General features: G+C 33.8%; 1 protein-coding gene across 1 annotated transcript; it reads right to left on the reverse strand.

The window, feature by feature from the left end:
• Positions 1-6,320: 6,320 nt before the first annotated feature.
• LOC128219373 (orexin receptor type 2-like) lies at positions 6,321-113,784 on the reverse strand. Its single transcript, XM_052927182.1, has 7 exons — positions 113,712-113,784; positions 15,473-15,723; positions 9,481-9,686; positions 8,647-8,816; positions 7,942-8,089; positions 7,181-7,293; positions 6,321-6,547 (listed from the first exon to the last, which is right to left on the reverse strand). The coding sequence occupies exons 1-7, from the start codon at positions 113,782-113,784 to the stop codon at positions 6,375-6,377; spliced, it is 1,134 nt and encodes a 377-aa protein (XP_052783142.1). The 3' UTR covers positions 6,321-6,374.
• Positions 113,785-144,179: the final 30,395 nt, after the last annotated feature.

Here is a 144,179-nt window from a genome sequence, read left to right on the forward strand (position 1 = left end):
ACGGTGTCTTTAAATAGTATTAAGTTAGTATATGTTGCTTTACAAAAATTAGCATTTACACTTCTTCAGATATAGTCACAAGAGCCACTTGAACAACATAGCTCCCTTTTATAGTCTTGCTTTGCGTTTTATTTACCCTCTATGTTTTCGCTTTCTAATTTACCCAGCGGTATTCTGTCAAAGTATACGCACCATGCGTTTGTTTTACTAGCTTATTGCTGTTTGGGCCCCTGTAATGTACCTCTAAACAGACATCATATAAGATTTTTCGACAGCTGTGCTTGTCTCTGTATTTCTGGAAAAAAATCTAGGAAAGCTTGTTTAGTGGAAATGTATAACTACTTAGAGGTGGATGTTTTCAAACTATTAACATGATTATTTAAGGTGAAGGAGGAATTCCAAAAAAAATATGTCACGGGCTTAAAAAAGGTATTGCAAAAACGGAGATCAAACCTGGGACCACTTGCTTAAAGGTTAGGCAATCTACCAACCGAGTATACCGCCGGCCCAGATAATTCAAATGCGCTTTGATCTGTGCGTGTCAGTTCCGTGACATGTATCTGCAATGAACTCCGTGCACTTTTACCGGACCATATATATATATATATATATATATATATATAAAATATATATAAAATTGTGGTGAATTCAACAACGGCTATATATATATATATATATATATATATATATATATATATATATATATATATATATATATATATATATATATATATATATATATGAATTCACCACAATTTTCAGCTCCGCTTATACACTTAGCATGCGCAAATATCGAAGGCTCAGAAAAGAATAATGCCAGCCTGTGGAACCCCGGACCCCTTTTTTGTAACTTAGACTCTAAAGCAACTGAGCTCACCGGCTTGGGTAACAAACATACTCTCTGACTTGTGAAAGACATGACATATATTTTCGGTGCGTCTTACAGTTTCTTACGTAACCGAACTATTTTGTTTTTAACTTCGTTATGTAGTGCATACACTGAAAGCGGAGAACGTGCAAATGTTAGCTGTAGTAAGCGAATGTTAGCGATAAATGAGCACAGAACAGGAATATAAAACAACACGAACAATTAGACTTGACGAATTAAAAGACGTATTTAATACAATTATATAACTATTGTTCTCAAAACGTGCCCATGTGTTTAGGAATGGCCCCTGGGTAATAATCTATAAGTGGACTCTTGTGACAATACACTAACGATATCATTGATGTCGATTTAAAACATTTTGAATACCGAAAAAGCAGTTAGAGCTAATTTACTTACTTAGTTTAAATCGGGCTGCAAAATGTAAAATTATCAAAATAAAACTATGTCAGTTAAGATATTGTGGTACATGTTTTAGTCAAAAATGATACAAGTCAATGGCAATAATTCAGATAAATTTATTCATATTTAAGTTTTAAAGAACACCCACAAAGTTAGTAATGACCATGTTGGAACGGTTTAGCTGACTAATCAATTGATGCAAATGCCGAAAAAGTTCTCTGATATTTTGATCAGTGTACAGATGTGCTAACACAAAATGACCAATGGGATATTGGGTCGCTGTGTTTACAATGATATATCAGCTGAGTACTATAACACGAACTGTTACACTATGGAAGGTTTAAATACTTTTTAAACGCATAGAAATCAGGGAATGGAAGCTGCATTTTTTATTCTTAATTCTAGTATATCAGTTATCAAAAACAGTCAAGGAGTTTTCAATTCAGATATACTTTTATTTATTTTACAGGATACCCAGGTTACGCTCAAGAAATGTGTCTTACTCAAGAAGAGCTACATTAAGGTCATACACAGTCGAATTTGATGGCGTTTCAAGATAACAAGATATGGTATAGATCCATCGACACTCATTCATTTTTTTTCAAGTGTATAATTAATAAAACTATATTGTATTAACAAGCTGTTGTCAGATCAATCACAAAATAAATGTGTGGACTTCTACAACACGTTTATTGTTAGGCTGATGATGTCTTGAGTTGCTACAAAAAGTTCATTGTTAAGCCGAAAAATGTTTGCTGCTCCTATCATAAGTTTATATTTTCCGAATAATATATAATATTGTTTTATGCGACTATCACATATCATGGAAATGTTTTGTCATTCACTAGAATGAGATCATTTAGTTACCTCTGTAAGGGTGCTGTTGGTCGAACGAGATTTTGCATTTCTGTTTTGTATGAGTATGCCACATGGAAGAGAAAAAGGAATCAATCAATTTAGGCGCGGAACTTAAACATATGACACATTTGCAAAGCATATTCAGGCTGTGAAAACGAGTTTAACTGTATACTAAACGAAATGAAAACTTTATTTTTGTAATGGCTAAAAGCCTAGTGCAATACAACTTAATGATATATCAATATATCTTTTTATTATAGTGGTTACTTGGCTAGATTTAGTCCGAACCAATTTTTAATAATTGTCGTAACACTTTTTACTGTTGTTTAATAGTAAAATGTTATTATTATTGTAATCAGTATGTACCGTATGTTCAAACATTGGTGGTTGAAAAGCTCACATGATCTCATCGTGTACTTGTTGCTATCTCGCCAACTCGAAATAAATCTTATCTTACCTTACATTATCTCATCTTATGGATGGACCAGAATGGGTTAATTCCAGGTTTCTCATATACTGAATATCAAAATATATTTTAACAGGCGTTTTAGGTTTATATACATATATAAGCTATAAAAGAGAATATTTAATATTCTTAAGTTAATACACTCAATCTCTTAGTGCAAACTATTGATTGGAAACAAATGTTCAGCTCATAGCGTTTACCTTTAAACTCCAAAGGGTTAATTTGTTGTTCATTAGCAACCTGCCTCCTAAGCTTAATTGCTAGGCCTTATGTCATTCTTCAATTATATATCGGAAATAGATTTTCAGCTCGAGTTCACCAAAACCTTATCCATTTACCTCAAATTGAATAGGGTTTATTTGCTGGTCATACAAAATTCAACTACAAATGTGTTTTTTTTGGTCAACGTGAATTTCAGTGATTATTCGGTGTCGTGACAAGTGTGCCCTTTGACCACTGACTTCACAATCCATTTAGTCCATCTGCTTGCCATTACCAACATACCTAAACTGTTTATTTCCAATTCTACTGCCAGCATATGAAGACTTATTGAAGGACCATTCCAGTGTTTTCATATGCTATGTAACACTAGTTTTTGAACAAGCGTTTAAAACGCAGTTCGATGTAATATGGAAGCAATACAGAAAACTGTTTAGTTCAACAAAAGATACTTTTATCTATTAAGAGATATTTATACCGCTATTGAAGCATTTAAGGGATAGAGTAGGCATTTTCTTATAGAAAAGATCATAATGTAAATACTGGACCGAATCATTAATATCGAAACGGTGATAATTCTGTGTTGTCATGCTTGAAGTTCTGTACTCAGTCACTTACATTACAACCACATCACTTCGTTGTTCCAGTTGTTACACCATCTTTTTTCCTACAGGCAGTAGTCAGGGGCGGATCCATCATTTGACGTAAGAGGGGCGTAACATAGGGGCATAACCTTTTGACTTGCGCCTTCCCGCCGAACCAAAATTTATTTGGTTGAAAATGTTGGCAGGTTGGGCTAGGGATTATTCCTCCAAGAAATTGTTAACAATTTGCCGATGGCCTATAGATCATGGTGGGATACCTGATCTAGCACGCTGGAGACTGCTAGATTATGTCAAGAAATTTGATCTGGCATACTGAAGACCGCAGTTCATAGCGAGATACGTGATCGTGCATGCTGAATACCGCTAGCGTATGGCGAGATAATTGACCTGACATGCTTGACACCGCTAGTTCATGGGAATTCTTGAGATCGCTAGCCTGTGTTGAAATACGTCGTCAGGCATAGTTGATACCGCTTGCTCTCGGCGAGGTACGTGATATTGCATTCTGGGGACCGATCTATTATGTCGAGATTTGTGATCGGACATGCTGGATACAGCTGGTTTATAGCGAATACGTGACCTGACATGCTGCAGACAGCTAGTTTATTGCAAGATAGGGGATCTTAAATGCTTGTGACCGCTAGCTCACTGCGAGATACATGATCATGCATGTTGAAAACCGCCATCTTATTACCAGATGCGTGATCGGGCATGCTGAAGTCCGCTAGCTCATTCCGAGATATGTGAACCGACGTGCTGGAGTCTGCTATCCTATGGCGTGAAATAAATTCTGCTGGAGGAATTGTCGTTTAAGTTTTCAGTCTAAATGAATGGATGCTAAATCGTTGCATCATTAGTTTAAACCACATAAATGCTAGAACAGTATTCACGAAGGATCCATCTACATCTCTTTGACATTTTGGTTTATAAATTGGCATTATAGTTGTATTCATTATGTATAAGACGATTATTTAAATGGCCGCATTTCGCAAATGAGTAATAGTACTCTAGGGAATAAAGGAAATCGCTCGAATTCCAGATTTTTAACCTATTTTTTACTAAATGGCACCTTGCGGACATCGTAAATCTCCAAACAAAGGGATCGTAGGAATTTGATATCGGTCATAAATATGGGTATGAATGCACTTTCGGCAAAAATAGTTCATGGGTTATAATTCCGTCACTAAAACACTAAACTTGACTGATTAAACATTAATTATACTCAAAATGAAAATTTGACAAAGACATAACAGTCACTACCGATGACCGCCATATTCTTTATTACGTTCGATTTTTTAGTCAAATATCTTTGCGTTCGTGTAGTAATGATTCCCCACAATTACTTATAAACAGTAGAATATTAAAGAATACCTCAAAAAGCTTCGACGTGTGTCCATACCTATATTATATTACTCAAACAAGGACTACCCCAATTTATGCTGGCAGACATGTGTAATTATATTATAAAGTTAGAGCTGGCACAGGAACGTGACAAATGCCCAGAAAGGCCTCGATGGTCAGGTAGCTATAAGAATTAAGGTCCTTTTACATATAGCCTTTATGATGTAACATATTTTTATGATGATCTACCCAGCCGTTCCATGAATGTTGGAAATTTTCATTTGATTCAAGATTTCCAAGAATTATGTTTCCAGATTTCGAGAAGGCTATAGCCCATGTGGACAAACTCATAAACAATACAGTTTTTGCGCGTGTAGAAAACTAAGAAAAGTATCAAAGAAATAAAATGAGACTAAATATTGAACAAGCATATACATCAATGACATAATCATAGAAACGTTAGTTTCTGCTGACTCTGTTAACCTATTTTGTTGATAAATAGTTCAGCTACAACAGTTGTTCTATGGTGATAGTTATATTAACAAATAATATGTAGCTCCCTACATCAAAAAAACCTTTACAAAAATGAACTATAGAGGAAGCACTAAATATTTAAGTTAACTTCTGTAATATCCTTAGCTAAATCAAGTTAGACTAGTTTAAAACTGTGATAAAACACTGCAGATAATCATTGTCTATAAATGGCTACGGCAAAGAAAACATTGAGAAAATATCCAGCGTTAACATCTAACACTACAGAAAGAAAGTACTTGTCGAAATAAAAAAAATATTTAATACAAAATAATCGATTTAGCAATAATGTATATTTTTAAAAGCGTACTGCATTTGAACCAGATAAGAGTTACAATACGAGAATATCACATACACTTTAAATGAAACTGCCGCTTTCAATCAGTTTGATTATATAATTGAAGCTGAAAATAAGCTTATGTAAAAGTTATTATCAGAGGTTACCATAAATTTGTCATGTGACTAACTGACCTCAACCTTAAAATTATTTTTTTTAAATAATTTCAATGTTGATGAGTATTATTAAAACAAAAAATATCCCAATAGCCCTTTCTTTCACCGGTTGTTTGCATTTCCAAGTAAAAATATATATAAGAGGGTTAAATCTGGAATCTCCACCTCATATGGATAAACAACACAACACTTAAATATATATATTCCTATAATATAAGAGACATTCATCATGCATACATGTAACACCTAAAGCTTAATACAATGTGAAATATAAAGCAAACCACCGTCAAATAAAAGTAGAGTGAAATTCTGGTGTTTTTTTCATATGTTTATGTTCAGATCTTTGTTTGAAATTGGTACCCTGCATTTATCAATAAAAATAGCCATACATTTCCATCAGGCATAATCAAACAAAAAAACAACAACATGCATAGTAACGAACCAAACAAATGGTGTTCAATAACTTTAAGTATTTTATCCAGGTAAAAAATGTTACACTTAAAACTGTTTACCAATCAAATGCTATGCTGGTAAAATAGACAGCCGCTGTCTGAAGAGTTATTGAGTCCAATAAGTTTATAACCTTTTCGATTTTAATACACTTTAAACATGTTTAACTGCTGTTTCTTTTCGTTATTGCCGTCTCGTTGTTGCTGAGTTTCACAGTTAAGTTCCTGGTATATGCTGCAGTCATTTGGTAACGAACCATGGATCCCTGCGGAGTCCTGACTCTACTACAGTGGCGACACAGAGAGAGCGCAACACGAAACTCCTTCCGGAACTTGTCTAAAACACGAAAATATACCCTTGAAAAGTTGAAAGCGCTTAGCAAAAACAATTTGTCAGTCTTACTAATTAGTTATTATTTTGTTATACATTGTGTATATTTGAGGAGGAGGTAAGGCATGCAAACCTAATGAAAAACAATTACCTTCTTGTAAAATTTGTAAACGTGCCCTCCTGAATCTATACAGATTGAAAGCATGTAAAAATACGATCATTACTGATATCTACAATATAATCATTTATTCGTAAATATTTTAAAACCAGAATGTTTGTTGACATCTAAGTATTTTTTTGTTTACTTAATGTGTATACAATAATAACAGTTAATTGTAATATAGCCATCATGAAAATAAATTGGACAGATCGATGCTTTTATGTACACCATGTTTACTTGTATTATATGTATAACAGTATACAGGAGTTTTGCAGATGCAAAGTGATGCAACATCATTTTTAGAATCTGCAGCTGTTTTATTTGAGATAATGACTTCACACTATAATAAAATATCCTTTGTCATTCAAACTGTCACATTTGTGGTAATATTTCCTGAAGAACAAATATTCTGTAATGAATGTTGTTTGAAGCAAATTTTTTTTGATTCGATTGGCTGATTGAAATAATTGGGTTCTTACCGCTCATGAAGTTGTAGATAATTGGGTTGATGCAGCTGTTGAAAAATGTACACCAGTGAGCGATGAGAGCAAACATCCTCAGGTTTGGAACCTTTTTAAGTTGCTCCAAATACCTGTAAGAAGCATACAGCTTATTAAACAAATTAAAAAAAATACAAACTGTTATTAGAGAGCAAAACGCCTAATGATTAAACTATGCAATTAATTGCATGACAAAAAAATGTAATGATAATAACTAAAGTGTACTTTATTTATGATAAGTTTTGTTCAAGCGATGCTTGTATTTGTGGGTCATTCATTTCCTACAATGTTGACATGCTTAGTTCGTCCAGTGTTGAATGGGACTGAATGATCTTACCACATTACGACGGGTGTCTACAATACCATAAAATGTTTCTCTCCTTACATGAGGTATGCATTAGCATCGTATTGCAGCTCAAACATATCGTGTGATTGCATGTGTTGCTTTTTTAGGGTCATGTAGATAAAACTTGTTTGAACCTGCATTATTATTACATCGGAGTTTATTGGTTTTAGTATGGTATAATTATGTGTATGTATTAAGTTTGATGATTTGTTCTACATGGCATATACATATATGTCTGTTCCCTTAGCTAAAATAAATGAGTAAGTCATTTATGCCGATTGCAGTCTAACTGACAATTGTCATTGTGTTATAAACGTTCGAGTAAAATTCAATTCAAAATGACGTTCATAGAATGCCAAATGTTCTTATTTTGACTGGTTGTCTGCGTGTGTACCTTAGAATGTTGAGTGTGTGGTTAGGCAAGAAGCACATCGCAAACACCACTACAATCACCACCAACATCTTAACAGCCTTTCTTCGACTAGACACCCGATTGTCGCTGTCTGTACTTGCTCGCTTCGATATTTGCGCTGAGCGGAAATCTGTATAGTAGCAAGCAACATAATCCAGGACAGGAACAAAAGCAAAATTCATGTTTATATAATTCTATTACCTTATACTCGATGGCTACTGTCTATGTAATTGTGTTATATAAGAGGAGTCAAAATAACTAGTATTTTGCTTTCTTTATATGCTAAATTGTATTATTATAACAAGAACTAATCCTTTAAATATTAACGTTCAAGTTAAAATGCTATTGTTTAATTTTAAAAGCAGCACTCTCACAGATTTACTGTTTGGCCAACTTTTCAATATTTTATCTCGGAATTGGCCAATTTTATGTAAATGTCTTGAAACCAATGATATTAGACTGCTGCCAGCAAATCAGATCGGTTTTGGTCATATTTATGTTCGAAAATTGATGTTTTATGCCGATACACTGATTTGTCTTAAAGTTTTAGTAATGCTTTTAGCCATAAAACATCAATTTTTGACCGTTAAAATAAAATACTGCGATCTGATTTTTTTTTAACTCAAACGGTCAAATTGTTAGAGTGCAGTTTTAAATGGTACATTTGTCGATCTAAAAGTTAAATACTCGAACGCATTTCGGATGTCCCCGGAACACGTTTCCTCCAGAGCACGACAGCAATATGCGTGTACAGGCAGGCTATGAGACAAAGCGGCAGGAAATAGAAGAACATCATCAGACATATCTGGAAGTTCGCCACCGTTCTTCTTTTCCAAAGAGCAGGGTAACACATTGTTCTTAAACAAGAAAAGGACATTTGTCAGGCAGGTGCTTCCATGATGAGCACACAATTCATACGGCGTTTAAAAAACAACTTAAACATTGGTATTACCGGTATACAAAATCAACTCCTTGTTGTTGAAGACGGAAGCCGTGTGTTTACACGAAGAGGAGACACGCAACGTCACAAAATCAGACAGACTTCCCATGCAACAAAATATATATTTAAACATGTTGAAGTGACCGCCAAGGAATGGTCAACAAAGGAGGAGTTTAATTGTGGTTAAACCCAATGCTTGATTATTCAATATAACACTTTTCTCCTCATTCTTCAAAACAGTGTTTAATATCACATATAAACAAACACAGATGTCTCAAGCAAGCATGAAATAAAAACAGGTTGCCTATTCATAAGTCTTTATATGCAGTATTTGAATATTGATAGAGTTGAATGCTCAACTACAATTGGTCTCTTACTTAACTAGCGATATTATATCCCGTGTGAACAGACAAATCGATGAAAAGTAATTAATTACGAATTAAACATTATTAAACGACTTTTTTACAATGGCATGGTATGTTTCAGAACATAATTATCAAAAGCATTGGTGTCAGTGTACTGGACATTATAACTGCAACTAAATTCAATAACGACAAAACACTTTATAAAGGACTTGATACCTGAATACTGTGTCTGGGCGATATGGTATCAAGGTCGAAGCTAGGAGCTCAGGCAAGGCAACGCCAATAGAGACTGCCCAAATGGCGGCAATGGTGATGCGGGCCCTCTTGATGTTGCTATGGAAACTGAGAGGCCGACATATGGCGTACCATCGTTCTAATGAGATCGCACACAGAGTTAAGATGGAGACGGCGATACAAGTGGTCTGTAAAAAAATGAAAACTGCAAACATATCGATGGAGATTAGATATTTTAATATACATTTTTGTCACAATTGTACAAATAAACCAAATAAACCCAATTTCCAGTTGAAAAAAGAGAAGTCCCGGACACAGCAAATACACTGAAGCCTAAGTATCTTAACGGCAAAGAGCGTATAACCCTTTAATATTGTTTCGGAGATGTCAAAGACATAACTTGTGTAAACTGTTGACTTCGGTTTTCTCATTAAATTTACATAACTGACCGATCCAAGGCGGTACCTCACAATCCTTTAAAAACACCTCGAGTTTTATATATATGTAGTGTGTTGTTGTATCTGGTTTATGTTTGTTTTTCTTTCTGTTCTATGTCATTCGTGTTGACCCTGTGCCATTGAACGGGGCTTATGTTTAAACTTTTTGACTGCTGTTTTCTGTGGTTTTTCATATAAATATTCAATCCGGTTTCAAAAATCAATTACTCACACTTGTCGTAACAACATTTGTAGCAGATCGTTTCAAAATTTAAATGTGTTTGAACTAGCTTTCCCGCATATTTGCGATTATAAACTATCATAGGCAGTGTGAACTTATTCAAATACGTATATATACACCAAACATTGTTTCTCTGTGCGGTCTGACGTTGGGTTGAGCATGACCGTCCCTTACCGTGTCAGAAATGCGTTAAGCCATTATATGAGTCAGTGCACATTTGTTCAATATTTCTGTTAGGTATGAATCGACCAGCAATCAACAGTGTCTGTGTGGAATTGTTTAATTCATATTTGTTTGCCAACGTCTAAAACTGTTTCAAGGCTTCAATTCTGCTCGGAATATCATGCAGATTAAGCAATAATTGAAAAGTAATGTCATACGACCAAATTATTATTATTATTATTATTATTATTATTATTATTATTATTATTATTATTATTATTATTATCATTATTGTTTTTGTTATTATTATTATTATTATTATTATTATTATTGTTTTTGTTATTATTTTTATTATTATTATTATTATTATTATTATTATTATTATTATTATTATTATTATTATTATTATTATTATCATCATTATTATTAGTAGTAGTATTGTTATTATTTTTATTATTATAATATTTATTTTAAGATTTTTATATTATTATTATTGTTATTAATAATTATAATTATATTATTATTAAATTTTATCACCATTTATATAGTACGTTTATCATAAATGACGTCAGGCATCCAAAAAAATATAAAGAAGGAATCCGTAAATATGAAAATAAAAAAAACACATGATAAAAGAACACTTCTTCCACGTTCAAACCAATCTACCAATAGGTATTAACAATTATAAAATATTAAAGGCAATACTAAAGCAGAACTTGAAAGAAGGGCCCAGAACTAAATAAGTATTCTTCAAGATATTTATAAAGTTTTAATATCTTTAATCTGAAAGAACCTGTACATCTTAAAAACCAGTGGAATAAAACGTAAACGCAACATCAATACAACAGGTAAAATAGACATACACAGCAGCGTAATACCTACAGATTGCTAAAACATACCCGTGAAAAAACTGACAAACTAAGTTTCATTTTATTATGACAATTTGTTCCCCTAATAAGTAGATGTGTCCTCAGGGCTCTCTTTAAAAGAACATGTCATTCACAGAATTTATTTTCAACCTTGAGGAGAATTCTACAGCATAAGCTCTAGAGCTTACGTCGTGTAAAGGTCTTTTCATCTCTAATATACTTTTGATATACTCCTGAGTTTTGCCATGCAAGGCTTTGTATGTGGTGGAAAGTGTTTTGTACTGTACTCTGTAGTGCAGAGATAGCCACTACGAGATAGCCACTACATTTCAACTAGCATGGGGTTGATTTGGTTGTCATTGGAAGCCTTTGTGTTTCAGTAAAGCAGTCTCAGTGGAGTCGAGCTTCTATAAGCAGACTGGAGTTTTTCGTCTTGTGTGTTTTGTGCAAGATATTGTGCAAGACGCACGTCAACAAAATTTTCAAAAACTTTTGCAATAAAAAAAAGAGTTTCAAACGGGTCATCATTTTGAAGTGTGTTTTTATGTAGTCCAGTTTTTTTTGAAAAGCGGTCTTATAAGCGGAACGTGTGAGGACTTCGGTTCGTACGTATTTCAAGAGAGAAGTTGATGACCTGTGTCAACACTGGCAATAGTTCATATATTCAGAAGCCATGTTTGTAGAGTGTCTATTTCATACGATTTATTTGGGGGTCGTAAAATGATACTCCTTTGAAGCTGCCGTAAAGGCCACATGCTGGCATACGGTTGATGGTTGATCTACCATTTGCGTAGCTGATAGAGGGAGAGTAAGAGTCGAACTGTGTCTGAATCCCTGGTGATGATAATATCAAGGGTGTGGCCATCGACAAGCGTTGGTCAACAGTCATGTTGCCGCATGGACCATTGTTTAAGAGTGCTGGTAAACTTTGCAACATCCAGGTAAGTTGACGGTAGTTTAGAGAAAGAATATATTATTATGTTCTTGTCCATCGTTGCGTATCTGAGCAGGCAAATTAACCATCATTCTTCTTGGAATGTATTCGTCTTAAGACCATTTTGCCATATTGGATGTGGCTTATTTACTACTCTAAGAGTAGCCGTTGACGACTAAATTACAGGCCATATATTCAATTTTTGAGAAGTAACGGTCACGGCAACACAACAAAGGTGTTCTGCAGTTTTGTATACGCTCCTATCGTGTTTACTGCCAAAGCGAGGGACGTGTTTAATGTTATAATAACGTGGTAAAAGGTCACTGACGCATGCGTTATCTATTCATTAACCTATCAACGTATTAGTCACTGCAACAATGTAATAGTATTTGACAGTGTATTATCACAGATAGACTGTGTTTGGTTTTGACTGATCTTGGCTTGATACATCACATTCACATGTAGGGCATTTTATTCGTAACTGTACTTAGTTCTCATTTTATATTGATAATGCTTCATATTTTGATTGTGAAAACTTATGGAGATTGTATGAGACTGAGATTGTAGTTGCATTACATTGGTCTACCTGTTTAGTGTATAAAGCACGTCGGACGCGAGCCTGTCAATCTCGGATGCCTCTTTTTCTTAAAATACCTAACTGTGCAAGTCATGAAGAAAATTAAAGGATTAGGTCTACTCATTTTTAATTTTCCAATACTGTGGCGATCACATATTTTATACTGTGTAATCCGTAAAACTTGTTCACTAAATCTGCTAATAATCATGGTCTTGTTTGCGATTTACGCCTTGTACTTTAATATATATATATATATATATATATATATATATATATATATATATATATATATATATATATATATATATATATATATATTTACAAACCTACGGTACATCATCTATTATAAAAATAAGGTTGTTACAAAATGTAAATTAAGCATCTATGAGAAACAATACATATAACCTGATCCTTTTTAAAACGATGTTCTAAGCTGCACTCTCAGAGATTCACCGTTTTTTTTTTCAACTTTTTTTTATTTTTTGTCTTGGAATTAGCAAATTTTTGCGTAATTATCTGCACACCAGTGATGAAAGACTGTTGACAAAAGATCAGATCGCAGATTTTCATATTTACATTCTAAATTTAATGTTTTATGGCTTAAACCGTTACTAACGGTTTAAGAAAAATGCATAAAACATTAATTTTGAATTATATGGAAATATGAACATCTGCGTTCTGATCTTTTGTCTTCAGTCTTTTATCACTGGTGTTCAGATATTTACGCAAAAAACTGCTTGTTTTACAAATCATTATCATACTTCATAGCTATATTTTTCTTTTTATATTTTGTGTTATAAAAAATAACATTTATATTACCTATATGTGTATGACCTTGTCAACAGTATTTTGTACTTCTCTGATAATTTTTACTACAATGAATATTATATTATGTTCAAATATTTGAGAATTGAAATGTAGTGCTACTGTTACAACCGAATACAGAAACTTACTCATTTTTGTAACCAGCCATTTTTGTGGACCAGCCCCAAAAATAAACCCTGTTTAAGTGCACAAGGTAAGGGCCACAACAAAAATGAACTAGAGACACGGTCATATTAACACGATATACACAAATACAAACATCCAAACCAAAATTACACCACATACACTAATACAAACAAACCATAATGATCCACATCATAATTGCTTTAACGTTAAATGATAGATGAACCGCCAGGGAACTGTTAGTGAAACAAAACTAGTTAAACTAGTTAGCATGGCCCTAACCGCACACTTTTCCCATCATTTATTGATAATTGCTAGATAAGGATATATATGCCTCATCAGAGTAAGAATCAATGACAGGTAGCGCAAAATATAATATAAACAACCGAAAAATTAATTTTAAGTGCTCAACGACCGGATACAAACATCACTTGTAAACGAAGGAATCAAGCCGGAGCAATAATGCTAGCCCTAAGTCGTTTGATTAAGTCATTCAAAGACAACTATCAACCTAATTCGCCTTAACAAGGTTTAAAATTATGTCTTTATTTCGTGTATTAATGATAGTATCATTGTAGAAAGAAGGAGGAAAAAAACTATGAAATTAAATAAAACAATGAAAAGTATAAATGCTGTGAAATATTATTCGAGATGTTAAAACAAAACAAAGAAAAAATACAAACAATCTTGTATATATCAGGTAGCATCCTCAGCACCCTAGTGTATCATATCAAGTAAATATCATGTATATGTATATATATTTTTGAATGTCACCATGTCAAAATTCTTAGACACACTTTCGTTTTCGACCAGTGGCTAGGTCAGCTCCTGCATGGTTAGATATGTAAACAGATTAACATATCAAATTTATAATCAGATGCAAACGATATCTCTTTATAAATAATTTAACTGTTATAGTTCTAAGCATGCACTCATCATAAAATCATGCCATACTGAAATCTCTTTTAAGTGATTTTGTTATAAGTCTGACGCATATAATACTATAATAATAAGATTGAATTGGCGATGTTAAACAACTTACTATTTATAAAGTAACTTTGTTTTCTTTAGAGGATTGTTTAAATATTTATTTTTGGTTGTTTTTTTGTGTGCCTTCTCCAAAGCATGTATGTGTATAAAACATGGTAAATACTAGTAAATATGGTGTTTGTCCTCATGGGCCGTAAAGCTTTTTGGATATGAAATAAACCATCTTCATCTTCTATCATAACATATATATTATATGAGACATGATACGCTGAGGTGCCGAGGATGTTCCCCCAGGAGCGTTAGTCAAACTACGACCGCCAAAAATGGTCTTAAAGGTCTTTAAAATAACATTCACTCGTCCAGAAATCGCGGACTGTAACGCGTACCGCAATCGAAACCGGTAGAGAAATATTAAAATATCAGAAATAAAGAAAATGAAGTAAAGGCCAATTGAAGTTCAACTGTATTATTGATTTACATATAAATGCCTTTTTACTATTTACTATAAATGTAGTTTTTCTCGCACTTTGTGAATTAATTATGTTAATTTCTTGATATGCAAATGTTTAGGAATAGAGGTATACATGTTGAAAAGTTAAATGTTTTTTATCGTTCTGGCAACAAACCGTTTATTTTCAAAAAGTCTTCGTTCCTTTAAGTTGGTTTTGTTTGAATAAGTTTGGAAAAGATAACTATCTCGCAATATTGGGTTATATAGTACGGCGTATAACGATGTATTTGGCACTGATATTCTTGTTCAAAAATATAAATAACAAACTACCGAGCATACATGTCCTTATACAATGAATGACATACCCCAAGAGCAATGCTGATTTTACACATTGCTTTTCCAAGCAACCATGTTTCTGTTACGTCGACCAACAGAGACGAAGGCAACAAAACAAGTATAACATTTAGGTCAGCCACAGCCAAGTTCACCATAAATATGTTGGTAACTGTTCGCATCTCTTTGTTTCTACAAACAGCAAAACAGACGAGAATATTCCCAAGAACACCGACTACAAACGTTAGAACATAAGCCGCAACAAGTACCCATTCTTCGGGTTCTGGAATAAAACATTCGAAGATATTCTCCAAACTGGAATTTCTGCTTAAGCATACTAGATGTTTACTATTTTTCGTAGCATTTTGCGTAAAAACCTTTTGAAAGTCAACACTTGTATTCCGTGCGTTATGCATCGTTTCATTATTTAGAACCACATCCATCATAGTGGTGTTCGTTTTAACTTAATCAAAGGAACTCAACTACCATGCATCTACAAGGGCGAAACACGAATGCCCGTATAGACGATGGAATAGCTCATAAATATTGGAAAACTACACTATCGGCTTGACAGCCACTGCAATAGGTTATTGGCATTGGAAATTATGTAAATCACACATTAATGCATGCTATTCGTGGGCAACAGTTTGTAATTACCAAAATCTTCTTCTTAACGGTACTAAATATCACTCTCATATGTCAATCCATCCGTGCTATTTGTACTTTCTTTGCCTATTTTTCCATATTTATTTTATATCTGTCATTAAAGTATTCACACTGCATACAGCAAGTTATTTAGGAAGTCGAATCATGCATTGATTTTTTTTTTCAAAATTGAACCCTTCCAATCGTACAGTAGATCCGTAAAAAGAACCCTTGCAGTCCAACTAGTCCACAATTACATAAGTCATTTTACAAGTTTAGACGAGTCCGCCAATACCTTGTATGGTACATATCACGAAAAAAAAAGATGAATGGGAGTTGCTAACGAATTGGAACCCTTTTTTTTCGAATCAAGCAATGGTGGTAGACCTGTGTATAGACACAAACAATCCCTAACGTACCTTTCCAGAGAGATGAGAGCAAACTACAACGAAATAAATTTCTCTGAGGCGCATTCGTTCTAGTAATATTTTATTGTTACTTATACCAGCACTTATCCAAAAAAAGGTAAATATATGCAGAGACAGGTTTTGTGAGACAGAGACTTTTTTGTCTTGGAAAAAGACGGTTTATTGCGTAAATATCTGCAAACAAATGATATATGAATGTTGACAAAAAAATCAAATGGTAGATTTTCATATTTCCGTTCGAAAATTAATGTTTTATGGCGTAAAGAAAAACGCATAAAACATCAATTTTTGAGCTTAAATATAAAAATCTTCGATCTAGTTTTTGTCAGCAGTCTTAACTGGTTCCCATGAATTTTCGCCAAAATTGGCTCGTTCCAAGACAAACAATAAAAAAAGTTGTCAATGCCTAGGGAACGAACAAAATATGTTAATAAAGTGTCATCAACAGGGGTATTTTCCACCGAAACTTCATTTAACTTTGGGTAAACATCCTTTTGAGCATAACACGCATATCGGTAATGTGGTTATATAGTACATTTCGCGATTATTCCATTCGTTTGGATTTAATTTAATGACAGACTTGTGTGACTAACAAGTTGAAACGGCCCTACTTAACATATGTTCGCGATTAAAATACTCTCATAGTATTTCAACTTCAATTAACGTTATGTAAATAAAACAAAACTCAAATTAAACAGGAAACTCCTTTGAGTTTAGGTGATGATCAAAGAGTATTATGTTTAATGGAATGTTAACGGTTTCTCGGCATCTTAAAATATTAATTGTGAAAAGATGCTGAGTGTAATACGTAAATGCAAATTATGCCAACTCTAAAAGCTTTCAGGCTATTTTCTCCTCCTGAGTATGATGTTTGCTCTGATTTGTTGATCAACTTTAAAGGATTTCTAGTTGTTTTTTTTAAATATTTTATTGTTTTTACATTTTTTTTTATTTATTGAGTCAGGGCAACCACTTGTACTTTGTCTGAAAAGGAGTTTTCGTTTAATGTTACATTTGTTCTGTAGATTCATTGTCAATATAATAAAGTTGACTAACTTTGAAACAGGGTTTATTTGGTTTAATGTTATGCATTATGGGTTTTGCACTGCCATGAAATAATAACGTTTTCTAAGATTTCCAGATCTAATCATAGAAAGCAGTATCAGTCAGAGTATTTTGGGATATGCTTCTGAAACAAACTCTAAAATATTGTAAAAATTCAACATAACATGTGCACATCGTAAAAACCGATCGTATTACACACAGTGTCTGGTATCGAATCACACATCAGACTAGTGCGCATGAACAGCTCTACTTCGCAATACCACTCACAAGAAATAACACGTAAGCTATCATATTCAATGCCCTTGTAAAATACATGTTTTGGTTATTTTTTTTATTAAACTTTAGAAATATGAAATACAGTTAGTATTATGTCAGTCATTGTATCACTGTTCGTTCCTCGCGTAAAGATTCATCACACTCAACTTGCGTCTCGTGCGCTATGGTCTTAGCGTAAAGATTCATCACACTCAACATTAGTCTCGTGAGATATGGATAAAGCGTAAAGATTCATCACACTCAAGTTAAGTCTCGTGCGATATGGATAAAGGTAAAGATTCATCACACTCAACATTAGTCTCAACAATAGTATTGACATAGCTAAGTGAAGGATCAAAATAAAGTTAAACAGTTCAAGTTCAAACTCGAGATACTTATAATTGGATATAAAAATGAATACAAAGAATATAATATTATTAATACTATTCTATCTCAAATAGGTTACTGTATTTACAAATCGTACTTTTTATCTGAAAAAGGCAGAAATTTGTTAACTTCTTATGTGCATTATTAAATGCCGACCTTTTGATTTCTCAAACAGTATATAAAAATAAAGGAATTCATTGTTCTTTTCTCAATAAGTTCATTATGAAATTTAAAAGCAACTAAGAATATTCTGTTAAAAACAACAAGTTATATTAATTTAGTAAAATGCAATGTTCTAATATGAAATAGTTGTATATCATGATCTTCTTGTTCATTATTTGTCATGCTTATGATTTGTACATGTTTCTATGAATAAAAGGATCACCTTTTAGTGATCCCAAAAAGAAAAATGTGAAGGATCATTCCAGTCTGTGCATATTCCAGTTTCGACATTTATTCATAACGATATGTTGATGCATGTGCCATTAATATCCGTTGCAATTGCAACCAGTTAAGGTAAGTAGTTCATGTATATTAAGGTACAAGTTAGTAAGTTTGGTCAAATTTTGACTTTTTTAATCTTATTAAAATCATTAAATACTAAATCGATCAGGCTAGTTATTAAACTACTCGAGATAGTAAACCGATATAAACCGTTGGAAAACGACATAATGAAAAGGTTAACTTGGTCTTATCTGTAGATGCCACTATTATTAAGAACTTCCCGTCTGTACCACATATACACTTAAGTTATTAAGAACTGCACACTGTGCACGAGATGGAAATGTAATTAGGAATCACTTCTATGTACCATAGAAGGCAATATCTTAGCGTATGAAACTCATATGTACCATAGATGACACTGTTATTAAAAACTTTTTTTTTTACATTATATGACAATGCTATCCTGGAATACCTCTCAGTACCTTGTATATAACAATTATGTTAGGAACAACTCATCTGTTCTATAGATAGCAATGATATTAACTACCCCTCTTAACATGTGATATCAATGCTATTGTGAACTAATCGTCTGTACCAAATATGACAATGCTATCAATTCAATCTCAGCTGTACATTGTTATAACGAACTACTCGTCTGTACTATAGATGACATTGTGTTTTTGTCTTTTTTGATTACTTACCTCTATGTTCCATAAATTAAATTGTTACTAAGACCTACTCTTATTATCATAGGTGATAATGGTATGAGGAGCTACCATTCATTAAAACAGATAGTTATTAGGAACACCTCTTCTGTATCAAAGATGACAGTGTAATGAGAAAATGGCCGTCAAATCCATGGATGCTGATGTTATGAGTATTTACCGCTCTGCCATTTATAGCAATGATATGAGGATTTACACATCTGTTCAAAAGATGACCATATTGTTTACAACTATCCCTGTTTACCAGAAATGAAAATGATGTGAGGAACTATCCCTCTATTCTGTAGACGGCAATGACATGCTCAATATTTGAATGATCAACGAACAGAAAAGCATCTCAATAACAGAGGATCCGGTATTTTCTTGTTTATTATTCTTGTTGATACTTGAAATGCATTCTTGATAAATCTGCTAATGCAGATACATCTTGAAGGATAATGTGGAATCTGATGCTTATTGTCTTCTTAATGCTGATTTACAACCAGATTTAAAGATTTGTAATATTTTTTGTGCGCTGTAGTATTTGGAAGAAACCAAAGAAGGAATTATAATGCATTTTTTATGTAAGTCGGACTATCTGTAGGGTCGTTTCACTTCGCGTAAAGATTTCACCGAACGAGAAGGGGGGCACAAGTGTCATGAATCCTTACGCAAGCAACGTTTATGAACACGGCATTTGACATATGCAAACAACTCATTATAGTAATACAGGCAGATATTGTCTCAACCTTAAATAAATATTGTATACTTTTTAACCTTTGACAAAGGCCATGATATATTTGCTATTCTACGACTACATGTGTGTTCCGGTCTCACCACAGGAATTGTGCATATTTTCCCTTCATATTTGGGATTTTGTTGACCCGTTTTATATCACCCTTTATTTCTCAATACAGAAATAACGGCAAACTAATTAAGATTAAATAACCTTAATTGTACTAATAAAACAACCCGGTTGTGCAGGGTCGGAGCCCACCGTAAAGCTACTCTGCTATGCTTCGTTTTGTACAGTGGTCGATTTAGATAGAACAATCTCGTATTCGCAAATAATAATTGAGCCAGTGCTATTGGTTCTGCCATGCTTGTGCTTTCCTATAGAAAGAGCATTCATGCCAAATCTCGATGTGAACTCAAAATTGTTTAACCAGCCACATATATCACTTGCCTGCGGAGACAATTGACAAAACAGGGTTAATGAAAAGTATTAAATTGTTACATACGAATTCAATTGGATAAAGAGTTTCCTACCTTGCCTCATGCATATTCATGTAAACGAGATATTGTCAGATCGGCACAAGGGATTTTTCTTGCTTATTCTCCTCGACAAATAAAATCACTGTCGAACGAAATGTTGTAAAATATTGATGTGAATACATTTTCAGTCAAACACTTAAATGTTGTTATGTTGCAGTCTGGTTCTCTTCAGGACATTAAAGATATTACTGCTGGAACACTCGTGCATGAACATGCAAGATAATATAACTGAGTGATTCTGATGTCCATTTACGCTACATATTTGGCATGTGTATTTCGATACATCCAAAAAATATTTTAAAATTGCTCTTAAACTAAAAAAACGACAATTTATCACAAAAGCAAAGCATGCGGTTAATGCAATAGGATTAACGGAACATTTTGTTTTCAGTGGTAATATTCGAAATGGTGATTAAATTGAATGTTTCTCTTAAATAGAGTGGTCATTATTCTTTATTATGATTGAATTTTATCATAGCTACATTTCCATAGAATCAGTTAACAGAGAGAATGCCAGTTTTTGAGAAGAAACCAAAATTCTTCTTGAAACAATCAATATCTTTCAAATCTTGAAATTATGTACTTATATGCTAATTTAAACAGTTTATTGACTAAGTTAAGCTTATTGGCCATTTTATGATGATGTGCCAGACAACACACTCACACACATGGACGATTACCAGATAACAAGCTCACACAAATGTTCATGTACCAGAAAACACACTCAGACACATGCCCATGTACCAGAGAACACACTCACACACATGTTCATGTACCAGATCGCATACTCACACACATGTCCATGTACCAGACAACATTCTCACACACATGTCCATGTACCAGATAATACTCTCAAACACATGTACATAGACCAGAAAATACTTTCACACTCATACACGTGTACGACTCAACATACTCACACACATGTCTATGTATCAGGAAATACACTCACACACACGTACATAGATCAGATATCACTCTCACACACTTGTCCATGTACAAGACAACACACGCACACAAATGTACATGCGCCAGACAAAACACCCACGCACATGTCCATGTACCAGACAACACACGCACACATATATCCATGTACCAGACAGCAAACGCACACACATGCCCATGTGCCAGACAGCACACTCACACACATGTCCATGTACCAGACAGCACACTCACACAAATGTCCATGTACCAGACAATACACGCACACACATGTCAATGTACCAGACAATACACCCACACAAATGTCCATGTACCAGACAATACACGCACACACATGTCAATGTACCAGACAATACACCCACACACATGTCCAAGTACCAGACAGTACACCAACACACATGTCCATGTATCAGACAATACACGCACAGACATGTCCATGTACCAGACAATACAACCACACACATGTCCATGTACCCGACAACACACTCACACACATGTCCATGTACCGGACAACACACACACGTCCATGTACCAGACAACACACTCATACACATGTCCATGTACCGGACAAAACACACATGTCCATGTACCAGACAACATACTCACACAAATGTCCATGTACCGGACAACACACACATGTCCATGTACTAGACAACACACTCACACACATGTCCATGTACCAGACAATACACTAGTACACATGTCCATATACCAGACAACACACTCACACAAACGTCTATGTACCGGTCAACACACTCACACACATGTCCATGTACCAGACAATACACTCACACACGTGTCCATGCACAAGACAACACAATCACACACATGTCCATGAACCAGACGACACACTCACACACATGTCCATGTACCAGACATTACACTCACAAACATGTCCATGTAGCAAACAACACACACATATCACTGTACCAGACAACACACTCACTCACATGTCCATATACCAGACAATAAACTCACAAACATATCCATGTACCGGACAACACACTCATACTCATGTCAATATACAAGAAAATTCACTCTCACACATGTCCATATACCACACAACACACTCACACAAACGTCCATGTACCAGTCAACACACTCATACACATGTCCATGTACCGGACAATATATTCACACACATATCCATATACCAGAAAATTCACTCACACACATGTCCATGTATTAGACAATACACTCACTCACATATCCATGTACCAGTCAACACATTCACTCACATGTCCATGCACCATATGACACACTCACACACATGCCCATGTACCGGTCAACACACTAGCACAAATGTCCATGTACCGGACAATAAACTCACTCACATGTCCATGCACCATATAACACACTCACACACATGTCCATGTACCGGTCAACACACTAGCACAAATGTCCATGTACCGGTCAACACACTAACACAAATGTCCATGTACCGGTCAACACACTAGCACAAATGTCCATGTACCAGACAATACACTCAAACACATCCAAATACCAGACATTACACTCACATACATGTCCGTGTACCATATAGCACACTTGTGCATGCACATAAACATGCCAACACATTCACACACATGTACATGTACCAGACAACATACTCACACACATTTCCATTACTAGACAATACACTCACACATATGTCCATATACCAGATAACACACACGCACGCACGCACGCACGCACGCACGCACGCACGCACGCACGCACGCACGCACGCACACACACACACATGTCCATATACCAGTCAAGACACTCACACACATGTCCATCTGCGCTAAATACCGATAAATATTTCTTCTGATTGGATGTAAAAAAGACTAACAATGGATCGAAACCTAATACGTCGAGGACTCGAGCACCATTTCCAATCGCCAATAAACACATCATGCGCAAAACCTAACAATTATCTCGACCGCTACCACTTAAAACGAGAAAGCATGAATTGGATATGCGTCAAATGCATGTTTTATTCAAATTAAGTAATGTTCCAGATTGTGTAGATACTACAAATAATTATCACTTTCTAATGCTGTTGAATTATTGATCCAGAGCGTTTACAGCCATATTGAAATAAGAAGCTTTGGTCGTCATAAACGGCGACTATACCGAACGATGAACAGGGATATCGCAGCTTAGACCATTGTTAATACGCCAATTCCTTACAACTGCATACATAATAGTTTTACAATATTATGCGATATTTACTTGATAGATGTGTTGATTTTGTTTTATATTATTCGACCTTATTTACTTGTTCTTTGCAGTCTGAATACAACTGTTTGTTTAATGATTTAAATAAAATGCGTTTTACCGATATACTATAACTCGGAATAGTCGGTTATAGTTTAAAATTACCCCATCCCACTCATGTGGCCACTATCGCCCCCCCCCCCTTGTAGTATATGAACTATGATCGTTACAACATATTTCATAGCTTTTTTTAAACTTGCAAGATTGAAAGAAGTACTTGAAGTTGAATCAAAGTCACTAAGGTTCCAATATTTTTTTCTTATATACAAAACCACCACTATGAAAGATACTGCCTTAGGTTTAGTCACGTACAATTAATATAGATATGAAAGTTAATTCAATCAAACGCGTTAATGTAACGTAAAATGAGATGTTTATTTGTTAAAGTCTTCATCAAATATAATTTCCGATACAAATGCGATTTTATCAAACTGTTTTAACTCATAGTTTCTGGGATTCCTGCTTCCGATTAACGTTTGTGGTAAAGCAGGTAAACATGGGGGGGGGGGGTGAAGATCCCGTCTACTCCGGTTTTCACCACGACACAAGATCACACGTTTGCTAACATTGCGCAAGGCGAGAAATTTATAGAATATTAATAGAATTAATAGAACCTTGTTTCACAATCGTTGTAAAATATATGAATTAAACTTAACTGCTTACGGAATTCCCCGCAATATCGAAGTCGATTGCCGTCGATCAAAAATTCATCCCTAAGCAGAGCATTTTGCATTGTAAGAAAATGTTCCTTGCAAATAAATGCAATTGACCAGCACATATGATTATGTGTATTTTTATAATCAAATATTATCTTTGATCAGTAACAATAGCTTTCACGTGAAGGTTAATTAAAAGAAAGTATTTATTAATAATTGTTAAAAATCAAATTCACACTTCGTAGAGGGATGAATGTGTAATCTTCAATTATTTTTTTAATCTAAATTATTATCAAAAGGATTATTACAAGCTGTTTTTGATTTCATTTTCATCTAGATACGACAAAGTGGCAGAATACTTAGATTAAATAAGGGATTGTTAAGGTATTTTGAGTTACAAAACAAGAACTTTTTCTTTCAATAAAGGAAACCTATGGTGAATGATTTCTATTGTATAATCATACAAAAGCGCAAAAAATAATTATCCGCCAATTGTTGTGAAGGAACAAAATTGCGGAAATCAAAGAATTGAAGACTAAAATCTGCTTAATTGGAGGTAAACACATATTATAATGATGATGCGGATTTTCGCAATGGAATTTGAGACTATTTGTGTTTGCGCGTGTTATGCTTTCGTATGCTCAATGTTTATAATAAACTGCTAATATCAAAAAAAAACTTTCGTTCTTTCACAGTATAGCATTACAACTACTTTGAGCTTGATGCTTAAGTCAATAATTAAAACATAATACGTGCTTCAAGATATGGTCATGGCTTGTATTCGAGAAGTGTTTGTTTACTCCTCATGGGAAACTTTCATTGTTTCCAGGCTACTCTTAAAGGCTTGTTCATAACCTTGTCAATCATAAACTGAAATATCCCTAGGGATATCCACTCTAGAAAATTGTTTCCTTTGACGATAAGAACTGTTTATTTACTTGCATTTGTAAGAGTACAAACGTTATGGTGGTTGGGCTACAAATATTTATCTGCCAGACAGCCTAACGATGTGCGCATACGACTTTGATACCAGTCGTGGGTTATCATTATTATACTTAATCTCCTTTAATACTCATACAGCAATGTATTAACCAAAACTAATATATATATAGAGAGAGAGATACAATATAAATATAGTATGATTTACGTATTTCAATACAACTGTTTATCCGATGGTGTCCAAAAATATAACAACATAAAGGATGATCATTATCTATTGTAGCTACAATATCTGCAGCAACATTAAACTTATTTGAATAATGCTCGTCTAATTTGTCAGCAGCTGTTTGATGTCTTTGACTATTGGTAATAAGTAAATTGCGTTCTTTTAGAATGCCATTGGGATAAACACAGCTTAACTATCAACAAATCACCGTGATCATATAGGGAATTATTCCACGATTGGGAGATCCTTAAGATAGATGTGAAGCGAAGACAGTCCACAAATTTGGACTATGTTCTGCATTTACTTTAGAACATAATGCGGTCGCTTTCAAATGGGAGTGAATAGCAGTGTTACCTATTCTTAGACTTATTCATGTTTAGTTATTTCTATAATGGCATTCCGTACTTACACACATAAACTGGATTTCATCAATGCAATAGTCCTTGACAAAAATAAGGTTGGGCTCTCGAATTATTTCAAAGGTTTGACCATCAGTGTATACAAACTGCATAGCAATAACAAAATACTGTCAAGATAAAAATATCGTTTAATATGTGTTAAGGTGCAATATCATTTCCCTCATCACTAATTTTAGTGTCCTAACTCTTTTTCCAACCTTTAGGAAATCATAACTCTCGAATATGTGATACTTCCGAAATGACATCCACATATTAAAGCTGTCATAATATCAAATGGCTTACACATAATGCCTAGTGATTGTCTTACCTTTTCAACCGTCTCGACGTGAGCATGAATGCTTTATTGTCTTTCTAATATGCATGTTTGAGTTTATATGGCAATATTAGTTCTATGCGATAGCTGTAAGAAGAAAACCGTGAATACATTGCTATGTCTTGATTTGCCTAACAAAAACAAAGGTTATAAAAGGGGTACACTATAGGTTGACGCAAAACACATCCCTTACCTGAAGGCATTAGCCAAAATCAAAGGCAAGAATTTGCGCTGAAATGCGTCAGCCAAATCAAGCCAGAAAACGGCATATCATACCGACAATTGATGGCATAATAGTTGACCTGAATGGCTTAACATTTTAACATTTTAAGTTGGATGTATATCAGCTAAAATTGTCTGCGGAATGACGCAACGTCACAACGTTAACAACGCACGTTGGATTTCTACATTACAACTTGTCTTAGTTAATAAATAGTGCAGCAGAAATATTTCAAAATACGTAGCATACAGCCTTATAAGGACTCGATAGCGTTCGTGATATAAGCGATGGCGTCATCGTTTATGCTGAAAAACATGCCCAGCATGAAAACAGTTGGATGCTGTACTAAAACGGCAGCATAAGAAAGGAATTACGTTGAACAGAAACAAGTGTGTAGTCTACAAATGTAGGCTTGAGTTATTCTGGTACATATTCGGCAACGATGTTGTTTTTTTTACCCGAAATAATGTGACGTTATTAACAACGCTAGCGCTCCTCAATAAAAAATGTACTGGAAATACGCAGATATGTTCTAGATATGACAAACTACGTATCACGGTTCATTCACAATTATTTCACAACAGCCTAGCCCATTCGAAAGCTAGTAAAACATTTAATAGGAATATGAACAGCAACAGCAAGATGCTTTTGAAAGACTTAAAATAGTAGAGTAGCGTCAACGTTATGACCTACTTTAACTCGAAATTGGAAACGGAAGTCATAGTCGAAGCAAGTCCCGTTGAAAAAGCAACAAAATGCTATAGTATTGCAAAGTTGTATGTTATTGGAGCAAATCATTAACTGATGTGAAAATGAGTAAATTGTTGTTAAACGCCCTAAAAACGGTGATGTTTAATGTAAAACGTTTCACATGGAAAACGTCACAAAGCAGTGTGTTTCGAACATTCGCACTGTGTAAGAGCGCACTTACAGTTGGGTATTTTGGAAATGGTGAAGTGTTATTTCATGACACAAAACTGGCGATACCGAAATCACGACAGGAAAAGGTCATGAAGATTACCCATGAATGACATCAGGGTATTGTCAAAACCAAGCAGTTGTTACGAGAAAAGGTGTTCTTTCAAGGCATAGACGAGCAGGTTGAACCAAAATACAAAAGCTGCATTGCATGTCTGGCATCTTCTGATACAAATACTCGAGAACCGCTGAAAATGAGCGAAATTTCTGAGAGTCCTCTTCATCAAACACCGCTAGATTTTTCTGGTCCATTTCCCGACGGATGGGTATTGTATGGTATGCATTTATAAATATATAAATACCCAAGCTACCCAATACTTGAAATTATCAAGTCACTTTCAGCAAATACAGTTTCAGCCCTCAGATGAAATAATGTCTGAATATGGAATACCAAAAGTACTAAAAACGGACACCGGTCCAACGATGAATGGGAATGAATGCACACAATTCGCTTCTTATACGGGTTTTATACGCAGAAAGATAACTCCAATGTGGTCGCAAGAAAATGCAGAAATTGAACGGTTCAATCAATTAATATGCGAAGCTTTACGAACAGCAACAACTGAAGGGATATCCATGCAACCAGGCTATGCACTCATATCTGAGAAATAACCGCGCAGCACCGCACGAAGATACAATGCATACACCATATGAACTTTTCTTTGGAAGACACATGAACACGAAAATACCTAAACACGCTGAAGAAAAGACAAATTTGCAATGCATCTACAGATAAAAAAAAGATTTACTTCAAAGCTTTACAGAAGATGGAAACATATGCGACAGACGACAGGCAAAAGAATCAAACTTAAAGAGAGAGACCGAGTACTTCATAAGCAAGAAAAACGCAATAAACTCTCAACACCATTTGATCCGAACCCATATAGGATCATTAAAAAGAAAGTTTCAATGATAACCGCGCAGCTGAAAGACAAACATCACAAAAAAAATCGTCAAAATTTAAATTTGTTCATAATCCCCCCGCTATCCCGTATCAGTGCAGAAGAGATCGACAGTCCGCCCTACGAAACACTAGCAGCTCCAGTATAGCTTCGTAGGTCAGATGGAGTTCTCAAAAGGCGCCGGAATATAGTATATATGTGTTTATTGTATGCAATGGTACAACAATACATTCGCCTAATAGTTAAATGTGTAATTTCTAAAAATGTAAATGTTAAACTTTAATTTGAATCCAGTGACCAGTTTATGCTATTGCGCACCAGTATGGCATATTTGGAGGAACACTCTTATCAATACAGAATTTCATTCATAAGCAAGTTAAACATTATACTGACTGACATATTATCTCCTGAATTTCAAGCGGCACTGATTAACTTTAAATTAATATCTATTTACTCTTGCCATTTTGCGCTAATGTTGAAATAATGCACACGTGCAACACAATGTGAGTTCTATGTTTATTCAACCTTTATCAAATGTTAACAAATAATTTAGGTTTGACAAAACTTGTTTTAAACGGAATTTTGAATTAGAATGCAAATACTTTTTGGAAAAACAATTATTATTTAATAAGCCACGCGAATTTCAATCTGAGTTGTGAGAGGATGTGATGTTAATTGTTATTTAAATGTCAACCTGTCAAGCACGCCTAGCTATAATGGCACCGCCTCCAAATAGTATAATTGAGTTAACTTCCAGGCTGATAGCATCATAGGAAACATGTAATTCTAGAAGTATTAAAATATATAGCCATAAAGCGTGTTGAGTCTTCATTCCTCGAAGCCCTAAGACCTTATTTATGTTACAGCTAGTATTTAATAGCATGTTGTAATAACTTGTTTCAAATTCGTAGTAAAATAATTGAGTAAAACTTAATCGATTCTGGAATTACCAGTAATAGCAACGTAAAGTAGAATTAACAGAAAGTATTTGATCATTATTGTTGAAAAAAAATCAAAAAATCTAAAATGTTAAATCTTAATCATTATCAAAAAAATGTTATTTTTGACCGCACTTTTATCTTGATACGACCAAATACTTAGACAAAATAGTAAGGGAATAAAGGTAATTTGAGTATTTTTGAGGTAAAAAACAAAACCTCTTTCTTCCAAAAAAAGAAAACCCATGGTAAATGATTTACATTGTGTTTTCCGCTCCTCTTGTCGGGGCGTAAATACAAAATGGAAGTTGAGACCTGCGTGGTTTCGCGTGATATACTTCCGTATGTTGAAAGTTAAAACGGATAATATCAATAAAATTTCCTACATACAGGGTAAATTATTAAGACTTGCTCTAAATATTTAAGTTGGACATTGATACCAGCAACGGATTATAATTATACTTTATACTCTGTAAGCTCTGGAAATAATCATACAACACCAATACTATTACCAAAAAAAATTAAATAGAATGATTCACTTATTTTGAAGATGCACTCCAAGCTTAATGACAATTCATACTTATGTTTTAATATTTCAAAAAGGATGAATAAATGTCGAAAACAATGACTCTTATGAATGATACCAATTTCAACTTTAAAGAAATGTGCATAAAACACGGTATTTCTACCTTACGAGACTATAGAAAATTACAGTAAATATTTAAGCATTCACCAATCATTAAATATTTGTGCGTTTTCAGCTATTAAATACTCGGTTACAATCTTGTTATTAGAATTTTATATTTTCTATAAATGCGTTCTTTAGTAAGTAGTTAAAGGTTTGTCAAAATTAATGTTTGATATACATGTGTATTGATTTTGAAAAAGAGTGTAACTTTAATACAATTGTATATACGATGATGTCCAATGTTTCAACAACATGAAAGGATGATCGCTATCTATAGTAGTTACAATATCTGCAGCAGCATTACTTTATAAAAACATGCTCGTTTATCTTGTCAGTGGCTTTTGATGTCTTTGACTATTAGTAATCAGTAAATTGCGTTTATTTGTAATCCATGAAAACAAATACCGCTTATCAATCAACTTAACACCGTGGTATGTAATTAACATTCAAAGAATGGGAGACCCTCGACAACAAAACAGTATTTAAAGGTTTTAAAACATGGAGAGCATGAAGTGAAAACAACCGTAAAATCTAGACCTTTCTAGAGTTTTCATTTACTTTCGAGCATAAATTCGGTCGCTTTCAAAAGGGGTGTGAGTAGCTGAGTTACTTAATCGTAGACTTATTCGTGTAATGTAAAACTACCTATTTTTGATATGGCATTCCATACATAAACACAGAAACTCGACCAATTATTACAATTGACCTTGAAATCTCTACATAAAAACGACGGGCTATCGAAATATGTCAAAGGTTTGACCATCAGTGTCAACCAACTGTCTAGCAATCAGAAAAAAATAGTCTACAAAACAAATATCGTTTAAAATGTGTTTATGTACAATAAATATATTAAATACCTCATATCTTATTGTAATTTAAATGTTTTCAATCTTAATTTCCAGCTTAAGGAATTCATAACTCTAAAATATATGATATTTCCAAAATGGATATATTTTATTAAAGCTTCGCCTACACATACTGCCTAGTCATTGCATTTCCTTCCTTATTTGTCTCGATGTGAGTATAAATGCTTTATTGACATTTAACCATGCATGCTTAAGTTTATATGGCAATATTAGTTCCATGGCGTTTGTTATAAGAGGAAATCCGTAACGAAATTGACAATATTGTTACTTCCTGATTTGCTTTCCAAAAACAAAGGTTATAAAGGGAGCCAACTATAGGTTGATGCATAAAAAATAATTTCCTAACCTTAATGCATTATTTTCTTAATGCCTTTTGACTTAATTGATTAAATTTACAATATAAAACATGTGATTTATGTTCATATAAACAACAACATGTAAATGCGATATTATGTAGCCAAGTAGTTAATAAGTTGAGAAAATATCGTTAAAAATGTTTGAAATAGATCAATCGATGAGCAATTGTTATTATTTCCCGTCATTAAATCGTTTCATTAAAATCTGTGTTTATATCTGCATTTAATAATTATGTTGCATTATCGTCAACCTCTGTGTAATTTAATATTTCTGAAGTAACAAAAATATAACTCATTAATTACAAATGTCACAACGTAATGACTGTAAATATATTTTAATTGTTGGATCAATTTCACCGAACGAAAGTAACTTTTGTACGAGATATCATCGTGTTTTTTTTACATAACCAGTGTATAGATAATAAAGAGGACACCTACTCAACTTCCCTAAATGCAGACGGTAAGTTTATGTGCATCTCGTGCATCTCAACTTTGGGCGTAGCTAAGCCATTTTTCGTTTCACAAGGGTTCATTGAAATAACGTGATATTGCTTACAATATTGATATTCATAAACAAAAAGTCAAATGATATTTCATATTAAACTAAAAGTTGCTTAACAAAACTTATGTTTGCGTTGAAGGAAAGGGTACAGTTACATATAAGTGGCGGAAGCAAAATGTCCACTTTAGACATGGTAAAATATGCACTTATTACTAATAAATACATGCTTTTGATAATATTAGTCAATTACTATGGTTATAATGTTAGCTATACCATGTAACCGTGTAATTATAACTTGAAGAAAAAAGCATAGTCGAAATTTGTCACACTTCCTTAAAATTGAAGTTTTAGATAACAAATATGATTATTTGTTTTGTTATATTTAAATATGCAAGTAATACACTTTTATTTAACAAACTTAGCACTTATCAAAATTATTTATCAATGTTTATCGTTACGACTTATTTTATTATCAGGTAACTTTAAATTTAAATCGACACTTAAATTGTGATCAGCTATTGCCTATGTCCATCACAATTAAAAGTACATACATACTAATGACATTTATAAAAGTTATAATTATAGTAATCATTATTAATACCCCAGCCACCGTAGTTTACACTTATGTTGTTTGGTAGTGTATATGTTTATAAATACAAAAACAAATGAAATGTTATCAATGCAGATGTGCAGTTCAAAGTCTGAATAATAATGTTGTTCTAAATGTATGTAATTTGTTGTATCTTATATTCATATGTATGCCGATAAAGAGTTTATAAATATACAACGAAATCAATGAAGCCTGTATTAATTTGTTATTTTTGTTCAATGATATGCATTAGATTGGCTTTAACAATGAACCTTTTGATAAACTGAATACTTGACTGTTTTGCCTGAAGGAATAACTATATTATTAGTGTATGTTTCCATATAACCTTCAAGAACGTTTGATTATATCATTATTGAAAAAACAACAACATTTGTCAGCCTCGTAAATATTCAACTGTAACATTCACTTTATCATAATGAGAGAGGTGACATTCAAATCGCCTGTATAAGTCATGTGACATTTACATCGGCTGAATAGGTCATGTGACATCCACGTCATCTTTATAAGTCATGTGACATTCACATCGACTTTATAAGTCATGTGACATTCACATAGCCTTTATATTTCATTTGATGTAAGCCGGGTAACTTTTCTGTCGCTGTTGTTTCTTTCTATTGCATTGTTCATAAATCATGCCACAGTTCTTGAAAGAGTACACATTTTAAAACCTGTTTGCGTGCATCAATTAGATAGGTCGTCATTTGTCTAATAAATTTTGCAATTATTGACACGCTTCGACGCGCTTGAATTGACGCTTGATTCGTTGAAGTTATCTCTAATCTACTAATGTTCATCACTAATTATTCAACTTAACAGCACGATACTTTGCTAATATAGGCTATAAGGATAAACTAAGCGGTCAATTACGTTAAAATTACTACATTCACTCTCAGGGCTTGTTGTCATGAAACTTCAGTACGTACTCATAGGGAAATGACTCAAAAGATAACGTGCTCGATTAAGATAAGAAGAACGTTGCATTACCGTTTCCTTGTGTTATTACAACTATACCTTAAGCTTAAACAGAACATATGACCATTCCTGTTAAATGTGTCGTAATACAGCGCAGATAATTCAGAGCTTTCTTAAAGTTTACTATTACTTCAAAGCAATACATCTGTGTAAATTTCATCAACAATCTATATTCGCATAAGACCAACGTTTTAACAAATTCAAAAGCTAAATAATGTCATTATATATCTCAGGTATTTCTTAAAAGGTTCCAATATTTATGTGACAAACTACAGAAACATCTTAGTAGTCAAAAGTTTAAACATAAATCCCGTTAAATGACACGGGGTCAATGCCAAAGATATAGAACACAAAAACAAAAACAAAAAACCATCACAAACAAGAAACGTTGAACAACGGCAAAAAAACTCTACTAACAACACAGTACATATATACTATATAAAAACTAGGTATGTTCGTTTAATATATGACCAAATAGGTCAACCATATCCTATATAAGAGTAGGCAAAAAGCCGCGAATGCATATACAAATTTGCAATGCTGCTATGTTGCGAACGTAAAAACTCGTCCCCTCCGTCATAAACAGTGTAGATGATATGCTTTGGATTTGTTAACCGGTAATGTCAATGCGCTAAAACGTTTCATGAGTAGGGTGGTGTTCCTAGAGGCACCTGCTTGATAAACGTTTGCTTCGTGTTACCCGGCTCTCAGGGAGCGTGGAGCGGTGGCTAACTTCCATGTTTGTCTTGTGATATTTTTTTCTGTTCTACACTTTTGCTGCTTTGTCTCACAGCCTGAATGCACACATACAACGCTGTAGTGCTTTGGATGAATCGTGTTTTGGAAAAAGCTGAATTGAGTGCGTGTAATTGACTTAAAGATAAAAGGAACCAAGAACACAAGGGTATGATATCTGTATCAAAATTTCAACTATTAATTCTTGGCGCAAGGCTACTAATTGATGTGTACAAAATATTGGTTAATTTGATTCCGATTAAATTAAAAAAAATATTTCAGTTGCCATCGAATATAAAGTAACAGATTGAGATTAAATGAATTTAGATTAAGTTAGTGTCTTTATTATGTTGATTCTTACTGAACAGATCTTCACCAGGTTAATATATCGTAGCGAGCAAACGCAGAAAGCGACAGTCGGTTGTCAGGCTGCAGAAAGGTTGTTTAGATGTTGGTGGTGATTGTGAATGTGTTTGCAATGTGCTTCCTGCCTAACCACACACTCAGCATTCTAAGGCAAATACGCACAAGGATGGCCGTGATAAGCAAATTTATTCGCAATTTTACCGCACAATTAAACAAAATCGATCCAATTGCAATCGGCATAAATGACAAAGCCAACGAGTTATATGTTTAATATATTTAAAAAGACATTAAATTAATGTGAACCTGATTTAGCAATTTACTACTCATGTAATCAAAAGAGGTTATTTCGCTGCAAGATTGAGCTATTTCAAACCTCATATAACAAGAAAAAGCTCCTACAATCTTATATACTGTAGTCGGAATGTGTTCAGAAGATGAGGTAAATTGCATAATTTTATTCTGAGTCTTTTCGCTTTAAAACAACCTTTTGTATGATCTGTATGATTATTCTGATATCTGGTGCAACTAAAGAAGGTTCAAATCTGAGGACGTTTGCTCTCAAAGCTCAATAATGTACATTCTTCAAAAGCTGCATCAACCCAATTATCTATAACTTAATGCGCGTTAAGAATCCAATCCATGCTACAAGTCATTCAAATCAGAGGTATTTTGTTCAAGTTACATTCATAACGGTTCCTTTTGATCTTCTGCAAACTGCCAATTTCTAAGATGAAGAAGTCATTATCTCAAATAAAACAGCTGCAGTTTTTATAAAAAAAGTGTTTAATTACTCTAGATATGCAAAACAAAGTTTGTACAACTCTAAGATGAATAATACGAGTATTCGGATTATAGATAGAGAAATGCTTCCGCAAACTCTCTTTTGTATAGAAAACTTTACGTTCACTTCGTTTAGCCGTAGGGTGTAATGTCATTATGTATCTTAATATTGTGCTTTTATTGGATAACTGAGACGTAATTTTACCGATATCATTACAATTTCAGGCTATTATTGTATACAAGCATTTTGAGAACTTTTTAACGGCTTTTAAAAGAGTTAAAAAATAATTATTTTCGCCTTTATTGAAAATGCTTGAATCGGCTGCTAAAATAGTTTGTTTTACCTCCTTTTTGTCGTTAATTCGAATTCGTCTCATGTCGCTGTTGAGAGTATTGTACGTTATTAGTGGTTACAAGTAGATCATCAACATAGTCACAGACAACGTACAATCTCTAAGTCTTAAATAAGGCGACATACATCTATAGATAATATTTGGTCTGTTTTCAAGATGGAATGACTGAATTTGACGTACCCTTGTCCTATATGTCTGCTCTGTCGTTCGGTTTTATAGAGGTTAATCTCAATGGTACACTTATATTTGAAAAGTTTAACATTTAAATTTTCTTTTTTCTGGTTGGTCGTATGCTTTCCAATATTGCTATAATTTTTCTTCAATTTAAAACTGTCGCCCAAGTTGTGCATGATTTGTCATCGCTATTTTGTATAAACTATTTAAATTGCAGAAAAATAAGAAGTTCATCTCTGTTTAGGCCGTGTATGTTAAGGAATGAAAGTGCTTAGTCACGTTTAATAATGTCAACTATAAAAACTCTATTTAAAGTTCAAGGTGGCAAAACACAAGAGCCTTTTTTTCATTTAATACATCTAAATAAGAACTGCATTGGTTCTCCTTCTAGATTATTTGATAAACGCATTTTAATGTAAATATTGTTGAAAGAAAATGATTGAGTGGTTGGATTAAAGAGGAGTTGGTGGTATTAACTTATCGAAGTCTTACGTCTGCAAGTAAATCTATTTGAAAATGAAATCGGTAGCACATGTGTGTGAATATTTTGGTGAGGAATAGATTCTCGTGTAGAAAACGTTATTACATGTAAGAATTGTCTAAACAAAAGCATATAAAGTATATATAACCTAACGGAGCTGCTCTTGTATATTAAGGTAATATTGCATAATATCTTAGTATGATGAAAGTTATTGCAGATATCACAAATAATAAGGTATACTGATACAACGTCCCTCCGCATGTACTGTTTGTAAAAGAATAGAACAGAATAGGCGTATATATGAAATGTAATTGAAGATCTTCAGCACACTTATTTAAAATTATATCGCATTATAAAACCTTTATATGTAACAATTGTTCTAAAAATATGGGAAGTGTAAATAAATTTTGTACTGAACTTCGAAGTTATACAAAGTTACTATGCATGGAGCAATGAAAACAAAACGCAGTTATTGTTGATCTATCATTTTGTATCATGTGTGTAAATAGTTTGTTGTGGCAAGACATCTCGTATTGTAAACGTTCGTAACATGAAAGAATTGTCCAATCAAAACAAATTAAAGTATATATAACCTAACGAAGCTGCTTTAGTATATTTCAGTAATAATAACACTTAAGTGTAAATAGTTTTAGTACTGAACTTTGAAATTATACGTTTGATGCACGGAGCAATAAAGACAAAACGCATTTATTCTTAATATATCATTTTACCGTGCCAGCTTGCTAAAAAGCAAACTACTAAAAGTGTGTTACTTTATACACTATAACAAAAACATATTGCATTTAAGCCTAATATCTCTATTTGAATTTGAGACTTTTACGTTGTTACCATACCAGAAAGATTTTAATATTGGGCGTCCTCATTACGAAATGGATGCGAAAACGAAAACGACCCATAAACCCAATATCATCGATTACTGCAGATTTAAAGTTTGGCCGCATGAATTTATATCTATTAAACCGAACCAAACAATACGTTCATTTTTCGCTGATACAATAATGAGAAAATATAACCACGGTTCTTTCAAAGCTCTATACAGACACTTATGAAAAAAGTAATATGAAGTTATCAATAAAGATATAAAGATATGTATAAAACTAGTTATGTTGATTTGGGTTTTACCAAAGCACCCAATTTTATTGGTTCATTCATGTGAAGAATAACCCAATCCAATAATGCATATGAATCACATGTACATGTAAAACACGCTGGCCGTGAACGATCAAACAAAAGCCTCCTCGTGGCTTTATACCAGTCGCACATGTGTGTAATATACTGAGCATCAATGAAAGCGTTACAGACTGGCATTCCTCACAAGTGTATGCAAGCGTTATACCATCTATTGTTGAAGTCGCGATGACGTATCTGGTGGATCTAACCGTGCGACCCTTTATGAAGATATTTATTTTACACACCCATTTCCGGTGGTCGTACTGAGCCCTGAATCTCTTTGCAACATGAGTTCTTATTATTGGGCAATTTGCAGCCACAATGTTTTCAAGCAGTTCTTCTTGAGTTAGAACTCATTTCTAGAGTGTGTCCTTAGGTTGGACTGTCGCTTTCAATTGCAATGGCCGGGTTCAGTGATGCGAAGTTACATTTGTACTTACACTTGGGACAGAGTATCGTCTCGAACGGCGTCCTGTGGACTGGTGGAAATGTTTTAGACATTCGCTCAAGCAGCGTCATTGTTCATTAGCTAGCAAGTACTTCGGAAACTTTGGTGTCTTTCTAGCTGACCCAATTTCATTTGTTGCAATTTGTCAGCCACAAATGATGTCGATTTAACCATAAATTATTAAGTGCAAGTCACCATTAACAAAGAAACCACAAATCTAACCCAAATTGTAATTATCCCCGGATGAAGCAAGAAAGCATGCAGCGTTTGTATCACAATTTGCGTGGAGCCTTTGTCAGATTCGCTTATTGAGAGTGTGACCTTGGTGCTTGTTGTGTATCCGGTTTTCATCGATAACTAGATGTTGTGGCATTAGTGTATTTTTATATATGATCTTGTGTTCGGGTGCGGTTGATTTGTACAGTATAATGTTTCAATGATATATCTTTAACCATACATATATCATTTTGATTCTATAATCTATCGGTTTCAGAGATTTATGGCTAAACTTTCAGTACTTATATTTCTCTGCAATCAAATTATAATTAGTTAAATGATAATATTTACCACGGATTTAATAATATTTCCATGTTGTTCTATACCGCAATATACTGATAGTGTTAGGGGGTATTATTATTACGGTTCTGTTTTATCATGGTGTATTTCATTACTATACCTGTCGTTACATATTATATATGCAAGGCCTTTCCTATGCGATTTTATCGCTCTTGCACCAGGGCATATGATTTATCAAACCCGTATCACTCAAGCGCTTGTCCATTGTATTCCTGTATAATCGAGGTCTTAAGGCGCTTGAATGTTTGGCTATGAAAAATTTCAAATAGCGAGAGATAGCTTTCATTCTTGGTCAATTAGCGCGTGCCAAACAATTTAGTTTACTAGTTTGTAGATAAGCTCACAGATTTCTTTGATTTTAATTTTTATGTTTTCAAATGTCACTTTGAACATGTATGTTTTTAATTTAATTCCATAATTTTATCCAAATTAATTGCTGCATTGACGAATCAGATTATCACCTTTCTTATAATTATGCACATTACTATATTCATGTATCCTGGCATAGTTATAGATTCTTACTTTCCATACAATGCGATACTGCTCGAGTATGTTATCACTCATTGATTAATCTCTCAATAATCTGTTTCACTTACATAATTTGTACATAACTTGTGTATCTTCAGTAATGTAGGAAATAAAGAAGATAGATAGTATTAGGCTATTTGGTAACTATCCATCTTGAACATCTAGCCCGTATGAGGGAACAAAGCTCAGTGGCAGCTATTTTAATCGCATTTGTGGTAAACACCTTGTCTAAATAAGATCGGATATAGTGACCTATCTGAGAGAGGATATACGGTTAAGTATAATTTTGTTTAAAATAAATAAAATAAAAAATGATTACATTCTTACAAGCGTTTCCGAACACTGATATTATAACTAAGCTGTTCCGGATAAAAATGTTAAGTGTAAAGCTTTTCTTTAAATTTACGAAGAAATACATTTGAATTGCCTCACGACTTCAACGAATGCATATTATCATTGAGAATAGCGACCAAAAGAAGCATCTATCTTCAGACCGATGCTGAGCATTATTGTTAGGGTTATTTTAATGACGGAGAACATATATCAAAAATGACTAAGACAGAAATCATTTAAATCAATCGTATTGTTTTTGGTATTCCGATTTGAAAAATTTTAGCAGAGAGACTCGCAAAATTCAGTTTTAGCGTGCTGTGCATACACAATCAATTTAATGTCTAAATTATTTAATAATCCTTTCGAACATATAATGATATGCGGTTGATATATTTTTGCTTTCATGCTAACGGGTCTTGTGAGAGAACATGTCAAGTGCAGGATAGCAATCAGTTTTGAAAGGTGACCTTTTCTTTATGAGAAACAATGGGAATAGCATTGCGTAAATGTTTTTGTTTAATTTTTACCAGACTACATCAATGATGCAAAATAACATACAGTTTTGTTCGTTAGAGGGTACAATTACGAAATGTCTCCTTTCAATGCATTTTTTATGGATGGAAATGGGTTACCAATAATTAAAGATTGTTTTCTCTGTTCAGACTGTGATGGAAGACTTCTCAGCATTTGTTTAGTTTAATATTATATTACATTTGTTACCTCAGATATGTCTTTAGGAACTATGCACGTTTTTAAATAAGAATTGCTTAAATGTAATAGCCTAACGAATTACTCAATTAGACCATAGGGCCTGTAAATGCCCTGTAAGATTGTGTTCTCCAAACACAGTTACTATAGAAAAAACACGCCATGTAAACCTGTAATATGACGTGTACTAGCGTCTTATTTACTCTGTATTCTGAACGTTTGAAAATGGAACAGATTTTCAAATTAAAGGACAGGAATATGCATCATTGATTGGTCTGAAATGATATGTTACAGCCATTTTATGATCGAAAACTTGCACAAACAAGGGCGTTGAATAACAACCTCGGTTATGTTGTCAGTAGGGATGTAATTATTATTATTTTTGATATTGGGATAATGGTCATGTATGAGTTTTTATGTCGTCACTGACAATTGATATATCAATAATCAAAATCAGCGTAAAGGTGAACAAATATTTTGATTTTCGCCTTGGTCGACAGTATTTTTACCAATTTTCTATTTTATTATCATCCCACCAGACATCTATTATCAATTAGCGTACCACGTGGTTATATTCTTTTCCACCACCCTTTTTATATTGAAACTAAGACCAGTCTTTAGTATGTTCACTTTCAGTAAGTGTTGCAGAAGATAAGTGATAGCTCGATCAGGACTTCTTAAATAGTGTTGTTGTTTTTTTATTATTCTGATTTCAGAAATGATAGGAAGCTCCCAGATAAACAGCTGCGGGCTATTCACAACTAAACTTAATGAAATAAACAGGTTTCTGTTTTTCTTACATCTAACAGCGATGTAAACGCGTGTTAGTGGACTTCTGGTACAAAGTATACAAGAAAAATTGATGCATAGCATCAAGTCGGCGCAATAAAATTAGAAGAAAATCATGCACCCATGTTATCCCCCCAAACAGTTATTTCAATTATAACATGTTAGGTATACATATGTTCGAAATACTTTATTGATTATAATACTGGTACCATTGTAATTGTTCAAAACAATAATATTCAGGGCCGTTATAGTTTAATGAATCATAATCAATTAAAGTATAAAGTTTAATAAAACACCATGTACTTTACATTTCATCGTACAACGCAGAGAATATCAAAACATTATTTTACAATTTATGAACTAATTCCTAGGTTGGAGTAATATGTTGGAGACTATCGGATATAGCCAGTGACCTTCTGGGCGCCGACTAATGAGAACTCTAGAAACCTGTTCTAGCCCATCAATAATTCTTTACATGCTGTTAGTAGAATTGAAAATAAATGGTTGGTCGCGTCCACGATAAATACTTATGCCTTTTCAACACAACACCAACAACAAAATGATGAATATGCAGCGCTATAGTTGTCGCATTACAGAATTGGGGAACAAGGGATATGAGTATTGGAAAAGCGTTATATTTAAAATACTGTGAGTTAAACAGTGAAAGCTTTCTTCTAAATGGATACTCTCCGCTATTTAGGCTTGAATATTTCGTATTGCGACAAATACAGCTGTTCTAAACAAATTTTTCTTCAGTTTCAATGTCGGATGTATTTGTAGATTAGTCATTCTGTAAGATGTGTTTTAATCAAATCGAACCGTGTTCAAACTGTGTTTTTTTAACAACACCTTTACATCGTTTACTATCACCATTTCATTTTACTAATAACAATCTATAAATCGGTAATACCAAGCATTCGAAACTAACTCACAATGTTATCATTCATGAACTATAATATTAACAGACAACAGTGCTTAATCGTCCTAACAATAAACAATAATCAAAAAGTAGAACCCCCAGACATTTTTCGGCGCTATGCTATTCAATCTTCAGCTGCTTGTTTCACAATCTAGTCTTATTAATAGACTCAAGAGATATGAATGATTTTCGAAGGATAACTATGCAATGACTACTTTTCTTGAAACGCCGTCATAGTCGTCTGTTAAAACGCTAAGTGTTGGTCTTCATTGAGTTAGTCCGCCTAATTAATTCATCTTAAATGTAGTCTAGGAGTTCTCTATAATTGCTTTAAAAATCGTTTAAATGTAAACGCGCTTTGAACACCGATTTGACTGCTTTTCATGATGAATATAAAACTACTGAGGCTATGAAATTTACAGTTATAATACCCTCGATATGTTCGTAATGGACGGAAATCGTTACAAAACAATCCCGATATATTCCTAAAATACAACATCTTGCCAGAGCCATTTAAATGGAATTATTCACCAGTTGTTTAATATGTCTAATTGGTTTATTGATTCCTTCATGCTAATGTTTTGAATTTCTTAAGGCGAACTTTGGATAGGAAATTAGATAAATAAATACATTATTGTATACTGAACGGGTTTAATGCTGTGAGCTTGATTTGTGTGTGTTGTCTTGTTTTTCTGCACTTAGTTCAGATGACGCTTACATTCTCTCACGATAGCTATGTTTAGTAACATGAACAAGCAAGAGAACTGACTGATATAACAGGGTTTGTGTTATGTGGTGTTTTTACATTTGTCGCCAAACGAGGAGCCATGCACAATGCATGAGTCTTTGATTAATCCTCGTGATATTACTGTATTTGAAAGCAGGGTAGTAGCTGTGCGGGCGGTCGTGTAATCAAAGCAGTCGAAATCAACATTTGGTGGTCTGATTGCATTAACCAATGAACGTATGTATAAGTCTTAATAAATGCATGTTATGTTTAAGAATATAAATATAGTAATAATCTCATTAAATAAATGGACAGATTGGGCAAACAATAAATATCAAACATTATACATGTGCAATAAACAATGAAACCAGTGACATATTTGTATAGTTGTATTTTCAGAACAGTGATTTTATTCATTATTGACCTGACAGTGTTAAAATGATTATCAGATATGTCGTAACAAAGAGCTCACTTACCAGGCTGTAACACTGCGTTACAAAAATACGAGGAAATTAACTCCTTTTTTTTGGATGATGTTTGTTTAATTTTGAGCTACTCCGATGACAGGTAGATTAAGTTGGACTTACATTGACTTTACTTAACTTATATTGGTTTCCGGTAGAGGTATTGTCATTTTCCAAATTACTGCTGTTAGATGTTCTAATACGTTTGAAGACAACTGTTACTGTCGCATATATTCCATTCATTACTCACAGTAACATTCTCTATATTAAATGTGGATGATTTAGTAGACTGTCCTCAATTTAAAGGACAATTAATAAACCCTTATAGCACGATCAAGCGAAGCTCACTAGTTATGTTTTGATATTAATTTTGCAATATTCTTATTTTGTAGATTTCATTGACTGAAAAAAGAAGTTATCTTTCAAATTATCATTGTAATATATGTTTAAGGAGGGACATTTGATGAAATTATTTTATGAAAGCAAAGCGAAATAATACACTACATACAAACATGGTATAAAATGAAACTAAAATGCATTAGAAAATATAAAGGAAGTGATTCGAAAATAATTACAGAAACAGTGTCCTAAATCCAATAGTTTCATATTGTTCTCCTTTGATCATTTTCTATTACTAACTGAAGAATTTACCCCATTAATCATCATCTTATGTAAAGTGATATATAGAATATAAAGGAAGTGATTTGAAAATAATTACAGAAACAGTGTCCTAAATCCAATAGTTTCATATTGTTCTCCTTTGATCATTTTCTATTACTAACTGAAGAATTTACCCCATTAATCATCATCTTATGTAAAGTGGTCGTAAACAAATAAGAACTGCGCCAGATGTTAAAGTTGCTGTAAAACCAAACAATGAATGTCATTTTAAGTAGTTGACTTCACATGAGATACAGAGATACACATAAACCCTTGTCAGTTGTAATTGTAGTGCGAGTCTTTTCAAGACAAACAAAAACTTTTTCAAAGTGATTTCACAGTCGGAAAGAAGACAATTTTGTACAGGCATACAGAAGCAAGAGGAATATTCCTACAAGGTGTTTCCAGTGCCAAGGATTTGGACACCTAGCTGCAATCTGTAAAAAAGTTCTGTGAAAACTGTGTAGAATCCCATGTAGGGAAATGCAAAAACAAACAAAAGTGTAAAAACTGTTCTGGGTGTCACAGTTCTAGCTATAGTCAGTGCCCAGCATTTTTTAACCTGCTTGAAAGATTAAAAAGAAGAGATTATAAATAATAAATACTGTAACAAATAAACAATAACTTATTATGTAAAAATCAGCGATCCGTTTAAGTGCCTGTCATTAAATTAGCAAGAAGCAAGTGCATAAGTACATAGAGAATTAGTACCATGCGATGACAACGGTGAATTAATTCGTCAAAAGTACAAGGAGACCATAGGCGACAACCAAGCCATTCGGCATAGCCGAAAAACTAGACGAACAACAACAACAACATGTCAGAAGTCACTGGACTTCAAATGACATTTGTGAAGGAAAGTTAACAACAAAATACTACGCGTGAAATAATAATTTGAAATATTTCTTTGATCAACAATTATTTTTCTCGTTCAAACATTTATATAATCATAATGAGAAATGTGTAATGTTTAAAGCATTCAAAACAATGTAATCATGTAGCTAGAAAATGTTATATACCTGCTCGACGTACACCACCCTGCAAACAACGACGGTGTTGCCTATTATTGGAGGTATTCCTGTGGTGAGATGGGCGTTCATATTGACAAAATCAAATGCTCAGTTCGAAGTAATGTTCAATTACCACCATATAGAAAAAAGTGCCTAAAGAATCGCTGAATAGTATCAATTGTATCTCCTTTTGATGAACCTAACAGGTTTTTATATTGCTAACATCTTGTCTGACTGCGATTAAAATGCACTTATAACTATTGTAATAAAGATTATGAATACATCTGTTCCAGTCCACCAATAATTTGCATGTTAGTAGGATTGATGTTTGATGCAGCGCTAGATGTGTCGCATTACGTAATTTCGAGAACAAAGGACATCAGGTTTTGGCATAGCGTTATTCAGTAAAACGTGTTTTCTTATAGAGGGGGTCCCATTTCGATCTTGAAATATTCGTGATGCGACATATATAGCTGTCTTAAACAGGATTTGCTGTTTGTGTCATTTGAGTTCTTCACCTTAAATGTTTGATTTCTCTTTCTCTTACAAGTGATGTAACAAAGCAAACAGTCTGTAAAAAATGTCGTGTCAAGTTAGTCTCACTATTTTCAAATTAAGGTAAATTTATCAATTCGTTTTATCACTGCGTTAAGTGAATAATGAGGTAAATTTTAATCAAATATATTGGTAATATCCAGCAAACTTACTTGATTACTTCATGTATTTACGCGATGGAATTACAAAAACACTTAGCCTTAACACGAAATAAAACACATTATAATTTTGAGTAATATTTTCCAAATGAAATAATGTTCAAACAACGTGGACAAGACCAGCGCTACATGGCAACACACATTACATAACTTTAAAACTATTGTCAAAATGTTTTTGTTTTTTTGATAATGCCGTATTGAAATCTGATTTGTTGATTAAGACATATAAACAAATTTCAAACCATTGAATTCGAAAGAAGAATAGATACATATATCAATGTTGTCAAATGCGTAATATTTGCCTTTTAAAACGAACGGCAATAATATAATATATTTCCTTGACAATGTATGGATACATGACAAAACACAGTTATATCTCTTTATAGAGGTATTTTGGAAGGACATGCAATACCCAGACACAAAATTAGATTATAAGAGATTTCATATCATGTAACACGTAAGTTCGAATGGCCTCAAAATTTCCTCTAATAATCAAATTGCAATATCGAAATATAACAGATTTGGAAACTATCGCTCCCCGAAGCTGAAATTTGAGTTTAAACGCAACAACTAGAGATGAGAAGTACGATACGAATTCTAGTACATAAAACTGAGTTAAATGATAATTATTTTTTTACTGTATTTTCACCTTGCTACGTAGTTGGTATACACAGATGGTCACACCTTTGCCATGATGGGATGGCCTGTATACACAGATGGTCACACCTTTGCCATGATGGGATGACCTGTATACACAGATGGTCACACCTTTGCCATGATGGGATGACCTGTATACACAGATGGTCACACCTTTGCCATGATGGGATGACCTGTCGTTTATATCGGGAGTTCAAGCGCACTCAAGTTTTTTTATATGTGTATGAACTGAATGACATATAAATTTCCCCTGAAGAGTCTTTTGACAAGGGTGGCTCCATCAAAGTAAATACATTGTACAAATGGGAATTTCGAGATGTTTTCTGTCAAGATAAGCTTGAGTATTGCTTATGAATTTATAATAAAACGCAATATACTGATAACCAATAGACAAAGACATCAAACAACCGCTTCCAATTAAAATGAGAAAACCTGCATCGGATATGCGTCAAATACATATTTTATTCAATTGAAGTATTGCTCCAGAGAGTGAAGACACTACAGATAATTACCATCCACTTATGCTGTTGAATTATGTACTGTCCTGGGCGTTAACAGTCATATTGAAATAATGAATAGTTTTGGTCGTAAATAACGGCGACAATACCAAACGATTATCATAATACCGCAATGCAAACAGCAATGTCAGTACAAGTGTTAATGAAAGAGGCATCGGCAATATGACTATATGTACCTATCACAGTGGAAGGGGTTGGGTCTTTAATTTACTGCACCTCCTTAGATGTTTTTCCTGTGCCTCCCCTGGACGATAACCCATTTCGAAAAATAGACGTTGTAGCGAATCTGAAATTGGATGCTATTAGGCCTAAATTTAAGAATTTCTGTTAAAATTATAACAACCTTTGAATGAATATTTGTTGTGTTTTTATTTTTCTCAGGTCGAATCAAGGCAAAGTAATATGACCTCCCTTAGCTTATGACCTCTGTAATCCGGTTAACCCTATCTGCTCAGGATTTGAAAAGAAGTGAAACCACGATATGTCAAAGATGCACACTCAAGTATGTTATGTAATATAGCCTTTATGAATATATTTTATAGAAATCTCAAAAATGGAATTACCAAGACGCTGTTTTTTGTGTTGAAATTATTCCCCACCGGCATGTTTTAAAATCCTAGAGTAGATAATGGAACTAATACGTAATACCAAATGGCTACTTTTTAATTAAAAAATAACAGATGTTAATACTAGAAGTAAGGTGTTGAGATATTCTTTTTTAAATAATATATAAATGAAATGCTTTTTCCAATTTTCCAATGATAATTGGAAATAATCTTGATATTGTCATTTACGAAAGGATATACCCGTTGCCTGACCGTTGGGATGCCGTCATACATTTTAAAGTCCGTGCGGGCAAGGCGACGTTGGCTTTGTTTTTCAACAACTTGTAATCATCTGTAAGTAAGTGAGTATAACGTCTGGTATATACACATTAGGCATACTTCATTTCAGTGGTGATTGAGCGTTGAAGTTGATGAACATTGGCAAATGGAGATTAACTGTTTCCAGGTTAGAACATTTAAACCTGACATTACAACATATACATTGTTTGAAAATATAATGGCAACTGCAAATTTTAGAGGCGTGTTTAAATGTGACGCTGAAGTTACCGGTCGATGAAGAGTTGAGTGTTAATGTGTGTTATATTCTCAAACCAATGACAGAACAAAAGTGTTAGTAAGAATTGAACATTAGTATTAATTAGAAACTATTGATTTAAACATAGATATTTAAGCAGATGGTTTTTGGTGACAAATTGTCAAATTACGCCTTGTACTTTCTGATAATATTACAGTTAAACGAATTCCTAAACCGAAAAAGAAGACAAAAACATACTCAATTGCAATGATAGTATATTGAGAAAATGTCAAACACGTTATCCGGGTACTTTAATTAATATAATTTAGTTATTAAATATAATTGTTTTTCGTTTTACAGCTTCCTTGTATCGAGGAATAAAAAAAAATGCAACATGAAAAGTATCAGATCACGGTTGAGTGGTGTCACAAAATAGCATAAAACAATAGGCAAATATGATCCATAGCAGTGATAAGACCGGAATACGCAGAGTACAGAATGTATGTGTACAAAAGCAATACATATAAATCATGAGCCTTGTCAAATGTATACAATAGTTTTTAAATGGTTCTTGTTTTCCTTACTGTATTACTTTTATCAAGCTATTCTACAGATGTCAAATTACCAGTCGATAAGTGTTGATTGCGGTAAGATTCATTGCACTTGACCTCCCATTCTTGTGCAATATATGAGAACAATAACCACCCACAAAAGGACCGACTTATACAATATTCCTATGTACCACAATTCCTACTTTTCCCAATGAATAAGAACCAAAAGAAAAAAATGTTGAAAAGCTTTTACAGACGTCACAAATCAGTGTTTAGAGGAAAGTGTGCATCATATTACACAATGTCTTTGAAGATGTCTCTCCATTAGCACATTCGTTATGGATGCATTTTGAGTGTCATTAACGAAATAACAGGAGATATTTTCCCTCATTAGGGAGAGAAAATGTTGCCTGATTTTAAATATTCTTTTTTTAGTTGTTAATTACTTAAAATAGAGATCAAGAAAACAATTATTGTGTGTGGTGATGCGCATGCGCTTAAGACTACTTTGTGAACTTGGGCTTAACAAACACCTTATATATAATACGGAAATAAATAGCTGGCCATATTTAATGTTGAAATCAGGCAATAAAGAGTATGAATGAATTTAACGAGTAAATTTATCTTTGATTGAATCTGTAACCTATAATTATATATTTTTAAAACTCGTTCTTATATCATTGCAATGCGAAAGCAATTATTTATTACTTTAGCATTGTTAATTATACAAAGTTTTTTAACTTTTAGCTACTATCTTGTCAGTGTAAGTCGTCTGTAAATATATTCTCTTTACATATTTGATAGTATTCAATAAAACCAAATGATGTTTTACAGTTAACTTAAATACAACTACTTCATTAAAATCAACAATATCAATCTTAATGTGTCATCTACACCGTAAGCGGTATAAATGTCCGTCACTTACTTTGTCCTTTTGCTTAGATTTTAACTCTTTAAGATATATTTATCGTTCGTTCTAATCCTTTTCCCTAGATTGAACATGTGTTTTCTGTTTGTCTTTGTGTTATGTATGTGTACGCAGATGAATAAAATATGTTTAAATTAAAGTAAATATGCGCATTTCGTTTCACAATGCACGGATGCGCGGAAAAGCGTCTATAGTACTGTCAGTTACGAAAACACTTTAAGAGAATTGGTCCCGACCGTTTGCTATGTTTCGTGACCGATCACATGTTTGTGTCATTTTTGGAAGGATAGATACTACTTGGTCTAACTAACAATATAACATAATAAGACTATCATCGAATGATTGATAGAATCATCTTCTCCGAAAATAATCCATATTCATTTTTTAACATTCATGTGAGCGCCTTAGCCAGCGAATAACAAACGTTTGTACTTATATTACGCCTTGATCGTTGTACCTGTACGCAGCTTCATCGTTATATATTAATAGTTGCTTGGCCTTTCGCTGTAGTTTTCATTTGTATTATTGTGATAGTATTGAATGTAAAGTAGCTCTTATTTGAATTTGTGGTGCAAAAATAAGTGGCGGAAGGAAAAGCTCCATGAGGATGCGCTATATTTGCTAAAATGCGCCCAGTTGTGCGGTTAAAATTAAAAAACAGTAATGCGGCACACGTTCACCTCGTTTCTTGGCGATTTTTTATCCCGCCACAGTGAATGTGAACTCAAGATGCCGACGACAAATTAATTAATTGTCTTGCCCATTTTATTTTAACCTTCTCTGTCAGCTTTTGTAATTGGCAAATTTATCAGATCCCAGGTTCTCAAAAAATTTAAGCACTTTTTAAACTGAGTTCACGTTTAAATATTGAGCAAACGAAGGTTAAACTTTAACGCTCGTAAATACAAATTGGAAAATTACTTGCCAAAATGCCTTGTTTGAAAGAATACCAATCTTCTAACAAACTTGAATAAGTGCGATTTATTTTGGTAATAAATATAATATTTAGACGTTATCTGCTATTGAATAATAAAGTTACGTAAGATTTCAAGTTTTAGATGATGAAATTTATAGTGCTTCCCTTTCAATCAAAGCGGGCAATTTTGCAGATGAGTACAACTGAGTCGCGAATTTATTGACGTCAATCAAACAGATTGCATAAAATTCGCCATGCACGTTTGATTAACGCATAAAAGTAAATTTAATGCTGTACAAAACACTTGTCCTTACAATATTAGCATGAAATTGACATCAACATAATGGATGTGAATATCCTAATAAAACAACAGTACTTAACAGGCTATGATATCAAAAAATGAGGTAAGCGATGTATTTCTATGGTTAGTGGCTGTAATACAAAACATCCTAATGAAACTTGTGTTTTTCTTACATGAATTTAATGGACACTATGTTTTTGAACAACAACTTTATAATAATAATTAAGCAAACTATCTACAAAATAAAGGCATATGAACGATTTTCAAACTTTTATGAATTCACCCCAAAGGTCTTGTTTCAAAAATGATTATGGTCCTATCTTTAATATTCAAAAATCTGTATAAACATCCAAACCGGCAACACATTGATTTTTTCTTATTATGAAATTTACGTTCGTTTTGAATATTGGCTAAAGTTAAATTAACACAAATATGAAGTTGAAAACGGCAATTAACGAATACATTCAACTGAGATATTTAATGAAAGTTGATTAAACCCAAATTATTCATTGATGACCAGGAGTTCGTTCCCAGTACACATTCTAGCAATGATGCCGAATAGTGGTGCTTAGAGAGTACTATTAGCTTTTTAACATGGAATGTTGAAGGCTTAACTGAAGCGAAAAAGACATGTGACAATTTTTCGAACTTTATTTCCAGATATGATATTGTATGTCTATCAGAAACGTGGACAAACAGTTAATCTAGCATTGACCTTAAAGGATATAAAGCTATTCATTCATACCGTAAATTCCAGCACCGCCGCGCGAAAAGATCCAGTGGGGGTATTATCATTTACGTCAAGGATCAACTACGAAAAGGCATAACTGTAGAAAGGAACAGAGTAGATAGTATTGTGTGGTTAAAATTGTGCAAAGATTATTTTATAACCAAAGACGATTGGTATGTTTCAGTTTCCTATATCCCGCGGGAAAACTCGCCAGTACATAATTTGTACGATACAGACCTTTTTACAGAAATTGAAAACGATTTGAAACTTTTTGCACAACGTGGCCAAACGATATGGCTCGGCGATTTGAACAGTAGAGTAGGTCAAAAGTGTGACTTTATAGAGCACGAGCAGATTACTGATCTTGATCTTAATGACTTACTGAACGACCCGCCACCACGACGAATATCAATGGACCATACAAGCAACAGATTTGGAGAAAATCTGATTGATATTTGCAAATCAATTAACCTTTGTATTATGAATGGCAGGTCTGGTGAAAACAGCGATAACGGCAGCTTTACTTGTTATACGTATAATGGAGAAAGTCAGGTAGTTTATGTACTAACAAGGTACAATAACTTTAAATACTTCAGAGATTTTAAAGTGCATCCATATAACGAACATTCCAACCACACCCCTATCACGTTTAATCTTATTGTTGGAAATGCTAAGCAGGATGAAAAACGAAAATATGCAGAGTTTTATAAATGGAATGACAATGATAAGATACAGTTCTTGTGGGACATAAAGAGCGATATCAATCAATTAACCTAGTCACTTCTCAACACGATGGGACATACACAACATAGTACTGAGAACCCAGTTTCTTTATTTACTGAGTATTTAACGTCTCGTGCCAACAAATACTTTAAAAGGTCTGTGCGTGTGAAACGTGGTTACTTCATGAACCATTCGCATACGGAGAAGAAGGCATGGTTCAATAGAGAATGTAAAGATAAGCACTTGAAGTATAAGAAGGGCTCGCAAGATTGAACTGCAACAGATCACCAGCAAATTTTGAAAATACGTATGAAGCGTTGCAAAAAAGACTGCAAATGTACTGTACATACAGCGAAGGGTAATCACAAACTATTGATAGGCAAACAAATGCATGAGTCAAGACGAGAAAGGCCAAGGGAATTTTGGAAACGATTTAAGAAATCGAGAACACAGGCCGACCCCACTATATCACTGAAAGACTTCTATGAGCATTTCAAAGATTTAGCCGATAATTCAGAGGACGGCCCGGATATAGAGATAGAGACATTTTTAAATGTTGTTGATATTAATGAACCGGACCGTAATGTAATGTTTGAAGAGCTTGATGATAGAATTACAGCAAATGAAATCACAAAGGGAATTAAAAAGCTTAAACGAAATAAGGCTACCGGAAGTGACAATATTTTAAACGAATATTTCATTGAAAGTGCCGATATATTGATCGAGCCCATTTGCATCCTCTTCAATAACATTCTCGACTCTGGAGTTTTCCCCCCAAGTTGGTCCGAGGGAGTGATTGTGCCAGTATTGAAAACGGAACCAAAAGCTGAAGTAAATATCTACAGGGGGATACTCTGATTAGTTGTTTTGGGAAATTATTTACTACTGTCATAAACGAGAGACTCAAAACATGGTCAGTAAAATATGACAAAATAACGGACGTGCAGTTCGGTTTCAAGTCTAACCACAGTACAACGGATGCAGTGTTCATTCTTCAAAACCTTATTGAATTATATCTTAACAAGCGGAAGAGAGTATATGCTGCTTACGTGGACTATTCGAAGTGTTTCGATAGGATATATAGGAACGGGGTGTGGTTTAAGCTTATCAAAGAGGGAATAGACGGTAAACTATTACAAATCGTACTTTCTATGTACAAAACCGTCCAGTCATGTGTGAAACACTGTAATAACTTGTCTGAATTCTTCGATAGCGGTATAGGCCTCTTCCAGGGGGAGATAACCTCGCCGATAATGTTTTGCCTCTTCGTGAATGACATTGAACTCCATATGCATTAACATATTAATGCAGGACTTACCTTGGACCAATTAACAATATTCCTTATTATGTTTGCCGACGATTGTGTACTATTAAGTGAAACCGCCGAAGGATTACAAAACATTTAGACTGTTTAAGGGATTACTGTGATCGATGGCGTATGCAAGTGAATGTGGACAAGACGAAAATAATGATTTTTAAACGGGGTGGTCGAGGAAGGATTAACGACGTATTTATATATAACGGCAAACAGATTGAAATTGTGAACATTTTTTGCTATTAAGGGTTAGTCATAAGTTCAAACGGTTCTTTTCGCAAATGTTTAGACGCTGTGGCAAGTAAAGCTATAAAATCAGTCATGTCTCTCAAAAGCATTACGTCTGGAGGGTATATACCAGTTAATATACAATTTGATTTATTTGACGCGTATGTGCTCGAATACTGCTCAGAGTTATGGGGCTTTGCTGCAGCTGAAAATCTGGAACGACTACACAAAATTTTTACAGATTTTAAATGTCAAAATAACGACTAATAATTTGTCGTTATATGGAGAAACGGGACGCTTTCCATTAATAATAAACAGAAAAGTGAAAATAGTCAAATATTGGTTTAAACTAATGAACAGTTTTAATTCAAATTGTATATTGTATGAGACTTATCGTATGCTTTTAGACGAATGTGAAAAAGGCCATATAAATTGGTTAACCAAAGAAAAACTATTATTACAATCAGCTGGTTTTAATGAAATTTGGCTGTTTAGAGACTCAGTGCTTAATATACCATGTTTTATAAGCCAGTTAAAATTAAGACTGAAAGATACCCATATAACACAATGGAATGAAGGTGTTAATAGCTCAACAAGTCTTACTCTATTTCGTGCAGTGAAATCCACTTTTGAAATGTCTTGCTACCTGAACATTGTTGACAATGTTAAACACAGACATGCCTTAAGCAAATTAAGATTATCCTCTCACAGGCTTAAAATAGAAGAAGGCCGTTATAGGAACATTCCCCGACATGAAAGGAGATGTGATGTATGTTCATCGAATGACATTGAAGATGAATATCATTTTGTACTGATATGTGATAGATATAAACACTTAAGAGATCATCATATACCTAGTTATTATCGAACACGACCTTGTATGTTAAAATTTATTACTCTTCTTAACTCTAAGAAGAAGTCGTTGTTACACAAACTGGCTATATTTACTATTAAGGCAAATCAGATCAGAGACAATATAATTAATATTACAGCGTAACTCAAACTGGATGTTATTGCTCTCTTCTTGTTGTTTCTTTTTGTTTGTTAATTTTTATATTCTGTTGTGCATGCTATGATAATTGTTTTGATGATCATAAGTTGTATATGCTTGTATCTAAATAAATGTTCTGTTCTACTGTTCTGATAAGCAAACGTATCTTAGAATACAGCCAATTAAATTGCAGATAGGCAATACGCATAAAGAACTACGCTTCAATTTATAATTTCAACTTTCGCGGGTGTTTAAGGGTCATTCATCCAATATAATCTCCCTTTGTTACATTTTGTGTTGACAATGTGTCAGCCAATGAGGTTGTATTGTAAATCAATTTAATGACCTGAAGTGATATCTAAATTATTAAGAAGGACTCATTCTCCCGATCGCTCCGCCCATTAATATTCGCTAATAGTTTACTTTATTCCTTCTAACTGTTACATATACAGTTTATGGGTCTCGCTAATGTGGCAATAATATACAAAATCCAATGCCAATAACCAAATGCAGTCGCCTCGTTAAGCCAAGAGTGTAGTTTTACAATGTCATAAACAACACTATGCGCCTGCATTCTTGACAGTTTAAAAACTCTGAATTTATTACAAACAAAAACAAACAGAAAATACGAATAACGGAGGTAGTTTTTAAAAACAAAACAACGCACAAGGCATGGAATACAAGCGTTGACTTCACAAGAGGCTTTACACAAAACGCTACCTAAAATAGTAAACATTAAATTTGCGTTAGAAGGCATTTATGTTTTGAGAATATCATGGGATGCTTCAAACCAGAACCCGAATATTGGGAACAAGTTGTAACTTATAACATTTGTTGTCGGTGTTTTTGAGAAATTTATCGTTTGCTTTGCTGTTTGTAGAAAAACAGACATGCGAAAAGTTACCAACGTGATTATTGTGAATTTGGCTGTGGCTGACTTAAATGTTATATTTGTTATGTCGCCTTCGTCTCTGTTAGTCGACGTAACAGAAACATGGTTGCTTGGAAAAGCAAAGTGAACAATTAACAATGCTCTAAGGGTACGGGATATTTTGTTTAAGAAAATTATTTGGTTGATGTGTTACCTATATTCATAAAAAATATCAAACGCATAGTTATATAACACAATCCTGCTCGATAAGTATTATGTCTAAACTCTTTCAAATAAAGCCAACCTTAAAACTTATGTAACGAAGTAATACAAAATTATGTAAGTTTCTGGGTTCGGTCGTGACGGTAATTAATATCAAGATTTTACAATTCTTTAATAATTAAGCCTTTTTCAATGCTTATGCGGATATCATTCAACAACTAATACAGACGACTATCGTTCTTTTGATCAGACCTCATTATATGGTATATCGCAGGAATGACACTGTAAGTGACGGTTATGCTCAACCCCACGTCAGACTGCATACGGAAACGAAGTTATATATTTGGTTCATCGTTATATGTTTGGATATGGTTACAATGCTCAAGATTGTGTATTAATGCAAAAGTGTGTAAAAGCCAGCTTAAAATTTAACAACAATCTTATTCATTACGACATGTTATTCGACGAATAAGATAATATATAACGCGTTTCAAGTGCTATATGCTTTATGCCATTACGACACTAAGGCTTCCATGCATTAGCTGCTTCCAGGATTGTCAACTGGAAGTTGCTATACGAAAAATGTTTGTCATGAGAATATCTATTGACTGTCGATGTGTTTACATTTTGATCACATTTTTACAGACCCTGTGAATTGCCGTATCCATCTTGACTCTTTGTGCAATCTCAAAAGAAAGATGGTACGCTGTGTGTCAGTCTGATCATGAGATAGATTTCATTTGGATGGCCCTGCCTCGGTTTCTGACCTCTTCCGATATACCATACAACCAATACACAATATTCAGGTAGGAAGTCCTTTTTAAACTTTTCTGTTTAGCCTTAGCTGCATATAATTACAAAAGGAATGAATGTTATACTGACAGCAGCGCCATTAATGTTTATCTTCTGCAACATACCATGACATTAATTTAAGGTTGGCCTTTAGATAATGCGATTATATCTGACTTTCCGTCGGTTGATCTTATAGTCGCTGGAGATCTAAATGCGCGTATCGGATTGTTGCAAGATTTTATTCCAAACGATGACTTGGACTTCGTATTCGGAGACAGTGATTATCCGTCTGATAACTTTGCTATTCCTAAATGTAATAAAAACACAATTGTGAATACATTTGGGAAATCGCTGATAGATTTGTGATGCACACATGACATTCATACAATGAACGGACGTCTGATGTATCGCGAACAATGGGCGAAGCGTTGTAGACTATATACTTGCATCGACGTCACTGTTCGCTAACTTTTCTAACTTCACAGTTGGCTGCGAATCGTTCTCAGACCATTTTCCATTAATGTGTACCATAAAGTGGCCCCTTAATGACACTCAAAAAGTAAAACATAGAGACAAGAAATTAAATCCTGCGTACTACTACAAATGGAAGGAGACGATGAGAAGTGCCTTTGTGAATACTTTCGGTGACTTATTTCGTGTTTTCGAACGCACTTCACCACTATTAAACATAAATCAAAGTCTAATTGCTTTTATACATGTATATGGAGCAGCTGTGGCACTTATGAAAAGGCAACGATGCAAAAGTTATCGTACAAAAGTAAATGAACAACCTGAATGATGGGACGTTGATTGTTCACAGTTGAAATATGATAAATATAGCAAGCTGCGAAAGTTTCGTATTACAAATAACCAAGCGGATTTTGAGCAATTTATAATAGCAAAAAGTGCTTTTAAAGCTGTATGTAGCTCAAAACAATATGAACTTTAAAAAAGGCGCCGAAACGATCTCATTAGCTGTAGAAATGACCCAAAGCTCTTTTGGAGTACATTGAAAAGCATAAAAGATAACAAACATCCGAGTATCAATTGTATATCGGACAGTGAATGGTTCGAATACTTCAAACAGTTATTTTGTGACCCCAATAATTACGATAATTGGGATAATCGAGTGTGTCATCGCTAGTAATATTCTCATTGTTTATGAATGACTTAGTTCACTATCGTACGGCTAATTCTACGAATGGGATATTTGTAACCGACAAAATAGGTAATTTATACGCTCTAATGTTTTCCGACGATGTATCGAGTTTCGCAGACACAGCTATAAACTTACAAAGACAAATTACCCTTATTGAATCATTCTGTGCAGATACTGGTATGGAACTTAATAATAAGAAATCGAAAGTAATGGGTTTCCAAAACGGTGGTATTCTAAGAAACTATGAAAAATGGCACTATCGTGGTACTCAATTGGAAGTTGTATCCCAGTATAAATACTTACAAGCGTTTTTCACTCCAAAGCTCTGCTAAACACTGTCTAGGGAAACACTTGCGAAACAGGCGACAAAAGCCATAACAAACATATTAAGATATCAAAAACATTTTGGTTATTTACACCCGAAAGAGGCTTTTAAATTGTTTGACTCAATTGTACAACCTATTTTGTGTTACTGCGCCGATATATGGGGATACCGTTATTCTGAATGTACGGAGAAAGCCCATATTAACATCTGTAAACGGATTTGTGGTTTGAACCACCAGTCTGTTGCCAACTTTTTTGCATTAAATGAGTGTGGAAGAAACCCTATGTCCATCCAATATACAACACGTTACATTAAGTACTGGTTAAAATTGATACACGTGCCAGAAAACCGTTATCCACGACAGAGTTATCTTATGCTTAAATCACTGGATGAATCAGGTCGTACAACATAGGCAACAAGTGTGAAGAAACTATTATTTGAGAACGGCTTTGGTTATGCGTGGATTTCACAAGAGATTGGAAACCAAGAACATTTCTTAAGGCTATTTATTGAAGGACTCAAAGATTGTGCTGTGCAACAACTGTATTCATATATAGAGACTTCACCTAAGGCAGTCAATTATAAACATTTCCAAACTGCTGTTGATCCTAAACGATATTTATCATGTGATCTATCATATATATTGAAAAGACACTTGTCAAAATTTAGGTGCTCAAGTCACCTCCTGATGATTGAAAAGGGTCGACACCTGAATATTGAGCGAGAATTTAGTTTTTGCCCATATTGTTTGTCCGAACATATATATGTCATTCCACATATTCATGATTTGTCCGTTGTATGCAAACTTGAGAAATGAATATTTCAAATCTAGCTGGATTTTGTCTATTCCCACGCAATTAGTTTTCTACAACATTATGTCAGAAGTGTAAAAAATAGTATTGTACTGATTTCAAAATATATTCACAACGCTTTTATAACAAGAGAAACATTTCTTAAACATAATGATAACTCGTTATAGTGTTATTCAGCTGTGCCTTATTATTATATATGCATCTTATTCTTATACCGGAAAGTTATGAATGCAATATTGATGTGCAAGCATGTTGATTCTTTGCATTTTGAAACATGGTTTAAAACAGTTTTCAAGAATATTATTGATATATCATTGCTTTAAAATATGTCTTGTTCATTATTGTATTATATTTACATGTACGTTGTTAAAAATATATGTATGAATAACTGTATTATGGGCCGGAGGCCTTAGATTACAATAAACTATATGTTATGTTATGTAGTTTAATTTTTTATTCATTACTTTTCATTTCTTTGATGTTAAATCCCTTGACATGCGATATTTTATAGCTAGCTCAATAAGTTACAATTTATACATAAAAAATATACTTTGATGCAAGCGTGCCCCTGCTGTTTTGAAAATGCGTTTGTCTTTTGTTACGTGTCTTTTAAGCTTAAAACGTATGTCTCTGGATGTTCTTTCTTGAAAACCTTATCTACAGGGTTTGCTATTCCCGTAATATAATGATACAACGGATATATTTCTCGTTTCGTCTATGATCCAATGATTATGGTTGAAACGTGTTCCGTTGACAGTCGAATAAAATGTGTGTATTTAACTCTTAGATTAACTGAACTACCAGTGGTCTGTTTAAGGTATTAGCCATGTAATACAACTCGGGAAACATCGACAAATATCGTACTCGCCGTAACAGATCGCGACGAACATTGGGCGTATTCGGCCTGTACCGGATGTTGCTATTTTTAGAAACAGAAGATATTTTCCGGCTATTCATAGGTCAATAATGGAATTTCTACATCGTAGGATTTGGAAACATTGTGATGTTTTTTCTCATGAATATACGTTTAAAATAAATAAACACTAAAAGTACACGCTGACAGTTGATTACGATATATCTAACAATTTGAGTCATTACAGTAAAACATGGATTATGAGTGAAATATACGCGTAAGAGAAGATTTTCTCTCGAAAAAACGAACTGTTAACAATCGGCATGGAACTGGGATATTCGTATCAAAGGGCTCTGAATGTAAGTATCCTTGAGCAGTTTTGTACGTTGATGTGTTCAAAAACATTTGTTTTTAATTTATCTTTGGAATTCTTAAATCATTTTTAATAGCTAAATGTTTAGACAGCATGTTCATATTTTACATGTACTTATGTACATGTTACATATTTTTATATGTACTTATGTACATAAGTCATAACTTATGTTTAAGATATGATATGAGTATGTAATCTTTAAATTGATTGTTTTATCTTAGAAAAATATTAGACATAAAATTTTGTTTAAAAATGATGTGTTTTGGTACGTGACCTTTTTCTAACATACCACAATACATGTACATACCCGTTATTTGTTTACAAAATGCATATTTTCAAAATTAACCTGTGAAAAAAGTTGTATGTGGTTTGGGGCTTGAAGCCGCATCTGCTAGGACACTATTGACATTCATTGGCTTGGTGTAGGTCTCGTTAAAACCCCATACTGTTGTGAATCATTATCAACCATATGCACAACAACTACACATTTGTGCCTACCAACCCTTACTCTTGGCTAAAACAGATATTAGTACAGAATGTATAATACTTGTGCATTTGTATTTTGCGGTGGTAGTTTCTGCTGGTTGATAATCAGAAGTCTAATTTCTTCCAGGCAGGAAAATGACTGAATATTACTTAATCAACAACACTGGGTTATGAAGAATTCAAGCCTGTATTAAATACTATGTTGGATCCTTGAGAGCGGATTTGACAGCCATGTCCATCCACAAGGAAGTCACATCTGATCGAGATGATGTGAGTATTTCATATAAAACATATTTGACTTGGTTTTTGTTTTTATAAACCTACTGTATTCAATAATCAAGTGGTGGTGGTGGTGATGGTGGTGGTGGTGGTCAAGTGGTGGTGGTGGTGGTGGTGGTGGTGGTTGTGGTGATGATGATGATGATGATGATGAATTTTATTGATAAATTTAATAATGTTCTTTTATATATACATGTACGTATCAGCTTGTTGTTGTTTTTTTTCAAAATAATGTCGAGAAATATTAAACTGTTTATATTTTATTTTGTATATGTATAGCAGTATAATTATCTATACTAATTAGTTAAAAGGCTTTAAAGTACAACTTTTTACCTTTACAGCACTAAACATTCTTCATGGGTGAGGTACCTGAAGGTGCATGAAAGCCAAATCAGCATTGACTCAGCATTGAGTAGTTATCATCTGTGCACACACTACAAGTACAAAGCATGGGAACAGACCAAACTTCAAATGTTGAAGAAAGAAGATTTATTGTGAAAAAATCTAATTGTTAGAATACCAATGACAACATAAAACAGATATACATCAAATTACCCACAGAGAATGTTTACATGTTATAATATTAAAAAACAACAACATTAGTTGAGAACTTTCACTCTGATATTTTTGCACTTAGTGTTCTTGTTTCTTCAAGTATTTTAGTTTAAAGGTACACTCATTTTTTTTTTAAACTCTGTACTCTGAGTTACAGGGGGGAGAATCGAGCTTAACCTTAGCATTCAAACAAGATGGCGGCGCCCATGTAAAAGGTGAGTTTTTCGGCGATTTAAAATTTTGGAAGCCAGTTTAGACACTGGCATATTGTGAAAAACCTGCTAGAGAAAATTCCACATCCATTGGTACTTGGATCTCCATGAAACATGCTGTAGTTTTGTCAAACATTCGGACATCGGCATCGACTCGAGAGGAAAACGAACTAAAAGGCACGGCTAAGGTTAGGATCCCTCGATAATATTGACCTGTTTTGACGATTAGCAACACTATTCATGATTGTTGTGTCAAGTTGGTGCAATATAAATGTGTATTGATAAAAAGTTATCCGTCTAGAAACCGGTAATGACGTATTTGCTTCAAAATTAGTATTTATGCACAATGCTAAGGAGCAGTGCACGCAAATAAGTGGCTAAGGTTAGGTGCCATTTATTGAGAGAGGCGTTCATTACCTACGGTAATTTTGTTTCCTGTTTGTATCTGTTCTTTCTGAGAGATTAAAGGTTTCCGTAATACTGCGACATCATCATTATCCAGATGAGGTATTTTGAAACTGCCAAATCTGATTTCGCTGTGTTTTCATCTAGATACAGTTGAGAAAAAAACACTATAGTGACGCGATGTTGTGGATGAAAATCGTCTATTTTGTAGTTTTTGGTGTACCTGTTTAAATTTGAGGATGCATTAAAACAAGTAATAAAGAAATATTCACATTCATATTTAATCAATCGTTACCAGAAGCGAAACTGATCGCACTTAATTAGTACTTAAATTGTCAACGGTAGATCGGTCTTGTCAAAAATGTTAACAAAAGATTGTAATGATGATAAAGGTTTAAAGTAGATGAATGATGTTTCCTGTATAGTCGTATTTAAAAATTATGTTTGGCTGGAGTGAACTGAATCTCCTTAGACCGAGCCTGGTTTGACAATTTGTACCAACAACAAACATGTTTTCCTAAAAACAAAAATCGTTGTGTGCGAGTCTATCCAGCTCTTCTCCTAAAGTTGCACTTTTTTAGAAAAAAAAACAACAACCAAAAAACAAAGGAAGTTAGAAAAATATCTTATCGTAAGACTCCTGCTAACTTACTGGTACAAATTGTCAAACCAGGCTCGGTCTAAGGAGATTCAGTTCACTCCCTCGACTTGTGGCATTTACCGATTCTGCCTCCGAGACAAGTTCAGAATCTTATTATATGGATCCTGCTGTGTCATTTTCTAGACCTAATGACAGCTGTGCGTACGGTTAATTTGTCTCGGGTTGCTATATAGCGTTAGCCATGTTTGCGTTTACGTACAGCAAGACTGTCTTAAATCACAAATGAAGATCTAAACAATAGAGTATTATCATGTCAGGAGAAACTAGGGTTTAGTGACACAACAAACATAACAGTTCTAGATCGGCCCTATTTAACAACCTGTAAAGTATTCGTCCTATGCCTGCAACCGTTTAAACTATGTTTAATCGAGCCAGACATTATTTTCAAATACGACTATACAGGAAACATCATTCATCTACTTTAAACCTTTATCATCATTACAATCTTTTGTTAACATTTTTGTCAAGACCGATCTACCGTTGACAATTTAAGTACTAATTAAGTGCGATCAGTTTCGCTTCTGATAACGATTGATTAAATATGAATGTGAATATTTCTTTATTACTTGTTTTAATGCATCCTCAAATTTAAACAGGTACACCAAAAACTACAAAATAGACGATTTTCATCCACAACATCGCGTCACTGTAGTTTTTTTCTCAACTGTATCTAGATGAAAACACAGCGAAATCAGATTTGGCAGTTTCAAAATACCTCATCTGGATAATGATGATGTCGCAGTATTACGGAAACCTTTAATCTCTCAGAAAGAACAGATACAAACAGGAAACAAAATTACCGTAGGTAATGAACGCCTCTCTCAATAAATGGTACCTAACCTTAGCCACTTATTTGCGTGCACTGCTCCTTAGCATTGTGCATAAATACTAATTTTGAAGCAAACACGTCATTACGGGTTTCTAGACGGATAACTTTTTATCAATACACATTTATATTGCACCAACTTGACACAACAATCATGAATAGTGTTGCCAATCGTCAAAACAGGCCAATATTATCGAGGGATCCTAACCTTAGCCGTGCCTTTTAGTTCGTTTTCCTCTCGAGTCGATGCCGATGTCCGAATGTTTGACAAAACTACAGCATGTTTCATGGAGATCCAAGTACCAATGGGTGTGGAATTTTCTCTAGCAGGTTTTTCACAATATGCCAGTGTCTAAACTGGCTTCCAAAATTTTAAATCGCCGAAAAACTCACCTTTTACATGATAAGTCCAATTAAGCTTTATAAATTTTTACAAGAAAAAGGATGATTTTTAAGCATTTTATTAGCTATAAAAATGTATGGTAACATGGCATTATGTATATTTTCTTCAAAACTGGACGGTAAACTATCATAAATTGTCTTTTAAGTTGTTCAATAGACATCATAGATAATATCTAAAATGATTTCAGCAGCTTGCCTTATAGCTAACTATTTTTTATGAATTTTATAAAACTGCTATATATTATCAAATATCGAAAAACTGCTCTTTTCCGAAGAATCATAAGATCAATCAAAATGATTTTTTTCCATGTTTATCAATAATGTGTTCGTTTGAACTTTAGTTTTCTGTTATCTGAAGTTTATTTTACCAGAAACTGTTGTGTTATTTTCATAATCTCTGATAATGCGAAAAAAATTCAAAAATAGACATAATATTTACTTGTTGCTCTTTGTAGCCCTTGGAGTTTAGGGTGGGTGTATTGAAACATAAATAACATTTTTAATTCACGGTAAAAAATCTTCAAAATTTGGATAAAAGTCCCATAGTGTACCGTGATTATAACTATGTTGTCGGTTAAAGCTTTTAAAAAAGTGTGTATTACGCGGCTAATACCTTAAATAATAAATTCATTTTTAGAACCATCATATTTAAACATTTCTGTTCACACAAGAATACTTCATAACGCCAATGTAAATAAAACAACAACATGACAGTTGCTGTCAGGTATTCAATATCAACTAAGATCATACGTATTTAGCTTATATTGTTTTAAATAATGTTGCTTGGTAATAAAGAGATCTTTCCCCCGTGAAAATAAGGAAGTCAGTAAGTGCTAAGAGTGACAATCGGCTGTGTAGCCGCAAAAAGGTTGTAAAGATGGTGATTGTGGCTGTGTTTGCAATGTGCTTCCTGCCTTTCCTCGCACTCACATTCTAAGATACTTGATAAGCAAGTTTGGTCTTTTGGGCCCAAATATTTCTCCGACGATTATTTCACATTTAAAATGTCAATAAGACTCCAATCGGCATACACATTTACGGTGTCGACGTTATTTTGTTGACAATAAATACTCAGTTTTAAAATTCCTTCATTTTCCTATCGATTTAGAATGTAGATATCAGAAAAGATATCATTTTGGCTGCGTTCCTGCTGTTTGAATGCAGTAGGGTACGCTTGCAAATTACCAGAAGTGAAATTTGCTAGCGTTCCCTCCTGAGTTCAGACACAATGGGTACACGAACATATGCGATCAATCTTTAATCAGAATATGATACCAAAACAACGCGTCATTTCTATCATACACGCAACATAAGTTTAAATCAGAATTTATAAGAAGACAAAAAGAAATCACATTTTAAAAGCCGATTTACTATCACATAATATCACTAAACCCACTCGCACTATGTTCACTTACTGAAACGCTTATGTGTCCGTCCATAATTGAAATGTATTCCTCCTTATATCATCGAGAACTACAAATATAATATCATCTGAACTATTGGCCTTATGTTAAGTTTCCTTTAGTATATAGTAAAATATATGCAGTTATTTTATGACTTCTCAGTTAAACCCAATATTCATCGCAGACAATTGCAGGCCATTTTATACATTGTCAGTGGCATACATTATATCATTAGTTTTGGCTAACTTGCTCTAGTTCTTCACGTGTATTGTAATATTTTATCTTCGAATAGCATTCTTCGATCTACCCTCAATGTAATATTGATCCCCTGTTTATGGTATAATATTAGTGCAAACTATATACGTGTATTGTAATATTTTATCTTCGAATAGCATTCTTCGATCTACCCTCAATGTAATATTGATCCCCTGTTTATGGTATAATATTAGTGCAAACTATATAAACATGTTGTATATGTTCGTTATCGAGTGAGGAGTTAGTTGAATGCGTGAACTGCAATATGATGTTAACATGTTTTTGTCTTATTTTCCATTTCTTTTCTATTTGTTTTTGCTTTTCCTGCTTAACATTTTTGTTTGGTATTAACATAATGTATCATGATTATGTAATGCAGTCTTGTGACATCTTTCTTATTAATGCAGGATATAAGGCTGAAGATTTGAAACTTTCTGTCTTTTTAATGCGCCTATTTCAGATATTTAAAATTATCCCCTTTAAACCATAAGTTTAAATATTTCTTGTGAAACTCACACATTGTTGAGATTAAACAACATTTAAACATGTTTCTATTGTATATTAATAAAAAAGGTTATGGTCGTATTATTTTGTTATAGCTCATTAGAGAGCAGTTGTTTATTTATAATCAGTATCGTTGACATCAAATCATGAAAGGCCTTTAGGTAAAGGTATTTAAAGCCCTTTTGAGTTACAAAACCAAAGCGAAAAATTGTGATTGTTTGTAAGTGGGCCGATTGTTCAGAGTTTTGATTAAGTTCAAAATGTTGTTAACACATTTCTTGTTTTGTTTTGTTTAAATCGGTACTAATCTGGAACGATTCTGCACACACTTGTGATCTACAATATTTCTAACAAAATGTGCGACAACTGTTTCATTTTTACATGGTCATATTCAAATACGTGAGAACACCATCAACAGTTTTTTTCAATGTCTTTCATCACGTTGTTAACTTAAACAGATTTAAAAAGTTTTAAAAAAAAACGCCAATCTTATGAATAAACATTTGTTTGCCATATTTTCAATAACGCAGTTCTATGTTAATTGATTTCAATAATTGCGTGTTTTTGAGCGTTGCGGAGCAAAATAATAAGAAACAGCGAACAGTAAATATTTATGCAAAAAGCTACAGAAACAATCTTAGTAGCAAAAAGTTTAAAGTTTACATAAACCCGGTTTAGTGGCACTGGGCAAACGCCAAAACACAAAATCACAAACAAGAAACATAGAAGAACAAAACACGAAAACACGAACTAATTAGGCTGTTCGAACTAGACAAAGTGCCTGTTCGTGTTTTTTTCGTGCCGAACATGTGTTTGAATGTTATCGTTCACATCAATACATTTAGTTGATATTGGTACATATTCTTGTGAAGTGGTGACACCTGCTTTAGGTTGTTAGTCACTCTAAAATTAGTCGCCTTTACTTTAAACTTAGGTCTTGTTTTGTGTATTCATTTTAAGATATAAATTTAAGAGTGATATAAAATATTTAAATTTTGAATTTTGATACGTTTCTGCAATGGGTCCATAAAGTGAAATTCTTATTCAAAATCAATACATACACATCTATAACAAACATCAATTTTGAGTGATAAACCTTTAACTTCTTACTAAATAATGTATAAATGGAAAATATTAATAACTGATAACAATATTGTAACCGTGTATTCAATAGCAAAAAACAAAAAAATATTAAATGATTGGTGAATGCTAAAATATTTACTGTGGTCTACTATAGTCTCATAAGGTAGAAATAACGTGTTTAATGCTCATTTCTTTCAAATTAAACTCGGTATCCTTCATAAGAACCATTGTTTTCGACATTTATGCAAACTTTTTGGAATATTAAAACAATATTATTAATTGTTGTAAATGTTATTTGGGAGTAAGAGTGCATCTTTAACTGTTTTCTTATGGGTTTGAAATATCAGATATGAGCTGACTATTTAATATATAACATTGGTATATTGAAAACGCTGCATAGACATATTAGCAATGCATTATTTATTCATTAAGTCGTCCTAATATTCTGCTTGCGGCCAATTACCTTCTAGACATATTGGATCATGCTGTTGAACGCCAAACCGTTTGGTACGTAATATATCAATTTTCTTCTCAAGCGTCGACGCAATTATTAATATTCTGAAATATGAAATTTATTGCGCTTTTATTCGTGCACATATCGCTAGGTAAAAATGTAAATAAAAAATCGGACCAGATAAAACACAAATCCGTATAGTTCCTTCAAAGAAAAAGGAAGCGACAGTAAAGTATCGCCAACAACAAGATTACGTATCACACCATGAGCAATCGGTACATCATAACATTACTACAACAATGACTTTATATCCTAAATGTGATACAAGTAGTTCCGTAGCTGAAAAAGTGCCTGTAAGAAAAGAGAAAGCCTTAGGTCTGGTATTGCTTTTGATGTGGTTTGTTAAAGAACGTTATAATCTAAATCTCTAGGAATATAACTTTTTCTACTCAACAACCAGGCAAAATCATTGCATGTTTTTACCTTGGAATTCATTTAAGGAATGAATTGCGGGCTTGATGTAATTATCGGGGTATGAACGCACTTGGGCTGGTCAAAGTGTGTGGAGTCCGAAGGACTCCACGAGTACTTTGCACCTCAACTTTTATTGGTTCTCTTTTCTGTTTTATGTATTTTAATAAAATCATACAAAGTGTTTAGAATTTCGTTTGATTAACCATATCCTTACAGATTAAATAAGCACCATTTCTTTTACACGCAACACAATGAACAAGGAAATTTGCAAAACAAATATTTTCAAAATGCCTGGCAATGTTATTATTCATGAAACTTAGCAGTTACATACAACAGTGGTAAATTGGCCAAACAATGATCGTATTGTGAAATCCCTTATACAGTATTCGGCACTATGTAATTCAATCTTCAACAGCTTGCAATTCATCACATTTTACCCCCCATCATATCTTAACCGACTGAATTTTGCTCTGATACTGTAAACCCAAGTGGTGCGATGTAAATAATATTTATTAATTACCTTTACGTATTGCGTATTCTAAATACCAATAACTAAGTTTGTAGATCTCCTGACATGCAAGCTTGGTCTCCAAGGTACGATCCTTGGTTTGGCCGTATACGTTCCTGAGCCTGTGATATATCTATATCGATATGGTAGTATCTACATCAACACAAACAACCACATATTTCATTTGACCATTATTGTTTTCGATCTCAAATATATTGTTATATAATACAAGCAAATGTTTCAAAAAATTATGTTGATATATTTACACCTCAATTACCATTCCTTCTGCAATTGCGATTATCATCCGCTTAACGCATCCCCTTCGGATATGTTAAGTTCGCGAATCAACGCATTACAATTTACATTTATTTGTTTATTTTTTTGTTATAGTTTGTATTGTATCAGCAGGCCCCGAAAAACCTAAATTAAAAACTAAACATTTTAGAAATTGTTAAGTTATGGTATGTTATATGTATTGTTGTCTTAAGAGTATCATTTTTTACGTTTAAAAGTGAGTCATGTGGTTTATCTTTCCCGTGCTATTGTGACACAATTTATTCAAATGTTTCCGGTTACGGTCGGGTCGTTCTATTTCCAAAATGGGTGAGAAAAAATTACTGTTTTTTTTAATGAAATGAAGCATTTTCTTAACAATTCCTGAATGAAATAATAAACTGTTGGTGTAAATTTAAGTAATAAATTGTGGGATTGGTGTCGTTTTCGGGAAAATGAACGCAGTTGGGCTTGTTAAAGTACGCGTGGTGTCCGAATGTTGTAAGATTATCAAAAACAATTCCAATAGGGTGCTCAGTTGAAAAAATACCTTTCCAAGAAACTCGGACTAGCACGTTTCCTATTTCCTGATTCGGTATTTTATTTTCGTGATAATAATTCAAATCAAGTTCTAAACATCGACTTAGAATGCCATGTGTACATGACGGCTAATTTATACAGTTGGTGCTCTGATATAAAAAAGAAGATGTATCTAAAACTTTTAGTCTCAGTGAATGGCGGTTTTGATAAAAATAAAACAGAAACAATAAACATGCGTAATCAAATAATTGAATATAATTGAACATTTATGCACAATAATCATTACAACCTCTGACTAGTTATATGTATTTTCAGTGAATTTCAGAGACCTTGCACCATAGAAAAACATTGAAATACTGTGAGGTTCTTTGGAATATAAAAATATTCTCTAAGAGAATAACACATCACGTTGAATCATTTAAAACGAAGAGCATGTCAGAATAGTGAATAAATCATGCCCTCTCATTTTAACGTGATTGTATAGCTGTTGATTCGTTCACTAAATGGGTTAAAACGGTAAAAGTCCAACTTCGGCAGTCGCAAGGAATATGTTATTTACTATCGCAGGAGGCTTAATTGTCTGACTTAGACATATGTTTTGATCAAAATGAGAAATATGTAAAGTTTTGAGATTTCCCGAATGGTTCATTAATGTGGTTACATTAAGTTACATACCTGCCCGACGCACAATCGTTGCAAACACCGTTCTGTTTTAAGTTGAAGGTGTTCCGGTGGTGAAGGTTAGCGTTAATATAGCTGCCAATGCTCAATTCCAAGTGACAGTTAATGGCGACGAGAACTAAACAGGTATCTGTAATGCTTATATCTTGCCAAACTGCAATTAAAACGCATCTTTATAGATTTCGGCGGCTTCAAACACAGGGAACAAAGCTTACGTTGCACGGAAATGTGAACTTGCGCATAACACAAAAATCAACACCAAAAGGTTGGGTTTAAATCTAGGCATTCGCCTGACACACTTCTCGCCTTTCGTCCTTATATTTACTTTACCAACCTTTCTCTAATTCCCTTACATCAAACCATTTTTAATATTGTTAAGTATTTATTCAATTTAGCACTTTAAATTGCATTTTGTTATTTGTTTACACTCACAACAATATATTTAAAGCAGCCTGAAAGGATGCCGTGTGTACACGACGACCTTAGTTGTTTTTAAACAGCCGTAAAGAAGGTCGCGTGTTCATGGCGGTCAAAGTATGACTTCATCAGCCGCAAAGAATGTCGCTTGTACATGGCTGTCAAAGTATGATTCAAGCAATCGTACAGATGGTCGAATTGACATAGCGATCAGAGTAGGGTTTAAGTAGACGCAATGAAAGTCGGTTGTACATCTTGTCCTTAAACGTAAAACATTCAATCGGAATCCGTCAATGAATAAGGTATTAAGTATTATCAGTTAGAAGTTTACTTCTTGTTTTATCGCCATAATTACACTCCAGTGTTCAAGCAATCGTACTGAACACCCAGATTTTTTACTCATACGAAGACACTTGAGTGTCACTCATATACTTGAATACGGGCTTATGTATAGCATTTTTCAGCAGCAGAAACAGACATTTTAACGACTGCGCTGTAATGGCCGTCAAACGCGATATCATTAGGATACAACTGTTCGACAGCATTCATTGTTGTCTTGACAGCAATGGACAAACGTTATCTACATATAGATCATCCCATCTCGCTTGTTATATCAAGCAAACTAGTTTTATATGCTTGTTAATCTATTGTAACTTGGAACATTTCTGCTTACATTCTTCGCTGAATATTACATTTAATTAACCAAATTGTTAAACTGAACAAGTTGTGCTTTAGAAGTTCGTGAAGCTTAGTCATCGTCCAATACGCCTTTAGCACATAGCTACGCAACCATTCAATCAGAATGGGTCTGCACATATATTTTTTGTGGGCTTAATGTGTTTCAGCATCTAACGATCGATGTCAATAGGTTTCCGATCTCGATAAAAATAGTTTGTACTTTTTTTCAAATGCTTTTTGATAGACGTATTACCATTAGTATTTTCGAATGTTCAGATGTTTGTTATTTAATGCGTTGGAAGAATGCCGTAACTATTGCAATAATTCAAATTAATACACATAGAGTTGTTCTCTAGAGTTCTAGTTTATATATTGATGCTTATAATAAACCTAATGATGGAAAGCAATCCTTGATAAATATACCTAGTTAGTTTATAAAGTATATATGCACTGTGTTGTTTGTGGAGCTTTATGCTGTTGTTCTATGTTTCTTGTTTGTGATTGTTTGCTACTGGGCTTGTTTCTGTATGTGCATGTTATTAACTTAAATATTACCATTGGGAATACACAAAATCTTTAACAACAGCCATTTAAACACATCCGATAGCTCAAAAGAGGCAAAATGAAATGAACTCACTATAATTAATCACAATTTTAACCAAAACTAGTCAAAATGGGTTTACAAATTATTTCAGTATATTCTTAGCCGAATAGTGTTTGTATGTTTAATTAAGTCAACATGTTCATAATCATGTTTAATTATGACTCTGCTCAAACGATTCATGATTTTAATTCAACGACCTGTACTTATTTGTCAACACGTCATATTGTGTGTCGATCGCACATTAATAACAGCAAAATCACGACGAAGTATTGCAATGTAAAAGTCATGATTTTTTACAAAATACAAAGTTAATCCTGTAATACGGGATGTCTCTCAATACATGAAGATGCAGAAACGCCATCAATCTTCCAGTAAAGAAAAAATGTCCATTCTATTCATGGATAATTCGTTTTAAAATGATGTAAGAAGGATGTGTTTACCTATATTTGTCACTGGACAATTACAAAAGGTCTTGTTGTTTGTTAAATGCTGAGCTTGCATCTTTAATTAACAAACTTCCAAAGCATAGTTGTAATGCAACTGTTAAACGTAACGAATTCTTACACTTAATGATTATATGTTAATAGTATGCAATTATGTATATTTTTTGTCATCGAGTTCTTCTCATGAAAAGTTGTACACATGTTAAGTGATTATGCCTTATACAAGTTCCGTTATTTTCTGTACAAGTATTTGAGCATCACCTGAATACACAGAAGTTTCTTGTTTAATACAAAATATTGGGTTGAATATAGCATCCTTTCATAACTAAACTTTCAGTGCTTTGATTTTTATGAAGAATTTGCTAATTCATGTCATCTTTAAAACCGTTTTGGCGGACACGTGTTGACTGACTCCGAGTGTTTTGGCTGTGACCTTAATTTCTTCAAATATTTTACGTTTTCAAATCATTTGGAAGGAGAGAATAGCATATACTAGTCGCTTTTATTTTTAATAATGTTTTTCTTTATTTGTTCCCAGTTTTAGTACAATGATGCTTTTTATTATGAAACACTATGATCACATAGTTTTAAACCTTTTATTTTATAATGCAGACAGTGTGTGAAGCTTTTGGTTTCTAACGATGACTGCATCGTATCTTTGAAAAGTATTTGCGTTAGGTGCTCTGAATTGTTTCCCTCCGTCTGCAGATAGAGTTGGGATCTCTAATCATTGAAGTACTTGGGGTTTACCTTTTCGTTTTTCATTATTATTTGTTTTATTGATAAGTTTCCTCAAGTTAATGCATACTTTGATAAGATTTATCTTTTGCGTTTTATCTTAATTAAGAATTGTTGGGATAAGATTGAGGTTTGTGCACATAAACTGGTTTAAACCCCCAGTAAATTTACATTTTACTGACCGTTCCAAGGCGGTACCTAACAATTCTTGATAAACATACCAATTATTTACACACACACACGCACGCACGCACGCACGCACGCACGCACGCACGCACGCACGCACGCACGCACGCACGCACGCACGCACGCCCGCCCGCCCGCACGCACGCACGCACGCACGCACGCACGCACGCACGCACACACACACACACACTCACACACATATATATATATATATATATATATATATATATATATATATATATATATATATATATATATTTATATGTATATATATATATATATATATATATATATATATATATATATATATATATATATATATATATATATATATATATATATATATATATACAGTATTTATGCACTGTGCTGTTTGGAGTGTTGTGTGCTGTTCTATGTTTCTTGTTTGTGAATTTTGTTCTATGTCATTGGCGTTGCCCATGGCCACTAAACCGGATTTATGTTTAACCTTTTTGCTACTGAGCATGTTTCTGTAGCTTTTTGCATATATATATTGTCTTGTTTAATTTACATTTCGTTAATTGAAGTTAAATTTCTAAAATATTATTGCCGATTTAAATATTCATTAAATCGAAAACATATGTAAAGCAGAATGACGACTTGCATGATGAAAACGCATGTTATGCTTAGTAGAATATTTATTTAACATAAACGAACGCGTTTCAAGTAAACGAACAACAAGAGGAAAAAAAACATCCCGTGTGGATGGAAACGTTCACATATTGTTTCTTATTAAATAGGTTTGTTCTTTCCCATGGCTGTTGAATTCAGCAATCTGTCGTATAAAACTAATTCAATTTATTTACAGTAGGTTTGGGTTTCGCGACAAAATAATTATTTCTTACAAAATCAACCAAAAAAAAACAATAGCACAAAACTGGTTCAGCAAAATTCAGACAGAAACTGAATGTATTCTTCCCATCTGAACTTATGTATCATGAATTATTTTATTATGAGTACTGTCATTTACGAAAACATTTTAAGATAATTGGTCCCGACCGGTTGCCATGTTTCGTGACCGAAATCATGTTTGTGTCATTTTTGGCAGGATAAATAATACTTACAAACAATATAGACGCAACAATATAAAAATAATATATCATAAAAAGAATATCATCGTATGATAGATGGTAATCTTCTTCGCCGAAAAACGACCATATTCGTTATTGTACATCCATGTGAGCGCCTCAGCCAGCGAATACCAAACATGTGAACTTACGTGAGGCATTGACCGTACTGCCTATACCCAGCTTAATGGTGAGATTGATAGTTGCTTGGCCTTTTGCTGTAGTTTTCATTGTGTTATTATGCTGATATTGAGTTTAACGAAGCTCTCATTTGAATTTGCATATTAACTCTAACCTCATAATTTCTGTACAAGTAGCGGGGAAAGAATGCGCCATGTGCGTCGAAAAAATGCGCCGAGCAAAAATGTTCTCGAAGATGTTCAAGCACTTAATCAACTAATTTAACCTTTAAATATTGTGCAAGGATAAAGTCAGGCATAAATCTTATGAATTATAAGTTGGAAAATCATTTTCTCGAAAATACTTGTTTTTAAAGAATATCAATCTTTGTAAAATAATATTACTTTCAGTTAGACGTCATCTGCTATCGAAAAGTTATGTTAGATTTCAAGTCATTTGTTTAAGAATACATTTATACTGCATGTTTTTTATGTATCCGTTTGAAAATTCCTTACAAAATAATAACGATATTTTCGCGTATCAGTACAACTGAGTCGCCAACTAATCGACGCCAACCAACTAGATTGCATGAAATTCGTCTGGAGCGTTTGAATAACGCATAAAAGTAAATTTATTTTTGTAAATAAACTACTTGTCCTTACAAAATTGGCATCACATTTACATCAATATAATGGATGTGAAAGTTTTAATAAAACAACATTTTTTTTTTCAATAACGCCTTGCTATTATGTCGCTTAAAGACATTACTAGCATTCCTTTAAGTTATATTCGTTTTTAGTGCTATATATGTTATGCAATTAAAACTGATACCCTAGTCGCTCGCCCACAAGGACTAGTGCATAAGCTTTTAGGTATTTAAATTTTTATTAAAACATTGGTAGCATCACATAAACATGTTAATCAACGAATAACGCTTCAGCCTTTTGCTGAATTGCGTAACTCACACTTGATCTTTAAATTGTTAACTTCAACGACAAAATTTGAGTATAACTCTACATTTGTTGAAAGTTCCAGCCGTCAGTTTCTTATTTTAACACTCCTAATGATTTGCCACAATTATTTTTGTTATTTATTTTTTTCCATTAATAGTGTATTTTACAAACCCCGAAGGAGTTCCGTTAAGAACATGCATTCCCGTTCAACACTTGACGAACTCCATATTCCAGGCATTAAATCACTTCGAAATACAAGCATAAATTCCACCAAACTAATTATAGATAAAATACACATGAAAAACTAAGAGAGCTGTATTTGACAGGCAAAACCTTTCATATGATTGTTCTCAGATTTTTTCTTTATTTTGAAACAATTTAAATGGTCATGTCGAATTTATTTCATAATCCGTATCCTTTTTTCGATCTGCAGCTACTAAAGAAGGTGAGGATGTTTACTCTCATCGCTCACTTTTGTACATTTTTAAAGCTGCATCAAACCCACTTATCTACATCAATCAGACTTTAAGATCGAAGTTGTCCTGTTAAAGTTACATTCAGAACAGTCTCTTTTGATATTCAGTAAGAACAATATTATATCTAAGTTTTATTAAGATTATAAAAACAACCTTTATGTATAGTATACGAATATTGTTTGTAAACATGAAACAAATGCCCACTCTATTGGATACAGAAAACTTGACGTTCATGTTGAATAAGCCGCATGGGGCTTATGAGGTTATCTTGTTTTATATTGCGCTCTGATAAGATTAGTGCAATGTCATTTTACTGGTATTATTATAATCATCGACTTTGCACGGATACTCAGTTTGAAGGTTCCTTCCATTTTATGCCGTTAGGAATAAGGAATATATATATACATAGACCTGGATCCATACAACATGGGTAAACCAAGTATTGCAGAATAATTATTTCTACATTTTCATTCTTGAATAATCCATTTAAATTAAGACGATCTTATACCCTTGTTTCTAAAAGAAAGTTTGATACGATATCTTTTGCATGTATCAACATTCTCTATAGTAGGATGAAGGTAATATTTTGTATAACCATTAACAATACAAGCGCATTAATACTTTAGATCTGTTATCTGCTTTTTTCAGCTTCCCTATCAAGTAAGCATGAAGAAGTAACTGAATCGGAACATACACTAGGAAGAAATCGACTTTTGCCGTTTAGTAACAGAATACTATTGCACTGCTAAATATATATTGTTCTACGTTGTTTTCTTTTAATGTTTCAATTAATTACATTCCCATGTGATCTTGGCTTACGCTTTCTTTCTTTAAATAATTGAAACATATCAATATTAATCCTTCCTCATTGAGTCCAAGCGGATATGAAGTTTGCAAGCGTTTAATCCAGTCAAGTGCTGCAATGCATCTTGCTTTGAATTTACGGGAATTACTTTCTTTATCTGTAAATAATAGATGTTCTACTGGATGAATGGTTAACTTTTCCAAACAATGTCAAGTCGTGTAAAATGTTGATATAGAAAATTCAAGTTACTATTTTTTTTGATTTTATAAACATTTTCACGTAATCGGGCTTCCAATGGCCTCCCTGTCTGTCCTTCATACTGTATTCCACAAGTATCCACATTTCATGTGAGGACACATGTAATAAGAAGATTTTCAAGAGACGTTTCCTTTGAGTAAACAGTTAAACGTTCTTTTAATTTTAGAAGAGGTAAAATGTGGGCTATTTCGAAATTTCGAAGAAAAAACAGCAAATACATTTCCCAGAATTGCACGAAGAAATTTTTGGAAACAAGACCTTCGGTTACTTTCGCACAGTTTGTAATCAAAATGGAGAGACTACTACTCTTTAATTATATGAAAACAGTTCATAATTTGAATCTGTATTATAATTTACTTGACAAATATTAGCTCGATGTAAATTCAATCTGCGAATATTTACTATTGTCCTTTTAAACAGTTCAGGGAACTGATGTTGATTCAAAGTTAACATAGTCTGCTTTCTAGGCATAGGTTTTTGCTTTCTATTTTGTGGAAGTGTTTTCATGTAAGAATAACCTCCTAGTTTATAGAAACTTTGTAGAACATTGCTCTAAAGCTATAATTTATAAGGGACAACAAAAATCAACTACAAATGCATTGAAACTTGGGAGTTGGGTCCTGGCAAATTAAATGCGATCTAAAAACTCATAAGTGATTACTTATTCAGTCATATAACGTGAGTGAATGAAATCATTACTGAGTGACTAGAAAAATGTACTAAAGCCTTTGTATAAAAAGGTCTTCAACAAGGCTACGATTATGTAAACTAAAGACTCTGTAGAACTGGAAATTATGGCAACATTAAATGTAAGTGTGGGGCGACGTTTTACAGTTTCCACACGGCACTCGATGCCTTGATCTTTTCAACAGCCTGGCGAAATCATCACCGTTTTATATTAATTATTTGGTCCATAATCATTGCATGTATTTATCTAGTTTTTTTTGAGAATGCATTTTTGTTTTAAAATCGAAGACATGGGGTATCAGTTTTTGCAAAATTCTGTTCCCGTTAATGTCAGTGAACATTCGAAATGAAAGACATGCATTTGTTTTAAATCTGGTCGTACTGGGTGCTTCAAAACGATTCCGATTATAAACATCATTTTCTTTGAATGAAGCAACATATTTCAAACATTTAATGTACAATTACTGCAAATATATTTAACCTACTCCGAATGCAGTGAGACATGTATGACGGCTGTTCGCATTCCTATCCTTATTCCAGGGCATATAAAACTCGCACCATTCGTGCGTACGCCCGTTCGTCATGCTTGAGGGCTTGAAATGACATACAGGGAGCCTTTTTAAAATTACTACTGACATGCGTTCAGTACGTAAAGGCGACCTGCAAGACCTACGCCTGCATAGTATAAGTGGTCGTGTCCGGGCTGTAACTTCACATTTTAAGAGGGATTTTGAAATAAATTGACAAATATTTTCGGAACTTAAAGACAACATGTCAAGTGTAGGATCACGACCCTACCTCGAAGTGCAAGGTCACACCTGAAGTTTAGTCATTTCAAGATGCTGCACATAAGAATTTGGAGAATAGTTGGTCGTGTCCGGGCTATTTTAAAATAAATTGGCTCATGTGTACCTAAAAAAGTGTCGCCTTCAAGACCCATGACCCTACCTAAAATATTAATGTCACATTCGTTTTGGAAGGCTGCCTGTACACATATACAGTTTTGTTGCTCGTATATGTCCTGTCACTTTGTTTTACATGGAATGATTTAACAAAAATGACATATGTCTTTGGTATACAAGGCACACTTGTCGGGTACAAGACCCATGTCTTACTGTTACAATACTCCACACTTGGGGTCAACCATAATGCAATTCCATAATCGATTGAACTGGATTACACCTCTGTGCATTCGTCGATTACCTTAGCCCTTGTTAAGTACAATAACCAAATCCAGCCGATGCTACCGCATATATAAGTGATTTTTCGTAACATTTTCGATTTATTTGAATTTTATTAGTGATTTTTTAACTTTTCATTTCGCTTTACCTTCTGGTGTGTACATTTATGCATAAAATGTAAGGTTATATGAATAAACATTTAAATCTTGAGGTTAGTTATGAGAGCTTTGTCTTTGAACGATTTGCATCGTCCATTTAAACGCTGACACAGATGTTCCAGCCTAATGTATTCGTTTGCCGGATATTACTACAACCGGTCTTTGAGTACTTGTACTCAAAATACTGTTATTATTTCATATGAGCGGATGGGGCTTTATTGATTTGGTAATTATTGATTTACGTGGGACAGGTAAGTCTGTATGTCAATGTTATACTGACCGTTCTAACTATAGGAACGCCGTTTAAACATGTGTTTTACGTTAGTGTTTCTTCATACAAGATATCAAACGTATTGCTATCGTAGAAAGTACGTTACGAATAATATATCAATAACAAGAATTTGTATATGTAGCACTATTTGTGTCGCATAACGGAATTCGGTGAATCACATTGAAACATTTAAAACAAAGAACATGCTAGAATAGTGAATAAATCATTTGTTCACTAAACAGGTTAGAATGGCTAAATTACACCTCGGCAGTCACACGGGAATAGGTTATGGATAATCTAAGGGGGCTTAATTGTATCGTTTTTTCATATTTATAATCAAATTGGGAAACATGTAACGTTTAGAGAACTCCCAAATGGTGCAATAATGTTGAAACATAATGTTACATATCTGCTCGGCGCACAAGCGTAGCAAACACCCTTCTTTTTATATTAAAGCTGTTCCGGTTGTTGCGATGGACGTTAATATGGCTTTCAATGCTCAATTCCAAGTGATATTGAATGGCGACAAGAATGAAACAGGTATCTGTATTGCTTACATCTTGTCAAACTGTAATAAAAACGCATCTTATAACGTCTTGGCCGCTTTAAACGACGCTTACGTCGACCGGAATGGTGAGATTGCGCCTTACCAAATTATACACGCCAAAGGATAGGGTTGAAGGTACTTGGTGCCAACCCAACCTTGCATTGACATTTTGGTCTACCTAGAAACATATATACAAAAATCAAATGGATGACAGGGTACAATTATCAGATGGCGTACACTATAATTAATCACTTATGGTGGATAAATGAATACGATATGGCACGGTACAAGCCGATGCATAATCGAATGATCGGACGTAGAACGAAACTTTAGTGTTCAGCAGGCGATGCTACAGTCGCATTGCAGCAATCATAGTTTATCTTTAAAATGTAGTTTTATTTAGACTCGAGACTCTCAATCTGTTTCGATATCATCGACCTGGCGAACTCAACTATCTTTGAATAAATCCAAGCCTATATCCACTCGATAAATTCTGAGAATTTGATACTAAACACGAACAAACCTCCGGTGTCTACCACTCCTTTCTCAAACATCAATATTTTTCAGTATTTATTTAGTTAAGCACTACAAATATCATTCTTATTTTTTTACTCAAACCACAATATATTCAAAGCAGCCTAAAAAAATGTACCGTATACATGTTGGACAAGGTGCTCTGATTGCATACGACGATGTACCTACTCTTTCTATTTCTGGATTTGACATTTTCTCTTCGTGACATTCATTTACACCAATGAAGGGTTAACGCAGCCGTAAACAGGACGCGTGTACATGGCGGTCAATGTTAAACTAAATTAGTCGTTAAGAAGGCGCGTGTACATGGAGGTCAATGTAAGGTTTAAATAGCCTTAAACAGGTCGCGTGAACATGGCGGTCAATATTATGTTAAAGTAGTCGTTAAGAAGGCGCGTGTACATGGAGGTCAATGTAAGGTTTAAATAGCCGTAAACAGGTCGCGTGAACATGGCGGTCAATATTATGTTTAAGTAGTCGTTAAGAAGGCGCGTGTACATTGAGGTCAATGTAAGGTTTAAATAGACGTAAACAGGTCGCGTGTACATGGCGTTCAATATTATATTAAAGTAGTCATTAAGAAGGCGCGTGTACATGGAGGTCAACGTAAGGTTTAAATAGCCGTAAACAGGTCGCGTGTACATGGCGGTCAATATTATGTTAAAGTAGTCGTTAAGAAGGCGCGTGTACATGGAAGTCAATGTAAGGTTTAAATAGCCGTAAACAGGTCGCGTGTACATGGCGGTCAATATTATGTTAAAGTAGTCGTTAAGGAGGCGCGTGTTCATGGCGGTCAATGTAAGGTTTAAATAGCCGTAAACAGGGCGCGTGCACATGGCGGTCAATATTATGTTAAAGTAGTCGTTAAGAAGGCGCGTGTACATGGAGGTCAACGTAAGGTTTAAATAGCCGTAAACAGATCGCGTGCACATGGCGGTCAATATTATTTTAAAGTAGTCGTTAAGAAGGCGCGTGTACATGAAGGTCAATATTAAGTTAAAGTAGTTGTTAAGAACGCGCCTATACATGGAGGTCAACGTAAGGTTTAAATAACCGTAAACAGGTCGCGTGTACATGGCGGTCAATATTATGTTAAAGTAGTCGTTAAGAAGGCGCGTGTACATGGCGGTCAATATTAAGTTAAAGTAGTCGTTAAGAAGGCGCGTGTACATGAAGGTCAACGTAAGGTTTAAATAGCCGTAAACAGGTCGCGTGTACATGGCGGTCAATATTATGTTAAAGTAGTCGTTAAGAAGGCGCGTGTACATGGATGTCAATGTAAGGTTTTAATAGCCGTAAACAGGTCGCGTGTACATGGCGGTCAATATTAAGTTAAAGTAGTCGTTAAGAAGGCGCGTGTACATGGAGGTCAACGTAAGGTTTTAATAGCCATAAACAGGTCGCGTGTACATGGCGGTCAATATTATGTTAAAGTAGTCGTTAAGAAGGCACGTGTACATGGAGGTCAATGTATGGTTTAAATAGCCGTAAACAGGTCGCGTGTACATGGCGGACAATATTAGGTTATAGTAGTCGTTAAGAAGGCGCGTGTACATGACGGTCAACGTAAGGTTTAAATAGCCGTAAACAGGTCGCGTGTACATGACGGTCAATGTTAAGTTAAAGTAGTCGTTAAGAAGGCGCGTGTACATGGAGGTCAATGTAAGGTTTTAATAGCCGTAAACATGTCGCGTGTACATGGCGGTCAATATTATGTTAAAGTAGTCGTTAAGAAGGCGCGTGTACATGGAGGTCAATGTATGGTTTTAATAGCCGTAAACAGGCCGCGTGTACATGGCGGTCAATGTTAAGTTAAAGTAGTCGTTAAGAAGGCGCGTGTACATGGAGGTCAATGTAAGGTTTTAATAGCCGTAAACAGGCTGCGTGTACATGGCGGTCAATGTTAAGTTAAAGTAGTCGTTAAGAAGGCGCGTGTACATGGAGGTTAATATAAGGTTTTAATAGCCGTAAACAGGTCGCGTGTACATGACGGTCAATATTAAGTTAAAGTAGTCGTTAAGAAGGCGCTGTACATGAAGGTCAATGTAAGGTTTTAATAGCCGTAAACAGGTCGCGTGTACATGACGGCCAATGTAAGGTTTAAATAGCCTTAAACAGGTGTCGTGTACATGACGGTCAATGTAAGGTTTAAATAGTCGTAAACAGGTCGCGTGTACATTGAGGTCAATGTAAAGTTTAAATAGCCGTAAACAGGTCGCGTGTACATGGCGGTCAATGTTATGTTAAAGTAGTCGTTAAGAAGGCGCGTGTACATGGCGGTCAATGTAAGGTTTAAATAGCCGTAAACAGGTCGCGTGTACATGGCGTTCAATATTATATTAAAGTAGTCATTAAGAAGGCGCGTTAACATGGAGGTCAACGTAAGGTTTAAATAGCCGTCAACAGGTCGCGTGTACATGGCGGTCAATATTATGTTAAAGTAGTCGTTAAGAAGGCGCGTCTACATGGAGGTCAATGTAAGGTTTAAATAGCCGTAAACAGGTCGCGTGTACATGGCGGTCAATATTAAGTTAAAGTAGTCGTTAAGAAGGCGCGTGTACATGGAGGTCAATGTAAGGTTTAAATAGTCGTAAAGAAGATTGCGTGACATGATGTCCGTTGATCAGATCCATTCAATGAAGAATGTTTTTAGAAAAATAAGTAACAATGTTACTTCTTGTGTTTTCTACACCAAATATACACTCCAGTGTTCAAGTGATCGTGCGGTCCGCCTAGATAATTTCTACCTCATATGAAGACACTTGAGTTTCACTGATATCTGAGAATACGGGCCTTGATATAGCAATTTTACAGCAGCAGATCACAGTTCTTAGCATTCTTAACGACTGCGCTGTGCTTGCCGTCAAACCCGATATCAGCCGGATATTACTCTCCCACTTCATTCATTGTTGTCTTGACATCAATTGAAGGAAACGTTATATTCATATATATCATTCCATCTCGCTAGTGAGTTCAAGCAAATTAGTTTAATATGTTTGTTTTTTGGATATACTGTTACTTGGAACTTTTCCGCTTTCATTTTTCGCTGAATTTAATGTTTTATTAATCAAATGGTTAAATTGAACACTTTTTGCTATAGAAGTTCGAAAAGCATATTCATCATCCACTACACATTTAACACATAGCTACGCGAAAGTTCAATCCGAACGGGTTTGCAAATAAATCTTTTGATGGCTTATTGTGTTTCGATGTTAATAGGTTTTCTATCTGGATACAAATCAATTTTATTTTTTCTCAATTGAGGAAAATATATGGGTGGATGGATAGGTACACAGTTTGTATCTTATTTAATAGTTATGTTCTTTCCCCTGGCAGTTGAATTCAGCAATATATCATAGAAATCAAATTCAACGTTTTCACTAGAGGTTTGGGTTTCGCGATATAACTTTATTTTTTCTTACAAAATTTACCAAGAGAAAAAACAACACAAAATTGGTTAAGCAAAATTGAGACAGAAACTAAATGTCTAATTTTATTCCCATCTCAGCTTAGGTGTAATGAATCATTGCCAGGGCATTTAAGTAAATATAAGCTTATACTCTCTCAATTATACATCTTATACAGCTTAAATACGAACATACAGTTTAGTAAACTGTCAACTGCTGTAGAAAAGTTTAGGTATGTCAGATTTCAATTTCTTTTTTTAAGAATAAATTTATGGCGCGTGCCCTTTCTGTATACGTAAGGAAATTTCCTTACAAAATAATAACGATAATTTCGCAGACGAGTACAACTGAGTCGCGAATTAATTGACGCTAACAAATCAGATTGCATGAAATTCGTCATAAGCGTTTGAACAACGCATAGACGTAAATATATTTAAAAACTACTTGTCCTTATAATATCCTATCAAATTTACATCAACATCATGGATGTGAATATTATGATTAAACAACAATTTCTCATTAACGCCAGGCTATTATGTCGCTAAAAGAGTTAACAGAGGTATAATGTTAGTACTTCAATATTTTGAAAGCCATGGGCCGTATAACATGACATCTTAGTGAAAATTATCAACTAAGTAAAGAAATGTGGATGTGTTTTTCTTAGATGAATTAATAGAAAATTTAGATTTTTTAAATAAAAACAAGTAAGCAAAATGTCCAAATAATAAATGAATTTGAGCGAATTCAATGAAATCTATGAAGTTTTACAAATACGCCCTCAGGGTCCTGTTTCAATAATGGATATCTGATCGTTTGTTTGATAATCTTGATCGGAATAACCATCCGAAACAAAACCAACATATGGGTAAGTTTCTTGATTCGGTCGTTACAGTTTAACTAAACTTTCTTTTACAATTCTTGAATATTTGAACATTTTTTCATGGGGTATGTGGATATCATTCAAAAACTCATTAATTGTATCTTTCTTTCGGTCAAACGTCATTTAATAGTAAATTGCAGGATTGATGGTAAGGGACTGTCGTGTTAAACCAAACGTCAGACAGCATAGGGAAGCAAAGGTATATGTCTGGTTTGTCAATATATGTTCGGATAAGACGCTAGATATTCGTGTGTCGTTAAGTACATTCATTTAAGTGTTTCCTTCGTCTCAAGTGATATATGTTTTATGCCAATAATACACTTAGGCTTCCAGGATTATCTCATTGGTTTTGTCTTTCTTGGTAATTGCTGTACTTAGCTGTCAGAAAATTGTTGTTATGAGAACATAAACATTGCGGTGTTTGCAGTTTCATCATTTTTTCCATGTGTTTTTCCGTATACATCCTGACTATTTGTGCGAACTAAATAGAACGATGGCACGTTGTATGTCGGCCTCTCAGTTTCCATAGCAGCATACAGAGGGCGAATCAATGAGTAGTCCCCATTAGCGTGGCCTTCACCGAGTTTCTAGCCTCCTCCGTGATACCATATCGCGCGGACGCTATGTTTAAGTATCAAGTCATCTTTAAAGTTATATTTTTCTGTCAAAATGGCAGATAATTGCAGATAGAATGAATATCATTCTGACACCAATGTCGTTGATGGTATTCTGCTGCATCGTATCATGACAAAAATTTAAGGTTCGTCTTTAGATAATATATACTTTAATTTGTTATTCATTACTTGGCATTACTAAGAAGTCCAATGCCATGCGGTAAACAATAGCTAGCTCAATAAATTATTATTCATACACATATTTTCATGCAAACGTATTCCCGTTGTATTGATAATTTGTTTGTCTTTTGTTGCGTGTCTTTTAAAGGTTTTAAAGATAACATGAATTCGCAAAATCTTCATTAAATCAAAGGACTGAAAGCTTAGATATGGAAGTATGCTATATTCAACCCTATATTTTGTTTCAGGAATTCATGTTCAAAAACAAGAAGGCAAGTGCTCTTCAAAATATTGCCTTTATATCCACGGTTTAAATAAAAACCCATATCAAAATAATATTATTAAAAGACATGTTGTACACGAAACATTTGTCCACTCTATAGAAAAACAAACTTGACGTTCATGTTGTATGGGAAGCAAGGGGCTTGTGAGCTCACCGTTTCTTTTAATACTCTACTCTAATTGGATTAATGCGTTGTCAGTTTACCGATATTTTTACAATTAGCGGCCATACTCTTACATTGTCGGCAATTATCGTTAACAATGACAACTCAGTTTTAAAATTCCTTCCATTTTAATCGTTATGAATAAGGTTTTAAAATGTAGACATCAGTATAGATTGCATGTTGCGTAATTTATGCTGTATAAATGCTTTATTAATGCAGTAGGGTATGTTTGCAAAATTGTTAAGTAATTCAAGAAAATTGCTAGCTTTCCCTACACATACAATGGGTACACGGACATATGCGACCAATACTTAGGGATTTATATCAGAGTGTAATACGAAACACACGTCGTTTGTATCATACACGCAACAGAAGTTATTATTAATATGCAAAAAGGCATATTATGAACGACATTTCATTCAGAAATTTAACAAACAAATTATGGAAGTCTCGACCGCAGGAGATCGCTTAACACTTGTTAATAAAAAAGGAATCACATTTTGGAAGCCGATTTACTATCCCATGTGGTAATATAACTTACAATCACTATGTCCACTTACTGAAACGATATATGTGTCCGTCCATAAATGAAATTTATATTTGATATGAAAATAACAAGTCAGATTCTTACTTATATATAAATATCATCGGGAACTGAAAAATCACTTCTGAACTACTGGTCCTATCTAAAGTTTTCTTTAGTATAAAGTAGAATTAACTAATTTATGAATGTAAACTTAACGTGTTACTCACGGAATGCCATTTTGAAGATGGTAAGATGTGTATGCACAAAATACTCCAAGAATGTAAATGAGGTATTGTTTCTGTTGCGCATTATTTTGTTGTTGTTTTTTTAACAAGACCTTACGTGCATTGACATCGTCATGTTATTGTTTTTTTTTTGTAAATTGTCAGTGTCATACATTATATTATAAGCGTTGTCGAACATCCTCTGGCTCTTTAAGTTCATTTATCTACACTCAATTGAATATATAGAGTCTGTATCCATTTTTAACTACATACAAGTTTTATCTGTTATTCCAGAGGGAGAACGCAGCTAATTACGAAATAATGTTGACATGTGGTTTTTTTTTCTAAAAATATTCTTGCAGCATTACATTTTTGTTTGGAATTTAATTATAATTGTAGTTTGACTCCTGTAATGCGGCCTCATCACATCTTTTCCATTAATGCGGGATATTAGACTTCTTGATTTGAAGAAAAAATGATGTCACATGTCACCAATTTTCTGTTTTTTCATGCTTCTATTTTCAGATGTTAAACTCTTCCCTTTTAACCATTCTTTCAACTCCATTTTAAAGAGTTTCGGCTTCTGATTTCTTTTCAAAGAAAACATATCTGTTCTAACAGCTTTCAACAAACCTGAGATATAATGTCGAAAGTGTGAATATGTTAACATACAAATGTATTATACAATTTTAACGACACTACTTGGGTAAAGATAAGATTGCCAGTTTAAATGTACAAAATATATAATTAACTAATAACTAATATAATAAAAACTGATAAAATTGGACTTGGCTCAGCACTTTCACCATCTCACGAGAGTTTTTTTTCCTTTTTTCCTTTCGGGAGGAGTTCGACGAATGACGTCTGCCTAAACAAAGAACTTATCTTTTAAAACAAGACGCAATTAATTCCTTAGATTATGTCTTGTTTAATGTGTTAATCGTGTACTAAGCATTTAATTAATCTACACCCTGAACATGGGATATATTTCTAATAATATAATATCATAACGTCAACATTTCTACTGTTCTGATAAAATGTCGACTACGTCTAACAATATTTTGTACAGAGAACGACAGGAAAAACACTTATATTAAACAAAACAATGCGCTTTTTTTAGTGTGGTAGAATAATCTTGTATTTCATATGTTGCAGCAATGTGTCTTTTACCTTAACTGTTTTTTTTTTAAAGTTTGAAATATCACCGATATGCTGTGGTTATTTTGCATATTGCAATGCTATATTTCAAACACTTCATAGACATATTTGCAATCCATCGTTTATTCATTAACTCGTCTAAAAGTTCTGTTTGCGGTCAATTCACTTCCAGATATATCTGATTGATGCTGCTGAAAGCCATTGCGTCTGGTACGTAATAGATCCATTTTCTTCTCAAACATGAACGCAATCGTAAATTTTGATACATTGTTAATATCCTGAAGATGAAATAAATCGCAATTTCAAATATTTTCTCGGTAAAATTGTGAATAAAAACCCCAGACCATTTAACCATGAATTACAAATCTGTATAGTTTATTCAAGGAAAATGAAGCAAGCAACAGTAAATTGTTACTCCTAATAAGATAACGTAAAGGTGATGTGTGTTCCTGTAGCTGAAAAATATTCAACGACCAGACTAAATCGCCACCGTTTATATATGTATGATTCGGTCCAAAACCATTGCATGTATTTACCGTGTTTTATTTTTAAGAGTTCACTTTTGCTTAAATCGATGACATTGGGAGTCAGTTTTTGCAAAAATCTATTGTCAATGAACATTCTTAATGAAACCAAGTCATGTATGTTTTTTTTTTAAATTTTATTAAACTAAGTGCATCATAATGTATTCCTACCCTAAACATAAACAATTTATGCTAATGAAGCAAAATTTGTTGTTCATTTAAAATAGAGCAAATCTACTTTCTTAACAGAAGTTCGTTTTTAACGAATGTTCAAAGTAGTGTGTTTTACGAAATTTCAATATGAAAATAGGTAATAAATATATATTCGCAAACAAAAGGACATAACACAAAACCTGAATATACTGTAGCAAGTATTTGAATAAAATACGTACATCTATTAATCATCTTCACATCAATTAACATGACATATTTAACTCCATGTACTTCAAATCACTCAAGTCATTACTGTTTTAACCTTGAAACATACTCTCACCTATATAATATTCTTAAGTTCAATTCACAACACCATTATCTTTGAAAATAATTTCTGCAAAGGAATTTTCTGTATCTGTTTAACATCTAAACTATAACTTGCTAGTATTATAACCTTAATTGTCTCGTTTTATCATCTTTATAATCGAAATGAGAAATGTGTAACTTGTAAAGAATTCCCAAATGGTGCAATAATGTTGTAATATAATTCCGGTGGTGGCGGTGGGGGTTAATATGGCTTTTAGTGCCCAGTTCCAAGTGATATTGAATGGCGACAAGCATGAAACAGGTATCTGTATGCTTACGTCTTGTTAAACCGTAAAAAAAAACGCATCTTTAAATATCTAATCGGCTACAAACACACGGAACAAAGCTCTCGTCGACTGGAAACGTAAGATAGCTCCTAAATCAATGATACACGCCAAACGATAGGGTTTAAGGTTCTAGATGCCAACCCAACCTAACTTGGACATTTTGGTAAATCTTATAAACTAATATACAAAATTCAAATGGATGACTGGCTACAATTATCAGATAGCCTAAAATATAATTATTTTTTTCTGGGGGGAGAAATGACCACATGGTGGCTGCAGGTACATGCTAAAACAAATGATCAGACGGATATGGAATTTGTGTGTTGTTAACCAGGCGAGGCTATGGACGCATCGCAGCAATCTAAATTTATCTTTTAAGTGTCCTTTTTTTTAAACCCGTGTCTCTCCAACTTCCTCTGTTTTGTTAGAAAAGTATCATGGACCAGTCGAACTATACTATCTTTTAACTTAATTCCAAGCCTTAATCCCCCTGATTAACATAAATCGCGGTCTAAAGAGAGTTTAAACAGCCGTAAAGACGATGGCCTGTACATGGCGGTCTTTTTTATATATTTGGTGCCATTATAGGATCAGATGATGTACTTATGTTTTCTATGACTGCAACTGGCATTTTATTTTTTACCATTAATCTTAATCAAAGTATGATTTTAACAGCCGTAAGAAATTCCCGTGAACAAGGCGGTCAATGCTTATACAGCCGCAAAGAAGATCACGTTTACATGTTGTCCTTTGACGGAGAACATTAAATCAGATTCCGTCAATGAATAAATAATTAGAATATTTTGTACACCACATATACAGTGTTCAATCGATCCTGCCGACCACCTAGATAATTTCTAACTCATACGAAGACACTTGAGTGTCACTGATATATGTGAATATGGGGCTTAATATAGAAATTATTCAGCAGCAGACATAAATCACAACTCTTAGCATTCTTAACGACTGCGCCGTGCTGGCCGTCAAATGCTTTCTGATAGAGGAATAACCATTTGTACTATCCAAAGTACTAATCTTGTTTTGTTTTCTTTTCGCAATTATTCAATTTAATACTGGAAGCATTGTTCTCTCGAATAGTTTATAAGCGTAGGCTCACCATTGAAAATAAATAATTTTAAAACAGTCATTAAAACATAACAGACGATAGTTAAAAAAGGCGAAAAGGAATGAATTTAATATTACGAGAGCTGTTCGTAAAGTTCGTTATTAAATCAACAACAATTTTAATAAAATGCATATCATTTTAAATATACCTTAGAATCAAAAGTAAAACATCAAATAATGTATCAAAATATAAATGTTTCTGAAAGAAATTTCTTGTTAGAGAAAGCTAGTTTAGTCGGTACGGAGCACTTTGATGTTTAAACATAACGCGAAATAAAAGCGCTCACTTTTAACTCAAATAAACGAGAATTTGGGGCCAAATTATGTCAACGTGTTGAATGCATATTTTATGACGTCATATCCGTATTCATTAGAGATATTAACGTAATTACTCGACATTTGAATTTTTAACGACAGTATCAATACAAATAGGTAGTGAGCACGCTCAGCCATAATCACGGATACGACGTTAAGGACGGAACAACGTTCTGTTATTTAACCTTGTGCTACTACGGGAATGACCCCAACAGCAACCCTGAAGTTTATGGAGCGTTGTTCTGCGAAATGTTGCAGAAGTCTTGTGTTTAAATGGCATAAACGTTTCAGAGACGGTGAAATCAGCGTGGATGATTCTCCAAGAACGGGCCGGCCACCTAGGACTGAACGCGACATAGCATGGGTCCGAGATATTGTACAAACTGATCGCAGAAAAAAACGTTCGGGAAATAACTGATATCACTGGAAGTTGTGCAAATATTGTGTAATGGACCATAACACGCGACCTAGGTATACGGAAAGTTTGTGCGCAATGGGTGCCCCGGCTACTTAGAAAAAAGAACCAGCGTTTCAAGTGCGTTTTTGGACCTTTTTTAACGCCAGAGTGATGCTTCCCTAAAACGTATAGTGACAATGGAAGAGACCTGGCTTTATTTATATGAACCCGAATCCAAACAGCAATCCATGGTATGAAAACACCCGACCTCACCACCCCCAAAGAAGGCTAAAGTCTGCAAGTCTGCTAAGAAGTTCATGTTTATTTTCTTCATGGAATACGAAAGTATGATCCTACAGCACCAGGTACCGGAAGGGAAAACTGTCAATGCCACGTATTATCAGAAGGTATTTTAAGATTTAATTTTTAAACCAATTTATATCTAATTAAATAGATTAAATAAAAAAGTTTAAACACCATTACACGCGTGTACATGGCGGCCAATGTTAAGTTAAAGTAGCCTAAAAAGGTCGCGTGTACATGGCGGTCAATGTTAAGTTAAAGCATCCGTGAAAAGGTCGCGTGAACATGGCGGTCAATGTTAAGTTAAAGCATCCGTGAAAAGGTCGCGTGTACATGGCGGTCAATGTTAAGTTTAAGTAGTCGTTAAAAAGGTGCGTGTACATGGCGGTCAATGTTAAGTTAAAATAGTCGTTAAGAAGGCGCGTGTACATGGCGGTCAATGTTAAGTTAAAGCATCCGTGAAAAGGTCGCGTGAACATGGCGGTCAATGTTAAGTTAAAGTAGTCGTTAAGAAGGCGCGTGTACATGGAGGTCAATGTTAAGTTAAAGTAGTCGTTAAGAAGGCGCGTGTACATGGCGGTCAATGTTAAGTTAAAGCATCCGTGAAAAGGTCGCGTGAACATGGCGGTCAATGTTAAGTTAAAGCAGCTGTAAAAAGGTCGCGTGTACATGGCGGTCAATGTTAAGTTCAAGCATCCGTGAAAAGGTCGCGTGAACATGTCGGTCAATGTTAAGTAAAAGCATCCGTGAAAAGGTCGCGTGAACATGGCGGTCAATGTTAAGTTAAAGCAGCCGTGAAAAGGTCGCGTGAACATGGCGGTCAATGTTAAGTTAAAGTAGTGATTAAGAAGGCGCGTGTGAATGGCGGTCAATGTTAAGCTAAAGCATCCGTGAAAAGGTCGCGTGAACATGGCGGTCAATGTTAAGTTAAAGCAGCTGTAAAAAGGCCGCGTGTACATGTCGGTCAATGTTAAGTTAAAGCATCCGTGAAAAGGTCGCGTGAACATGGCGGTCAATGTTAAGTTAAAGCATCCGTGAAAAGGTCGCGTGTACATGACGGTCAATGTTAAGTTAAAGTAGTCGTGAAGAAGGCGCGTGTACACAATTCATTATTTTACAAGGAACGGATCATTACCGGCACGAAAACGTTTCCTTCGGTTTCACAATAGTTTGTTTATTTTAAGGTAACACACAGGGTCTTCTTAAACGCCTACCTGAAAAAGCGACCTCAGGCGGTTATCGATGATGTTATATATAACCAGGACAACGCACATTGGCACAGAGCCGCCGAAACACTGCTGACTATTGATTTCCTGGGCTTTGAATGTTTGAAGCACGCGCCCTATAGTCCCGATTGTCCCAATTGCGCCCCAATGGACTTTACTGTTTTTGTTGTTTTTTTGTGAAGTGACGTTTTGTGTTGGCGTCTTTACGTCAAAGTGCTCCGTGGCTGTGATAGGGTATACTGTAAAGCCGCATTGAAACTGTTTATGTTCGATGTATTTTGACACATGTTCGTGTATCCAGTGCGGAATTAAATGTATTTTTTTGACTGTATCATTTTATTTTCTCTATCTAAACATACTAATCATATTTAAATGTTGTCAACGAACAGCCCTCGTATTAATCCCAATTTTTGGCATTTTATGATGATCTTTTCATTTTGACATAATTCTTTGCTATAAACATTTTAATTGCTTTGAAAATTTTGGTTCTGTTTTGAACAAGTTTTTAAGAAACTACCTAAACATACAGAAGTTTTTTTTCATAGGACTTGTCTTATTTGCATTCTGTTAATTGAATTCAAAATACTTGTATATCATTGCCAATTCAAACACTAATAAAATTGATCAAAACATTAATGCGCGCAACAGTAGCTTAAGTACTGTCAGTTACAATAACACTTAAGATAATTGGCCTCGAACGTTGCCATGTTTCGTGACCGAAAACATGTTTGTGTCATTTTTGGAAGGAGATATACTACTTGGTCTAACTAACAATATATTGTAAAAAGAATATGATTGCATGATTGATAGTATTTTTTCTCGAAAAAACATCCATACTCATTATTGAACATTCATGTGAGCGCCTCAGCCAGCGAATAACAAACGCTTGAACTTACGTTAGGCCTTGATCGTACTGACACTACACAGCTTCCTCGTGAGATTAATAGTTGCTTGGCCTTTCCCTGTAGTTTTCATTGTGTTATTATGCTGATATTGAGTTTAACGAAGCTCTCATTTGAATTTGCATTTTAACTCTAACCTCATAATTTCTGTACAAGTAGCGGGAAAAGAATGCGCCATGTGCGTCGAAAAAATGCGCCGAGCAAAAATGTTCTCGAAGATGTTCAAGCACTTAATCAACTAATTTAACCTTTAAATATTGTGCAATGATAAGATCAGACGTAAGGCTTTTAATTAACAAGCTGGAAAATCACTTTCAAGAAAATGTTTCTCATTCAACGAATATCAATATTGATACAAACTTGAATACTAACATACAGTTTGGTAGACTGTCAACCGCTGTAAAAAAGTTTAGGTATGTCCGATTTTAAGTACTTTGTTTAACAATAAATTGATAGTGCGTGCTTTTTCTGTATATGTAGGAAATTTTCTTACAAAATATTTACGATATTTTTTGTAGATGAGTAAAACTCAGTCGCGAAATAATTGACGCCAACCAATCAAATTGCATGAAATTCGTCATGAACGTTTGAACAACGCATAAACGTAAATATATTCAAAATCTACTTGTCTTTGCAATATCATATCCAATATTCATCAACATCATCGATCGGAATATAATAGCAAAACAACCTTTTTTTTAATAAACGCCTGGCTATTATGGCGCTAAAAGAGTTAACAGAGGTATTAGGTTAACACTTAAATATTTTCTAAGGCCAGGGGCCGTATTAAAAACATCTTATTGAAAGTTTTCAACAAAGTCAAGAGATTGGGATGTGTTCTTCTTAGATGAATTGAAAGAAAACTGAGATTTTTTTAATAAAAACAAGTTAGCAAAATATCCAAATAATAAATGAATTTGAACAAATTTGTCGAAAATTTTCACTATGAAGTTGTACGAATATTCCCTCAGTGTCCTGAGATTTTGGTCGTACCTTTGATAATTTTAAATCTGAATAATCATCCCAAATGAAACCAACCAATGGGTAGGTTTCTGGATTTTGTCGTTAAAGTAATACTAAACTTTGTTTTAACAATTTTTGAATAACTGATATTTTTTTCATGGCGTATGTGACTATCATTAAAAAACTAATAAATTGTATCTTTCTTACGGTCTGACCTAATTAAATGGGAACTCTCAGGACTGATGGTAAGGGACGGTCATGTTCAACCCGACGTCAGACAACATAGGGAAACAAATTTATATGTTTGGATTTGTTAATATATGTTTGGATAAGATATAATGACTAGGATCGTTTAGTAATGGAAATATGCGCAAAAGCCAGTTCAAGCCAATTGCTTTTAAAGACAATTTGCTACAATATGACCTCTTATTTCGACGCACATGAGTTATGGATTGAAAAGCCGGATTGAAGGTCACGGTATTAACAAGGAACTGTCTCGCCAACGCTGGATTTGCATGTGCCATTAAATACGTCCATTTAAGTGTTTATTTTGTCTTATGTCATATATGTTTTATGCCAATAATACACTAAGACTTCCAGGATTGTCTCTTTAGTTTTGTCTCAATTGGTAATTGCTCTACTTAGCTGTCACAAAATATTTGTTATGAGAACATAAAATGACCATTGTGGTATTTGCAGTTTTCATCATTTTTTCCAGATCATGTGTGTTTTTCCGTAGCCATCCTGACTATTTGTACGAACTAAATATAACGATGGTACGCTGTATGTCGGCTTTTCAGTTTCCATAACAACGTGATACCATATCGCGCGGACACTGTATTCAAGTATCAAGTCATTTTTAAAGTTTTATTTTTCTGTCGAAATTGCAAATAATTCCAGATAGAATGAATATAATCCTGTCACCAATGCCGTTGATGGTTATCTGCTGCGTACCATGACATTAATTTAAGGTTGGTCTTTAAAATAAATTTGTAATTCGTAATTTTACATAACTTTGATGTTAAGTACCTTGACCAATAGCTAGCCCAATAAGTTACTATTTATACATATATTTTCATGCAAACGTATCCGTGTTGTATTAAGAACTTGTTTGTCTTTTGTTGCGTGTCTTTTAAACCTAAAATGTAAACCTCTACATGTGTTCCTCCTTAAAAGAGTTGGCTTCCTGGTCTACCCATGCGATTCCATATTATAATTAAAAATGTCGTATATGTCTCGTTTCGTCAATGACCCAAAAGTTGACATTAGTCAACCATATTTTAGAAGAAAAGCAATAAGCAACGAAGGTCTTTAAACATTGTATATGTAGCAGAAATCGAAATACGCCCCATCAGTTCTTTAATTTGGTAGCTAATATGTTTTGGTTTCAAAAACCAGGGATGAAATTGCACCAGTCGTTATAAAAGATGTTTGAATAGTGTGCTCTTGTGAGAGGCATCTGTCTGACAAATGTCCATTGAATTGTAGGAACATTAGTTAACCAGCCCAATGGGAACGACGAACTGTGGAGAACTTTCAGATCTGTATTGTGGTATTATTCTAGTTTCTGTCGCTTTGTATCAAAGTATGCTTGTACACGCACACTTGTATAGAATTATTTTATTCTTTGATACCGAAATTGCAAAAAAATAAATAAACAATGTAAGTATGAACAAAATATGGTGCTAGTGGGATGTTTTACAATTAGCGTCTATAATCTAATGTAAGTATGAACAATATATAGTGCTAGTGATATATTTTTACAATTAGCGTCTGTAATCTAATGTAAGTATGAACAAAATATGGTGCTAGTGGGATGTTTTACAATTGGCGTCTATAATCTAATGTAAGTTTGAACAAAATATGGTGCTAGTGCGATGTTTTTACAATTAGCGTCTATAATCTGATGTAAGTATGAACAAAATATGGTGCTAGTGGAATATTTTACAATTAGCGTCTATAATCTGATGTAAGTATAAACAAAACATGGTGCTAGTGGGATATTTTTACAATTAGCGTCTATAATCTAATGTAAGTATGAACAAAATATGGTGCTAGTGGGATGTTTTTACAATTAGCGTCTATAATCTAATGTAAGTATGAACAAAATATGGTGCTAGTGGGATATTTTTACAATTAGCGTCTATAATCTAATGTAAGTATGAACAAAATATGGTGCTAGTGGGATGTTTTTACAATTAGCGTCTATAATCTAATGTAAGTATGAACAAAATATGCTGCTAGTGGGTTGTTTTTACATTAAGCGTCTATAATCTAATGTAAGTATGAACAAAATATGGTGCTAATGGGATGTTTTACAATTAGCGTCTATAATCTAGTGTAGATATGAACAAAATATGGTGCTAGTGGGATGTTTTTTACAATAAGCGTCTATAATCTAATGTTAATATGAACACAATATGGTGCTAGTGGGATATTTTTACAATAAGCGTCTATAATCTAATGTTAGTATGAACAAAATATGGTGCTAGTAGGATGTTTTTACAATAATCTTCTATAATCTAATGTAAGTATGAACAAAATATAGTGCTAGTGGAATATTTTGACAATAAGCGTCTATACCCTCAAGGTAGGTATGAACAAAAAATGGTGCTAGTGAGATATTTTTACAATTAGCGTCTGTAATCTAATGTAAGTATGAACAAAATATGGTGCTAGTGGGATATTTTCACAATTAGCGTCTATAATCTAATGTAAGTATGAACAAAATATGGTGTTAGTGGGATACTTTTACAATTAGCGTCTATAATCTAATGTAAGTATGAACAAAACATGGTGCTAGTGGGATATTTTACAATTAGCGTCTATAATCTAATGTAAGTATGAACAAAATATGGTGTTAGTGGGATACTTTTACAATTAGCGTCTATAATCTAATGTAAGTATTAACAAAATATGGTGCTAGTGGGATATTTTATAATTAGCGTCTATAATCTAATGTAAATATGAACAAAATATGGTGCTAGTGGGATATTTTTACAATTAGTGTCTGTAATCTAATGTAAGTTTGAACAAAATATGGTGCTAGTAGGAAGTTTTACAATTAGTGTCTATAATCTAATGTAAGTATTAACAAAATATGGTGCTATTAGGATGTTTTACAATTAGCGTCTATAAACTAATGTAAGTATGAACAAAATATGGTGCTAGTAGGATGTTTTAGAATTAGGGTTTATAATCTAATGTAAGTATGAACAAAATATGGTGCTAGTAGGATGTTTTACAATTAGCGTCTATAATCTAATATAAGTATGACCAAAATATGGTGCTAGTGGGAGGTTTTACAATAAGCGTCCATAATCTATTGTAAGTATGAACAGAAAATGCTGCTAGTGGGATATTTTTACAATTAGCGTCTATAATCTAATGTAAGTATGAACAAAATATGGTGCTAGTGGGATGTTCTTACAATAAGCGTCTATAATCTAATGTAAGTATTAACAAAATATGGTGCTAGTGGGATATTTTATAATTAGCGTCTATAATTTAATGTAAGTATGAACAAAATATGCTGCTAGTGGGATGTTTTTACAATAAGCGTCTATAATCTAATGTAAGTATGAACAAAATATGGTGCTAGTGGGATGTTTTTACAATAAGCGTCTATAATCTAATGTAAGTATGAACAAGATATGGTGCAGTGGGATGTTTTTACAATTAGCGTCTATAATCTAATGTAAGTATGAACAAAATATGCTGCTAGTGGGATATTTTTACAATTATCGTCTGTAATCTATCGTAAGTATGAACAAAATATGGTGCAGTGTGATGTTTTTACAATTAGCGTCTATAATCTAATGTAAGTATGAACAAAATATGGTGCTAGTAGGATGTTTTACAATAAGCGTCTATAATCTAATGTAAGTATGAACAAAATATAGTGCTAGTGGGATATTTTACAATTAGCGTCTATAATCTAATGTAAGTATGAACAAAATATGGTGCTAGTGGGATGTTTTTACAATTAGCGTCTATAATCTAATGTAAGTATGAACAAAACATTGTGCTTGTGGGATATTTTACAATTAGCATCTATAATCTAATGTAAGTATGAACAAAATATGGTGCTAGTGGGATATTTTACAATTAGCGTTTATAATCTAATGTAAGTATGAACAAAATATGGTGCTAGTGGGATGTTTTACAATTAGCGTCTATAATCTATTGTAAATATGAACAAAATATGCTGCTAGTGGGATGTTTTTACAATAAGCGTCTATAATCTTACGTTCTCAGTTTTAAAATTCCTTTCATTTTAATCGTTGTGAATAAGGTTTTAAAATGTAGACATCAGTAAAGAGTGAATGTTGCATCATTTATGCAATATAAATGCTTTATAAATGCATCAGGGTACGTTTACGAAATTGTTAAGTTATTCAAGAAAAATGCAAGCTTACCCTTCATACACAATGGGTACACGGATATATGCGACCAATACTTAGGGATTTATATCCGAGTGCAATACGAAAAACACGTCGTTTATATCATACACGCAACCAAAATATTATGAATTTGTAAAAAAGTCATATTATGAACGATAGAAATTAAACAAACAAATTATGGAAGTCTCGACTGCAGGAAATTGCTTAACACTTGTAAATAAAAAAAGAAATCACATTTTGGAAGCCGATTTTCGATCTCATGAGGTAATACAACCCAAAATTACTATGTCCACTTACTGAAACGAAATATGTGTCCGGCCATAAATGATATTTATATACGATATAAAAATACCAAGTTAGATTCTTATATAAATATCATCGATAACTTTTAAATAATTTCTGAACTTCTGGTCTTATCTGAAGTTTTCTTTAGTATAAAATAGACTATACCCAATTCTCTTATGAATGTATAATTAACGCGTTACTCATGGCATGACATTTTAAAATGGTATGATGTGAATGCATAAAACCATCCAAAAATGTTAATGTGTTTTTTTTCTTTTCTTTCGTTTTTGTTCTTGCCACTTTACATTTTTGTAGCGTGACTTCTGTAATGCGGTCTCCTGACGTTTTACCCATTAATGCAGGATTTTGGACGCCATGATTTGAAAACTTTCACATTAAATGTCACCATCTTTTTGTCTTATTTATTCTTCTATTTTCAGCTGTTTAAAATCATTATTGCAAACCATGAGCTTGAATATTGCTTGCAATTCTATATAAGAGAGTTTCTGCGTCTGATTTCTATTCAAAGATAACATATCTTCTCTAACAGCTTTAACAAAAACCTGAAACTGCGAATATATTAACATATAAATGTATTCTAAAACATTCAACGACGCTACTTAAGTATGAAGATAAAGCTTTAATTTTAAAGGTACATAATGTATGTAAAATAATAACTTGATAATAAAAACTGACATTTTCTTGCCTTTGCATATTAACACTTTCACCATCTCATGGTAACCTTTTGTCTGATTTAGACAAGTTCCAGAAAGCGCTCTCTCTCTCTGTTGCCCCAGTGGTAAAGTCATGACTCCACATGCGTCCATGGATCGTTTCCAAATTCCTGCTGTCTACACCAGGAAATTAACTGTTAAAATAAGCAACAGTGACACTAACGCAATGGTGATGTTAAAACAGCAGTTAAACATGTTTCGATTGCATATTAATCATAACGGTATTGCTCGTTTTGCGTATTTATCAAAAATGTTATGGTGGTGTTGTTTTTTATAGCTCTTCAACCAGCAGATTTCTATTGATTAACATTGTAGTGTCCAAAAATCTGATTGATGAACAATTTGAAATATGATTTTTTTCTGGTAAACATCCTACAAGCACTGACTATTATGATTGAATAATAACGAAGTTATGCCAAGATAGAATGTCAATAAATACTGTCACGAACTTAAACCTATATTGGATAATTATTATTCACGCTGTAGTCTGCCTTGACGTAATAATACACACCGAAAGAGAGTGTAATCATACATTTTTTTATGTATTTTAGTCAAAATATTAGGAATTGTTGGAGGTAAATGTTGCAGTAGGTAGGGAACATATTGAGTGAATTTCGTTCTGGTACTATTCGTATGAAGTCCTGTATAAGAGTTTAATACGCAAAGAGTGTATATGTAAACATTGTCCATGCTCAAACTCAAACGTAATCGATCATCAATATAACATTTTGTCATTTTTAACAGATTGATATAATCATTTTTTAACGGTTCATTAGCATTTTTTTTCCTCTGTCGGATGTAGCATCTTGATCAGTGGTTGTCAATACTCAAAATGCTTTAAAAACAATTTTGTTCACTATAACCAAATCGTTTGAACTGCCACAAGACATCTGAATATGCGTACAGTCGAACCCCGTTGGCTCGAACTCGCTTGGCTCGAATTCCTCGTTGGCTCGAACTAGATGAAAAGGACCGATTTCTTTATACTGAAGGTTAACAATCCCGCTTGGCTCGAATTTTCTGAGGCTCGAGGTACTTTTGCCGGTCCCTGGGAGTTCGAGCCAACGAGGTTCGACTGTACTTAAAATAAAGACTGTCGTCCCAAAAGGGCACTTGTCTTAAGACAGATGCTCAGCTATATTGTTTAGGTATATTTATCATATGATGGGAAAATGATGATAAGAATGCCAAAAAAAACGAAATCATATAAATCAGCCAAAACATTTATCATCTCTTTCGATTTGAAAAAAAATATGGTAGCACATAAGTTAAAGAAATATTGATCTGATTTTTACGGTTTCACTGTCAAACTTAAACTACACAATTTTATAATGAATGAGTTCGAATATTATATTGTTCAAATTATGTACTGTTAATTTGAATTCTGAACACGATTTTATATTCAATGATGTAATTACCATCGATTTTAATAATTAACTATTAGTGACATTAGTCGGACATAGTTATAATTATATAATCATTTAAACGTACTAATGTCGTCGATACCACTTTCTTTGAACACACCAACTTCATGATCTATAATCTATAGACATATTTATGAAGTTTTGAAGACATTTAGATTCCCCCATTAGATCAAAACGATTTCCAAAATATTAAGGCCTCAATCACCCTTATCATTACGTTAGACTAAGACAGGGTTAAATGTTTTGCTGTAAACAAAAAAAAAAATGCCGCGAAGTAATTAAGCGGGTAAGAATCATGAATTGTAAAAATTGCATTTTGATTGGTCCTTCAGCCCCTACTACACAAACAACTTGCAACCCCTTGCAACTTTGATGTAACCTCTATATGACTGATTCAATTGCAACGGCCCACCGCTGAGACAACTGTAACCCTCTTTTTTCCATATTTAGAATATGGGCCTGATTGTCGAATTTTAATCGAGTGACTTAGCAATATGGCAATGGTTGTTTGACAACGTATTGGCAACTTTGACCGCAAATATGGTTAGTTTATGGTTTTTATCTAGTATAGACCGATCATCAACCTGTCCGCAAATCTTCTGGGATTCTTTATAAAACAAAGACCCTTAAACCCTTGCGAGAGAGGTCAATGGCTTTGCAACAATGACGCATAGGATCGATACTGGTCAGGGCGCATGTTAAAATCGAAACCAAGCCGGACTACAAGTGGGTGTCCTTTTAGGAACCCCGTTTTCCTTCACCGTATCAGACCACTTTCGCGTAGCATCTTGCCAACGCAAAAACAATAATAAAATATTATTATAAACAGTTTCTCAATCGTTTAAAAATAAACAAAGAATCGTATGTACTTGTGTCGAACATAGCGTATCTATCGTTTACATAAGTTCTTTATCGCACAATAAACAGCGAATCACTTAAAAAGTATTTACTTAATCGTGTCTGGAATATCGGCGAAAAAAATTTATTCTTAGTTAAAGGTAGGGTTTAAAATGATGTCTCAGGCGATTGCTTTTGATCAAACTTGCATCCCAATGGCAGATTTGTATGCATTGAATTTAGTTATAAACAATCAATGTTCAAATTTCTCATTTTAATCATATTTAAAGCGCGGGTTTAAAGCAGTTATTTCTTCATTATTCTTAATATAATGCATTTACTCCTAACAGAAAGTACAGTGCAAATATGTCGTCAATCAATTTATATTTCAGGGAACAGCACATTCATTATCAAAAATAATTGTTGTCAAGATTTGCCATAGGTGTTTAAGTTAAACCTGTTTATATTCACGTACGTGAGGACATCATAAAACAGTTAACGATATCTTTAATCACCTTGTTTACGTTCTTAAAGTTATAATGAATCAAACCAACTAATGGCTAGACTATATTGACATATTTTCAATAACGCAAACCTTTGTTGATTTATTCCAATAATTTTGTGTGTTCGAGCTTTGCGGAGCAAATAAAACAAATAGTGAAAAACAGAAAATACGACTATCAAAAGCCAATAAGGTAAAGCTGCTAATTGATGGAAAAATACACACTCAAAAAAGACTTTTCGAACTAGACTATGCGCTTGTTCGAGTGTTTTTCGTGCCGAACATGTATTTAAAAGTTATCGTTAACATTATTAACATAAAGTTAATATTGGTAAAAGCTAATATTGTGAAGTGGTGAGACTTGTTTGACTGTGGTATTCATAAACTCGACTTCACCCTAAATTTAATTAGAAATGTTTTTGACTATTGCAAACGCGTAAACCTAACATTAATATATACAGATGAGTTGATACATTGGTAGTCCGTTATTTGTGTATTAAATATTTAAGTGTCTTTGATTTAGTGTATGTGGGACTTTAAAGTTGAGCCTATAAACAAGGTCTTTGTTATTGTTTTCGCTACTGGGCTTTTCCGAGAGTTTAAATTGTATTACTTTTAAATCAGTCGCCTATCAAACATACTGTAGGTCTTATTTTGTATATGTTATCTACCATATATAATTACGTCTGATAAGCTATACTTGTATTTGAATTTGTTTCTGTAATGTGTCATTTACCTTAACTGTGTTCTTATAAGTTTGTCATTTCACCGATATGAGCTGGTCATTTTGCATATTAAAATGTTATTTTGCAGACACTTCATTTATTCATTAACTCGTCAACATAATCTGTTTGTGGCTAATTAACTTCCAAACGTATCTAATCATGATTCTAGACGCCATTCCGTCTCGTACAAAATACATCCATTTTCGGCTCGGGCATGAACGCAACTGTAAATGGTTGATCAATTTTTAATATTTTGAAATATGGAATATATCGCTATTGCATCCGTTCACATATTCGTTCGATAAGAATGTAAAGCAAAAACAGGTCACATATCAACCGTAACTTACCAATCTGTATAGTTCAATCTGACATGAAATATATAACACATAACAGAAAAGTGTTGTTTACAATAATATCACGTATCCCGCCATGAGCTAGAGCTCTTTGACACATATTAACATCACCCCATAAGTGAATTTCTATTCAGAACTTGATAAATATTATTATGTGGCCCAACAAATCTGCCTGTAGGAAATAGATTTGTCTTACGTCTGGTGTTGCAAAGTGATGTGACTTGTTTAAGCACGATATAACCTAAATTTGTGAGAAAAATATTTGTTAGAAAAACAAGTTCAGTAGCCAAAAATTTAAACATAAACCCCGTTTAATGACACAGGATGAACGCCAAAAACATAAAACACAATACAAAACAATAGCAAACAAGAAACATGAAACAAAAGCACAAACTTTTGTCTTCTCAAAAACCAAACAAAACCATCACCGTTTATATATTTATGATTTGGTCCATAATCATTGCATGTATTTACCTTTGGATTTTTAAGAATACAATTTTGCTTAAATCAAAGACATGGGGTTTCTGTTTATGCAAAATTCCTACCGTTACTGACAAAGAACATTATAAATGAACCAAAGAAATTAATTTGTTTCAAATATGGTCGTACTGGGTGCTTCAAAATGGATTCCGAGCCTAAAAATAAATAAATTTTGCTAAGGAAGCAACATATTTTTAACATTTAAAGTACAAAACAGCATATATACTTTCTAAACACAAGTTTGTATTCAACGAATGTTCAAAGAAGTGCCTTTACGAAATTCCAACATGAAAATCGGCAATAAATGTATGTCTTAAAACAAAACGAAAACATCTATAAAATACCTAAAGCCAAAAGGTATAACCATTAATTTAAATGTTCTTCAAAACTGCGGAAAATGTAGCAGGTATTTGAATAAAGTAATCACACCAATTCGCCATCTTCACATCAATTAACATGACATATTTAACTCCAAGTACTTAAAATTCCTTAACAATGATTGCACGAACGATACTCTAACCAAATATAGTATTCTATATGTTTTACCCACCACACCATTATCTTTGAAAAAATACTTTCTGCAAAGAAATGTTCTGTATTTGTGTATTCTCTTAAATTCAAGCTTCTAGAATTATAACCAGAAGACCAGTTAGCGATTTGTTTAAATTTTATTTTGAAATGTACACCAGGATAAAAATGCCGCTGACACAGATGTGTTTGGTTAAACCAGTATTTATTGCAGAAAATATTGAACAAATTAAATACGCATTTAAGCTACATAAATGAATAACATGCATACAATATAAGGAGTGGTGAAATGCATAAACAGTGAATAAATCACATAATTGAGAATCAACCATTATCGGTTTTACTAAGTCTCTCTTCAGATACGTTTCTGAATGTGCCTTAAAATGGTCAACTTAAATTCTAGCCCATTCCAGTAATGTCTTCACAGTTGAGTAATTCTAGCAATAATACACATTGTCACTGTTTGATATGTAAATAAAAAATGAACCAAATTTAAGAAATCTCAATCCTTGGTATTTAACATTATATAACAGTGTATGCATATCTCTTGAGCTTTTGGAGCAGTTGTTCATGCACTTAACGCTTCTGATTTAAAAGTAAACAACTCAAGAGAGAGGTCAAAAGATAATACACTGTTCTCAAGAACATTATTGTCACAGTTACATTTCAAATAATTTTAAATTTAGATTTTTAGAGATTAGAATGAAACTCCTTTTGTATATCATTTTATCAACAACTCCTTTTGTCCACCATATATTACCAAAAAGGAGGACTTGTAATAACATAGATTTGTAAGAATTCATAACAGAGTATTTGGCGCTCACATTCATTGTTAAAATTTAAGTCGCGGGGACGGTCGTCTAATATTTTTATTTATTATTTATTCCGCTTGAAGTTTTGAACATTGTGGAAGGTAATGTTAAACCAAAGAAAATTAAATCAGGAAAATCTTCGAAATGTTCTGATATACAAGTTAAACGACCCCAATTGTGGCCTCATGCATTTGTACCTAGCCAGTTATGTAAACAGTCCGAGATCAAGTACAATGACTTATCCATGACTCAATTTATTGCGGGGTATTGTTCAATTTTAATCCATTTATTTCATGAAGGCTCTAGGATTTCTTTGGATGAAATAAACCGCAGGATTACACATTTACGATCTATGATGTGCTTTGCACATGTTTATCAATGGAAGTGCATTTTAAACATTCATCAAGAAATATTGCTTGACATTGAAAGAGGCAATCGTACATGGCAGGATAGTTTTGCAGACATTGAAACCTTGAATCTGCTACTTGACCGGGGACCTGCCGTTCCTGCGACGCGCGCTTCCGGTCAGTCTGGTTTGTCACTTGAATCGTCGGGAAAGCGGTTCTGCTCCTTATATCAGAAGGGTGAGTGCAAGAAATCTTCACCTCACGCAGCTCGTATTGGGTCGGATTTACGAACGGTAAAACATGTGTGTGCTATTTGCTACATGAAGGATCGTGAACTGCGGGAACACCCGGAATGTTCCAGTTGCTGTCCGCACAAGCAGGACTGACTAGATAACTTGTGTCTTACGTCTGAGTTTTCCAGTGCATTTTCGTTTGATTCGTCTATTAATCATTTGCTAGCGTCTGATGTTTACCATTCTGAGGTCTCTAGTTCGTCGCCGGACCCCGAGCCGAACTTTTTTCATCGTTTTAAGAAGTCGGCTGCAGTAAATATCATGGAAAACTCAGCAGTTGAAAACAGTGTATCCAAGACTGTTGACGTCTCTGATTCCGTTGATCGTTGTCCTGAATCGGTGGCTTCTACCTTGTGTGATGTCACGTCGTTCTTTTAGAAGAGGAGGTGCTTCTTTTTACTTTAAGTGTGGAGTTCCTGGTGAACTTGTTCAATTATTTGGCAACTGGAAGTCGGACTGCTATTTACGTTATTTACGTTTTTCTGACGAATCTTTGATTCAGGCCGCTAGACATGTAGCTCTGTCAATTTAATTATTTATTTTTTTGGCCGAGTTTTTTGTTTTGGGTGATTTGGCTGCTATTGTTCTGTATCATATGTGTGAAATAATTATGCAGCCTTTTTTCGGCCAAATAAAATATGTTTTCATATCATGTGTTTTAAATATTCCCGACATAATTTGCAATTTTTGCTTCCAAAATCTTAATTATAAGGGAGTTAACTCTAGTACCTCTTATCCCTTTCATTCCTTTTCGGTAATTCTACGCTTGATTACCTGTATTTGGCGCTCACATTCATTGTTAAAATTTAAGTCGCGGGGACGGTCGTCTAATATTTTTACCCTCCCTCCCGCCCTTCATGTACTGTATTATTTTTGTAATTTATTTGTAATTACATGTATTGTGTTTATTCATATTTCCCCGATTAAAGGGTGATTTGGCTGCTATTGTTCTGTATCATATGTGTGAAATAATTATGCAGCCTTTTTTCGGCCAATTAAAATATGTTTTCATATCATGTGTTTTAAATATTCCCGACATAATTTTCATTTTAAAACAAATAACTAAATATTCAGCTGTAAGAACTTAATTTCTCATCTTGATAACACACCAAAACACCACGTCCTTTATGCAGTATAATGCAGTTTGAGTGTCACCTACTTCCATAATCCAATAATAACATCAGAAATCTGTCCCAAAAGTCCTTGTACATTCACAAAGCTGCAGCGACCAAATATAGCTGAAATTGAAATTATGTCCATTGTTTAGTAGCTTTAAGACTCTCTTTTCTCGTTAACCTGACAGGAAAATCAATTAAAACCTCAATTAGCATAGGAATCCTTGTTGTGGATATCAAATGAAAATATAATCAATGCCTTTCTTACTTTTACTTGATTCCGTGTCAGGGCTGTATTTTTGTCATGCACGGTGAAATTTAAACTCGTAAACTGCCGATGTATTTTAATACTAGCCGTAGGCATGTACATATTATTTATACAAGGTTAATATGTCTGTGAAAAACTACAGAAACAAGCTCAGTAGACAAACGTGTAAACATCAACCCCGTTTAATTGCACAGGGTAAACGCTAAAGATTTTGAACACAAAAACAAAATATCTCAAACAAGAAACAGCGAACAACATTTAAGACTTGGCTGCAGTTCATTAAATCACGATCTATTTCGTCAGAATATGGTTCCTTCGCAAAAATGTCTCTATGGGGAAGTTGAATCTGTTCGTCACTTTATGCTCACTTGTTCTTAAATTAACATCAATAGAACACTAATGCTAACAACAATACACTCGCTGGTTCCTGGAACAGCTATCACCTTAAGTTACTCTTAAGTTGTAGTGTGCGTTTTTCTGATCGTACTAATTCTTAAATATTTATTCCGTATACTCCTACATTGATTCTACTAAAGGGTTTTGCTGAATTCAATTTTATTTGCTTATTCACGTGTGACTCAAAATTCATCTGTTTACTGTATAACAAAGACATATTTTTTTCTTTCACCCAATGATTAGTTTATATATTAAAAAAATCATGGATTTTAATATATGTCTTGTATGACGTATTTTGAATTATTTATAAATGCATTTATCCTTAAAAGGCAACCATATTAGTACATTCAACTTTTGTAACTATATTTTAAGATAAATTCACAAATGTATTTGGAATATAAGGCAGTCTTGTCGGGTACAAGACCCATGTCTTTAACTCTTACTGCAACACTTCTTCATACTTGTCGTCAACCATCATTCGGGCCTCCGGCATATGCCTAAATATTATAAAAACTCCTCCAAAATGTTGGATTTTAGCCATTGGATAATCCATGGAAATGGATTGAACTTCGTTGCTTTCGTCACTTACTGTGGCAGCTCTTGTTAAGAACAATAACAGATGCCAGACGATGCTACCTCACATATAAGATACCTTTCGTAAGGTTTTTCAATTTTATTTGGAACGCTACACTTGATTTTGTTTTAATTTTCACTTCGCTTTACCTCCTGATTTATACAATTATGCATTCAATGTTAGACTATATGAATATACATGTAAATCCTGATTTTACTAATAAGTCAAATGCCTTTGAATGATTTGCATCGTACCATTCATGAGTTGACAGGGCTGTTTCTCCTTTTAAAAACATACGTTTGCCGGTTTTCCTTTTATTCATTGATACGTGGGATATGTAAGTGTTCATGTGCATATAATGTAGTTAAACCCTAGGCTATCTCAGAATAAACGTTACGAATAATATATCAAAAAGAAGATAAATATGTAGCGCTATATGTGTCGAACAACGGAATTTCGTGCCAAAAGGACAAAAGTTATTGACAAAACGTTATATTTCAAGATATATGATTTGAACAGTTACACGTGTTTCCTTATCGATGCCTCTCCGACTCAGGGCCTAAATGACGCGTGACGCGACACGTTCAGCAGTCTAAAACAAGAGTAAATTATGTTGCCTTATTTTCGAGCTGTACGTTGGATATATTTGTAGATTCATTATTCTGTATTACGAGTTTTAATAAAACCAAACAAAGTGTTTAAAATGCCGTTGTATAAACACCATCCTCACATATTTAACTTAATCCATTCTTTATATCACAACACATTGAACACTGAAATTGGCAGAACAAATAATTTAAAAATTCCTGGCAATGTTATTGGTCAAGAAATAAAGCAGTAACAGACAACAGCGGTAAATCGGCAAAACAATGAACGTATTGTAAAACCCTCTATACAGTACATACGGAACTATGCTATTCAATCTTCGACAGCTTCCTTTTATCATATGATATATACCACAATATATTAACTGACTTAATTTTTGTTCTGATAACATAAACCCAAGTGATACGATGTAAACTAACTAAAGTAGATACCTATGAATATTCTGAATACAAATTACTATATTTATAACCGGCCCGTGTAATTCAAATACAGTCCGTGACGTGTTTGTGTCAATACCGTAGCATTCGCCTTACCGTAGCTGGAATTCGTCCCTAACTTCCAAAACTGAACAAAAAAAATATAGCATAGAAAATACGGTTGCTTGTACCTTAATAGTACAAAAAGATTCAAGAAGCAAACATAAGACTGACACAAAAGTATTCTCAGAGTGTGCTCAGCTGAATAAATACTTTTCAAAAAACTGGGGCAAGTTCTTGTTTTCATTCCTGGCATTTATCTTCGTGTCATTAATCTCAATCAAGTTGGGGTTTTATACAGTTGATGCTCTTATGACTTCAAACGATGTACCTACGTTTTCTATTTCTAGTTTTAGCATTTTATCTTCCTGACATTAGTCTTGATAATTGTCTTTTCTGATAAAGAATAAGAAAATTAGTAGTGATGGGCAATCGGATTTTAATTCCATGGTGAGGGTTTACTTAAGTTGACTGTGATCGCTCATTTATCACTACAAACTTTATCCTTCGAACCAGTCTATAAGTAGCAATCCCAGCTGATAAGCTATGCTAATTAAGAGTATCTGAAAACATTTATACCCTATGTTGTTAATTTTATTAATCATTTCTTGTATATTTTGTAATTAACAATCTTTTGCTGTTTTTCAATTAACAATAAAATAAATCATTTACAAATAAAAATATCACTAAAACTTTTAAGACACTTGTTTAACAACATAACGTTACCAGTAGGATTCAAGGTTCTTATTTAAGAAAACTAGCATGTCAACATTGTCAGCAGACAGACGACATCTCTTCTTGTTCATAACCTGCCTAGCCAGACTAAACACACGCTCAGATGCTACAGAAGAGGCAGGGCAACACAAGTATTTCTTTGCAAGCCTAGAAAGTCTTGGCCAAAATGCTTTGTTTGCCTCCCACCATTCAAGCACTGTCATGTGTGGTGGTACTTTGCCAGTACTTTGTCTACTTTCCCCAGTGCAAACTATCTTATCTAGCCAATCTTCCTTGTCAGCAGATTTTAATATCACAACTTTGGCTGGAGGTTCAGTGCTTTCGTCCCCAAATTTAATTGAAGGAACGTCTTGCTCATTATTATTCGGTTCATGTTCTTTCCTAACAACTGATAGTTCAGTTGCACAGGCTAGTCTCCTTTGTAAAGCGTGTGCCTCTTCTCTGTTCTCTGGTACAAAAGTCAAAGTTATTTGTGTAGGGATTAAGAGCATATACTGCAAGAGCAATTTCTTCTCTTTCTGATCTTATGGTTTGCTCTAAACTCATTTTTCTTTTCAGTTCACACATCTCGGTAGGATCCTTTATTCTTTCCTCCAGATGTCACGTGAGTTTCACAACAACGGGTATACATAACCTTGTGCTTTGTTGGGACATTCTCTACACACAGACTATTACTTGAACTAAGATAGAACATCACACACTTTTTTCGCCAATTCAATCATGTGCTTTGATTATTGGCATTGCAGACTTGCTGAGACTACATGCGTCATCATTTGCTACAACAACTATTGCGCGTGTGAGCGCAAAAACCCGTTCTAGCATATAGTAACTGTTGAATTCCATCTTGTGACCACATCCATGATAAATATTTGATTCGCTTTTGGATTAGAATGATGGAAAAGAAGTATTTGCTTTGTCAGTTGCATTAGACGAAGCAAGGAAGAAGGTGACCAACTTTCTGGCTTTGGTTAAGATTTGTTTCACGCATGGAACAGAAATGGCTTTCTAACAATTAAATTAATGCGATGCCCGAAACAACCAAAGCGGTTCCAGCATAATAGCTGGAATGCCTTATTTTCGTTTGCTGCATTATCTGTAGTTGCCAAGCACTCCGGCAACTTCAAGCGAGTTTTAGTCTCAGCTAGGCTTCCAGAAATATTCTGGGCTGTATGGGATCCCTCCATTTGGCATTATCGAAAACAAGAGGTTTTAGTTTCAAGTTTTTGTCAACAAGATGCACTGTGGTTCGACTGTACGACTCGGTGCTTAAGCTCTCCTAGCCGTCATGGGTTATATTTTATTACAAGATTCAATAGCTTTCTCCACCTTCACCGACATCGCACCTTTTTAGTAGCTAAATCTCTTATCATCTTTCTGTGACTTGGAGGAGTGTATCTTGATATCAAAAAACTCTTTTAAAACGTGTTCATTCCGAGTCTAATAATGGGCATGCATCAATATAATAAAGTGAACATTAAAAAGCAAGATATCACTAGAAAGTTTTAAATTCTGCTAGCGATTGCTTTTTAGTGAGATGGCTGAAGGTTTACATACGAAAATAGAAGCTGGGATGATACCAGAGTGCTGAGACTCAGATAACAGAATATCTTACGGTTTTCTGGCGCAACCAACATGCAAACTGGTTGCTTTACATCATCAACTTACAGTTATCAAAGGCCTACCTCAAAAATAATCTTTAGTTTTGTCCAATAAATATTGTAATCAAGAAATAAGTGCAATTTTTAGGCCCATTGTACACATAAGAATAAGAAATAATTAAAGCACAGAAACTTTTTCTTAATTTAATATTTGTCATTTTGTATCAAATTATTTCTTCTTCATTTAAATTGTTACATGTTTCTACTGTTATTAAAACTACATTCAGAGAAACAACTTTCAAATTATTGGCTAAATGGTGTTCGATTCCTTTACAGACTGTTCAAATTTTTTGCTGTTTTCAATTCCATGTTTTTGAGGAAACATTTTACAATAACTTTTATTTTAAATATAATTGATACCAATAATGAATTTTCTTAATTTAATATTTGTCATTTTGTATCAAATTATTTCTTCTTCATTTGAATTGTTACATGTTTCTACTGTTATTAAACTACATTCAGAGAAACAACTTTCAAATTATTGGCTAAATGGTGTTCGATTCCTTTACAGACTGTTCAAATTTTTTGCTCTTTTCAATTCCATGTTTTTGAGGAAACATTTTACAATAACTTTTATTTTAAATATAATTGATACCAATAATGAATTGATTTTTTTTAAATACTTATACTTACTTTGGATCAAGAAGTGTTACAAATGACTTGAAGTATTGATTGTCCACCAAACTGCTGGGCAAGGACTAGCCAATTATGAGCTTTTTAACTGCATCATCAAGGTCTGCTTTTCTACTCGCAGCAATGGTCTTTGGCTTGGGCTTTTCGAAACATAGCTTTGGCTGCTTCGAGGTTGTTGCAGTGTTTGTGGCCACTTCTGAATGGCATGAATTTATATGTGGAAGTAAGTTGGATGTGTTTGCTGAAAGTTGAAAAACGTTTGAAAACCTTCATCAGGGATATTTTAAAATGAAAAAAAAAACATGTTTAATAATATTGATGGTCGCTTTCCGTTAAAACCCATTAAATATTAAACCAGCAAATCTTTTTATCATGCTTATTGCAGGATATTTGTTACAAAAGGTATGTTTTTCAATAAGAATGGGTCTTCAGAAAAATAAGAATTTGTACATCTACAGATCTAGTGTATACAGGACGATCGGTTATGGAATTTGATTGCTGCTTTGCCAGTTTTATTTAGTCTAATTACAAATGGTTAGCATTGTATTTACATCTTGGGATTGGCCTTATGTATAAATAAAACACGCTAAATATGTTAAATTGATTGCAACAAAGGTATATATATATAAACGCGCTAAATATGTTAAATTGATTGCAACAAAGGTATATATATATAAAACACGCTAAATATGTTAAATTGATTGCAACAAAGGTATATAATATATAAACACGCTAAATATGTTAAATTGATTGCAACAAAGGTATATATATAAATACGCTAAATATGTTAAATTGATTGCAACAAAGGTATATATATAAACACGCTAAATATGTTAAATTGATTGCAACAAAGGTATATATATATATATATATATATATATATATATATATATATATATATATATATATATATATATATATATATATAAACACGCTAAATATGTTAAATTGATTGCAACAAAGGTATATATATAAACACGCTAAATATGTTAAATTGATTGCAACAAAGGTATATATATAAACACGCTAAATATGTTAAATTGATTGCAACAAAGGTGCCATTCCTAATCGAAAACAGATTTGGAAATTAGTTTACAAAATAGTGTGAAAAATTCACGGCTTAGTTGATAATTCTTCGGTTGGTCTTCAATCGTTGCATTTCACAATTTTAGTTGTATGTTACTGTTCAAAAACACTTTTCGTTCTTTCCCTTATTCGCGTACGTATTCCGACAGAGTTTACACACTGCGGGTCCCATGTCTAGGTTTTGCTTCGTTGGTTGTCCTGGAGTTTTTTTGTAGAAACCAAACACTTTCCAGCACCTGGACGACCTATTACCAGCGTAATCAAATGTTGTGTGATCGGCATCGCAATCGGAACTCCTCGGCCATTTTTATCGAAAACAACCTCGGATGTATTTGAACGGTTAGATACCTAAAAAGCGGTACGTTTAAGTCCGCTGCATGAAGATCGCGTTGTAATTTTATTTAGCAATTAAACTTTATAACTTAATCATTGGGATTCCTAATTATGTTTGCAATAATACACTTCACTAGCAATTAATTTAAAATAAGATAAATAAATACAACACTAAAACACTACATTTAATTAATGATATAATTCAAACATTTACGAACTACTTCAACTTACGTACCGGCACACATCCGCTGTTGTTTTCGATTCAAATGGCCGAGGATTTCCGAATGATCAGCATCGCTGTCTGCCATTTTTTTATTTAAACGCAAAACTAATGGAAAGTATTGTTAAAACTCAAAGAAGCGGTTACTCACCATAGCTATAAATTACTGCGCTTTAAAAAATTGGAAATTTACTTAACTTGAACCAATTTTTTTTGATTATTCGATTGTGCAACGATGACGTCGCCGATCGTCGAGGTATGAATGTCAGCCGATATAATCGATTATCGGCGATCATCGGCCTGTCACTAGTAATTATGTCAGTTAATGTAATGTCACATAATTAAAAAAAGGGAATATCAAACAATACATCTGTGATATAATCATTACCCAAAGTGAATCATTATGTGTATTTTCAGTGAAAAGGGATCTACATAAACTATGTGGTTTTCCGTCAATGAGACATAAATCTTGCAGCAAGAAAGATTTTCAATAGAAAAAAAAGAACATAAAAGTACTTTGAGTTTCTTTCACATAGAAAAACAAAGTATCGAAAAAAATAATACATATCTTTGAAACAATTTAAATAAAGACATGTCTGAATAGTGAATAAATCATGCCCTTTCATTTAAAAGTATTCCCACAGCTGTTGATCTGTTCACTAATGGGTTAGAAGAGTAAAAAGCAAACCTCAGCAACCGCACGATAATATGAAATAGGCAATCTAGGGAGGATGAATTGTCTCGTTTCGTGTCATTTTGCAATTATACGCAAGTTTGAAGATTAAGGCGGCTAAAAACACATGGAACAAAGCTTACACCGCCCAGAAACGTGCGCTTACGCCTAACTCAAAGACCAACGCGGAAAGATAAAGTTTAAGGTCCTTTGTGCCAAGCCAACCTAACTTTCCCATTTTGTTTATCTAGAAACAATTACACAAAACTCCATGGTTGACAAGTAAAGATTATCAGAGAGTTCACAATATTATGGATACAAGTGGTTGATAAATGACCAAGATGTGGTTGCTGGTACATGCCAATGCTAAAACGAATGATCGAACGGAGAACGGAATTGAAGTGCTAATCACTCTATTCTACGGACGCTTTGCAGCAACCTAAACTGACCTTAAAGTTTATATCTTTAGAACCGTGTTGCCACAACTTCTTTTGTTCGGCTCGAAGGGTATCATGAACCAGTCGAACTCTTCAATCGTTGAACAATTCAAAGCCTTATCAACGTCAATGTTTAGGATGTAAGCCCGCTCTGGCAACTTTAATAAACTTTAGCGCGCACGAGGGTTCAGACAGAATCTACATGATGACAATTCCGAAATGGTGTTTCGTCCATAAACAGCTTGGCGCGCTTTTCCGAAAAACTACAGATAATATCATTTTTTATGCTTTCAATGTGTAAAATAAAACAAAAACGTTTCTTTTTTTCGGTGTAACATCACAAAGAAGAATCACTTCGTGTCAACCAACACAAACTTGTGAAAATAAATCGTCCAGAACTGACGCCACTCGTGAAATATAGCTTTTTGTTCCCATTAAAGACATCACGTTTTTACCCAGAACAAGAAATCAACTTCTATTTAATAAACTCCACGTTCAAATATAGCACTCGTATCGCTAATTGTTTCTACTTATCGGATATAAATATTTCGAATCTTCTGTTAACGGATTTCTATTCATATAACATAACATCAATGTTTACGACGTCTGGTATTGTAATTTAATGCTTTCATTTCTTCATTCCTAGATAGGATTAGTCCAATACGTCTTTATCGATCCTTTACAAAGACAATTTATTGCGCTTTACATAAAATAGTTTTACTTTACTATCATTTTATATCCTTTGTAGACATATAATAATCAAAGCACCGAAAGTGCTGAGAAACTATAAGAGTGGTAAAGTAGGTGACGAGACTCGATTTTGATGATGCAAAGAAATGAAGTGGTGTTTGCGAGATGAAGTTAACATGAATTGAAATTGCATCAAAACTGAACATGCCATATTTGTAAGAACTGTTTATGTTTGTAATGCGCAATAATTGTGGGTTTAATATAAAAACTTTGTTATAGTGTGTTATATCATTACGAAACAAGATGTAAAGACGATTGGTTTGTGAACTCTGCAAACAATAAGTGATATACACTTAGAATCTGTCAAGTGATGTTGTAAGTTGTAAGGAAGCAAAATACAGTATGGAATACATTTTTTCAACATGTATTGACTAACAAATTATCTATACATCATTTACTGAGACTCGTACGAAACTGCAAATAGGCTATCCATCGTCGTGCAGTCCTTCTGCATAGCGCAGTTTGTTAGTGCATATACAGTCACCTTCTCCAAAGCTTTACATCATCAAATCCGTCTCGACAACCACTATGGTATTCCCAAATTATCTTAGCACCTTCAATGCTCATGATTTATGGATAGCAATAGTGCATATTCATATTTTAAGGGCCAGATACCAGAAGCTATAAACATCTGCAAATACAGTATCTCCACAAAACAAGCCGACATTTGCCAATGCGAGCTAGTATGAGGCCTATAATGAATCACTTAACATGGTAAAATAAACGCAACGATCATGTTGATGTCTCATCTGAGTTTCTTAGCGCATATGGACTCCCTATTTTAAATGATATATTTTTATGAATACTGATTAATATCCGACGCTATTTTTAAACCTGCTTGAATTAATGTGGTAGACAACCCAAGTCGATTTCGCTTTGGAAAACTGTGATACATCAGGAAATAAGGTTAAATGCATGGTGCAAAACGATGTCAAACGTATGTAAGTTTTTGACGATTTTCTTTTTTCCTTGCAATTGTATCATCTGGTGTCTAGTCCCTTAAAGATAAAGAGGTATATTCCGTTACACTTCAAAAACCAAGTGCAGAGTGTACAGGCCAGAATTTGTAAAAGGACAGGGTGCTAGGTCAGAAAGGGAAATAAATTTAGCTAATGTTCAACATATATTTTGTATGCGTTGTTACTACTTTCAATACTAATATAATTGTTATGAATAACTTTTCTGTTACCTTTATTTTAGTGTAAAAATCATGTACGTGTATTAATATTCTTTTAAATTGAATTGACAGTGTGTTTTTTTTTTGGTGCAATTAACTGCCTTCTAAAGGGTGTTTCCTCTTGCGAAAAAGAGTTCATTTTCTCCAAAATATTATGACATTTTCCCAAAATAATTGAATTCAGATTCCGTGAATGAATAAAAAAGCAATATATTTCATTAAAAGAATACCAAAATCTTGATAAGGCTAGCTCTTTTGTATGCATAAAAATGTTTATAAGCTATTTATGTATAACCTTTTCACAATGTGAAAAAAACGTCCAACGAAAACTTAGAAAACTAACTGTATTACATTATTTAGACTGTGCTGCAAATGCCCATGACAAGTCGATAAACGATGAAAGATACACTGCATATGACCTCGCCTTCTATGCGATGTTTTCTTGCGAAAAACTCGAAATAGTAAAACCCCTAGGAGAGAATGGCTAACACACTATTTCCTTTAAAATAAAATTCATACTTTACTTGCTTCCAACTACTGAAATCAACACCATTAACAGGAAACAAACATGCTGGAAAGCTTTTTAAGGTTTAATCAATCAGCATTAGGCGATATTGAGCTTCAGAATACGCATAATGTTTTGCATAATGACTCTACATTAGGAGATTTGTATTGATTGCATTTTCATGTCGAAACGCATCATAAGCCCGCATATCATATGCATAAATGATATTTCTTAAATAAATTACAACACGTAATATAGCGTGTCATGTCGTGTACTTCAACGTTTTGGCTCCGATGCATTTCATTTTTTTTCGGAGATGAGGTCATTTAACTTTGGTGCATTTTAAAATTTCTTTCAATGTTAACGAGCGTCATTCATGGGATTTACCATCCAGGTCGCTTCAGTAGCCCCTGAGTATTGACACTTCTAAAGAAATAGCTTGACCCTGCGATATAAAAATATCGCACACCGAGTTTATTTCATTACTCTGCCCCGCGTCCTCTCCGCGCTGTGTCAACACTAAACGCTGCGATGCGAAATGCTAATTAACAGTTATAAAGGTAGCTGTTTTCAATTTTTATTAAGGCTAATCATTTTCCTGCCGTATAAATATAATGCTAGACAGTTTTAAAAAACACGAACGAACTCGACTCGTAATGCAAATCGCTTAGTTCGTACTCAAAACGTAGTTTGATCATTTAAAATTATGCTGAATGAATTGAAAGTGTGTAGACGCTTTTGCCACCTTATTCGAACTAATCGAAATTGCAAATTCCCTCGTTAAACTTTTGTTATTGTTACTAAATAATATATTGAAAACAAAGTACCTAACATTACACTATATTTGTTATCTGTGGCTTAAAAAGCTAGTGATATTTAGGAGACTTCAGCTTGAAAAGTAGACAAGAAGGCCTTCAACCGTGCGCTGTGAAATTATAACGCAAGTTTGACCTCAGTCACTTTCAATCGTGATTTTTTTTTTTTTTTTTCTAAAAGTAACGTACACAACAAACCACATTGAAACAAACACGTTGCGCAATAATAACGATTTAAATGAAAGCTTATTTAAATTTTGTTTTATTAGTTTTGACACTTACAAAAATGTACAATAACCTCTGCTTTTCCAACAAAGAAGAGTGAAAAACGAACGGAGCTACTTGTGCAAACTTTGTGAAAGCCCTATAACAGATATATTTGAATATCAGTTTACTAATTTGCCAAACATGTTTTAACAAACACACAATACTCCAGTGACATAAGTATCGAGTATAAGGGATGAGATTGTTTACCCTCGCAATCGGGTAAACGCCATTATTTGAGCACATTACAATTAACAATTTTATTTTTGTAGTCGCGGCACCTGTTAAAATACCTGCATAACACGATAAGCCGCATTATGGCGTTATGCCGCGTGCATGTTTTCGGAGGTCAGAGGCAGCAGACGAGGGCGGGGATGCGCGTACCACCGCGTTTGCTACCGCGGAATCTATAGTCGCAATTTACCGCGATAACGCAATCTCTGCTGCGAAGGCAACGCGTTTATTTGCGAAAAAACGCGTGGTTGGTAGTGTAACTTGTATTATAATTTAAATCAACTCCTTACTTATCATGGTTCCAATATTGTGGGCGTAATATATTATACAGGGATTCCATCGTAGCTTATATACAGAGAATGTTCTTAATATGTACGCTTAATATTTCTCCGGTAGACAATTTTGTCGATAACCGGATTATATAATAATTAATTATATCCAAAAACGTTTTCACAATGACCTTTAAATGATACATGCACCTTTGATTAAATCCTGAAATCTTGAAAATCGTTTTCTAACCATTGCAAGGCAGAATCCATAGTGTACAACATTATGACAAATCTCTCATGTATCGAAGCGAGTCAACTTTACAAAAGTAATAAATACACTATAGAACAATCAAAAGTGAAAAACTCTTTTTCAAACAATCCAAATTTTAAAGTTGTTGCCCTAACTCATTAAAAAACAATGTAAAACTATAAACGATTAACAAACGCGAGTGTCCAGCAAACTACTAATATTACATTGAACAACTTTATACATAAAATACGATACGTGTACTAATAGAAGTGTAAGAAGGTATATAGTGTTTTTAAACCAGTTACTGCAAAAATCATATTTCATTTGAAATTGTAGAGACACCATTAGCACTCCTCTTTGATCATTACATGATTATTAAGGAGATTCCTGTTTTCTTAAGACTGGTTTTAACTACAATCCGCTAATTGAGGTTAATATACTACGCGATTTCTTAAATCGCAAACACATGTTAAACAATATACCGTCATGAAATTCGTAATTTATTGATGGCTTTGAAGTAAAAAACAAAATCAAATGTGTTTAATCACATTTTCCATGACAACAAATTTGACTCAAACTGACGCCTTTCCAAGGCGGTACCTACCAATCCTTGATAAACACATATAGTCATATATATATACTGTGGTGTTTGTGGAGGTTTGTGCTGTTGTTCCATGTTTCTTGTTTGTGAGTGTTTGTTTTGTGTTCTATGTCTTTTTCTCACAGATATGCACAGTATATTAGCATAATAATATCACAAATTTAAATATTTTTTTGTGTACATAAATATCACAAACAGAAAACCTATCTATTTCAAGTTAAAATATCCCTTTATATTTCTTGAAAACAGAAAGTCTACTACATTATCTTATTAACTTAAATCTCAAATAAATAAAGACATTGATTCAAAGGTAAAGTATTATTAACCGACTATTAATTCATTTTAAACAAGAAACTAGAAATGTGTCCCTTGGACACGGATGCCTCCATACGCCGCGTTTGCCACATCAGCAAGGGTCCTCATTGTAACTTATTGCCCTAAATGTGGATCGAAATTATGAGTTCCACTAATTCATATATTACATATGTAGTGTGGTTTCTAAGGAGTTTTATGTTGTTGTTCAGCGTTTTTCTATTTTGTGAATGTCTGTTTTGATTTTCTTTGCCTTTGGCGCTGACCATGTGCCATTGAACGGGGTTCATGTTCAACCTTTCGAATACTTGACATATACATATTAATACTCTGGTTGAACTATGTGCAAAAGTACGAGTTATATGTTGACGCAACTCACTACGTATGCTTTAAATAAAATCAATATAATTTCAAGCATTATCAAACCGATTGTCAATGAAATCTGTCCAGGTATTAAAAATCTTGTTTAACACTTAAATGTCATGTCTTGTAACACAAGTTAAATAAGTCGCGTAACACAAGTAAATGTCGTGTCTAGGAACACAAGTTTTGTTATTTCAAGTTAAGGAACACCTTTTTAGTTGAAAGTTGAAGATAAGTCTTATGTCTCTATCTTTACATGATATTTATATCAGTATGACAAATGCTCTATCTTGTTATCTTACTTATAAATAATCAAAACCCTAATGGTTTCAGTCAACATGGTGTTAAAGGTAACTTCACATATCAGATATGTTGAGAAACAATTAAATGGTTCACACCTCAATCAAAATATTGTTTGACAGCAGAAGTTATAGAATATTAATTTAGTCCTGTAAAAGAGAAAAACAGTAGAAATATATTATTAAAAATAATTAGTTTTGAATTAAATTTTACTGTAATTTTGAGTATAAAACTTGTTAAAGAGCAATTACTCTGGGTATACTGTATGCAACGGGAAACGAAACCCCTGGTGTAAAACTTTATTACCATTCCATTATTTACTGTAGGTGAATTTGTTTTCGAGTTTTGAACGACACAAATTCACATAATACTTATGGACTGCATGTCGCACGGACAGTCATGGGCAAATCTATCAGATGTATACATAAATAATAGCCCTTAAGTCAACGACATTACTTTAAATGCTCCAATCCTCATGGGACTACCTGTGTTGATAACAATGGATTCAGCATGTTTTTTTTATTTAAGGTTTTGTTATATCCAGTGTCAGTTCAATTCAACAAACGTTCAAAGAAAAAACGAAATAAATGTTTCCATTTAAAATATGAGGGATTTTTTTCTTACAAAAAATGTCAATCATTATTGGAGACAGCAGCATATAATTCGCTAAGCAGAATTATGTCAGTAAGTAAATGTCTTATTTCGGGCAGGAAGGAGTATGTAAAAATATGTATAATAATATTGAACTCCCGGTTACTAGAACATTCCATGACTTTTTAATAACAACATTTTTATAAGAGCAGACAAATTTTGGATAATTTAACATTTCATCCAGTAAAACATTTACAGATAAAGTAAGAAATTACTCCTAAATTACTGCATAATTTAACTGGATTAAACGCTTCCAAACTCCATATCTACTTTGACTCAATATTGAATATAATGTGTATATTTATATTGTATTATTTAAATACAGAAAGCTAAACACAATATCACATTGTAAGGTCATTAATGTATTATAAGGTTTATAAAGTGTTATAATATTATTTGAATAAAGAGTAAACATCAACTTTGTGTTCTCTGCCCGCCTTTTCTTTACGCTTATTTGATAAGGAAGTGGAAATTGTAATTTGGAACAAACCAAAAGTATGAATGCGCTTGTATCGTTAATGGTTTTACAAACACTACCTTCATCCTACTTTTGATGATGTTGATACACGCAAAATATAATTATCTTATTAAACTTCTTTTAGCTACAATGGTATATAGATCCTTTAAGTAAACTGGTTTATTTAGGAAAAAGTATAACAATTTGTCAATAATATGTTATAAGTATATCGAAAATTCATGTTTAACTTCAACCAAGGAGTGGCAGATGATGACAGTTCTGCAAATATACCTTCTTCGTGAGATTGTATTCACGCATTGCGCTGTTACGTCGCTGTTGGCATTATTGTTACTGGAGATTTTGAGTTAATTTAACATTATATAGTGATAAAACGGCTTAATAAAGAAATGCATCATACAATAATTTCAGTTCATATAAATTGCCGGAAACTTTATCAAAATTTTGCACAAGATGGTGTAAAAGAGAAGGGGTTGAATGTAATGCCTTAATGGCGTAATATCTACCTTATTATATGGGACAATTAAAAAACACAAAACAATCATTTATTAGCCTCCCTTTAATATTTTACGAGAGCTCCAAATTGATTTTGAATATCAAATCTATACATTGAAAATATGTCTTCGTTTCTGCTGACAAGTGCACAAGACAAGATAGTGATTTTCACTCTTCTAGAATTTACGTTAGTAGCCTACTCGATAATAAAAGTATTAATACAATTCATAATAATTTTTATGTTCAATTTCAAGTTCTGATGAATGATACCCATTAAAACATTCCTACACTACACTACCTTAAATGCAGAAAAAATGTATAATAACGGTTCATAGTTAAGTAAAACAATTGTGTTAAAATATAGTAAAAACGTGTATAAGTTAATACTGATGACTTTTCAACGCTTTATACAATTAGCACACAACAGTTAATAACAACCAAATTCACTCCTCTTATCGAAAAAAGAACATTTATTAGGAATAAAACTTACATGGCCGTTTATGATTACAAAGCTTTTGTAACAGTTGTTCGCACTGATAAACATATCTATTAGGCATATCCAGATGTTTTTGAAGTATTAACGTTTTATAAATAAATGAATATTTGTTGAAAATATCTAAATCCGGAAATATTGCTGTTGTTGAAATATTCAATAATGCTTAAAGAAAATTTGACGATAATCTGATATGTTATGATTCGGTAATAAAACTCTGTTTAAATACAACAGTAGTCTAAAATCGTAGATTCCTAACAGGATTGTTGTTAAAAACAGATCGCATAATTATCCTATACAGCAGCTGGTTGGGCAGATAGACTCAATGAATGTCTTGAATCTTATTAAAACCGTTGATATAATGGCAATACCGTAGCAAGTACTTGTTTTTTGAAGAAGAATTCTTTACAAAAAGTAATTGAGTGTCCCTACACAGCTTAGCTTTCAGTCCTTTGATTTAATAAGCGATTTACAAAATCATGTGTTATATTAAAAAAAAATAATCTTTTTTCCGCCGATTGGTTAACATGAAATGTTTCAATGTATTTCCCTTAGTTTTATCATTTGGACAAATATTTTATTGTATTTTATATTGTAATGTAATTGTAATGTGTGTTTTTTCTTTATTTATTCCCATGGTTAGTTCAATGATGCTGATATTAAACTATAAGATCACACAGTTTTAAACCATTCTTTTACTAAGGTAGACTGTGTGGGATTTTCTTTTATAGTTTCTCAACTCAACTCAACTCAACTTTATTCAGTACATAAAGACCTCCGGCCCAAAATACATACTATTATATAAACATCATAAATTACAATACAGTGGTGTCATTGCTTAATACAAATTTCAATATAAATCCGCCATTTCTAACGAGTAAAAAATAAATATTGCCACTTGTCTAATAACAAAATCATTATCTGACTGTAGGAGTCTGTAAAAGGCGTGTAGGTCAGATCGACTCAGCTATATAAAAACTGATTTCTTACTGTAGAAAAGCTCGGGCATATTAAAAACGCATGAAATTAATCTTCTAACAATAGCTTGTTCTCGTTGATTAAGCAGGGCACACATAATCTGTCATTTCGTTCTATGTTAGTAAGACGTTAAGAATAACTGCATCATAGCTCTGAAACTTTCTGCAATAGTTACTCTGAATTGTATGCCTTCGTCTGAAAATAGAGTTGGGATCATCAATCATGGAAGTTATTTGGGGTTTATCGATAAGTTTTATTATCATTTCTGTTATTCTAAAGTTTCCTGAAGTGCATAGTTTGATAATATTTACCATATACATGTTTATTCTTTTCAGGGTCATTGGGATAAGTTCGGGATTAAGTACCCAAACTAGTTTATCCCTGGTCGCCTAAATATGTGCATATATTTTCTTAATACATGGACTCGCCAGACTGAAGCTATATTTATTTCAGTAACAATAACAAAAAAGATGATATGTCCCATACTTATGCTCTGTTTCGTGACCGAACACATCTGTATCTCATTTTGTCTGGACGGATTAGTCAAAGTAACTAACAAAATATTTTTATATGAATGTTATCGTATACTTGACAGTATCCACATCATTTCCTGACAAACACAAATATTCATTTGATTACATCAAGAAAGCGCTTAAGCGAAGTACGTTTTTTGTACTTTGATGTCATCTCCCTGAGTGTTCGCGGTGCCTTTCCCTTAAGTATTCATTGTATTTTTTGTAACTATGTCATTTGTTAAGAACCTCCAATTTAACCTTTCATATAGCATCATCAACTAGCATTATTACAGGACAGTTTAACTCACGATATTCTATTTATCTTCTAAATTCTCTTCCATTTACCTGAATTGATAGTTTTTGTATGACTGAACGGATTTCTTAAAATGCAACAATGATACAATTTAAACTTTAGGGACAAACCAAGTAAGCTTTTTTCGAAATTTGAACCCTATTAAGTGATCACTAGGTAAGGGCTTAAGCGACAATTAATTAGAGACACAAATGCACAAACCTCAAATACACACATCCAAACACCACACAAACCGACCACACACGCATGAAATATAGCTTTCCGAATAAATTATAGTATTTCCGCATTGAAACTGTAAGTGAAACACGAGTTCATTAGCTCACATATCTACTGAAGACCTAAACTAGTTTTTATGGCCAATACATAACACATCCCTTTAAACTTATCTAATACTCACAAAATTAAAATTATAAGCCCTCATCCCAAATAGAGGGGCGAATATGCGGCAAGTGGCGGGACGGGATGACAATGTGAAATATACTGCGGGGCATATTGGCGCCGAAATTATGCTCATTTACCCCGCCACGTGGTGCATTTACGTCCTGCAACTTTGAATATTTACTGGGATGCGAACAATGCACTAGTCTATGGACATGCCATAACTTTAATAATAACCTTTAATTTATTTAAGTGTCACATTGATCAGGCCTAAAGTTCCTGAAATGTCCATGCACTTCCTCACCTTCCTCTCGAGTACACAATTTAAATACTTTGCAAGTTTTTGGTCAGAGGTTATGATTAATCCTTAAACCTAGATGTTCGATGCTATACCTGCAGTATAATGCTTTGGTTGAAGGAATATTAATTTTGACAAAATTCCTTTTGCTTGCTAAGGCAGATTGTGTGTGATGCGCCTAGTTTCAAACAATAACTGCATCGTATCTTTAACAAGGTTTTGCATTAGGTACTCTGAATTGTACTCATTCGCCTGCAGATAAAGTCTGTATCCCTAATAATTGAAGTACTTGAGGCTTATTATTATTTGTTTTATTATTAAGTTTCCTTAAGTTAATGCATACTGTGATAACATTTACCATCTACGTTTTTACTTTAGTCAGGATTTCTTGGATAATAGTGAAGTTGTTCACGCAAAATTGTTTAAACCCCAAGTAAGTTTACATTTTACTGACCATTCCAATGCGTTACCTAACAATCCATGATAACCACACCTAGTTTTTATATATCATATATGCACTATGTTGTTTGTTGATTTTTGAGTTGTTGTTAAGTGTTTCTTGTTTGTGATTGTTTTCGTTTTGTGTTATATGTTTTTGGAGTTTACCATGTGCAATTAAACGGGGTTTCTGTTTAAACTTTTGGCTACTGAGCTTGTTCTGAAGTTTTTCCACATAGTATATAAAGAAGACTGTTAAAAATCATATAATAACTCATATCCAAACATATTCAAAGAAGGCCCCCATTTAATATAAAAGGTAATTAGGGGCCTTATTATTAAAAAAATATTATACCTCAGTTTTTGGGCCTCGCTTAAGTGGCATTGAAAGACAGAATTTCCTATGGCCTATTGCAGTCGCTGTTAAGCTGATATCGTAGTTTTCCAATATCATGAACTGTACAATTTACTATACATACGGTGTGTCTATGTTCAAAAGCAATCAGATAACAGACATTGAAGTACTCTGATGTCTGTAAAACTAAAATCAAATACGACTGATGTGGTTCAAAATAACGAAACAACAAATTATACCAATCTCGTATGCTTAAGCCGAAATTCAAGTTTGGATAATATATTCGATTGTTTCATTCCAGAAGCCAGTGAATGAGTACTACTTGTTGTTGTTTACTTCGCTTTCCAATGCAAAAAATGACTCTGATGACAATGCCTTTCTAACGATATTACACGCACTTATAATTGTACTCATCAGTGCTATAATGCCATACCTTGTTACAAAAAGGCTAAGGTTCTATAATTAGTTTTGAAAATAACCAGGAATGGAAAGCAAATTCCGTGGATCTAAATATTCAATAAATATTCAAACAATGATACGTTTATGACGCAAAATTGTAAACGTAGGGATAGGCCTAGAATACTTACAAGATCTTAACTAAAGGCGACTCAAACCTTAACTTAAAATCACAATACCAAAAGAAAACGCACTTTACACAAATGCTATAAATATATATTAGGGTTACCGCCTTGACTCGGTTACTTAAATTTAAGTCATAGTTTTATTAATAAGGCGTTAACATCTCAGCATTTGTATTGTATTGCAATGTAACTTATATTTTACAGGTAATATATTCCGCGTTCAACCTCATACTTTAATCAACAAAGCTTTGAAACCATACGGTTACACAGTATTTTTTAAACAGCAATTAATTTTGGAGGACGACAAAAGTGTAAACTATCTAAGACTATTTGTTGAGTTTTTTATTTACGTTTTTTTTTAAATATTTGACTTTTTGGACATTTTCGTTGTTTGAACAGTAAGTAAATATATACATATCAAGAAATGTAACATCTATGCGTACATATTTGATATAAATGTAATTTCTTTTTTCTAAATATAAAAAGGGTCGATTTTATATGCGCTAAAACTAATTCTTTGTCAGAGACCGACAGCACATGCTATCCAATAGTTAGGTTTAAAATTACCATTTATGTTCCTATTTTGTATTTGAACTTTTAAGGTTTATTCTATCATTTATTAACATGTGGTTGGGTGAAAATACTGTATTTAACACACAGTGTATAATTAGTGTCGTTGGACAGCGCGCTCGACTATACAAAATAGCAAAATAAATGGTAATTTCTTTCATCATAAGTAATGAACAAGACATCTATTACATAAATACAGAGAAAAAATAATCTAAAAATAAACATTTGAACAAAATCACCTTTTTACGCGATTTGAAGTGTAGTTTGTGATAAACTGTGCAATGCTTCGTAAATATCGAATTTAAATCATTCACCTCTCCGGGCTTGACTAAACACGGTACAATTATACACCAAGAACTTTCTGTTAGATAATGATCAAAGAGTCATAATCCGTAAACTTACACAATTGTTAAATGTTTTAATAAGTACAGACCTCAACCCACCAAACCCTTCTAATAGATTCTACGAATGACTTGAATCTCGTCTTATTAGCTCAGTCCTAATGGCCTTTAGGAAACAGTCAACTTGCCTCGTCACCCGCACCTCCGTCTCGTACTGTAATTCGGTAACGTCGATGATATTTATGCTAGTTTTACGATAGCTTTTTCCCTTGTTTGTTATGATTCGACAGTTTAAGGGCATCTGTGCTCTTCTTCTCATCGGCTGATTTTTTGTGAAATTTCCGCAATTTGTTTCTGGTAAATTTTAATTGAGTTCGAAAGTTTCTTTAATAGTTGTTGTTGTTTTGTTTTGTCAAAATTGTGTGAGTTGAACTTGTATTTGAAAGTTTGCGTCTGTTAGGTTACTTGTTGTGCTATTTATTTCGTCGTTTTTATTCTACAGTTAATATAAAGTTTTATAGATATTCGATATGCAATTATCTACAACACCATCATTTAGAAATTTCAAAATGAAAAACGAGGTCATTGAGGAACTTGTCTCAGGAGCTGAGAAAACCATCAACTGACACGTCCTGTACAACCCGACGCCAGACCGAACAGGGAAACAAGGTCATATTTATCATTAGTGGTTACATATTGTATATGGATACATCATTAGTGGTTACATATTGTATATGGATACAATGCGTTGGGATAAGTGACTGTTAAATCAAGCTGCATTGAAAGACGACCTGCTACATTGTGTCGTGACTAGTGTTAATGATGGATTCGAAAACCGGATTTAAGTCCACGGTTTTAACAAGCAAACGAATGCCCTCGCAATCAACCGAGCATTTTCTTAAAGGCTTCATGTGCTTTAATGTCTATCAAAATCAGCTTTTTGTCGTCTAAGGTGCTGTACGTTCTATGCCTTTAAGATACGAATGTTGCATTGACTACTTCCTGACTGTATTATTAGATTTGTAGCTACTTAAAATTGCGTTCATAAAATACATCTGTCAAAAATATTATTTATAATAATGTTGTGATCATAGTGCTGATTGCAGGTTTGATAATTTCATTAGAGACAATGTGTATCGCCGTCTCGATCTTGACACTATGTGTGATCTCCATAGAACGATAGTACGCCATATGTCGGTCTCTCACTTTCCATAGTAACATACAGAGGACCCGTATCACCATTGTATTTATTTGGGCAATCTCTTTTTGCGTGGCCGTGCCCGAGTTCCTGGCTTCTTCCGTGATACCATATCGTCAAGACACAGTCTTCAGGTATAGTCCTTTAAAGCTGGATTTGTAGTTGTGTTGTAGATAATTGCATATCGATTATCTATAAAACTGACACTCATGCCTTTGATGATAGTTTCCTGTAACATAATATAATTAATTAAAACTGAGTCTCAAAATAATTTAAATTTGTTACTCATCACCATGAATGGCTTTGATGTTAAATCCTTTGGCATGCGATATGCAATTGCTAGTTCAATAGGTCATCAATCCTATATGAGCGTTCGACCCCATCAATTCTCCAAAACGATTCATAAATACTTATAAACAGGCGACCGGTTTCATTTAATAATTACTTATATACATATATATTGGTTTAAACCACTAGTGATATCCTGTTTAGCTGACCATTCTATGGCGACACAACATGTAAATTCGAAAATTCACCGGTCATTTTCCATCGACAACAACAACGGATGTATATCGACGCTTTACAACGTCAGAACTGTTTACATTTAACTACGCTGCAAATATTGCGCGTAGTAATTTCAATTAAGAAGTTACATTTAATGACGTTATCGTAGGGAATCTTGATATTTATGCAATAATCTTTAATCTTAGGTGTATAAAATACAGAAAAATAAATTATATTAAAAAGTTTACGAACTTCTTTCACTAATGTGCTGACATACATCCGAGATTGTTTTCGATGGAAAATGGCCGAGGTGTTCCGAATGCATAATTATGTATTTATGAATATATTTGATGGATATTCTGTGTTGCATTGTGACGTTTTGTGATTTTCATTTCGTGTCTGCTATGCATTAAGGTTAAGCCCCTAAACAGAGCTTCCGTTTAAGGTCGGCCACAATGCAAATGTTGGTGGTGAAGGTCGAAAACTAAAACGTTTAAAAAGTTCATGTTTTATTTTGTTTTGAGGAACGATACTTTTGGGGAGTGAAACATATATTCTTGGTGACATGTTTTGGGGTAGTTACAAAAGAAGATTTAATCAGATTCTGGATCAAAAAGCATTCACATTATTTCGGAAAAGTCTGTCGACATTATTACTTTCTTTTTATGTCAAAATACCCCAGACTACTTATTCTAAAATGTCTTAAGAGATCTTGGTTATATCTTGTCAAATAAGAAAGTTATTCAGAAAACATGATGAAAATTCGTGAATGAAATTCATTTCCGGGTTACAAAAATGCATATATCTTATTTAAAATAGCTGCAATCAACACAAAGCCCAAAGACATTCTTGATTGGGCAGTTTCGATAAGTTTGACTCATAAACATATTCTTTTTGTATTAAGACACTTCTGGGAAAGAGTACTTGCTTTTTGATTGGAAATCTGATAACATATTGTTTCGTAAAATTGCTTAAATCCTAATTACAGCTTTTCATGTACGGATATATGAATCATGCTTGTTAAATATTGAACCTCAAAACTAAACAGACTTTGATTTATTTAAAGATTTTAAATGTTGGTCCTTCGATCATCGCTACCGGCCCTTAAATATGTTGGCTACTTGGCTTTGTAGTAACCATATAATTATTTTAAAACTCATACACTTCTCGTTTCTTCTCGATGCCAAAGTGTAGGGTATTCTATATTTCGGAGAACGACCGAATTGATTTCAATAATGGTCTTTTTTGAATTAATGAAAAATGTATGTTGTTTTATCTTTCATTTTTGCTCGATGATATTTTTTCTGAAGAGGTGCGTTCATCGCGCGTTCTGGATAAGAGGTGAAAAGACGACATAGTGTTTAAATGATGTATAAGAATAACGCTTTTAATAATATTATTCCCAACAGTTAGTGCGTGTTCAGAATAAAAGGTTATATTCTATTATCTACAACTATTCAAACAATTTTCTATTTAAAAAACGAACAACATTTAATCTTGTAGCAGTTTGCATTTCAAATGATCAATCATTGACAAGGAAGCAACACTGTTTAAAATTCTAGTGAAGGCTGTACGAACGTGCAAATAAATATTGGAGCCATCAGTTCCATGCGCACTTAAATTGTGATTGGATTTACGAAACGGTGCTTGGGGAATAGAGCAAACATCAAATAGTTGTGTCAGTTGTCGAATCGCAGTATTGTCGGCTCAGGCGCCATCAAACACTGAATCAGAGTCAAAATAAAATGTAATAATTCAATTGCGATGGACGTCAGCTCAAAGTAATTGCAGCAATATTCAGGTGATGCTGTTTTAAAGCGTATGTTCAAAGAATGATTTTAAGATATGAATTTTTGATATTTTAAAGAAGACTTTGCATTTATGTGTCGATGTCCACCAATATGGTCGAGTGACTCACTGCAACGCTATGCCGTGTCGTTGACAGGTCCAATACAATTCTTAATTTACATATCATTTGTAAAAGTAGTCATCGTTTGGAAATAAACAGATCAGTAATGTGATAAAAAAACATTATTAAAACAGTCCTGTATTTTTATAAATAGAGTAAATGTATACTGGTCCCCTTGTCTAATTATACATAGATATTTCTGTAAAATTACAGACAATTTGTGATTCTACATATGATGTGGAAAATTAGCACTTTCTTAGACCTTGTTTAATCTTTTAGGTGAATTGAGGAAAATGACCAACTTCATAAGCATGTACCCCGGTTGCATGTATAGGTAATTGGAATGTAGCATTCACAGTGTTCTACAATATTCTAGCAGATTTGCATTGGATATTAGTGATACATAGCCTAGGAAAGGGTTGTTTTACAAATTTATAAAGATAAAATTCCAATATTTTTATGAATTTGCAAAGAAATACCAGCTTGAGGTAACAATTTGCAAAGAAATACCAGCTTGAGGTAACAATTTGCAAAGAAATACCAGCTTGAGGTAACAATTGGCAAAGAAATACCAGCTTGAGGTAACAATTTGCAAAGAAATACCAGCTTGGGGTAACAATGCAGTGCATTTTCTTTCAACAGCATGGGGACAGTTTTCTGGTAACGTTTTTACCGAAAGGAAATTGAATCAAAATCTAAAATTTCTCTTTTCTCTCTGAAATCAATGATTGTAAATATAATGCATACAATGACTGTTTGATATGTTTGCTTCTTGAGCAAAGAACAAATTTAATTACTAAAACTTTATTAGTCAGTCATTTGATTGCCAACACGTTCTATATTTTGTAAATGCATTTCTAATATCATAATACAGTTAAAAACAATTATCCTTTAGAACAAGTTACTTAAGCATAAATTCACATGTATACTCAGTCAATACGTATATGAAACTAGTAACTAGATAAATATGTACTATGTGTATTAGTTAATTAATGTATGAATGTATAGGAAAAAAGAAAAATGATTAAGCATTTAAGATGTTATCTATAGTCACTCGTGAACTTAAAACAGAGATCTAGCGAACAGCTTTACTCAATGATCTACAGGGATAGTTCTACAATTACTAACTATCATTGTCAGATGAATTAGGAATTATCCTTTCTAAGGCCTGTAAACCGCGCAATGATCCCAAAGGAATCAACTGCGTATCAAAATGCGAAAGATGTAGTTCGAATTTGAGAAAACAGTTGAATTATCAACACATTAATATCACGGTTTCAAACAGCGAGATGACTGGGAAAGAATCCATCGTTATAGTTCAAAATACAACCGGATAACATGAAATAAATTTCAGTCATTTTCATGAGTAGGCAATAAGCCACGTGGGTATTATAAGTATCTATCATGTGTTTCCAGTAAGGATAGAAAAATCCGACCCGAGGGCACGTGCGTAAGCCGGTAACGAGGCTTGCCGAGTTACCGGTCACGCAGCGTGCCCAAGGGTTGAATTTTTCTATCCGGAACGGAAAAAACATGATTGATATTTTTAATTGCATACCTAAAATTATGAATTTGTGGAAAAATGACGTAGAAAAAAACGAACTTTTGTACAATTACACCAAAAAGCGCGTGCGACGTTGTTTACTGAGTGACGTCATAGTGCGCAGTAATTTTAAATAACTAAAAATAGCGTTTTTTTACGATGAATTATTTTTGATTTTAATTAAAAGTCTTGCAAACATATATATTTGATTGCGCTTTATTGAAATGGCATACTATATCTTTCATAAACCATACTGAAATAAATTAAATAAGAAGTGGCGCGTTGTTGCGCGTGACTCATCTTACATGGGGTATGTTAGATGGGTTTTTCCAGCACTGGTCACATGACCGGAAACACACGTCAGGTATGCAAGAAATATGATTCTGCTATAATGCGGCAGTCAAATCCCGCCCAAACCGTCGTTCACATTGAAGATGAAATAATTTGGTTTCGTAAACCGGTGAGTTATATGTTTTTAAACGTTGTATTAGTCGTACACATTTCTGGGAGGCAGCTTGGCCGGTATGAATGAATTACCTGAGGTCGATTTCCTCAAATATCGTAATCAAATAAAACAGTATAAGTTTTCGAACACAATATATACTACTATACTTAGGGAACAAACATAAGGTATACAATTACTTAAGAACTCTCGTTTTGTTGATAGCATGAAAGCAAACGTGAATAATTTATAATTTGTTAATGTTCTGCAGTTAAGCATATAGCAATTGTTCATTAACTAACAATTTAGCTCGGTGATAATGTTAATCATAAAATCAAACGATATAACGTAAACTTACAAATACGTTGAGTTCAGGAAGGAAAATGTAAAAAAAGAAATTCTTTGATGAACACGTCATGTCATACAAATACTGATGTGAAAAACTACAGAAACAAGCTCCGTAGCAAAAAGTTTAAACATAAACCCGGTTTAATGGTACTGGGTAAACTCCAAAGACATAAACCATGATTTAGAAATAAACTTATCTTTAATCAAATGCCTATTAATTTCCTTTTCCGTATTCAACCGCATAAATACAGCTTTCCGTAATGAATGAAAAATAGCACTATCATGTCGTTCTCCAATCCCGTATCATGCTAGTATGATTAGTAATCTTGGGACTCCTTTCATGTCGTTAAAAATAGAGTGACGAAATTTAACTGGAAAAAACATATCTAAGTTAGTTACATAACATGACCTGATTCTGCACACGCCACCAACAGCAGGTAAATATCCAGGAACATGATGTTCAAGGAAACATACAGATCAGCAGGAATATTATTTCTCAGCTGATATAATCTATCCAACTGGTTGCCAATTCGAAAGTGATGAATTGTAAAAAAAAAACATCAACGTGAGCGGCTCGCAAAACATATGAATCGCATTATCGAAAGAAAAAGCGATTGAAAAAAACTCATGTATGCATAAAAATGATCACCATGATATCCTCCGACCATTCACTGTTGTTAAAATGCCCGCATTACGTATGACCTACAAAAAACGATGTGTTTATACAAGTACAAATGGTACCGTTTAAATTGTGTTTATATGCAGTGACATTTAACTATTGTGTTTATATGCAGTGACATTTAACTATTGTGTTTATATGCAGTGACATTTAACTATTGTGTTTATATGCAGTGACATTTAACTATTGTGTTTATATGCAGTGGCATTTAACTATTGTGTTTATATGCAGTGACATTTAACTATTGTGTTTATATGCTGTGACATTTAACTATTGTGTTTATATGCAGTGGCATTTAACTATTGTGTTTATATGCAGTGGCATTTAACTATTGTGTTTATATGCAGTGGCATTTAACTATTGTGTTTATATGCAGTGACATTTAACTATTGTGTTTATATGCAGTGGCATTTAACTATTGTGTTTATATGCAGTTGCATTTAACTATTGTGTTTATATGCAGTGACATTTAACTATTGTGTTTATATGCAGTGGCATTTAACTATTGTGTTTTTATGCAGTGACATTTAACTATTGTGTTTATATGCAGTGGCATTTAACTATTGTGTTTATATGCAGTGGCATTTAACTATTGTGTGTATATGCAATGGCATTTAACTATTGTGTTTATATGCAGTGACATTTAACTATTGTGTTTATATGCAGTGACATTTAACTATTGTGTTTATATGCAGTGACACTTAACTATTGTGTTTATATGCAGTGACACTTAACTATTGTGTTTATATGCAGTGACACTTAACTATTGTGTTTATATGCAGTGACATTTAACAATTGTGTTTATACGCAGTGGCATTTAACTATTGTGTTTATATGCAGTGACATTTAACTATTGTGTTTATATGCAGTGACATTTAACTATTGTTTTCTTATTAGCAGTATATGTATATTGCTGAGATACAGAACTTTTTTTTATTTGGCTCAGTAAAGTGAATTCTTAACTGCTGACTTGTTAAGCTGGAGAAGCCTCCCCTTGATTCAATACACAAACGTATGTTACATTTTCATACGTGCCAGCTATTCCATCGGTGTAAATTTGACATATAGATCTTTTATTTCCTCCATAAATAGAGAGCATAACATAAATAATTATATACAGCAGGTTTAGTTGGTACCAAAGTACAATACAAATGTCAAATAATGAATGGTTTTATATACACAACAATGGACAAGATATAAACATACAAAATAAATGAACTGTTTTTTTTATTTGAGGGATGAATACACCTATACGTGCAAGGTCAGTGAAGATAACTACTCAATTATCACAACTAAGATATAAATGAGTAATTGCCCGAGGTGTTTGGTTAACTTGTTTATATTTGCAGGATTTTGGAACCTAGAGACGAAAGCGAAATTCTAAATTCCAAACTGCATAAGGAGAATCAAATGTAAACGATTTAATTTATATGGAAATACAAATGTGAAAAGCTTTTTTGTTTATAAGAGTAAAAACAATTTGAAGTTATTTGTATTACCTTACATATTTGGAGTTATTATTGCTTGTATATTACATCAGGATTTCAGTATATTGAATCAATAGTGTGGCAGACTAAGACTAAGTGTTCAAATGAGTAGTCAATAAAAAATAGCAGTTATTACAGTCATTGAGCATTTAAAGAAGTAATAACAACAACAACGACACGAAATGCAATATAATGATGAATATTTCATTCTTAGCAAACGCGCTTTCGTTAGAGGCAATGCATGCACTGCCGTTATGTGTAAGTCCAGGTTATAATACGCAAATTCACACATGTTTTTAAGCACCTTTGCTAAATCCCATCTAGACAATTTCAAATCTGACATTTCTGCCGAAATGTTCAATATACTGAGGCACTGTTCTCTCCCACTTAGAGTCATGAACTATCTAAAATAAACCGCACCTTTAAGGTCAAAGACATGTTCCCACAGTGTTTGCCTCACATGACCGATCTTATAACAGTAGCACATGATATGAGAGCGGTAAATTAAATTAATTTTGAAATTGAAAAAAATATAAAGGAATAAATGTAAATGTACATAATAAATGGAATATAACAATAAGATGCTTTTCTGGTGACCTGCATCACGTCTCTTTCGGTGAGTAAAAAAGTGTGAGCTGGTCGTGATATAGGTCACCAGAAAAGAGTCCTACCATAACACCCCCTTTATGTCGCAACATACGGTGAATTTCAGTTATGATAGCTAGAGTTTTAAGTGTTGTTATGCATTTATATAAATAACTAAGTCCGCGGATGAGGATGAAGTTTTGAAGCTCTTCTATTGAACTACTGACAAATTAGTCATATACATTAAGGTTGGAGGGATAACTTTCTTAAAAGCATATTTCCCTGGACTCGACTGAAAGACTGCGTAACATCATGCAAACGAAAGCAACATTTCCTTTGGCAATATCGATTTCTTTTAAATCTAGGTAAAACAAGTTTAAAGTAATTTGAAGAGTTTCGTGATAAGTGTAAATTTGTTTCGCCAAAAACAATTTCTTCAGTCTTGAGGAAAACGGTCCCAAAAATAAACATGTTAATGTATAAATGGAATGTTTTTATTGTATATTTAAATTGGTTTATCGGCTTGCAGTTTTGGTCGTTAGTTTCCTTCTATTTGCTCAATTATGTAGACAGATCTCGTCGAAATTGCTATCAGACTATTAAATATTTTGACACCTGCCTGCTAGCATTTATTTAGTGAGTCGTTGATTGTGTCATATATAATGCAGGTACGGACACACTTCGACGCTTGACGTCAAGGCTTGTTGAAGTGATAATTAAACTACTAATGTTCATTACTAATTGTTGTAAGACATAACGTCACGTACGCATAGATATATCCGGCCCAAGAGTAAAGACAAATCAGTCAGCTACGTTAAATTCAATACAACATTCAACCGGGGTGACTGTTATGTCTTTGTCTTATTTTCATTATCATTGTTAATACTGTGTTTATCGGTGATGGTTTCTTGTTCTAGGGAAGCATATATCATTACCAAAGTTTCAGAATAAGCATTCGGTCACTATATTTGCCCGAAGTGCCTTCATTTACATTTTCATATACGATTACTTATTCCTACAGTCCATTAGTTAGGAGAATATAAATTACTGCAGGGTGTCATTGCGTTATTATAGGCGCTCAGGTCGATATAGATTTGAACACGAGGGAACTAGTATGTTCCCTAGGATACCATTACTTATTTGCGACAGGCAGCCATTTAAGTACCTATTTTATACATATACAATGACATCATTAATCCCATGCTGACAACAAAAATAACATCAGTGTATTGTGGTTTAAACCTACATTGTAGCATCCCGTAATTTGGCCTTTTATCTAGAACTGAAATTAATCCTGCATGACCGATCACGTGTTTCACCATTAGCTAACGGTCTCCAACATGCCAGATATTGTATCTCTATGAGATAGCGGTCTCCGGGATGCCAGAGCATGTATATCGACATGAGCTAGACGTCTCAGGAATGCAATATCACGTATATCGCAATGAACTAACGGTCTCCAGCATGCAAGATCACGTATCTCGCCCTAAGATAGCGGTTACAAGTATGCCAGATCAAGTATCTCGCCAGGCGCTAGCGAATTCCAGCATGCAAGATCACGTATCCCGCCCGGCGCTAGCGGTCTCCAGCATGACTGATCACGTATCTCGCCAGGGGTTAGCGATCTCCAGCATGCCAGATCACGTATCTCGCCAGGCGCTAACGGTCTCCAGTATGCTAGATCACGTATCCCGCCAGGCGCTAGCGGTCTCCAGCATGCCAGATCACGTATCTCGCCAGGCGCTAGCGGTCTCCAGCATGCCAAACCACGTATTCCGCCAGGCGCAAACGATCTCCAGCATGCCAGATCACGTATCCCGCCAGGCACTAGCGGTCTCCAGCATGACTGATCATGTATCTCGCCAGGCGCTAGCGATCTCCAGCATACCAGATCACGTATCTCGCCAGGCGCTAGCGGTCTCCAGCATGCCAGATCACGTATCCCGCCAGACGCTAGCGATCTCCAGCATGCCAGATCACGTATCACGCCCGGCGCTAGCTATCTCCAGCATGCCAGATCACGTATCTCGCCCGGCGCTAGCGATCTCCAGCATGCCAGATCACATAACTCGCCAGGCGCTAGCGGTCTCCAGCATGCCAAATCACATATATTGCCTTTAGCATGCGGTCTTCAGCATGCCAAATCACGTATTGCTCGAAGAGTCTTCGGACATCATATCATCAGTGCTATTCTCTTCTATTCAATTATATTCTGCAAATCACGGACGTTTTTGAGGTACTGGAATAACTAATGCCTGTATGTGATAAAAAGGAAGTGATACGTCTGGTATTGCGAATACGTTATAATCTTAGTGAGTCTTTCGTGCATGAAACAATCCGACACATGTATCACCTTTTAACTACTATCAATAAATCGTTGAATGAATTTGTTTTGTGATTTTTATAAATGGTTTTCCTCTTAAACAGAGGCAAGGATTTCTTAAAAATGTTTGCAACCGTTACTGTCGAAGAACATTTTCAACGAAACCGAAACATATAACAAATCTGATTTGTTTGTATTTGACACTTCAAAACATTTGGTTTTCCGTAATTAAAACAAACATTATCTGCAAATGAGGCAAAATCTGTCGAATATTTAAAGTCCAATAACATTTTTTGCTCCTTATCGATTGTATAAAATATTATATTCAGATATGATCTAAAAAACATTTTTCGATTACCCAAGACAATTTCTGTTGAACCAAAATATAGTATTAAACTTTCCTGCTTTAGTGTTTGTTTTGAAATTTTGGTATCACTTATATGCGAGAAAGGATGTTAGTATTTATGTCTTATAATTAATAAAGTAGTTTTTTCTTCATTGTTGTGCGTACTTCACTTAGAGCTCCCTGCCTTTCAGCTTTGAAGGTTTCTGCAGAAACTGTTATCCTTCTTATTTGTCATTTTCCAACAATGATGAATATAATGCTCAACTTCAAGCTAAAACGAACATAAAAAGAAACCAATAGTACCACGTATTCCTAAAAGTCATTAAGTGTCGAACATGTTGTTGTTATTAGTCAATTGCATCCCTTGCAAACTCTGTAATTCACATGTTCTAGTGCATCAATAATTTCTTTACATACTGTAAGTAGCTTTAAAATTAAACGGTTCGTCGCCTCAACCATGAAAACGTATTACTTTTCGACACAATACCAAGAACAAAAATAATAGATATGCATCCATATATGTGTGGAAATTACTGAGTAAATGGAACAAAGAAAATGAGTTATTGGCAAAAAGTTACATTAAAAATTATTCCGACTGCTAAAGAGTGAAACGTATTTCCTAATGGTGGCCATCCGAGGGTCTTATAGCTTGAACGTTTCGTGATGCGACCCATACAGCTCTCAACAGGATTTGCTAATGGTTGATCTTGTGTTTAAATGACATACCTTAAACGTTTGACTATTCCTAATCTTTTTAGTGAATTGATCAATCAAATCAGGCTATACAAAATTAAATGTATTGACTTATATGCAGATGATTCCACGTTATACAAAATAGGTCCAAGTATATTGAGCATTCAGTCAGATCTACAAAAAAGTCTTAATAGTGTGAGCTGTTGGTGTGAGACAAATAATATGTCAATCCATCCATCAAAAACCAAATGTATGATTATATGTACTAATTATAAGGCAAAACATGCATTGCAACTTGAACTATCAATAGATGGATTGTCAGTAGAAAACGTGAAATGTCAAAAGGTCCTCGGGGTGCATGTTGATCAGACATTGTCATGACATACACATGTTAAGACTGTAGTGAATAAGCTTAATTCAAAATTGGCACTTTTAAGAAGAATAGCATATTATTTAACAGACGAGATGAAATCATTGTATTATAATGCATATATCATGTCAAACATGAAGTACTGTTGTAGTGTCTGGGGACTTACACATTCCTCAGATACCACAAAAATCACTAACATTCAGAAAAGAGCGATTAAGCTAATAATGAAGTCGGGAACTAGCCACTGTGGAAACATGTTCAAACAGTCTGGGTTGCTATCTTTTGAAGACAGGTGCTATTATCATCTCTCATTACTTGTTTTCAAAAGCATGAATTGTTTGACTCCTTCGTACTTCACAGAATTGTTAACATTTGCCAAAAATGAGCACTATAACTTGCGTTCTTCAGAAAACAAGGATCTTTTTGTTGTAAAACCTAGAACAAACTATATCAAAAATACATTTGCCTATAAAACAATGAAAATTTGGAATAATCTTCCTACATACATAAAATGTCAAGATAAGCTACCAGCCTTTAAACATGCATTAAAAGGCTACTTATTGGCAAAATAATTTTATCACATGAACAAAAAATCTTGACACTTTATTTAAATCACATTATAATAAATAGTTCATTGTTTACATGAATTGTGTTAATGTACGTATATGACATTCTTGCAACAACTTGTAATGGATACTACCAAATATGTAAATATATTGATTGAATGTGGTTTTACTGAATATATCTACATTATTTACAGTATGAAATTATTGTAATTTATAATCATCATATTAAACTGAGTTGTGTTTGTCGAAGAAATGTATGATAGTGATAGTGTGATTGTATGTTTTGTATGTTGCTTAATATGTATAGTACATGTATTTTTGTAATACTTTTTGTGTGAAGGCCATGCTGGAAATAAGTAGTATGTCTGTAATGATTGTACACTTAGTATGTAACCTTCGTTAAATAAAGTTGTTATTATTATTATTATTATTATAAATGTCTTTTTTTAACATCCAGATTTACAAAGTCAATGGCATTAGGTGTATTTAACACATAGAAAGTGTCAAAACATATAACTTGAGCATTTTAAAATTTCTGGACACGTTATTATTCACGATATGTATCAGTTACAAACAACCTTGGTATTGGTCTAATAATAAATGAATTGTAGAGCCCAAAGACATTTATTGGCGCCATGTTATACAAAGATAAGCACACTTGTTTTCAGAATTGTCTTTGTATGAATACACTCTAGAGACCTAAATGTCGAAGGATAAAAAAGACATTGTCTAATTTTCTTGAAACGCCTGTTAAATCGTGTGTTAAGGTCCTATGTGTATTCATTTTTAAGTTAGTCGGCCTCTTGCATATAGCCTGAGAACGTGATTTGATTTCTGATTTTATTGCTTTTGATAACAATTTTAATAACATTTAGACAATATACAGTAGTATGATCAATATGCGTTTATGTAAGTGTTTGTCCAGATTCCATCAGTAACAGTTTTTCTTGTTGTGATCTTGAAAATTGTTCCTTGAATGGTAAAAGAGGATATAATTAGAAAACATATATATTTTGAAGGCTGATATGCTTTGTTCACGATGTATCAATATTAGGTTAATATATTGAAATTACATTGAAAAAACCATCAGCAAATAACAATAACACCGTAAGGCGTACCCAGGGCACGCCATAGAACAATAAATGACGTCATAATGATGTCAGAGATTCAGTCACACTTCTCGTATGAGAAACAACATTTTGCTTATAGATACAAAGCTCACTGATATATCTCAAACCGCCTTGTGGCGCTGCTTTAATCTCTTGCAGTCCATGGAAGTTAAATCGTTTATATAACAATAAAATGTTACAGCAAAATTATGTTACACAATCATGCGTATCGTGATTACGTCAAAGATTCAGACACACTATTTCAATGTAATCACTGTAGATTTGAATGTATTTTCTTACTGGCGTCATCAAAGTGCATGCCTTTAAGCGCTTCTTTACCTCCGGGAAAAATTTGGAGGAAGATCTGGATTGTAGGGTAGATGCTGAAGAATAAAAAAACAGGTTGATTTTAAAGAGGGTTGAGTTAACCCTGTGTCCTTGAGCGTTATCGTGATGGACAATTACGCGCTCGGGGTCGATATTTTGGGGTTTTCCTCTTAAATGCCTGCATCAAATCACACCTGAGAACATGAAGGGATAAAACTAAGTCAAACGAGGAATCGTGACAATAATTCCAAAACAGTATATTTTTAACAATTTAAGCTGTAGGTAACAATTTCTAATATATTATATATAATTTTCTAATATTTAAAACACCTAAATAACGTTATAATTATGTTTTACATATTAATCTGCTTATTTTCGAACAGTTACTAGCTGTTTCTCTCTGGGCATCGGGACCTGGGTGCTGTAGGATCATGCCCTTCCTAGGAAGTCCGTGAAAAACATGAAAATGCATGTTCCACCTTTTTTCTACTTGTGCGTCTTTGTATTATTTTCTATATACAGGAACTGGCTGTCGTCGCCTGGTCGAAGAGCCATAACCAAGTCGCGTCGGTTGTAACTATGCGGTTGAGGAATTATTCGCCTTCACGTTCATATCGGCGCACGAACTCGCCGAGCAGCGATCTTCGGTTTCGACACCAAGCGCGTACATTTAAGGCATGCCTTACTCTGTTTACACAATTATATGCACCATAGAAATTGAAACATCTAGTTCATAAGCTAAACTTCTCAAAATGTGTCGCTTGTCACTCTTCACAATATATTTTATTTTCTTACCTTAAACGGAATGTTTCATCGGGAATCTTCTTCTAGCGCATCTTCCTTCCCGAAACCGTAGGTACCACTTTAAAACGAGTGTCCTACTGCATTTCTTGAAGATATTGAAACCATTTTACATCTTTAAAGTTACATTTGATGTCTTGTCTAATCCCACGCAAAATTGAATACCTGCCCTTTACTCGACATTATCCGTTGACGTCATGGTTCAGGAATTTTGGTTAGTGACAATGCCATTCAAAAGCAAACACCAACAAACATCAATAGCTACGAATTAACCATACTAAGTTAATTACCCTGTAACTATTTAGTATTCTTTAAACAAAATTTCTAAACATATATGCCTTCTTGTTTTGTTTATGTTGCATGCAAGCCCACCAATATACTATGACCCCCATAGCCATTCCTTATCAGATAGCCACAATGTAAACACAAGAGCTACATACGACTATTTTATACAGTTTTAATTAAATGATCTTGAGTTGCGTGTATTGTCTTGTCTTCCTGCCCTAAGTGCAGATAACGCTAAAACTCTCTTGCAATAGCTAAAGAGTGCGAGTTTGCTCCCCGCTTGTAGTTTATGCGCTACGGTTCAAGAGGATAAGAATAAAACAAGTTTGCTAACAAGAGCAACTGTTAACCTGAATGCAGGGCTATAGTGGAGTTTTGACATTTTACGCCTAAGAAGGAGCCATGACCAGTAACAGTGTCGTAAGACATGTATTATTTATTTATTATTTGTTTTATTTGTTTTATTTATGTTTTATTCACTCACTCACTCACTCACTCACTCAGTCACTCACTCACTCACTCACCCACTCCCATTTTTATTGGTTGATCAATTGATTGGTTTATTCCTGAATTGATGATTGATATATTTATTAATTTATTGATTGATTGATGATTGATTGATTGTTTTGTTTATTTATTAACTGATTGATTGATCGATTAAATAATTGATTAATTGATTCAAATATTGATTGTTTGATTGAATAACTCATTGATATATTGACTTGTTATATTTACGAGCCATATTATTTCATAAAAAATGAACAAGCAGTTACGATGGAAGTTTATTTTTCAGACGTGGAAATGCAATAACAACTCCTGTTCCGTGAATATAAAAATATAGTTAGATCCAGATGTTGAAGTGTTTAGACTTAGCTTACACTAGATATCCACAGAGTATTAGCCCATTAGAAAACACTCTGAATTGTAACATCAGTACACGTGGTTTCTTATATATCCGGAAATAAATTACTTACCTTGACATTGCAGTAAATTCCAATTACCGGTATCCGCGCAAAACTACCACTGATAGATTTTCTTTTGCGCTATGGTACTGAGGTCTGGGTGTATCATTGTCATCAATGTATTGTGTTGAATTTGGAAGTAATGCATCCTCGTGATCACCGTTAAATTGAATTT

Source organism: Mya arenaria, chromosome 15 (genome assembly GCF_026914265.1).
Source record: "Mya arenaria isolate MELC-2E11 chromosome 15, ASM2691426v1".
Taxonomy (NCBI): Eukaryota; Metazoa; Mollusca; class Bivalvia; order Myida; family Myidae; genus Mya; species Mya arenaria.

Coding starts and splice junctions, on each gene's coding strand:
- LOC128219373 (XM_052927182.1), bottom strand. CDS start 113,784: ATGGCAGACAGCGATGCTGATCATTCGGAAATCCTCGGCCATTTGAAT. Junction 8,090..8,646: donor GACATCCGAAATGCGTTCGA/GTATTTAACTTT, acceptor GCTACTATACAG/ATTTCCGCTCAGCGCAAATA. Junction 7,294..7,941: donor CACACACTCAACATTCTAAG/GTACACACGCAG, acceptor TGCTTCTTACAG/GTATTTGGAGCAACTTAAAA.